At 42.0% G+C, this 143,644-nt stretch overlaps 6 protein-coding genes and 2 long non-coding RNA genes across 23 annotated transcripts; 6 read left to right on the plus strand and 2 right to left on the minus strand.

The window, feature by feature from the left end:
- Positions 1–1,162: 1,162 nt before the first annotated feature.
- itpr3 (inositol 1,4,5-trisphosphate receptor, type 3) lies at positions 1,163–36,037 on the plus strand. Of its 2 annotated transcripts, none has more exons than XM_010900005.5 (58): positions 1,163–1,657; positions 9,407–9,477; positions 12,677–12,798; positions 12,883–12,969; positions 14,343–14,501; positions 14,656–14,754; positions 14,874–14,957; positions 15,098–15,244; positions 15,771–15,866; positions 15,977–16,036; positions 16,169–16,308; positions 17,520–17,619; positions 17,707–17,867; positions 18,022–18,163; positions 18,549–18,710; positions 18,818–18,990; positions 19,804–19,923; positions 20,040–20,228; positions 20,533–20,784; positions 20,891–21,035; positions 21,192–21,336; positions 21,466–21,662; positions 21,809–21,929; positions 22,047–22,101; positions 22,192–22,357; positions 22,579–22,740; positions 22,842–22,916; positions 23,029–23,157; positions 23,795–23,917; positions 24,079–24,279; positions 24,473–24,724; positions 24,894–25,019; positions 25,095–25,220; positions 25,301–25,421; positions 25,536–25,717; positions 25,891–26,039; positions 26,292–26,400; positions 26,525–26,618; positions 26,711–26,886; positions 27,941–28,103; positions 28,273–28,448; positions 29,605–29,805; positions 29,922–30,032; positions 30,140–30,235; positions 30,343–30,444; positions 30,558–30,641; positions 30,904–31,014; positions 31,168–31,360; positions 31,469–31,588; positions 31,699–31,871; positions 32,073–32,237; positions 32,401–32,590; positions 33,110–33,211; positions 33,313–33,431; positions 33,950–34,115; positions 34,240–34,400; positions 34,772–34,933; positions 35,085–36,037. In XM_010900005.5, exons 1-58 carry the CDS (start codon positions 1,566–1,568, stop codon positions 35,208–35,210), a joined length of 8,031 nt encoding a protein of 2,676 aa, XP_010898307.4. In that variant the 5' UTR covers positions 1,163–1,565; the 3' UTR covers positions 35,211–36,037. The 2 variants fall into 2 exon arrangements, with proteins under 2 accessions (XP_010898307.4, XP_010898308.4); XM_010900006.5 differs by having other exon boundaries at positions 23,029–23,148.
- Positions 36,038–37,561: 1,524 nt separating this feature from the next.
- Positions 37,562–42,995, minus strand: snx21 (sorting nexin family member 21). 2 transcript variants are annotated; one of them, XM_010900002.4, is made up of 4 exons: positions 42,833–42,995; positions 40,492–40,774; positions 39,440–39,597; positions 37,562–39,356 (listed from the first exon to the last, which is right to left on the minus strand). In XM_010900002.4, the coding sequence occupies exons 1-4, from the start codon at positions 42,863–42,865 to the stop codon at positions 38,586–38,588; spliced, it is 1,245 nt and encodes a 414-aa protein (XP_010898304.1). In that variant the 5' UTR covers positions 42,866–42,995; the 3' UTR covers positions 37,562–38,585. The 2 variants fall into 2 exon arrangements, with proteins under 2 accessions (XP_010898304.1, XP_010898306.1); XM_010900004.5 differs by lacking the exon at positions 42,833–42,995 and adding an exon at positions 41,499–41,757.
- A 2,335-nt stretch (positions 42,996–45,330) lies between these two features.
- On the plus strand, positions 45,331–58,788 carry LOC105027758 (deoxyribonuclease gamma-like). Of its 7 annotated transcripts, XM_010899997.3 has the most exons (12): positions 45,331–45,387; positions 45,522–45,555; positions 45,656–45,805; positions 49,698–49,853; positions 50,907–51,007; positions 53,790–53,804; positions 54,247–54,336; positions 57,106–57,206; positions 57,286–57,398; positions 57,489–57,646; positions 57,804–57,900; positions 57,990–58,788. In XM_010899997.3, the coding sequence occupies exons 4-12, from the start codon at positions 49,716–49,718 to the stop codon at positions 58,140–58,142; spliced, it is 966 nt and encodes a 321-aa protein (XP_010898299.1). In that variant the 5' UTR covers positions 45,331–45,387; positions 45,522–45,555; positions 45,656–45,805; positions 49,698–49,715; the 3' UTR covers positions 58,143–58,788. The 7 variants fall into 7 exon arrangements, with proteins under 7 accessions (XP_010898299.1, XP_010898298.1, XP_010898297.1 ...); XM_010899996.4 differs by having other exon boundaries at positions 45,372–45,387; positions 45,522–45,805; XM_010899995.3 differs by lacking the exon at positions 45,331–45,387 and having other exon boundaries at positions 45,399–45,555.
- An 817-nt stretch (positions 58,789–59,605) lies between these two features.
- Positions 59,606–68,662, plus strand: hm13 (histocompatibility (minor) 13). Of its 7 annotated transcripts, XM_034295968.1 has the most exons (15): positions 59,606–60,073; positions 61,099–61,134; positions 61,909–62,007; positions 62,718–62,846; positions 63,276–63,358; positions 63,464–63,552; positions 63,651–63,736; positions 63,997–64,122; positions 65,138–65,195; positions 65,334–65,417; positions 65,586–65,622; positions 65,729–65,831; positions 65,917–66,002; positions 66,938–67,107; positions 67,639–67,723. In XM_034295968.1, exons 1-14 carry the CDS (start codon positions 59,846–59,848, stop codon positions 67,077–67,079), a joined length of 1,386 nt encoding a protein of 461 aa, XP_034151859.1. In that variant the 5' UTR covers positions 59,606–59,845; the 3' UTR covers positions 67,080–67,107; positions 67,639–67,723. The 7 variants fall into 7 exon arrangements, with proteins under 7 accessions (XP_034151859.1, XP_010898291.1, XP_034151860.1 ...); XM_010899989.5 differs by lacking the exon at positions 62,718–62,846 and having other exon boundaries at positions 59,612–60,073; XM_034295969.1 differs by lacking the exon at positions 61,099–61,134 and having other exon boundaries at positions 59,612–60,073.
- A 24,381-nt stretch (positions 68,663–93,043) lies between these two features.
- Positions 93,044–99,547, plus strand: LOC117595366. The gene is made up of 2 exons (XR_004576569.1): positions 93,044–93,297; positions 99,117–99,547. It is a non-coding gene; the product is annotated as an uncharacterized LOC117595366 (long non-coding RNA).
- Positions 99,548–103,158: 3,611 nt separating this feature from the next.
- Positions 103,159–109,366, minus strand: LOC109616449. Its single transcript, XR_002197596.2, has 3 exons — positions 109,282–109,366; positions 108,739–108,816; positions 103,159–103,723 (listed from the first exon to the last, which is right to left on the minus strand). It is a non-coding gene; the product is annotated as an uncharacterized LOC109616449 (long non-coding RNA).
- On the plus strand, positions 104,583–105,844 carry LOC105027755 (DNA-binding protein inhibitor ID-1-like). The gene is given in 2 exon segments (NM_001310987.1): positions 104,583–105,108; positions 105,268–105,844. Coding segments are annotated over 2 exon segments (381 nt in total). The 5' UTR covers positions 104,583–104,763; the 3' UTR covers positions 105,304–105,844.
- mrgbp (MRG/MORF4L binding protein) lies at positions 109,301–112,696 on the plus strand. Of its 2 annotated transcripts, XM_010899987.4 has the most exons (6): positions 109,301–109,489; positions 109,991–110,112; positions 110,222–110,303; positions 110,492–110,566; positions 110,739–110,772; positions 111,469–111,672. In XM_010899987.4, the coding sequence occupies exons 1-6, from the start codon at positions 109,354–109,356 to the stop codon at positions 111,551–111,553; spliced, it is 534 nt and encodes a 177-aa protein (XP_010898289.1). In that variant the 5' UTR covers positions 109,301–109,353; the 3' UTR covers positions 111,554–111,672. The 2 variants fall into 2 exon arrangements, with proteins under 2 accessions (XP_010898289.1, XP_010898288.1); XM_010899986.5 differs by lacking the exon at positions 110,739–110,772 and having other exon boundaries at positions 109,304–109,489; positions 111,469–112,696.
- Positions 112,697–143,644: the final 30,948 nt, after the last annotated feature.

The raw sequence follows: 143,644 nt of genomic DNA on the forward strand, positions 1-143,644 counted from the left end.
CACACTGTACATGCACGTTTCAGCATCTGTTTTAAAAGGTCTGGATACATTCTACCATGCAGCACTGTGTTTTATTACTTATATAGAAACTTCCTATATAACTCACATTTGAAGAGAACTGCCACATACGGGCACAGGAAGGGCTTGTACTTTAGACGCCTCGGGCCCAAGTTACACTTCAGTTACCTACCACGCCCCTCTGTCTTTGAATTCTATTCAGGAACACCTGAAGTTGGAGACCATTGTAAATTTCGCATTTTAAGCAGTTGTTGGGTGAACATTTTACACTGAATTGTGTTTGCTATTCTTAATGGGTATTTTGACCTGTTTGAAACAACACACACACACACACACACACATATTATATATGTTCTATATGTGTTATTGTTGCAGTTGTAATTTTATTTGCCCTTCTAACCATTGCTTTAAAATAGAATTTTCTTGAAATAGTATTATAATCACAACAAAATGTTGATCACATTACAACATGGTTCCCTAGTTAAACATGCTCTGCCTTTCTCAGTAGTAATTTAAAGAAAGAAAATGGGTCATTACTCAGGAGACAACAAACATTTATTACATTTCAAAAAGTAATGCCATCTGATATGGGTCGGGAGATTGGAACTTAATTTAACAGTAGATCTGTGACCTCCTTACAAAGAATAAGACACCATGACCCAATCATTCATCAAATACTATCACAAAAGTTAGTTTGAGACTTGTGGTTAATATGCTGTTTTGAAGACTAAACTTGGACTGAAACATTATGGGAACATAGCAGATTCCGTTTTAGTCATCAGGCAAGAATGTCTTTACATCACTTTCAGGGATTAAATAGTTAAGCAGGGATCTTCTGAACTTGTAGATTGTTTTCATAGTAAACTCAATCAAGATGTGCTTTATCTCATAATTATTATTTATTCATGTATATGGCCACATTTCCAGGTTTATTGACACTTTACATAATTTAATTGTTATGACTCTATACTCCTTATGATCAGATAGGCCTAATCATATTCAGTTAATTAAAACTTGAATGTTGACACTGCGCTGTAGCCTAAAACATTTACTAATTTTCATTGTATGTAGAGAAGAGAGGGTATGAAAGGGTGTGTGGATCTTTCTCTTGTACTTTCTTATCTACAGTGTCAGAACGGTCAGAGCAGGCTACTGCACTGTCAGAGCAGGCTACTGCACTAGCAGAGTTATCACACACTTCCTGGTTCCAATGTGTTCGGTCTTCAGGTGCCGTGTCAACATGAGGACTTTGCTGACACATTTGGACTTTCTCTGTTTTGATTTACGATGGGTTATTAATGCAGATTTTCGGGTTTGAATTGAATTTTAAAGAACATATAAAACAGTTATTTGAACGAGCTACATTGTGTCCATGCATTACAACATTTCAACTTCAGTAGTTCGATTGAGGGATCTTACCCCTCACTGTATGAGGAAGAGCAACATCAGATACGCGTAGCTCTCCAAGTTGCTACAGTCAAGTGGAGAACAGAAGTGGAGAAAGTTTGTATTTCAGTAGATTATTGTCAACGGGAAGAACACAAAATATGTCGGATTCAATGTCCAGCTTTTTGCACATTGGGGATATTGTTTCCCTTTACGCAGAGGGCTCTGTCAATGGCTTCATAAGTACACTTGGGTAAGTTTTCATCCCTGCATACACTTAAATACAAGTTTACAATCGTTTACTGAAAACAAATTATGTCCGACCTTCACGTCTGCATACCGGGAAGCATCATGCGCTGTGTTGACTCCAACTTCGAAGTTTGAGATTAATTCAAAGACGCTCTTGCCGTTTGCACCCCGTCACTTAGTTTACAATATTAATTCCAAAAACGTGTGATTCTATACCGAAAGCATATTGGAAAGGTCTAGCCTTGGTGGTTCTAGCCTATGTTCTGGCTAACCATGACCAGAACATTCGGTTAAGTTTATTTGACCATTGGAAATAAAGCTACTGCCTAAATACTACAACATGGGTTTAATTGAAGTCCGCATTTACTCTCCTTGACACTTGAAAAGTCTTGCGCTCTGCGTGATGAGTTTGGAGAGAGAACCCCACTTTAATGCATGATCGAGGCTTCCTGTATGCTATTTGTTTAGTTAATATCTACTCAGCACAGTAAGCTATTTTTATAGTTTCAGTCATGTCAAATAGTTATTAAGCTTCTGAGATTTAATATCTCTCTGGGTGACCCTAGAATATTTCATCAGCTGATGACAAGTTACCCAGTCTCAGTATGGCTAAAGTGGGACATGGAGTTTCGTTCCACACGCATTGTGAATGATGTCTGGATAGTCAAGTCGTATCTGCGTTCTAGTGAAGTCCTTGTGCTCAGAGAGCTCAGTGAAGTGTATTAAAAAATAAAGTGTGTCAGTGTAGCATAATTTTTAGTTGCACTGTGCTGTAATTGATACATTAGGTTCATTATACCATATGGTGTGTACGTTTAAATATATAGCATTGTCTCAGCAGTCAGAGACATTTCTTTGTTAAAACTGAAGACACCGTATCCTGTAGACCTTGGTTTAACACTGACCTTTCTATGTGACTGGAAGTGCTTACATGGTGTATATATTTTCCTAATATATTTTTCACGTATAGGACCAATTCCACCCCAGGGTCAAAAAGTTTTCACAGTATGAAAATTGTGTATAATGTTTAGTTTAGTTTTCATTTTATTATGTATCATGTAATTTCTTGGAAATTGTTTTAGGGTGGTTCCCAAGAAACCCATTAAATTAAATCCATTGACTGTTTCAACTGTAGCTGCTAGAAATCAACAATCGGTGTCACTAGATGCCTAAATGTTTGCCCTATAATATGAGATGTAATGGATTTTCAAATAATTGATTATCTGACATTATTACTGTGGCATACCTTTGTTTGTAGGTATCCATATTTTGATCTCAATCTACATCTACTGCTTAGGAATGTAATGACACATAGATTTTTGATATAAACCCAGTTCTCATTTAAAATGGTGTCCCAAGTACAATGTTTCAAAAATAATCTTTAGTCTTCAAGGAAAGGATCTGGAGTTTCCCAAAGCTTCTGTGCATGTGTGGATCACTTTCGGTCCATGTGTTTATCCTCTGCTCTAGAGAACAGGCTACTCTGGCGAGTTTATTAAATCAATCAAAGCTTAATCCATATCATTATTATGTAATTATTACAATATTTTATGTTATGTAACAGAACTAAATATAATAGCACAACATAACACCTACAAGATATAATCCATAATGCCTTGTTACCACTGTGCAGGCTGGTGGTGGTGGTGTAATGGTGTGGGGGATGTTTTCTTGGCACACTTTAGGCCCCTTAGTGCCAATTGGGCATCGTTGAAATGCCACGGCCTACCTGAGCATTGTTTCTGACCATGTCCATCCCTTTATGACCACCATGTACCCATCCTCTGATGGCTACTTCCAGCAGGATAATGCACCATGTCACAAAGCTCGAATCATTTCAAATTGGTTTCTTGAACATGACAATGAGTTCACTGTACTGAAATGGCCCCCACAGTCACCAGATCTCAACCCAATAGAGCATCTTTGGGATGTGGTGGAACGGGAGCTTCGTGCCCTGGATGTGCAAATCTCCATCAACTGCAAGATGCTATCCTATCAATATGGGCCAACATTTCTAAAGAATGCTTTCAGCACCTTGTTGAATCAATGCCATGTAGAATGAAGGCAGTTCTGAAGGCGAAAGGGGGCCAAACACAATATTAGTATGGTGTTCCTAATAATCCTTTAGGTGAGTGTACAGCTAGCTATGCAAATTTGGCTAATTTGATTTAAAAGAAAACATTTTACATTTTTGAAATTTAGCAGGCACTCATCCATTGTGATATATGGATCTTGAGTAACTGCTAAGTTCAGGGACCAAATGAAAAGTTTTCCACTTGCCAGCTTGGGATGCAATCTGACAACCTTTTGGTTACTAGTTAGATGCCACTAGGCAAGTGGCTGCCTGACTGCTGCCTTGTCATAACAAACCATCAAAGAAGCTTATAAGTTAGTGGAAAATTTGATATGTGATTGGCTGGTTCAGAAGAGTGGGTTGAGTTGCTTTAACTTCAGCGAAGTTGCAGGGCCTCCCAGGCACATTTTAAGGCACCTTTTTGTCTTTTCCACTAGCATAACATTATTGTAAGACAAAAATAGCCCTGCACTGAATTGTGAATGATACTTATTCAAGTTTTGAGCAACATGCAAGCCAGTGTTTTTAGCCTAGTATTGCACATTGTTGAACATAATCTGCACATGTGTAGAAGTTTTGGAAAGGTCCCGAAATAAAGTTTTGACAGAATATACTACAAGGCCACATCCGCAGCAAGTCAGATCTGCAGGCACTATTGACCTTCAAGATTTTGTACATGAGGAGGTCATGTTATGTGCATGTGTTTATTGTTTCTCTTACTAAAATGTACCATGGCAATACCATTAAATATAGATCATGTTACTTCTATGGAACTATGGTTTCAACCCTAGCAGATAAATACTGTTAAAAATAGAGCGTGAAAGTACCACTATATGGTACATATTCATGGTTGAGACTACACCATGCTATAAGTGGAAGTTCCATAGTAGTACCATGGTATCAGTGAAAATAGCCGGGTAACATATGGAGCTGTAAGGGCTGTGTGGTTTTGACTTAGCTATGTGCTGTGCTTCTAACTCTCCCACTCCCTTCAAGAATCCATCTTTGCTCATGATTTGATTAGCTACTGTATATGCCTGTTTGTCTTGTATGTGTTGGATTTGCTGCCTAGATTGCATGCCTAGAAAGACTGCCTGTTTGTGTTATAATAAAGTATGTAATAGCCCACTGTTATAAGTTAAAATAGAGAATTTAGTTGTAGCCTGCCACATGTTGGAGTGTGTGGAGTATTAAGTTGTGATAAACTCCCCTTTTTTATTAATTTTTCTACCGTTTGTTTACAGAAATGCATGATTTAAATTTTAGCTGTTCAGAAATATGAGGCAGAGCTAGATAATATCGCTAAAATAGTAAGTTAAGAAACAGACAGGTAAGACTAATTTGAGGGAAGGGGAGACAGTAAACATTCACGGAAGCTTGCGTATTGAATGCGCCAAAAAAAAGAGAAAAGCCAAATACAAAAAAATTAACAACTAATTATAGTTCACATAAGTAAATAAATATAAATACACACTAAATAAATAGTTAATATAAAATCAAAACCAGCTATTGAAAACTATGACCTTGATCTACACCTTTGAATGCCTTCTTGAATGCCTTCTTTTATATCAAATATGGAATATTAAAATAAATCAACATTACTAAAACATTAAGTGTCTTTTGACATGATTTTGTATCATAGTGCACTTGTGAAACCAAAATATATCAACCTTTTGAGAGAGACTTAAATACCCATTCTGTATCCCACTTTGCCCTTTAGCATCTTCTTTTTGAGGCAATGTCATAACCATCGCAATGCATTATCATCTAAAATGGCTGCCCAGTGTTTGTTTTACTTCATGTTCCAAATAATCAAGTGGAAGAAAAAGCTGACAACACTAGTGCTACTCTTCATGTTCAGGTTGGGGACAAAAAAATTATTAATAATTGGGGTGTCTCACTTTGTAGTGTAGACATTCTCAGTGTTCTCTATGGGCCACATAATTTTGCCCACCTTGCCCCATCACCCCATCTCACCCTTACTACAGACACAACCTCCAACCTCACCCCTACTACAGACCCCACTCCCATCTCACCCTTACTAAAGACACCAAACCCCATCTCACCCTTACTAAAGACACCAGCCCCATCTCACCCTTACTACAGACACCATCTCCAACCTCACCCCTACTACTGACAACACCCCTATCTCACCCCTAATACAGACACCACCCCCATCTCACCCCTACTACAGACACCACCCCATTTCACTCTTACTACAGACCCCCCCATCTCACCCTTACTACAGACACCACCCCCATCTCACCCTTACTACAGACACCACCCCATTTCACTCTTACTACAGACCCCCCCATCTCACCCCTACTACAGACACCACCCCATCTCACCCTTACTACAGACACCACCCCATCTCACCCCTACTACAGACACCACCCCATCTCACCCCTACTACAGACACCACCCCATCTCACCCCTACTACAGACACCACCCCATTTCACTCTTACTACAGACCCCCCCATCTCACCCTTACTACAGACACCACCCCATCTCACTCTTACTACAGACCCCCCCATCTCACCCCTACTACAGACAACACCTCCAACCTCACCCCTACTACTGACACCACCCCCATCTTACACCTACTACAGGCACCTCCTCCCATTTCACCCCTACTACAGCCATCTCCCCCTACTACAACCACTTCCCCGATCTCTCCCTTACTTCGGACACCACCCCCTGATCTCACCCCATGAACACCATCTCTCCCCATCTCACCCCTACTTGACCTTTTGCCTGAATGGTCTACTGTAGAAACAGGAAATTATGCCAGTATGTACTTTGGAGATTTCCAGTAGAATGGTACGTGTGTCACTTTGGACTTAATGACTTTCTATTCATAGTGCTTCCTGTGGTTTCCCCAGTAGCTGCAGGAGATCGAGCAGTATTGTATGTGGTCTGGATTAGTGCCCTCTGTTCTGGCCTCAGGCTCGCCTGTTCCGCCGTGCCCAGCCCTGTCCAGTCAGCCTCAGATATTGATACCATTCCAGGTTTTGGCTTTTGATACCTGTTCAAACAGAGTTTTATGAGGCCACCCCTTACCTACACTTTCTTCACACTGCTTAAAGTAGGCTAGTACACTATACCTGTCTGGCTGAGTCATATTTGCGACAATATGTTGTCAATGTTTAATTGAATTGTCATCTATGGTGAAACAAATTATTCCTTCTAATGGGGTTATTCTGGGATGGATGGGTAGGAAGGAGCACGGAACACGAGGAACAAGGACTCCACAAGTCTGGCTCAAAAATCAAAATGTGATCGTAGCCACAAGCAATCCCTTCTTTGCCTAAATTAAAATATGTCTGCCTCCTGTCACAACAAGGGAGCGCCAGCTTACACACGTCAATTTCTCTCTCAAAGCCGGGAAACACATTTTACTGTCTGAAAACATATCAGGCCTGGGAATTATTTTGAACAGCTGTCTGAATAAAGTTCAGTATTTATCAATGGCGTAGAAGCCATATAATGATAAAAGGACTAAAAACTCACTCATATTTAGTATTTAGCAAAAATGTACATGCTTGACATCAGAACAAAGTGTGGCTTAATATATACCACATAATGCTTGTAGTGAGAAAACAAAGCATGATGCATAAACTATTTTGATAGAATCGTTGTTATTTGCTGCTTATTTGCTGAGAAAAATGCAGTATAATTAACAAAATAATCCAGATATGGATGTCACAGACCTGAAAACCACAAGCGTAAACCACAAGCGTAAACCAGGTGATATTTATTATAAAAATATTGCATTAATTTATTGAGTGAATATCACATTAAAGATTGAAAGTGTCTCTCTAAATAATAAACGTACATTCCTTAGTCTGAGTAATTCATTTGCAAAGCAAATGTCAATGGTTACTCAAACAAATGCAGCGAGTACTGCTGTTGGTGTAGCACTCTAAAACAAGGAACACACCCTCTACCCTCTGTTGATGTAACACCTAATGATTATGTACAAATGGGAATATAGGGACACTAACCAGAGGCTACCCTTTGCATGGTAGCATCATTATATAGACTCATGCTCAAGATATAGAATTAGCTGGGCCTTTCAAACAGGGATCTTTTTCACTCATCCACTGCATTGGAGTCTGGCGTTTCCTGTGTGCATAATCTATGGAGAATTACAGCATAGAGTGGATAGGGAATCTCTATACATTTTGTGCATTTTCTATTCTAAAAGATTTAATTTAGAAGTGAAGCTGAATTGAAATAATATCTGATGTGCCTTTGGCATAACATTTGTGTAATTGTCTCCCTAAAAAGTGCATTGTAGAGTTAGGTTTGTCCTTGATATTTTTACCTTCCTTCTTCTTTTTTTTATACTGGAAAAACTCCCAAGTCCCTGCTAATGGCGAGCAGACCCATAACTTGAGGCTGTCACCACTTAAAAAAAAATGGTTGCAGTCTTTGTTGTATTTAATTGGATTATACACATACCAGCCATTTTTTATTTAGTACAAATAAATGTCTTTGTTTGCTTTGTCTAATATAATTTCCCTCCCAATTTTCTCTCCTCCCATTTACTTCCAATTTGAGATTGTAAATGCTTCATTGCACCGATTTGATCAGGTTTTGGGGTTGAGTGACGATCAATATTGTGTCCTGTCATGTAATGAAGCCGTTCTGCTTGTTATTACACTGCTCGCGCAACCATAAAGTATTATCCAGGAAATATGCACTGGAGAGGAGTGTATTCCCTTTTCATCTGTACATATCAACATATCAACAACAAATGAAACTTCCAGGCAAAATTTGACTATTTCAAAATATAATTTGACAATTGCAAAACTCCCCGATTGCATCTTCAACTGAGCATCAGAACACATGTGAAACAGACTTTAACAAAAGATTTGCAAGTGACTATGTTACGTCTAGCCCTGTGTCAACCCTGCTCCTGGAGGCACACTGCCCTGCATGTTTTAGATCTCTCCCTGCTCTATCTGATTCAAATGATCAGCTCATTATCAAGTCCTTGATGAGCTACATCAGGTATGGGAGGGCAGAGAGAGAGAGAGAGAGAGATCTCAAACATGCAGGGCGGTGTGCCTCCAGGAGTAGGGTTGAAAAACACTGGGCTAACCAATAACCTTGGCATACTGTAACATATTTTATTCCATATGAATAAATTACATTTTTGGACAGGTTGTAATATAATCAAGTGCTCAGGCTACATTCATAATACAACATCCAAGATGATCGACCAAAATAATAAAAAAAAAATTCAACATTTCCTTTTGTGATATTATATGTACTTTTTAACTCTTCACGCTGCAATACATGTAAAATTTAAGAACATCTGATGATCTTTGTTAAAGTGTAACACACAATAGCACTCAAAGTGGCTAAAATCGCTGCTACAGTCTGACCATAATGAGACTTGGAGCTTTTCAAGTGGAACCTACTCTACATATAAGGGAAATTAGTGTCATGGTATTTTCTGTGCCAGATGTTGTCATGTTGTGTACCCTACAAGGTCTGGGCATCTGTGTTAATTGTTTTTTTTCTACCTGATAATTGCACCTACCTGGTGTCCCAGGTTTAATTAAATCCTTGATTGGAAGAATTAGGTATGAAAAAGCACAGAAAGGAATGTATCTGAGCACTGCAGTGCAAATGCATGGTGTTTATCTTTGTGCTGTGTTTCTTACCAGGTTGGTGGATGATCGATGTGTGGTAGAACCAGCTGCAGGGGACCTGGAAAATCCCCCCAAGAAGTTCAGAGGTCAGAGGAGTATTATTATTTTTTAAGTCTGCAATGAGAAACTCCTGCGATTTTACGTGAGCGTGTGTTGTTGTCTCAGGGTTGTAGACCTGTGTGCATGCATGCCGGCCTGTTTGTTCATGACTGGTTGTCCATGTAATGTTGTCTGTATTTGTTTGCTTCCTTATGTCCACGACTCTGATGAAATGCACTGTTCTCTGCCCAATCTGCCCGGTATCAAGTCCGAATGCAACCAAACAGCCAGAGGATGTTCCGCTGGCTGGCCTCTCATAGGGTCTGAAACTCACACATCCCTCTGATCCATCACTCGAGTGAAACATTCAGAACATTGCTTTCTTTTAATTGATGTTCAACCGTCGGATCTCAGTTTAAAAAGAACAGTCTCAACCACACTGTTGAGTGGAATTGCCCTGTATTTTCTTCCCATTCAATGGTTTTATAGTAGCAACAGCCATGTTGTCGGGGAGAAACTACAGAAGAGCCCCAGGTTAACTGACATATACTGTATCTTTTGTCAGAAAGGTACAGCCGCTTAAAAAAAGACATGCATGTGATGATGGGAATGTTCTAGAAGTGGCTGTCAGTGCCAGCCCTCCAGTACCCCCAACAGTAGACATCTGTATTACACCGTGGACAGGCACACCTCACTCAACCCGTCAACTAATTGGTGGTCCCTCAATAAGTTGGAATTATTTGTCCAGGGCAACAACATAGGTGTGTACTGTTGGGAGTACTTTAGTAATAATTACTAGTAAGTAGTAAATAATGTATGATATTACACAGTAATGCAACAGGAACCAAAGCCTGGTTATTAATGGATAAAATAACACAAGGGACCATTAGAGTTTAAGATGGCGGTGCTAAGTAGAGCAATTGTCTTGCCAGAAGGTCCACTTAACACTTGCATTAATTATTCATTTGTTTAAAGACTCTTTTCCATCTACTGTCAATTTAAAATGGTCTGTTAAGACCGAAGGAGGTAGAATATGCATACTCATGTATCTATGTATCTTATTGCTTAATATACCACACCTGGATTCTATAGGAAGTCAACCAGCCAATTATCTCTACAAATCTGAGTCTACAAATTCAGATTGGTCACAGTCCAACACCGTTACATTCAGTGGGTCTCCGTGGTTCCCATTGAACAATAAGAAAGATGGAAAGATGCATATGTCCATGTGGCTATTTTCCCCTATCCCAGGAACTTCCTGAAATTCCACTTCAAGTCAGAGTTTTACCTGGCTAATTCGGTGGCATCATACACGTCATTGCTACTTTTCTGTGTTTAGTTGTGGGGTTTCACAACCCGAGAGAAAAGCTGTCTGTCACTGACTGAATGTGTACCGTTCCTGGTTTTTAAACTAGACATACAATGCGGGCAGACAAGTTCCACCATTGAGTAATATAGTTTCAAGGGTCATGCTGTTTTGGGATTACTTGGAGTTCCTAGCATTGTCTGTATAGCCAGAGCATTATTTCCTCAGACCGTTGGACCAGAATGTGCTGGTATGGACTTCAGAATTGTATCAGGCAGGGGGACCGCAGTCTTTTTATGTTAGAATGGAATAGTGGACACTTTTGGTCACTTTGGGTTGTGTATCTCCCCAGTTATTGCAACCTGGGTGCGGATTGGCTTTCCAGGGGAGCGATATGATCTAAGGAAGGGAGGCTACAGCCCTAGGTGGTTTCCTGGTGTGGTTCAGAAAGGCTGACATAGTTGTTAAGACGTTGTCTGGTACAGTGTATGTCTCTAAGAAAGATCAGAACTCCCTGGATGTACTCTCACAAACCAGTGGTTTTGGACCCACCCTTAGGACTATCTTAGGTTGATTTCCCTTGTGTAGGCTGCCATTGCACACTGGTTCAGGTGTGATTGTAGACTCCCATAGTGCGTTGTGCTGAGTGACTGAAACAGTGTACAGTTATCACGGTAACAAGTGTTCCCTGAGGGATGGAAAGAGGACCTACACCCTGATGAAGAGTGGTTTTGAATCTGAGAAAGCTGTGACTGTATCACCTGTATGAAGACACTTTAGACAGGGCTTAAGCCCTTATTGACCTTAAAAGGAGTGTTGACAAGTGTTGAGATGTTGTCCTAACTAATTTTCTCTTTCTGGGTGTGGTTTAATAGAATTAGCCGTATGTTCTTTGGTCTTTACAACACTGTTCAACTCATAAATATGTAAATGCATTTATACAGCTCCGGAAAAAATTAAGAGTCCTCTGCACCTTTTTCTTTCCTTTACAAAAAGTCAAAAAGGAAGCTTTTGAGTGAGGAAAAGAAGCGTTTAATTTGCAGTGGTCTCTTAATTTGAACCCTTCTGTTCCTCACTCAAAACCTTCCTTTTCAACTTTTTGGGGAAAGAAAGTAAAAGATGCAGTAGTCTCTTAATTTTCTCCAGAGCTGTATATGCAAAAGCACCAGATGTATGCATCCAAAGCATGCACATATATATTTTTTGGACGAAATAGGTTTTAATTCCTGATACAGTAAGAAAATATGTATACTACAATTCTATGGAAAACAAGTAACATTGACATTTATTTCACGAAATAATTCCAGGGATTATTATTGTCAGTAAAAGGTTTCATGTGATATAATTCGGTCAGCAAATGAATGAGTGCGGAGTTTGTTTTATTGTCCGCATGTAATCATTTAGAGGATCTATCCATCCATATTGTCGAATTAGAATTGTTTTTTATGAATAGCATTAAATTAGTTGTTTGCATGATTCCCTGTTCATTGTCCCAAAGCCTCAAAAAGGCAGTTTCAATATTTGCTTTGGGTTGACAAACATTTCAGTGATGTTTGCCGTTATGGTGGTGTTACAACGTTCAGGCCCGTGAACACACAACTACAGTACTCCCAGGGCAGAGCACACTAATAGTCTTTATCCACAGAAATGTAGTCCTTTAAGCAGGATATTCTTCTGAGTACTGGGAGAGTCAATATTGACCCAGTGGTCAGATCCACTCTTTCTTATAGTGTGGTGTGGAGCAAATCACCCGCAACATTTTCCCAAGGAAATAGTGCATTTTATGTGGAAGTGATACATACTTGGTCAGGCATTAACCAAACACTTTTTATCTATAAAGAAGAAAGTATATGTCTGGGAGACAGAGAAACATCCATTACATTGAACATACCAGTCGCCTAGCAAACATTCACCCTTTAACCCACTGTGTTTTTTCTCAGACTGCCTCTTCAAAGTTTGTCCCATGAACCGCTATTCTGCACAGAAACAGTTCTGGAAAGCCAAGCAGGCCAAACACGAGAAGGACAAGATTGCAGATGTGGTGCTACTTCAAAAACTACAGGTAACAATTACCAACAAGGACCATGCTCGTAGGTTAGATACAATGCACTGACATTGATGCAAACTTTCCTTTCATTCACCACAGCACGCTTCCAATCTGGAGCAGAAACAAAATGAGACGGAAAACAAGAAGGTCCACGGAGATGTAGTGAAGTACGGCACTGTCATTCAGGTAAATGTCTGAGTTCCAAGCAGCCCTGTTAAGGTGAGCAGACTTCGACAAAAGGAGGGACATCCCAGCTTTGATGAGACTGCAGTATCACTGGTCTCATAGTCAGTGGTTTTACAATCCATTCTACCCTGTCATGTCTCCTAATAGCAAGTCAATACCTGCATGTTTCTGCACGCCCCCCCTGAACGGAAACAAAGGCAGTCAGCGCGTCAGGTCTGCAGCATGTCAAGTTTCTTAGTGATGCATGCCTGGGCATTGCGCATTTAATGCGTTTTTACTACCAGGTTGTAAAGAACATACAAAAAAATGTGTTGCATTATTTGCTGCATGTGTATCGTTCTAGTCTCTATCAAACCAATAGAAAGAATGCGTGCACTTAATAAGGACATCCTTTTGAATGTTCCGTTCAAGTTTTAGAGAGGCTACAGCTGGTAGGAACTGTATTATCAAACATCTCCAGCTCCTGGATTCATCCCTGATGTTCCAATGAAGTGAAGATTAAATTATTTCAAGAAAAATTTAAACAACAGTCTCCATATCTTATAGGAAACTGATGTCTAGTGCCAGGACTCCTACTCACTGTAGATGTAACCCATACCCAGTCAATATTGACTCTGAGGCCTTATCCTAACATAGAGAGGCCAATGCACATAATGGCAGGAAATAAAGGAATAGCTTAATGTTAAGAACCCTTACTGATCTAGGAAAATGTTATAGGTGTGGCTACGTGTGACTCAGCACTACAGGTTCACTTGTTTTCTGTTGGGTTAGGGGTCAGAAGGAGTGGGCCAGGGTTTGTAGACAAAGTGGGTTGGTCTCTACTCTCTTATCAGGAAATCAATAACCATAATCTTTTAATAGCTGTGCAAGTGTTTTTTTCTGTGCAAGTAAATACAGCAAACCGATGACAAGCATACAGTGCAACACAACACAGCCAACCTATTAAGTCCCTTTATCTACCAGGAAGTAACTAGAACACAGCCACTTGAGGGTTTTTGTGACGTTCTTCTCAGGGCACCTTCTTATCTAGACATCCCAAACATGTTATTCCTATCCTCCTATTACCTTGATAATTAGTGTGGATGGGGGTGCTGAATGATTGAAATGCACTTTCTGTTTGCAAGAAATTCTAGTGTGTATAGGCTCTATTTCCATGTTGCACAGCAGGGGGGATCCTGTCTGCTAATCCGGGATTCTACTACTATTCACCTTGATCTCCCAGTCATGTTTCATTAATGTTCCTCTTCCTGGCTAGCTGGTTGCCATTATTGGATGGGATAGTGAGCTGGCCAAGTCAAGCACCATAACAGACACATTGTAAAAATGACTGAGAGCACGTTCAACACTGGCCTGTTTGTGTGTTGGGTTGACAGCTCCTCCATATGAAGAGTAATAAGTATCTGACTGTGAATAAGCGTCTGCCTGCCCTGCTGGAGAAGAATGCCATGCGGGTCACCCTGGATGGGACGGGGAATGAGGGCTCCTGGATGTTCATCCAGCCCTTCTGGAAGCTACGCGCGACTGGAGACAACGTGAGTCACCCGAGTAACTTTTTCAGAACGGACTCCACCGGCAGAGTTGCATTCAAACGGGCGCAGCACGTTACACATTTACAGTCAGCAATCTTACCCCACCGACTGGTTCTTGTGGCCTTGCTGTAATGCACATTTCTGCGTTCACCTGCAGGTAGTGGTGGGAGATAAGGTCATCCTGAACCCAGTGAACGCAGGCCAGCCACTACATGCCAGTAGCTATGAGCTCTCAGACCACACTGGATGCAAGGAGGTGACCGGGCATGACCTCGAACCGCCGACCACACTTCCTGATTCACCCATGACAACCGTCTTCTTGTCACGTGAGCTGTGGTTAGGTCTGAAGCTGTTGTTTTGACTGTCGTTCTGCAGGTCAACTCTGTCAACTGTAACACCAGTTGGAAGATCAACCTGTTCATGATGTTTAGCGACCATAAGGATGAAGTATTGAAAGGAGTAAGTCCCCTGTACCTTCACACGTGCGTTCGTATCAACATCTCTAACATTAGGATTTTGTTCTTCACGGGTTTTACACTTGCCCAAATAATTGCCTTAACCAACTTGAGACTAATCTCTGCCTGCTCATGTCTTGTCAGGGGGACGTGGTGCGCCTGTTCCACGCGGAGCAGGAGAAGTTCCTGACCTGTGACGAGTACAAGTCCAGTCTGCATGTGTTCCTTCGCACCACCCTGCGTCAGTCTGCTACCTCAGCCACCAGCTCCAATGCACTGTGGGAGGTGGAGGTTGGTATACACACACACACACAAACACACACACACGTGTTTGGTTTTATGTCCTCATGGGGACCTGAAAAACTGCAATTGCATGCTTCCTTGCCCTAATCTTAACCCTAACCCTAACCTTAACCTAACCCTAACCTTTACCTCAATAAAATAACATGCCTAAACTTTACCTAGATCCAATGCCTAAACTTAACCTTAAACCTAACCAACAATGCATGGACCTTAAAGAACCCCCAATTCTAACCCTAAAATGAATTGTTAGTTTGACCCTAAACCCTGAGCCGGAAACTGACTTTTGCCTCATGGGGCCCTCAAAAATGTCCCCACGAGGTATGTTTTTCAGGTTTTACTATACTTATAAGGATATAAAAACAAGCACACATACACACACACACACACACACACACACACACACACACACACACACACACAGACAGACAGACAAACAGTTTGTGTTGTCTCAGTACAATACAGTTCCATGGGTTAAACGGAGTAAATCTTAGGTGTCTGGGTGGTATTTTCCTAGGTGGTGCATCATGACCCATGCAGAGGGGGAGCAGGACACTGGAACAGTCTGTATCGCTTCAAACACCTGGCCACAGGGAACTACCTGGCTGCTGAGGTAATGTTATCAGTCATCGGACCATGAATAGCGGTCAACACAGTGCTGTGGTTTTTGCGCCAGCTGGACACAGTCATTTGATTTAATAGACCTTGTTGTGTTTACTTTAGGAGAATCCGGGATATAAAGGTGACAGTGTTGAAATCCAAGCTTCGGTGGCTGAAGATACGGTTTGCATATTTTGTTTTATCATCCACAACCTCTGTCTAGTTGCTTTACCACATGTCAGTCTACAATTGTAATGCCGTAATGTGAATATGTTAGTGTGCTAAATCCTGACCCTTGACTCCTGCCCTCTGTAGCTGGACACTAGAGGGAAACTGAAGATTTTAGGCGAGCGGATCAAATACAAGCTGGTGGCCATGACTCATGGGAATGACATTGCCTCCTTGTTTGAGCTGGACCCCACCACTCTGCAGAAAACAGACTCCTTTGTGCCAAGGTACGACACTGTTCTGTGGCACTTCAGCTCCCTGTGGTCCTCAAACACAATATGCTATATACAGCTGTAAATAAAGACCTACAGTACACCGATCAGCCACAACATTATGACCACTGACAGGTGATGTGAATAACACTGATCTCGCTATCATGGCACCTGTCAGTGGGTGGCATATATTAGGCAGCAAGTGAACATTCTGTCCTCAAAGTTGATGTGTTTGAGCGTCTCCAAAACTGCAGCCCTTGTGGGGTGTTTCCTGTCTTCAGTGGTCAGCACCTATCAAAGGAAGGAAAAGCGGTCATGGTCATGGACATGGTCATGGGTGGCCAAGGCTCATTAATGCATGTGGAAAGCAAAGGCTGGCCTGCGTGGTCCGATTCAACAGACAAGCTACTGTGGCTCAAATTGCTGAAAAATGCTGGTATTGATAGAAAGGTGTCAGAACACACAGTCCATCGCAGTTTGTTGCGTACGGGGCTGCATAACTGCAAACCAGTCAATGTGCCCATGCTGACCCCTGTCCACTGCTGAAAGCACCTACAATGGGCATGTTACATCACGTGGATGGCAGGGTGTGTGTGTCGCTTACCTGGAGAACACATGGCACCAGGATGCACTATGGGAAGAAGGCAAGCTGAAGGAGGCAGTGTGATGCTTTGGGCAACGTTCTGTAGGGAAACCTTGGGTCCTGCCGTTCATGTGGATGTCATTTTGACACTTATCACCTACTGTTATGGAATTTCTTGAACTAATGTACATTTTAGAAATGTCTGCTTTTCACTACCTAAGCATTGTTGCAGACAATGTAAACCTTTTAATAGCAGCGGTATTCCCTGATCGCACTGGCCTCATTCAGCAGGATAATGCACCCTGCCACAAAGCAAAAATGGTTCAGGAATGGTTTGAGGAACACAACAATGAGTTCAAGGTGTTGATTTGGCCTCCCCAGATCTCAATCCAATCGAGCATCTGTGTCATGTGCTGAACAAACCAATCCGATCCATGGAGGCCCCACTTACAGGACTTAAATTATCTGCTGCTAATGTCTTGGTGCAAGATACCACAGCACACCTTCAGAGGTCTAGTGGAGTCCATGCCTCGACGGGTCAGGGCTGTTTTGGCGGCAAAAGGGGGGCCTACACAATATTAGGCAGGTGGTCATAATGATATGGCTGATGGGTGTATGTTTCACTGTCAACCTTTTTCCTCAGGAATTCCTATGTGCGTCTCAGACACCTATGCACCAACACATGGATCCAGAGTACCAACGTGCCCATAGACATAGACGAGGAGAGACCCATCCGACTCATGGTAAGAACCAGATAAAGTCATGTGATTTACTGTGGGACTGTCAGTGTGCTCTTCAGTCAGACTTAGTATCTGTTATCCTTCTGGCAGCTGGGCACTTGTCCTACCAAGGAGGATAAGGAGGCCTTTGCCATTGTCTCCGTGCCAGTGATGGAGATCCGGGATCTGGACTTTGCCAACGATGCCAGTTTCATGCTGAGCACCATAGTGGACAGGTTCAACGAGGGCTTCATCAGCCCTAACGACAGAAGGTACAGCATACACAGAGGACGAAATGACTAAAAAGCCCAACGATTTGTCCGTTAGCTCTCTGCTGTATGTAATTGAAGCCAGCTGCTCTGATGCTGTAAGACAGTCAACAGACCCGTTGTGCCAGACCAGTAACCGCTGGGTTTGACTCTGCAGGTTTGCAATTAAGCTGCTGGAGGACCTGGTATTCTTTGTGGTGGACACACCCAATAGTGGACAGATGGTGCTGGATGTGGTAATGACCAAGGCCAACCGTGAAAGACAGAAACTCATGAGGGAGCAAAACATCCTAAAACAGGTAAGAAGAACCATTAGGTGCACCTAAACATTATGGGCATGATGACATACCAGTAAGTTGAGATTGGTTCTGTGATGGTCCTTGATTAATTCACTATGACAAAAGGGCTCCCGGCCCCATAAAGGTTGAAAACATACTGGCAAATAGTTCTATAGCCTTCATACTATTTTTTATTGGCCCCCATGGGAATTCATCAACTGTCACACTCCATTGTTTTTAACCATAACATAATTAAAAAGATACATTTAGTCAGGACTGTTTTATTCTAAAGATTATCAAACATATAGTTATTGCATTTTGCCTATATAGGAAAGTGTACAGTTTGTTTTTATCTCACAATTATGAATATTTTTGCATATGTATATATTATTTTATCCCTCCAAAGGTCTTCGGGATCTTGAAGGCCCCGTTTAAAGATAAAGGGACAGAGGGCCCATTACTGCGATTGGAGGAGCTGTCAGACCAGAAGAATACCCCATACCAGTACATGTTCCGCCTCTGTTACCGGGTTCTGCGACACTCACAGGAAGACTACCGAAAGAATCAGGTACACCACATAGGTCCCTGTCTCTTCATTATATTAATTCCCTGGCTTCTTTCCTGCCAAATGTATAGAGCAACAGAACACATCAGTCCCTTTCCTTTCCTCATCAGGAACACATAGCCAAGCAGTTTGGGGTGATGCAGTCTCAGATAGGCTATGACATTCTAGCTGAGGACACCATCACTGCTCTACTGCACAACAATCGTAAGCTGCTGGAGAAACACATCACAAAGAAGGAGGTGGAGACCTTTGTTAGCCTGGTGCGGAAGAACAGGGAACCCAGGTGAGGAGGTCCCTACAAGTTAAGGATTTAATAATAAGAAGAAGTATTTATTCCGTCCCTATAGTGCTTTTCATTATATAAAAAAATATCAACATATGTTTAAAACATAATAATAGAAACAAGAACATGTAGCTAGTTACCTACTGGACATAACAGAGTAGGTCTTGACTATTATAAAACAATGTTCATCTAGAGCGAAAAGCTTGGATTGTTTTAAGCCTCAAACAGATGAAGCAACAGTCTGGAAGAATTCACACTGCTTTAGAGGAGGGGGTTGGTGTAGTCAAAGGGGGAGCACAGTTCACTCTCCATTTAAGGCTTCTCACCAGCGCCTCGCCGTTCCCACCGTCTGACTAAAACTTCTCCAATGCCTTAGTCTTATGCGGTGAAATTCATTGTTACGATCCAACTCAATAGTGACGGTCAACAAAGTCTGAACCCTCAGACTGAAGGACAACGTAGGTCAGCTTGCAATCTTCCTCATGTTATAGTAAACCGTAGACCAAACAACCAAATACAAAAGGTGGTGTTGTTAGGCTGGTTAAGTCATATGTCACACAATTAGGTGGAACTTGCTAGGGTTGTTACTGTAGCTACGTTAATAGAGCGGATTTGCCATCAGATTGGCAGGCAAGAAAGAGACAGTAACACTGACTGTATTCAGCTATTCAAACAAAACAAAGTAGTAGAATGTTTAATATTTACAGAATATACAGGAGCTCTTTGCCTCGGCTGCTTCATGACAACTATAGAACTAATTAAAGACCCTGTATACCCCTTTGTTGTGATCTGACTAAAGCCTTTTCTCTTCAGATTTTTAGACTACCTGTCCGATCTGTGTGTATCCAACAACGTAGCCATTCCAGTAACTCAGGAGCTGATCTGTAAGTGTGTGCTCGATCCAAAAAACCAAGACATCCTCATCAAGACCGAGTGAGTGTTATTTATCTTGTTACTGAACACATGCCCACACTCACCTGATCATCCGCACTGGCCTTGCCCGTGTGTATGGCTTCACTGAATGTGTGTTCCCATGCTTGTCCGTACAGACGCCGTTCGCCCAAAGAGATGCCCCATGCCACTGATTACATGGGCATGGAGGAGTATACTGAAGAGGATGAGGTGTGGCTGGTCTGGACCGACAAGACCAATGAGAAGCAAGAGAAGAGCATCAGACAACTAGCCCAGGAGGCCAGGCAGGGAAACGCGCATGACGAGAATGTGCTAACTTACTACAGGTAGGCTCATCACTGGAGTGGCAGGTGGCCAAGCAGTTACAACATCTGGTCAGTGATGGAAATGTTGTCTTGGGCTAGGCAAATTACTTTAATTGATCCAAGGTCAATCTTATAAATGAAAATTGTTCTCAGTTACTTTTTCTGGTAAGATGAGTGTTAAAATATAAGTGTTGAAATATAAGAAGGAAGCTTAACTCACATGACATCAGTGTCCTTAGCATTTCTTAGCTATGAGAATATACTCACGCTAAAGGTCACAGGCAATGTATGCTTCATCCCCCAAATGTTCCTTCTCTCCTGACAGGTACCAGTTGAAGCTGTTTGCGAGGATGTGTTTGGACCGCCAGTACCTAGCCATAGACGAGATCTCTAAGCAGCTGGATGTGGAGCTCATCTTCCTGTGCATGATGGACGAGACGCTGCCCTTTGACCTTCGTGCCTCATTCTGCCGACTCATGCTGCATGCGCACGTTGACCGAGACCCGCAGGAGCTGGTCACACCTGTCAAGTTTGCGCGTCTGTGGACCGAGATCCCCACCTCTATCTCAATTAAAGAGTACGGCATCAAACATCATTTTCCCGGATACCTTTTCTTTTGTGCGTTGTTAACACTGAACTATAACTTATTGTGCTTGTATTTTTGTATTTCTTATCTTTCTCAGCTATGACTCCAACATGGATGACTCGCGGGACAATAAGAAGAACAGGTTTGCCAACACCATGGTATTCATGGAGGAGTACCTGAACAATGTCCTCAATGATGACTTGCCTTTCGCCGACGAGGAGAAAAACAAACTAACCTATGAGGTGTCCATTCTAATTCATGTTCATATTTCTACTTACAATACTATGGACGCACCCAGAAGCGCCTACTTGTTGTAATGTGGTCAGAATCCTCTCCATACCACTGGGCAAGAACAGCCTTAATAGAATGGCAACTGACACAATGTGTTGTTCCTCCAGGTCGTGAGTCTGGCCAGACACCTCATCTACTTTGGCTTCTACAGTTTCTTTGAGTTGCTGAGGTTGACTCGGACCCTACTGGGAATCATTGACTGTATCCCCAACCCTTCATTGATCAATGCCATGTTCCAGGATGAAGGCAGTGGTAAGACAATAAGAAAAACGTATTTCATTGGAGAACTACCTCAGAGCCATTTTATAGAACAAATACACAACAGAAAATGCACTACACGTTTAGATTCAGGTTTCCTCATTCTGCCACCCTGTCTGTTAGGGAAGAACATGAAGCGTTCCATTCATGGCGTAGGCCAAATGATGTCCACCATGGTGCTGAGCCGGAAACAATCCATGTTTGGAGGTCCAGTGAGGAGCGTTTCCACCATAGAGGGTCAGAGCCGCAGCAAGGACAGCATCGACAAACAGGATGTCACCGTCATGGACACCAAACTGAAAATCCTGGAAATCCTGCAGGTTGGATTCTAGAAACCAATACGTTCCTGGAACTGATGCAGGGATGTGACATTGCACTGTTGAGTTTGTGCCTGTGATAAATTAGAACCTCTCATGTGCTCCTTTAATGCTAAGCACTGACTTTCTTATCTCATGTTTGTATACAGTTCATCCTGAATGTCCGCCTGGACTACCGTCTCTCCTTCCTGCTGTCTGTCTTCAAAAAGGAGTTTGTCGATGTTTATCCAATGGCAGATGCCGATGCTACAACGTCCATGGAGCAAGCAGGTAATTCAGTCCCCATTTAAGGGAGCTTTTTCTACCCACTAACACTGCCTTATACAGAAATAGATTTTGCTTCTCTCCTTCTAAATACATACCATTCTTAACTTTGTCTTTGAACAGCCACCATCAACCTGCAGCACATTGGAGAGCAGGCAGAGGCCATGTTTGGTGTGGGGTAGGTTCAGTACAATCTAGTCCCTTGCCAGCACGTTATATTGATGCCCCAATGTGTTTCTACTAATCTGTGATGGTGTTTTCCTGTCAGCAAGGGGAACAGCATTCTGGAGGTGGATGACGAGGGTGGTCGTATGTTCCTGAGGGTTCTAATCCATCTCACCATGCATGACTACCCACCTCTGGTTTCTGGTGCCCTTCAGCTGCTCTTCAAACACTTCAGCCAGAGACAGGAGGTGCTGCACACCTTCAAACAGGTAAAGAGACACAGCTACTGTAGTCACTGATGGCGAAATAATCGAATAATAATAATGACCCGCACTCCAATATGAACCAGCTACAATATAGCTCTTTAGGGCTGCCTCTCATTATCCCTATCTATTGCATTTGTTATTCATGATCTCTCATTACGTCTATCTATTCTGTCATTCCTGGTCTCTCATCGTCTTTGGAAACTACTCTCTTCGTTTTATCTTAGGTCCAGTTGCTGATCTCGGCGCAGGATGTTGATAACTACAAGCTGATAAAGAGCGACCTGGACCGCCTCCGCACTATGGTGGAGAAGTCTGAGCTCTGGGTGGACAAGAAGGGTAGCTCAGGTGGAGGGGAGGGGAAGAAAGACAAGAAGGACAAAGTAGAGGTGAGGGAGAGATAAGTCTGTTTTCCGAAAGAAAATGTCCAGTTACAAGTGGAGTAGCTACCAACCACTTCTTTCTAACAGTTCTTCTGATTTCCTTTTAGATGACCTCAGAAGATGTGACCCCAAAGAAGGAGAACTCGGATAAAAGCAACGAGAACTACCAGAAAGTCAAAGAAGTGTGTTGGGTTTCCATTGAACTGTCACCGTTCCCCTCATCCTGCTAACATGTCTCAGAGGTTCTGCTGAGTAGTGTTTAGCCATATGTTTGAAGACATTCTGTTCTCCCAGATCCTGGAGCGTCTGAATAAGATGTGCAGTTCGGGTGTGTGGAAGAAACAGCAGAGACTCCTGAAGAACATGGGAGCCCATAAAGTGATGCTGGACCTGCTGCAAGTATCGTACGATCAGGTGAGGGATGTACGTGAACCTTGCCTTACCCCCACTCTGACAACCAAACACATAGTCCAGTGTACAGACAGGTGACAAATTAAAGGAAAAACCAACATGAAGTGTCTCAGTAAGGTGCTAGGCCACCACAAGCCACCACAACAGCTTCAATGTGTCATAGATTCTACTGGTCTCTGGAAATCTACGGAAGGGATGAAACACCATTGTTTCAAAAGATGTTGATGATGGTGGTGGATAGCAGTGCCTGAAACCACGGTCCAAAATCTCCCATAGGTGTTCATTTGGGTAGAGATCTGATCACTTAGGTGATCAGACCTTTCCTCTTCCCGTCATGATAAAACATCGAGGTCAACTGGTCCTGCTCAGCATTTCTATACATGCCATAGAGCATGATAGGATCTTAACGGCTGAATTGTGTGGTGCAGTACACCTGTATGGAAGCGTCTGCATTTGTTGTGTGCCTCCACAACTTTATTTCCTTTAATTTGTCGCCTGTCTGTATACTATATGTAGTAACACCATTACCTAATTAATATCCCAGGTGTTATGAGTTACTTAAAATGACTATGCCAATCTCTCTCTCTTTCTGTCTCTCTCTTTTCCCCTCACTCTCTGCTTGTCTCTCTCTTTCTCTACTGGTTTTCAGAATGACACCAAGATGCAGGGGATAATCAAGTGCGCTCACCTGTTCCTGCAGAAGTTTTGCATGGGGAACCTAGAGAACCAGATGCTGCTCCATAAGAACCTCAGCCTTTTCCTCAATCCAGGAGTGAGTGAATGTATTCATTACACTGTTTTACTCTAATTCATTACACTGTCTCTCTAACCATCCTGTTTTCACCTGTCATAATAATCACCTTTCTTTCCTTGTCCTTCTTTCTATTTTTCTTCTTCTTGCTGTCCCTCTATTTCTCCCCCTCTCCGTCCCAGCTCATGGAGGCAGAGACAGTGCAACACATCTTTAGTAATAATTACCAGCTGTGTTCAGAGATCAGTGAGAACGTGCTGCAGCATTTCATCCACTGCCTGGCCACTCACGGACGCCACGTCCAGTACCTCAACTTCCTGCACACCATCATCAAGGCCGAGGGCAAGTATGTCAAGAAGTGTCAGGACATGATCATGACTGAGGTAAGACGACCTGTTTCCAAATGCCTGTTTCATTAGTATGAAATCCTCTAAAAGATAAAAATACAGTTGTTGATTTTAAAGGTTGCAACTCAGTGAGACATCTAATCTAGGCTGCCTTTGCATTCAGATGTTTATGTGAAACCGATGAAGATTTGGTTTATCTCACAATGTGGTGACTCACTGTTTTTTCCAGTTAACCAACGCTGGGGAGGATGTGGTGGTGTTCTACAATGACAAGGCTTCATTTGCCACCATGCTCGATCTTATGGCAGAGTCCAGGGAGGGGGTTCAAGAACACAGCCCCCTGCGATACCACATCTCCCTAGTAGAGCTGCTGGCCGCCTGTGCTGAGGGCAAGAATGTGTACACCGAGATCAAATGCACCTCACTGCTGCCCCTAGAGGATGTAGTGAGAGTGGTCACACACGAGGACTGCATCACAGAGGTACATCAACAATATCATTTTTTTTTTTATTAGCCAACATTGTCTTTAGGCAGATTAAGCACAGCAGCATTCAAAGATGCAGACATAAATGCTAATGTAATGGAACATTATCTGAGACTGTACAGAAGCTTGACCCAGCTGTGTTCATTTGCCTCCTGGTGGTGTTCAGGTGAAGGTGGCCTATGTGAACTTTGTGAACCACTGCTACGTCGATACGGAGGTAGAGATGAAGGAGATCTACACCAGCAATCACATCTGGAAACTGTTTGAGGACTTCACTGTGGACATGGCCAGGGTAAGCCTAGCATCCCAGTCACGGGCCATTTTCACCCACACGGTGTAGTCTCTGACCGCTCTCCTCCCTTTCCAGGTGTGTAACAAGAGAGAGAAGCGTCTAAGTGATCCTATCCTGGAGAAGTACATCATCAATGTGGTGTTTGACACGATCAACGCCTTCTTCAGTTCCCCCTTCTCTGAAAACAGCACTTCTCTACAGGTGAGCAGCAGTCTACTCATAAGCGTTAAGCCAAACTTTAGATGCCCCATGGACTGATTCATGAACTGTCGTGTGTTCAGACCCACCACACCATCGTGACCCAGCTGCTCCAGTCTAGCATGCGTCTGCTGGATTGTCCCTGGCTGCAGCAGCAACAGAAAGGCGTGGTGGAGACCTGCATTCGGACGCTGGCCATGACAGGTGACACTGACCTACTGCAGAGAGCCCGGGGCTGGGCAACACTCAAGCCTCCATGCCTGCTCTGGAAATGTTACTGGTCTACGCACTAATGACTTTTCTCTTTTGTGTATTCAGCGAAGAGTCGCTCCATCTCCCTGCCGTTGGACCTGGAGTCTCAGATTACCACCATGCTGAGCAGCAGTACTCTCAACTCTCTGTCCCGCTCCAACGCCAGCTACAAGAGCTCCACCCGCTCCAACCGCCCCTCTGTCCCGAGCAACCCCTGGGACTACAAGAACATAATAGAGAAGCTGCAGGTTCAACCCTTACTTCCCTGATTATCTCCTGACTCGGCCACAAGTGAATCACATGTGACCTAATCCTCCGTTCTGCGTAGCAATGCGTTTGACACCGCGGGGATGTAATCCGGTATTCTGTCTCTGTTTCTGGGATGTGAACGTTTCTCCTCGGTCTTGGCTGCGATGTTCAGGACATCATCAACACCATGGAGGAACGTCTGAAGCCGCTGGTGAATGCCGAGCTGTCTGTCCTGGTGGATGTCCTGCACCAGCCTGAACTCCTGTTCCTGGAGGGCACTGATGCAAGGCAGCGCTGCGAATCAGGAGGCTTCATTTCCAAGTAAGGCGGGATCTGAAACGGCCCAATGGGGGCCTGGTCAGAAGTAGTGCACTATATGGAATGGGAATTTAGACGAGGCCAGGAAGTGGCCACTCAGCCAGACTGCACGAGATCATCTAATATTACCATAACAATGTCTGGAGGATTAACAGGCACACATATTTACTGTTGCAAGCTGGTTGCAACATGCAAGAAAGTGCTTTTTTGGCCAGGCATAGATGAGGTCTAATGTGCGTGTGTTTGTGATCCCAGACTGATTCAGCACACTAAAGCCCTGATGAACTCAGAGGAGAAGCTCTGTATTAAGGTTTTGAGGACCCTGCAGGAGATGCTCATACGTACACTGGACTTTGACGAGAAGGTAAATACTCCAGTCTGTGTCGGTCAACCAATGCAACATCCACGCTTTCATGGAGATGTCTGTTGGAAACTGTCCAGTGTGTGTACGCTAACCATGTCTGCTGTGAAAATGCCTCTCCAAACAGGGCATTGCACTGAGGAAGGTGCTGCTACAGAACTACCTCTTTACAAACAAGAAGGTCAACAACAAGGCCGATCTGGCTGACCTTGGAGCTACAGGTTGGTTAACGTTCGGCTGATTACAGGATTATTACTGCTCCTATAGTAGCTATATGTTTACACTGTATTAATGGGGTCATGTTTGTGTGTAGGAGCTGAGCAGGAGAGGGATTGGGTGGCCATAGCTGCCGTCCAGTGTCGTCTGGACAGAGAGGGTGGAACAAAGCTCTTTACAGACCTCGTCATGAGCACCAAGAACGACAAGATCTTCCAGGAGAGCATCCAGCTGGCCATATGTCTCCTGGAGGGAGGCAACACAGAGATCCAGGTCAGATATAACACTTCCTGGCAGGCTTAGAATTTCGTAATTTTAGGGGCAAGGCCATTTGGCCTTCGGTGTCACAAAAATGTGACATTGCCAGGGCACAAAGGCCATTGAGTGAAATAGGAGGTTTTGGAGTTTACAAATAAACAACTTAAATTGCTGATAAGAAAAATAAAACATGCATAACATAAAAACATAAATTATTCACTTTTTTAATATAATTATTTGTATAATATCTTATTTTTCCACATAAAAAGGTAAATGATCATGTTTTAATCGTTGAAATTACTTCTACTCCTCGCTCATGCTTTTTTATACATTCTGGAATTCGTTTCATTTCAGGAGTTTCAGTTGAGGACATTCACATGTCGACACCAAACAGGCAACGGTATTGACAGTTAAGTAACGTTAAGGTTAACTAGCAAGAAGGCTAACATTACTTCACTTACACAAAAGTAAACCGCAAAGTATCCTTTAGCATCACAATCACCTGCGCAAATGTGTAAGACGTAAATAAACACATGCAGTGACTTGTTTGTGCGCGGAGCAACTAATGTTCTTTTTTTTTCACCACAAACGCTGCCATATCTAGCGATGACCTAACGTTACTTCTCGGAGCTCTCAAAAAGCATTCAGGTATTCTCGTGTTCTCCTCCCACTAGGAGGTCTGAACTTTCCCAATTCCCAGTTGCTCATGAACGCACCTTCCAAAACGTTTAATTCATTTAAGCACGAAATAAACGTAACCATCGACCGATAACTAGCTAGCTTGCTTACCTGCATGTATTCCGTTCTTGTGGTTGTTCTCAGTTGCGAACTACAAACAAACTTACATAAAAACAAACCGACTGCTGACCGCAAGGTTTTTCGGAGTAGTAAAAAGGCCATGGTGGCCGTAGGGCTTACAATAATTTTCGGGGCATTACGGCTAGAGTAAATGGCAACGACGGTCGTGGCCGTCGTGAAATTCCTACGCTGCTTCCAGGAGGGGGTGCGATGTGATGCCGGACCACCCTCTCCACACGGATTCTCACCCCGTTTCATGTGTCCACTTCAGAACTCCTTCTACAAGCTGATGATGGGGGACAACAAGTCAGAGAAGTTCTTCAAGGTCCTCCACGACCGGATGAAAAACGCCCAGATGGACATCAAGGCCAACGTATCAGTCAGTGTGGGAGAGATGAGCAACAAGGCCAATGACAACAAAGACCTGGACACTGGTGGGTGGAACAATGGTTTGGGTCAAATGCGCTGTTGAACTGTAGTGACAGGAAATTGGCATTTAAGAAAAAAAATTATTCTGTGTCAGGGACTGCAGAAGCTATAGTAGGGATTCAGGAACAGTCATTTCACTGCCAGGGTTTTCTCCATGGTTTGTATTCCTGACAGGCTCCAATACAATGCCTCACCTGGGCCCATCTATCTCCCCAGTCCCTGTCGCGGCCCTGGCCCCTGAGTCTGAGCAGAAGGAGGTGGAGACAGAGATGGGCCCTGCCGTCATCATTATGAAACCCATACTCCGCTTCCTTCAGCTGCTCTGTGAGAACCACAACCAGGACTTACAGGTGAGAGGACGAACCAGCACCACCCATGCTGCTGTTACACTGGACGTTTGAGTCATTTACCAGACGTCTAATCCAGACTTTCAATTAGTGGATTCCAAGCGTGCCGCACAAGCCCTGAAAAGTGAAGCCAAAACGTCTCGATCGCCCCCTGGTGAGTGGTCCCAGTATAGGTCATAAACCCCGCCCTCCCCATGTTATTCAATGGGACGCGAGACCAACTGAACAATTAAATTACCCTTCAAATATATTTTTTCCGAAGCTGGTTTCTGTCATTTACTGTAGTTTGTATCACGCTAATGTAAATTCAAGAGTTTGTTTTTAAAATAAGTTTGTTTTTAGTTAGTTATTTAATGCTCTAAAAACGGTGGTGTGACGTCGTGATTCACAGCTGTGATTGACAGCTATCTGAGCCGAGGAGCCACTGAATCTTCGGAGGACTGAGGAGATTGGAACTTTACATTTAATCTCTAAATTTCTATAATTTATATAATTTCACAAGGACATAATGGGTTGTTCTGCAGTACATTGTGCTAACCGATCTGGCATTTCCAATCGATCTTTGAATTTTTTTCGGTAAGTTAAATTTATAAGCTATTTAATTAGTAAATAAATGTAATGGGCTAGCTAACGTTAGCTAAAAGACAACAAGCCTCGTTAATAGCCATGTTAATAGCTAGCAGGTGATCATTAGCTAGAAGTTACCAATTATTTTTGTATTAGGCCTATTCTAAATTAAGGTTAAACATGATGTAAGTTAGGCTATAACATATCGTCTAGGTTTAACAAGCAAAGGTTGTACTGTACTTGGACTTGCGATTGATTACGGTATGCGCATTCTACGAGGGAGAGTGAGGGCGGGGCACAGGGGTGGGGCCGTTGATTTCGCGGCTTTACGGCTTTACTTCCTTCTCGCTACTGCGCATAACTACTGCGCAGAACTGGTCCCAAGATCGCTATCTGCGCAGACGCAAGTCCAAGATGTCAGCGCCGTATCAGGACACTGGTGGCTTCATTTTTCATCAATGGAAAAGAGCGAAAGGGCGTCGTCCATTTTATATAAAGTCTATGGTGGATTCACATTAGCTAGGAGTGACACAACTGTCAATTATGGTACGTTACACCTAACAACCCCATTGTCTGTCCGTCCTTCTCTCAGAACTTCCTGCGCTGTCAGAATAACAAGACCAACTACAACCTGGTGTGTGAAACACTGCAGTTCCTGGACATCATGTGCGGTAGCACCACAGGTGGCCTGGGTCTGCTGGGTCTCTACATCAACGAGAGCAACGTGGGCCTCATCACCCAGACCCTGGAGACACTCACGGAGTACTGCCAGGGTCCGTGCCAGGAGAACCAGGTCAGATAACCACAGGGCCTTTCAGTCATTGGCGTGAGCATGAGTTTCAGTTGAAGTTCTGTGAGGTTTAATGCAGAACATCCTTATGTGATTAGAGCTGTGCTTTCTTTTTGTAGACCTGTATCGTGACTCATGAGTCAAACGGCATCGATATCATCACAGCCCTGATACTGAATGACATCAGTCCTCTGTGTCGGTACCGCATGGAGATGGTTCTGAAGCTCAAGGTTCACTTCAGCTACTGTTCTCCTTTAGAAATACGTGTACGATCTTGCCATAACTTGGCTGTATGATACCTTACAGCTGCCACTGATGGTGTTGTCTCTGTTTCCAGGACAACGCATCCAAGCTGCTGCTTGCTCTGATGGAGAGCCGCCATGACAGTGAGAATGCAGAGAGGATACTCTTCAACCTCCGACCTCGGGAACTGGTCAGAGCCTCATCATGAGAGCCTCTAAAACGGCAATTGTATACAATGTAAGGGCAGCAATGCTACAGAATAGGTCAGCCAACATCAGTGTTCCACTCTATCCCCAGGTGAAAGTCATAAAGAAAGCCTACCAGCAGGAGAGTGAGTGTGAAGGTGGAGAAGTGTCACCTCAAGAGGTCGGCCACAACATCTACATCCTGGCACTTCAGGTAACGCACCCGTTCCCATTAATGGACTAAAGAATATGGATGCCGTTTAATAATAACCTAATCAGGTAATGGTAGATCAGAATGCTTATGACTGTGGTCCATGGTTTCATCAGCTGGCGAGGCACAATAAGATCCTGTTCAGTCTACTGAAACCTGCCAAGAGGACCAAGGAGGGAGAAGATGGTATATCCTCCATGGTGAGTCTGTCTGTGTCAGCCGGGATATCTGTAAGCTGGATAGCCCCACCTAACCGTAACCAATACTCCTGTGCTGTAGCGTCTTGACTCACTGCAAACATCAGATTGTATCTTAATTTGGGGACATTTGCGTATATGCGCTTAGTTTGCATGACTAATAATGGTTGACTTAAAGAGGTGGATCGCATAGTGGGAAAAATAAATAAAAACTAGAATGAGAAGTATACTCTCTGACTCTGTCTGAACTGTTCACTTGCTGCAGCTGAACCTGAACAACAGGCCGCTCGCTCAGATGTTGAAACCCACAGTGCCCATGGAGGTCGAGGAGCAGGACCCGCTGGAGTTCTATGACAAGCACACTTCACAGATCGAGGTCTCTGATCATCTCCCTGAAGTCACCAATACTGCACTAGGCCACTGCCTATTAAATACTCAGTAGTTCACTATGACTGAAGTTCCATTTGCACAAAAAAAAAAGAACACTGTCCTTATTTGTTATTTCTCCCTGTATGTTTTGTCTGACCAGATTGTGCGTGAGGACCGCAGCATGGAGCAGATTGTGTTCCCCATTCATCCCATCTGCGAGTTCCTCACGGAGGAGTCCAAGTTCCGTGTGTTCAACACCACAGAGCAGGACGAGCAGGGTAGCAAAGTGACACACTTCTTCCAGCAGGCCTCCTTCCTCCACAACGAGATGGAGTGGCAGAAGAAGCTCCGCAGTAAGCCAGCCCCGTCCGACCCTCCAGTCCTGTCTTGTTGGATATGTTCTGCTGGCCTCCATGTTCGTTGCGAGGTAGAGGAAGACTGAAGTGTGGTTTGTGTTTCAGGTATGCCGGTGCTGTTTTGGTTTTCTCGCAGGATGAGCACTTGGGGGAGCATATCATTTAACCTGGCAGTTTTCATCAACCTCATCATTGCCTTCTTCTACCCCTACGACTCAGGCCAAGGTGAGGCTCAGCTCATTGGTTCTCAGGTTCATTCTCCTGAGGCGTTATTCAATACGTTGATTATGAGTAACTGAGACATGTACGTGACTGGACCCCTTTCTGTCCTCCAGGTGCGATAGATGACTCGATGCTGTCCATGTTGTTCTGGGGCTTCCTGGGTCTGTCTGTGATGGGCATGTTCTCCCAGCGCTACGGCCTGAGGCCCTTCACTGTGGCTCTCATACTACGCTCTATCTACAGCTTCGGCATCGGACCCACTCTCATCCTGCTCGGCACCCTCAACGTGAGTTGCATCTTTTAACAATTTGAACTTCCCCCTGAAGTCACACAGCCCAGTCAGTTGGAGGTTAATTGAACATGTAAATCAAGGAGGACCAGGATTAGTCTATATGGCCAGCGTGCCTTTAAAATCCATTGACAGGAAGTCTGATTGTCATCTGTACGGTCAGTGATCCCAAAACGACTGCTCTGTTCCTCTCCACAGCTGATTAATAAGATCGTGTTTGTGGTCAGTTTTGTGGGCAACAACGGGACGTTTATCATGGGCTACCGTGCCATGATTATGGATGTGGAGTTTCTTTACCACCTGGCCTATGTCCTAACCAGCACCCTGGGGCTCTGTGTTCACGAACTCTTCTACAGCTTCCTGGTGGGTAACCCTCATTCATCCACAACAGTATTGAATATCGCTGACAACAATAGGTACTAGCCATCTGGCATGGAAATTAACATGTGTCAGAATGTCCTCAATCTAGAGGATTTCTCTGCTGTGTGCTGATACTGAAGCCATTGCACCTGGTGTCTGTGTGCAGCTGTTTGATCTGATCTACCGGGAGGAGACCCTGTTTAATGTGATCAAGAGTGTGACCCGTAATGGTCGCTCCATCCTGCTCACCGCCCTGCTGGCCCTCATCCTGGTCTACCTCTTCTCCATTGTGGGCTTCCTCTGCCTCAAGAACGACTTCATCATGGAGGTGGACCCCCTGCCCCAGATACAATCAGGTATCACCCAGCAACTCCGATGCCAGCCTTTACTTGCGGTCATCTGATGGAAGGCGGCCCGTGATAAGCGAAATATTTCTGAAGAGCTGCCCCCTCTAGGTTTTCAGTCCAACACCAGATTTAACTAAACTGATTTAGCATTTACCAGTTAAGAGTCGAAGCTAAAACCTACAGGATGCTAGCTCTCCAGAAACAGGGCTGGACAGCCCTGCTATAAGGTTGTGAGTTGCTCATGAACACGTACACCGCTGAATTCTACTTGATGTAGTGGTGCTGCTAGTGGTAGACAACAAACACTATCTACACAACGGTGACACGTGTTCACCTATTCTATATATCCTAATTACAACATAATGGGAAATGCGCTGTGAGTATATCAAATGGATTCACAGTTTCAGTGTAGTAAAATCTAGATGCAGTTTGTGATGAGCGGAGTCTTGAGTGGAGCGTATTGCTGCTGTTTAGTTAACATTTTGAGGTTGGCACATAACATGTAACTGCTGGGACATTGTCTTACAGGAGAACATGACAATGAGGTGGCATCACAAGACTTCCTCAACTCCTGCAGTGGAGACGGAGTCAGTTGCACCTCCGAGGCAGGACTCCCTGCTGAGCCCGACGGTGAGTCCATGACAGGTTTGGAAACCAAACCAAAAAAAAGACGATTGGTTCAGCCCGGTCTGCCGTACGAGGTTCATACATAAAATCTTGTGTTTTTGCAGAGGAGAACAATTCCGAGCGAGCCTGTGACACTCTGCTCATGTGCATTGTGACGGTGCTGAACCACGGGCTGAGGAACGGTGGAGGGGTGGGGGATGTGCTACGGAAACCCTCCAAGAACGTAAGAACCAAGACGTTCTACATGCACTGTCCATAGCAGGGGAGTAGAAGGAAACTACGACAGAAAAGCTGTCATGTTCCACAAACCCAGATCCTTTTCACATTGAACAGTTCTATTTTATTAGTACTATGGTCAAACATTTAAAAACCCACTGCAAAAAGAGTCCTTAAATAAATAGTTGAAATTAAATGGAATGTGCTCGAATCTGCCAATGTGTTCAGAAAAAAATTATTGTAACAACACTGACATTTCTGAAATCGAACTACACAGTCTTATTCAGACACAATGAAAACTCTGAAGAAGCCTGATTTTGTTTTCATATTTAAAAATATCACTGTCTTATTCTAACAAGTTGTGCCTGATTGTTTTTAGAATTTTCTGTCTTTTACATGCAAATATTTCTCACCCCATTCGCAAATTTTTGTTTGGCTTGGTTTGTTTTACTTCCTTTTGAGGAAGCATTTCTGCAGTACATGTCATTAACGATGCCATTAACGATGTCATTGTGTGTCTTGTAGGAGCCACTGTTTCCAGCCAGAGTAGTCTATGACCTGCTTTTCTACTTCATTGTCATCATCATTGTACTCAACTTGATCTTTGGTGTCATTATTGACACCTTTGCTGACTTGCGTAGTGAGAAACAGAAAAAAGAAGAGATACTTAAAACCACTTGCTTCATCTGTGGTAAGTAATGTTTTGATATAAAGTACCTGTCAAAAGATTAGACGATTAACCATTCACTTAAAACATTGGTCTGTATTAGCTTATGTAATGCATTAAGATCTTCATCCTGAAACTGTTCCTGCAGGTCTGGAGAGGGACAAGTTTGACAATAAAACTGTGTCTTTTGAGGAGCACATAAAGTTGGAACATAACATCTGGAACTATCTGTATTTCATCGTGCTTGTTCGCGAGAAGAACAAAACTGACTACACTGGTCCAGAGAGTTATGTGGCCCACATGATAAAGGTAGAGTATGCTGGTTTGATTGTGTCATTGAAAACACACCCAAATTATTGACTAATTTCTCAGTGAATTCATTTTTAAACAACTTGTCATTGTGTGTAGCATTAGATACCTTATGGTGCTGTCTTGTTGTGAAGACAATGTGTGTATGTGGTTGGTCATATGCATTTCAAACAAATGTCTGCCGTACTTGGGCCTTAGTTCCTGTTTCTAAATACCCAAGTTCAGTTCAGGGGATATTTCCCAGGGCTATTTCTAAATCAAAATGCATGTACACAACCACAACAAGAGACCACATACACTGAAATTAGAAATTGGTTCCTTTCTCTTATATTGCTAGAAGAATTAACAGACTCTGTCACATGGCTTCTCAGAATAAGAACCTGGACTGGTTCCCACGGATGCAGGCCATGTCCCTCGTTGTGACAGATGGTGACGGGGAGCAGAATGAAATGAGAAACCTGCAGGACAGACTGACGTCCACTATGAATGTGGTCAGCCAACTCACAGGGCAGCTAACAGAGCTCAAAGAGCAGGTAAGGGCTCTTTGTGTCTGGTGAGAGACATTCAGGAGCCTGGTAAACACAGCTAACAAAGGATCCTTTATTACCAATATGATGACATGCAACTAGGTGAACTGAAGTTGTCTTGATGTCTCTGGCCTGACTGACATTATTTCCTGTGTAGATGACTGAGCAGAGGAAGAGGAGGCAGAGGATGGGCTTTGTGGATGTTCAGTCAGGAGGAGTTGGTGCAGCTAATATGCCCCCAAGTGCTGCTGGAGGAAACCACCAGATGTACAACAAGCCCTGATGTCACCGCATACAGCCATCACTACAACACTTAGCTAAAGACAGTCTACCAAGCCCATCCGTCCATCCAAGATGAGCCAAAGCTTTCAGGGATGGGTCTAATTAATCCTGTGTTAAACATAGTGGAGAAGGTGCTTGTTCTGACTGATGCTAGGAGAACCGAGCTGCTGTTGGTTTCTTAAGTGGTACATCCACTTAATGTTGTTTGAATTAAAGGGATACTTTGGAACTGAACATTGATCCCCTTCACTTCCAGTGAAGTCAGATAAACTTGTGGTTAAAATTTGTATGTCTCTGCATTCAGTATGAATGAAGTCAGTATTGCGAGCTGATACCATTGCACTTGTGTTAGTTTGCAACTCCTTCCAACTGCATGCAGAGAGAAATATAGAATGGTATCCACCAATTCATCCAACTCTGGACAATAAAAATCAAGAAGGGTCCTTCAGTAATTTCATGGTATTTTCAATAGTAATAGAGGAAAATCAGCCATATTTGTTCATTGTCCATGTTCTCAGACTGAACCAATGGCATTTTCCCTATTGCCATGTCCGACACACCTCAGATGAGGAAATCATAGAAAGCGATACTACTGCAAAGCAGGAAGTGTGTTGTCCATACTTTATTAATGTATTTCATAGTAGAAATGTACACTGATTACTGAAGTAGGCCCAAGTACCACCAAATGTTCATGTATTGACATGTTGACAGTTGTATTGACCTAGTTAGAAAAAAATATACATTGCTACACTGCTGAGTGCTTGGGTTGAGAAATGGAAACTTGACAACTGAATGTTAACTTGTCAGTAAAATGATTGTGATTTTAACTGGTGCAGTGCTTTCACTTCTTCAAAAGAGCCTACATAGTATGTCATATCCTCCTAATGACAGCTTAACAAGCACAATCGATATACTAGTTTATTTTGGGCTTAGGATTTTATTCAACAAATAGCCTTACAAATCTCTATAGGTGTTATAGTTATACATAGAAATAAAAGAACAAACATTGAAATGTTAAAATACTAGAGTTTACAATATCAATGAAAAGGTCAGCAAAGCAGGCACTTCCAGAGAATAACATGAAATAGTTAAATGTAGTGTTTAGCATTTTATGTATACAGCACAAAATATTTTCTCAGTTTGAAATGTATTCACTCAGACACAAAGGATGAAGTCCAGCCTGTTATTTTGAAGAGCAGGATTACAATATGCGCTTAGAAATGATACCAACCTATTTTAGTTCCTGCATACACTTAGGCCAAAACACACACACTTCTAGAAGTACATTCAGATTCTTATTCGGATCCCTCCCGATGCCCTTTCCTATATGAAGCGGACCAAATCTGCGAATTGGAAGTCATCATACACTACCATTTTTCCCTAAGTCTATACTCAATTTTGACTAGAATCATGTACAGAGGAAGCATAATAAAGATGCATAATAAATCAAAAACATTCTCTTAATAAGCTACTTAAGTTCCCATGCAGATGTGTTATTTTAAACCACTAATAAGTTACTCTTTATTTCTTTAACTCCCAAAAACATACATAGCGTTCAAATGTTTGGGGTCACATAGAAATATCCTTGTTTTTGAACGAATGACACATTTGTTGTCCATTAAAATAACAAAATGTATCAGAAATACAGTGTAGACACAGTAAATGTTGTAAAGGACTATTGTAGCTGGAAACGTTTTATTCTTAATAGAATATCTACATAGGCATACAGAGGCCCATTATCAGCAACCATCAGTCCTATGTCCAATGGCACGTTTTGTTTGTTAATCCAAGTTAATAATTTTAAGAGGCTAATTGATCATTAGAAAACCCTTTTGCAATTATGTTAGCACAACTGAAAACTTGTGCTGATTAAAGAAGCAATAAAACTGGCCTTCTTAGACTAGTTGAGTATCTGGAGCATCAGCAATTGTGGGTTCAATTACAGGCTCAAAATGGCTAATTACCCTAAGCATGCAAGAACTAGTTTGGGGAAAATCAGTCAGTTGGTATTCTGTCTTTAATGGAGTTGCCAGCACAATCACCGGATCTCAACCCTATTGAGCTGTTGTGGGAGCAGCTTGATTGTATGGTATGTAAGAAGTGCCCATCCAGCCAATCCAACTTGTGGGAGGTGCTTCTGGAAGCATGTGGTAAAATCTCTTCAGATTACCACAACAAATGGACAACTAGAATCCAAAGGTCCACAAGGCTGAAACTGCTATAAATGGAGGATTTTTTGGATGAAAGCAAAGTTTGAAGGACACAATTATAATTTAAAATCATTATTCATAACCTTGTCAATGACAATATTTACTATTCATTTTGCTATTTTTCGTATTCAAACTAATTTCTGGTATGTATTCATGGAAAACAAGGACATTTCTAAGTGACCCGCAACTTTTGAACAGTAGTGTACATTTCATAATTTCCCTGAGGATTCATTGGCCATTGAAATTCTTGGTCTTATTGTGTGAATGTCTGGAAACAAATGGGAAGCTCTGTGTACTCAACTGATTAGCTGGGATTGCCTAGAATCCACAACCTCATTGATATTTTATCATATCAAATGTGTGACAAATCGTTTCCTAAAAGTACAATCTCAACCCAAACAGGCTGAAATCCCAGGCACTTTTTCCCTGATCCTACAAAAGTGCTTTATCATTTTCACAATTAGTGTCATTTCAAACTAGTGTGAAAATTTCACAAAAACTGAAAAATATCAACTTTGAAAGTACTGGGATTTAAGAATGATCACAGTTCCCTATGAGTGATTAACATTGCTCTGCTAAAGGTTTTGAAATGTAGAAGTGCTTTTAAGAGCTGTAAGACATTTTCCCTAATATAACATGTAAACATGAAAATAATATCCAACCATAAGTAGAACAATGTTTTAATCCATTCATTAGGTGAACATAGTTTGTGCAAAGTGTCTTGTAAAATAAATCTAAAGTTTCTTTAAAATTCATGAAAAGTAATTGTTCTATCATTTCAACTTCATTCCATGAGTTATTAATCCACTCAAATCTTAAATCACTCAAATAAGATTGTTAATGGAATGATACAAAGGTCAGACATTAAAAAAGTATACTGACATTTGCTGTTAAACTGTTTTTGAAAAATACATTTCCTAAAAAAATACTTGAAATAACTTTAGTGTTTTGAATTTACAAGGTAAGACAATCCAAAGTAATACCTCTTAAATGTGATTATTTTCTGCTTATTGTGCATGACTTGACCAGTTGAGTGGATTCATTAGAAAGTCACTAACAAACTCCTCTAGTGCTACAGAAAATGCAAGTCAAGACCAAATCCCTTGTTACTTAGCTATGCAAAGTGCTATACCTCCTAACTACCTGGTGGAACTGTGATCTTTGGGTTAAGTGGTGTCATCCCCTTTCGCTTTCCCCTTACTGTCTCCCTCGCTCTCCACCAGGGCCTCTTTCATTAGATACTCCTTCAGGCTGGGCTGGTTCCCTACATCCACCCCAGAGTTCTGGATCTCCTGCAGCAGCACCTCCCACCTGCGCTTATCCCTGGAGATCTTCCATGACAGTCGGACGTTGATCTGGAGGAGAGGGATGAGCAGTGGGTGGAAACGGTGCTGCAGTAAGGCGTCCTGCGAGGGAGCTAGGTCCCTCAAGGCTCGGTCACAGTGCTCCTGGGCCTCACCCAGCTGCTCCAGCTCCTGGAAACTGGTCACCAGGGCAAGCAGGGTAAAGAGCCAGTGGGTACGCTGCTGGTACTGGGGCTGCTGCTTCCCTTGCTGCTCACAGCCTAGTTTCTCCTGGAGCCTCAGGCCGTTGAGCAGAGGACCCAGGGCCTCCTGGTAATGGCCAACACGCATCAGCATCTGGCCAGCCTGCAGGTCGCCCAGGTAGAAGAACTCCAGGAAGGTGGGTGAGCGCCGCAGCTCGGCCAGGGAGTGCATGTGGGTCAGGTACTGCTCAAACGCCCGGCTACGCTTGGCAATGGTCTCGGCCACAAAGTTCTTGCGCAGCTTCTTGCGGGGGAAATAGACGCGCTCCATGTCATCGCCGTGCCGGCGGCGAAGGCGGTTGTGCAGGCGCTCAAAGTCACTGTATCGCCGGGTGATGACGGCAGGGCTTTTGTCGAACATCCCAGACTGGATCACATGGATGGTGTAGAGCTGGGAAGGAGGGACACGGTCAACAGGATGACACACGGGCTGAGCCAGGCACTAGACATGCACCTCCGCTGTCTGACCCTTACCACGTACTTAGACGAGCCCTCCTGCACCACACTGGCGTCGGTCACTTCAAACAGCAGCTTCTCAGGCACGCTGCGGCTTCGCATGCTCCTCCAGTTCTCCTGCAGCTGGTGGGTGAGCAGGGATGAGCCTCCCAGAGACTGGCCAACTGGACTGGTTTCTTGGCGAACAGAGACAAAAAACAAAACACGTCAGCTCAGCCTTCCCGAAAGCCACACATCTAAATTAAGAAAAGCACACGTTTTCAGACTGAAAAACCAGAAGTGAAACTTGTGGGCTTGCTGTATCAAGAAAACAGAATGCACCGGAATGAATGTGGTTGTTATTCTGGTGAGATGGTTTGGGTTGATGGTGTCTGAAGTAGTACATGAATGTCCATATATATGCACATATGTTAGGGTGATTATACAGAGGGTGAAAAGGTAGCATGGGTATACAGAAGACCATCATCATGTCTGTACTGTAGTAGTCCACATAATAGCAAGAACAGCTCAATAAAGTGAAGAGAAATGACAGTCCTTCATTACTTTAAGACATAAAGGTCAGTTCAACTTAAAAACAAACTCTGAAAGTTTCTCAAAGTACAGTGGCGAGAACCATCAAGCGCTATGATAAAACTGGCTCTCATGAGTGCCACAGGAAAAGACCCAAAGTTCCCTCTGCTGCAAGGGATAGGTTAATCAGAGTTACCAGCTTCAGAAATCTGCAATTAACTGTAACTCAGATTGCAGCCCAAACTAATGCTTTACAGATTTCAAGTAAGACACAATAGTCAAAATAAATAAATACTTGAATGACTAGGTGCTCACAATTTAGACTGCTACTGTGTATATGAAAATGCCTGCACAGCATGCACATCTTCCACTGCATTATTACCTTGCACGTTTAACCTTCAGGTCTCAACATCCACCCACTATCAAGTGCACCTAAGTTTTGACTGCTTGAGTACCTGTACCTTTTTAAAAATATCAGCTTAAATGTATTGTACCTAAAAATAAACAAATGCCACAATGGAAGATTGGTGTAGTGAAATACAGCAAAAGGTCTTAAATACCTGTGCTGCCAAATCCATCCTCTACGGACTCTCCAAGGAAGTCTGAATCACTGTCCAGTCCTGAGGCCTCGCCTGGGTCTTCAGATTCGAGGACGTTCTCCCCATCAAAGCAGAGAGTTCCCCCAAGCCGCTCTGAGACACACTCCGTATCATCCTCTAACTCAGAACTTTCTGGGAAACTGTCCTCCGTAACATCAGTTGGTTCCTTGAAGACTGCTTCACCTTCTTTGAACAGCGTCCGTCGCAGTCTGTCCAAGAGCTTGGAAGCCATCCCAGCAGACCACTAGAACATTGTTTACGCAACTTTAATCGATTTTACAATAGGTATATTATAGTGCAAAACACCCGTGGCAACTACACAACCACCTGACCAAAAATAAATCAGCAATATGCCAACAATAACAAACTTAGGAAGTACTCCACTTCAAACATTTTTTTAATATCACTTGCATTTAACTCCTTTCGAATGATGGAGATCTTAAAAAGTTTCCTGTGTGAAGAACGAGCGAACTTTAATACTATTAGTGCGGATTAGAGTCTGCAACGACTAAAATGTTACAGTCAATCACAACAGCATTATTAATAATGTATAGTAACGTGTCAGATCAGCTAACTCTGACATCTACTGTTACAACCTCTACCTAAAAAGTTCGGATGGAAACACTGTCGGTTATTCATAATGCAAAGGATGTTAACACACTAACACAATAGGCCAAAGTCTGAATAGCTCATGTGTAACTAGCTATTTTAAAGTTATTTGAAAATGCAGGCAATATTGAGTAGGAGAAACAATATATTGTCAACTGTCCGCAACTTAAATTAGGACAAAACCAGTTTGGTAGTAGCAGCAGACAAGCTAGCACACGAATGCAAAACAGGCTATCGAGATCTATCTTGCTAGCTAAGCTAGTAGCAACAAGTACAAATTAGCTATGTAGCCTGCGTGTCAAATAAGCTTATTCAGCTAAGTTTGATATCTAAAATATAACGCCGCAAATATTACTCACTATTATAGATTATCCTTAAAAACACTTATTTTCCCAGCATGGTGCCACTTCCAAGTCTGCCCAAACTTATTTGAGATAGTTTGTTCGACTAATTTTCCCGTGCTGACAACAGATCCCTCAGCCTGTTTGCGGTCCTTTAGATATGGGTTGGGTCAGAGGACGAAACGAATGCCGTTCTCAAGCAGCGCGTGCACTAGGAGTATCCAATGGCCATCATTACTGGTTGAAACCCCGACTCCAAAATAACTCCGAATTGGGAACTCCGAAATATCTGGCGTATTATATTACTTGTAAATCGTCGGAAAAACCGTGCTCAGACCATATATATATATATATATATATATATATATATATATATATATAAACTCTCGGAAACAGCATCCTAGGTCCAAATTATTTTATGGCTTCATTTATGTTGAATACCAATTACGTCATGATTTGACCACATTCTAGTTTACAGAGGTTTTGAACGCAGTACAGAGCGCTTAATGTTCTCTTTGCAAATACAGTTTTTGATCATCTCGTTCGCGTACTTCAACAAAAAACGTACTATTTTGATTTTTTGAAACATGGGTGGGTCAGAATGTGGAATTCGCGTCATTGGCAAAATGCACATCCAACACTTCCTTTCCATTCAAAATAGCATTTCTGCTTTCTTTATTCTATTTATATACTATCTATCAATTCGATTCAAAATTATGAACTAGCCACAAAACGTCTAGAGTTTATTACTTATTAATAAACATCTGGATTTCTACTATTCATTGTGTTTAGTTTTTTCATAGAAAATGTTAGCCAACTCATATACTGGTTAGCTAATTGATACAGCGTCAATAATAAAAATTACCACCCCTTAACACATTCATGTCATATCAGAGGTCCATGCTTCTACAGTAGTTTTTCTGTCCCCGTTTCATCGAAAGACAGTGACGCTGGGCAAACCATGTCAATGGCATGTGTCCATGGGCAAATTGGGCCAGTAAACTTTTTTTCTCCATCTACGCGATTTCCAATTTTTGCTTATGGCCCTGCTTTAATGCACAAAAGATGACATAGGAGAGTATATATGTCTTCAGATGCATATACAATGCCCAGGGGTGGACTTACCTTATGGAAGAAGAGGCAATTGGCCTCATGCCTCACATTATGGGGGCATCGTGAACTTGGCATGATTAAAAATAATTCTAATAATTTATTTTATTTATCTCCACTCGAGACCCGAATGTAATCGATAGATAATAGTTTATAATCAAATTCATACAAAGTAATAATTTACTTTGTTTGAATTGATACAATTTACGAACATTAATTACAAGTGCGGAGAACATACTCACGGCAGTCAAAAAATGTATTCCATTAAGAGTCATTTATAGGTTGATTGTGGCCAAAACATTTCTTATTTTAAAGGAAGAATTGCCATTATTGGTTGGTTCCTATTATCAGAAAGAGACCTGTGATAATGACGACCAGATGTGCTAGGTAACACCAGTTCAGCACACAAACATCATTAATAGTGTAAGCCCATCTGACAGTGTCAAATTTGGGACCTTATATACACCAGTGTGTGCCTTTCCAAATCATGTCCAATCAAATGAATTTACTACAGGTGGACTCCAATCAATCTTTCTGGGGTTCTTTGAAAACTGTTTTTGCTTGGTCATTATGGGTTATTGTGTCTAGATGTGGAAAACGTGAAAGGGTCAGAGTATTTTCTGAATTTACTGTTTGGGTTGTGCCGATCTCGTAATACTTATCTGTAATTGTATCGGTTGTCGTGTGATACAAGTAATTGGGAAACTTAAGTGTGTTTTAAATGCCAGTAAAGCATATACAGTGGATATAAAAAGTCTACACACCCCTGTTAAAATGCCAGGTTTTTGTGATGTAAAAGAATGAGACAAAGATAAGTTTTTCTTCTCTCCTAGACTCTCCTCAAGGCTTTGTTTCTTTTGTATTCACTGTATGTCACCTCTTGGTGAGGTCAACTGTAAACACACTGTCAAATTCCATTGCTATGCAGACAACACATAGCTGTACATTTCAATAAAACATGGCGATGCCTAAAAATTCTAGATGACAATATTTTTTAACTTTAAACTCTGAAAAACCCGAAATGCTCATTTTAGGTAACAAGAAACAAAGAGATTTGTTGTCAGATCTCAAAATAGACCTTGACAGTAGTCACCTCCAAAAAACATGTGAAGAACCACAGAATTACTCTGTGCATATAAAAAAAAATCAACAGAAGCTTTTTTCCACCTCCTGGAAATTTTTTTGTCAAAGAATAATGCAGAAAAGCAAACGCACACTTTTGTTACTTCAAGATTGGATTATTTGCAATTTTCTTCTCTCTGGCTACCCTACTAAGACACTAAATAAACTTGAAATAAAGCTAAACACAGTCACATTACTTACACTGGCTACTTGTTAAGGCTTGGTCTGATTATTAGCTTTTAGTGTTAACCTACAAAACTTTACATGGATGTGCTTATCTCTCTGAATTGGTCCAGTCATACATACCAATATGTACACTACAAGACATATGCCTCCTTGCTGGAACTACAATTTCTAAACAAACTGCTGGAGGCGGGGATTTCTCTGTTCCTAGTTTTACGTTACATAAGTTTGTGCCATCCAAAGAATGTGCTCTCTAATTTTAAAGGTAATGTACTCTTATAATATTCACCAAGCAGTGCCAGAAGAGGATTGTATACTCTTGCTCATCTTAGTGCTTATTTTAGAGCAAATTTTTTAGGCCATAATTTTTACATGCAGTTGTTATGTATGCTACTTCTGTCCAATAGGTGATATCTGCCATGAAATAATTACAGTCAAATCTAATAACTGAAACATGATTGATTATTGAAATATTAAAATGATGACAGGACAAATGTAAGGTCCTGGGACCCTTCGATGGGAGAGCCTGGGTTCTGGGTTCAATTATCACGAGTGGCCAGTAAATTGTAACAAGTATGCAATCACTACTGAGTCAGTGTGTATAAGTTAATTCAATGTTTGTGCAAATGTGGTATAGGTCCGTCTGTGCCATGCTAAAATGTGAAATATGGCAGCTTATTCAACTTGCAAACTGAAACCTATTCCTTCAACCAGTCACACCTTTCCTCTAACTTATTACATGGCTGGTGTAAACTATAAGTAAAATACACTTACAGTGGTTCCCAACTCCGGTCCTTTAGTAGCCCCAACAGTAAATATTTTTATTATAGCCCCAGCCAAGAACAGATGATTCAATTTGTGAAGTATGTATCAGGCCCTAACTGGCTAGAATTGGGTGTGCGTGTCCAAGGCTAAAGTGTGATGTTGGGAGTACTTGAGGGCAGGAATTGGAACCCACTGCACTACAGCAATGTGTTTGTAATTGCAGGTAATTTTAAGTTCCTCTGCATTCACATAGTCAAGGACTTCAGAGCCCTTTCTAGGCATAAGTGGTCATTTAGGGCGGCCCCCAAATCAAATGTTGATAGTGCACCCAAAAGACAAGAGCTGCCACTGCTTGTCATGGGCCATCATCCCCACCAACATTGCCAAGAGAGTGTAACTGCTCTAAACTGGAGTGAATGACTGCACACATGCACTCACAAACATACTGTAACTATCCCTTTGTTTGCAACTTCATCTTTATACACACTAGCATTGTCACATTATTACTACTTTCATTCAGTATTTATTTTATTTACCTAAAATGTTTTTGCACTGTGCTGAGGTAACAGTTCAATAAACATTGTGTTGATTGGTTCATACCTTGTATCGTGTTCATATAACAATTAAAACTTGAAACTCCATTTGACTCCAGACCTGTAGAATCCAGTTTTACACAAACAGGAGGCGGGACCGGGCGGGACATACCTGGCAGGAAGAACAGTTAAAGGTGTTTCTGGGGACTGGGGAGTATTGAGTTCGCTATAACGTTTACTACTATGCAGAAGGACACGTTTAACTTAAACGTTCTCGTAATTTTGTACATTTAATTTGTTCTGACAGCCCCAACTCATCTGTCCACAGAAAATAATTTGGAAGAGCGCAATTTTATTGAGTGGTAACATAAACATAAATTGTTATTTTGTCTTTTCGAGAACACAACCCCTCACATTGTTGAACTATTCACTAAACTACAGAACCTTTTCCGTTTTATTTAGCGGCCTAGGTCTTGATCGTACTCAATGCTGTCCAGATACCTGATTTTAACTGAGTGGTAGTCCTTTGAGAGTTTTGTCAAGGTGTGTAAAGAATTGCCGAAAATAACACCGCATCGTTTTTGGAATTTCAACGAATTCTCATCAAACCAGGTAGGCTTATTATATTAATATAAGAATATTAGAATACGTGTGCTTCGTTCCTTGTGTAGCCAAAACATTCATGGAACTGATTACTTGTTAGACTGCAATTGGGTGTTGAGGTTCAGCTGTATACGGGGACTCGTCAATTTTGTGTAAATAGAAAAATGGAACACAGTGATTATGGGACTAGTTTGTTTTTAATTTACAACGCATGCGTATTTTAGCTATGTTCGTGGTTCCGCATCTAATCCTTCTTGGAAATAGTCTGTTGACACGGCTGACAAGCTAAGTTGACAAAACCATACGTTTTGTAGGACTATCTTGTTGGTGTTTCGAAATGTATTAATCACGAGAACAGTTACTCTTAAAGCAGGTACTCAAAATCAGGCTGTACCTGGAGTACTGCAGGTTATATAGCCTTCTAATCAAGGACTGATTTAGACCTGAAACTTCATTTGAATGCAATTTACTATCAGGTCGAATTGAATACCAGCAGTACTTGAAGTTGTGGACCGCTGAAATAAAGTAAATAAGTTGTTCCCATGTTAGAAAAATGGCTACTGGCCTTTAAAATGGCCTATTGTTAAAAGCCACGCCCACCAAACATAGTTAATTTCTCTCAGTATGTTCAGCAACGAACACTAACATTCTTTCAGTATCCAGTCGTTCCGCAACACAGAAAACCCATAAGCAAACTGAACACACACCTGAGAAAACTGTCTAAATTGGTGCTCTCCTTCCATTGTCACTAGCAAGTATGAATGAACATGCAGAGACAAGTTTATGTTCCAAGCAGGTTGAATTCAGCAATTGTTTCATTATTCTGAAATCAGTCAATGGCCGAGCAATTCATTGTTTGCTGCACTGTCAATACTATTTCTTTACATGTTGCTTGAGTGAAGCTCAATAGAAACATATTACCTGTGTTAACACATTCAAATGAAAACCCCATATTTCTGTAAAATGGAAAATACCTCTCTCTGAAGTAATCTTGTTACAAAATACTTCATGATATAGTTCAAGGCAATGACATACGAATTAGGCCTCCGGTATTAGGGCTGCACGATATATGGTTTCAGAATCGACACTGTGATTAAACATTATCCCGTCGCTTGACAAGCGGTATGTAATGCCATCATGCAACTATTTTTCAAGTTGCCACCCCAGAACTGTACGAGAAATGCAAGGCACAAGTTGAAAAAGAGCTGTCACAAGTGGAATATTATACAGCAACAACAGACTTGTGGTCCAGCTGGACAACGGAGCCCTACATAAGTCTGACCATACACTTTATTATTGAGGACTTCCACCTGAAAAGTCGCTGTTTGCAAACTGTATTTTCCCAGAGGATCATACAAGTGAGAACATCACAACAGGGATGAGAGAACCTTTCGCTGATTGGGGCCTAGATGAGAGTTGTCTAGTCTGTATAACAACCTTCACCATGCCGTGAACATGGTGAAGGCTGCACCTGAACAAGTGGACCAGATTGCAGTGCTTTAGCCACAGACTGCATCTTGCAGTTGGTAAGTTATGCCCAATTGCTAGGGGCGATTGGTCATTAGGGGAATTACTTACTTGAAATTGGGCTTACTTGGAAAGGTAAATGTCACTGCCCAAATTGACAGTGCATACAGGCGCTCCATTGAGCAGCATAACAAACGGGTGGAGGAAAACAGGTACGTTCTCAGTCAGATCATAACATGTATTTAGCTGTGTGGAAAATGTGAAACCGCACTGCTGGGGCATGACGAGTAGGTGGACTCCCTGAATCCTGGAATATTCAGTCTCGAAAATGCATCTGTGTGAGGGCGATTCAAGACTTCAGAGGCACCATGACGCTCAGGCCATCTTTAAAGGGACATCTTACACTGTACAAAACGAATTGTTAGACTGTATGTATGTAGTGTACAGGGAGGAGATCCAAGCAAGTGGCCTAGACATCATTTGTTGCCATACAGGCAGATGAGAGAACTGATGTCTCCTGTAAATCACAAATGGTGGTTGTGTTGCGATACATGTTGCCTGACAATACAGTGACAGAGAGGTTTTTGGAGTTTGTGGAAGTCAAAGATAAAACTCTCTAATAGCATCAAGGGTGTGCTGGAACCACTGAAGCTGGGAGAAAAGCTGATCGCTCAGACTTATGATGGAGTGGCTGTAATGAGTGGAAATGTCAGAGGGTACGAGGAATACGGCCTGTCAAAAAACTCAGGGACAGAGCCTTTCTGCAGCTGCTGGATTATTTTTATGCCAGAAGTTGATGTTTTATATAACACTGCAAAAACAGAGCATAGATGCATCTGGGATTAGCAGTGCGCTCGTCTGTTTCAAGGTTTTCATGTCCAGAATATGCCGAAGCAAACTGATGAATGGGCTGCCACCGTTCACGATGGACCAGACGGGCCGACGAGTAACCAACACAGTGCTGGTGATGGAGGCATGCGACACAGTCATCTCCCAGGTGGAGCAGAGGTGACCACCTGATCGCTGCCAAGCTGGTTGACAGCTTACTCAACCCACAATTTGTCCTGTCATTCCCTACATCTGAGCTAGACTGTGCGGTGAAACTATGGCCTCTAGGAAATGAGGAAAAGTTGAAATCTGAGCTGACCACTCTGTACCGCCACACTGAGCTTCACACTAGTAAGACGGCCCTGTCTCTGTTAAGATCCATCCATGAGAACAACCTAGAGGAGGCTTTTGCTGAGACCGTCACTCTGCTGAAAACTATCATAACAACACCTATGACGACATCCGAGTCAGAGAGGAACTTTTCCACCTTGAAGAGGGTAAAAACCTTCACTCACAATACCATGGGACAGCCGCGACTCAACGCATTGGCCATATTGTCCATGGAAAGCTAGCTGATTCAGCAGCTACATGACTTAATTCCCAAAGTCATTAAAGTTTTCGCAGAGGAAGAACCGCCGTGCCACCTTTCTCTTCAAGTGAGCCCTTAGCCTTTGTGAGTGAAAGGACATTTTATCATCCTGCCTTTGTGGTGCTGGTCTGTGCATTGGTCATATTTTTGTGCTGGATCGATTGATATAGATGGTGACAAGTGTCAGTGTGTCCATGCTTATCTATTAAGGTTGTTGTCATAAAATGGATCTGTATCCCTAAAAAGTTGTCTTTCCGCTTCGTTGTGGCCTTCAGTGGTGTTGAGCTCATTGCTGTTCGTGTGTGGCCCTGTAGGCACATTGGTTCTGAGCTTGGTAATTGTGCGTGCGTGCGTGCGTGCGTGCGTGCGTGCGTGCGTGTGTGTGTGTGTGTGTGTGTGTGAGAAGGAGCGCAATTATACAAGAAGGTTTCTCTCTCTCCAGTATGTGTACTACAACACCTGGTAGAAGTGGTTAAGTGTTTTGTGGAGCCATGCTGTTTGTTGATGTGTTAAATAAACACATCAGTAGCAAGAGGGAGTTTTATAGCTTTACTGCCATGTATCCTATATTTTGAAATGGTTTGTGCCCCACCAATATTTTGCATATAAAACCGCCACTGCCAATTGCGCATTCTATTTTACTACTGTTGCTATTGTAATACTATTACCGTTACATATTACCTAGCAACCTGTTCTGAAATATAAACATTTTCATGAGTATCATACATTTTAATTGTAGATGATGGGGCTGGGGAAGTATGAAGGATACATACTGTCAGGTTGATAGCCAAAGCTCTTTCTGACAACATCCTGTATTTTTTCATATCGCAATATATATCGCAGAAAAACAAAACATCGCAATGTCAATTATTTCCAATATCGTGCAACCCTATCCGGTATACTAAAACGTTTAAATACACGTAACAGATATAGTGCCCATCTCTGCTGATAAGTCATAAGAATGAACTCACTGAATATGTGGATGTCCTGTAATCTCTCCACCTCTTATGTTCACAGAAAGTAACGTGAGTTGCCATGAGTTGCCTCTCTCTACTCTTCCTTATTGTTGGTATTTCTGGGGCATGTTCCGGCTTCAAGATCTGTGCCTTCAATGTCAGGAACTTTGACATTGCCAAATCAACCAACTACAGGGTGATGCATACTCTGACGAAGGTGAGACTGTCTTGTCACAATCAGGTTATATGTGTGGCAGGACCAATTCAGAGAGGTTAGTAGGAACATGTCCATGTATTGCTTTGTAGGTTAACAGTAAAACCTTAAAATACATGTTACAACAGGCAGCCAGTGTAGAAAGGCTAGTACTGGAGTAATGGGAGCACTAATTGAAGTTTATTGTCTAGCAAGCAAGCAAGCAAGTTTTTTTTTTTTTATATTGCACAATGCATACATAGAAGCAATTCAATGTGCTTTACAATGAATATAAAAATAATAAAAAAAATGCAATGGAATTAAAACAGTCAGATTGTTTAAATTCTCTAGCTCAGCTGTGTCCAGGGGGACTGCATGAACTTCAACACCCCGGTATCTCAGTCCTGGCATTCCAGCGCTAGGATGAACCCGTCAGTCCCTTTGTGAGATAATCTTTGCATCAATGTCTTACATGGCTCTCTCCAGGGGGACATGTATGCCATGTCTGTACATGCATTTTATATTCATCCTCAATGACTTACAGTTCCCATAACTGTTTACTGAACCACCCCGGTATCTCAATCCTCGCGCTCCAGCGCTTGGATAAATCCTAATCATGGTAACCAGAGAGAGATCATTGAGTCTAATCTTAAAGTAACAAAAACCTTTCTGCATACTTTTTTATGTCCTTGAGTGGCCCAGTCAGAGCCCTGACCAAAATCCACTTTAAAATATGCATGAAGGAATTTAAGAGCTTTTTGTGAAGATTGGTGCAATATTGCCAAATGTGAAGCAGGTGTGTGAAGTTTGTTGAGATTTATCCTCACAGCTTTAATTACTGTGAAAGGGACTTTCACCAGGTAGTATGTAATGTATGGAAGAGACTTATCCAATTGAAGTATTTTTTCATTAGTGGCCTTGCATACATTCTTGTGAACAATTTTTTGAATTGTCACTCGAGGGACACACCTTATGTGTAGGAGCATTAACTAATATTCAGGCATTTCTGTGATTGTTAGAACAGGCATTTCTGTGATCGACATTCTTGTTCTGACCTGGTTGTGTAACTGTTCACAGGTTGTCTCTCGTTGTGACATCTGTCTCCTTCAGGAGGTAAAAGATGTACAGGGGAAAGTTGTTAAAGCCCTAGTAGGGAGTCTCAACAGGTACAGTATAAGGTAAAGTAGTATATACTAGATCCACTTTTCAGTCATGCATGCTGTATGATTTTCAAATGTTTTTGAATTTATTTTGATTTTTTTTTAGATTTAGCTAATTTTAATAAGATCAAGATGAATAACAAATGTTTTCCCCATAGACTAATTTGCTTATATTTATCAAATGTACCAATTTTTCTGGAATGCGCTATGTGCGTAGACCGCTCCAGAAAAAATTAAGAGACCACTGCAAAAAAGTTGGAAAGGTTCCTCACTCATAACCTCTTCGACTTTTTTGGAAAGGAAAGAAAAAGGTGCAGTGGTCTCTTAATTATTTCCGGAGCTGTATATAGGTGCATCTCAAAACAAATGTAATATAATGTGAAAGTTCATTTTTATCTGTAATTCAAATCATAAAGTGACAGCTTCATTCTGGATTCATTACACATAAAGTGAAACATTTCAAGACATTTGTTTCAATCTTGATGATTACGGCTTACAACTCATGGAAATCAAAAATCCAATATCTCGAAATATTTATATAAAAAATTTACATAACACCAATGTAGACCTGAGAAGAGCTCTAATCAGCGAATTAACTCCCGGAGCCTTCAGTACACCCAAACACAATCATGGGGTAGACTGCTGACTTGACAGTTGTCCTGAAGACACTTATTGACACCGTCCATGACAGTAAGCCACAGAAGGTAATTGCTGAAAGGGCTGGCTGTTTGCCGAGTGCTGTATCAAAGCATATTTATGGAAAGTAGACTGGAAGGGATAATTGTGGTAGGAAAAGGGGCACAAGCAACAGGGATGGCCGCTGCCTTGAGAGGATTGCAAGTGTTGCATTCCTAGTATTTGGAACTCAAGGTCCCAGAGTCTGGAGGAAGGGTGGAGAGGCACAGAATCACCTCCGCAATGGAAATCACTGACCTCTGCAATCCGCCCTGGCATGCTGTCAATTAACTTCTGGGCCACATCTTGACTGATTGCAGCCCATTGCTTGGAATTGGTCAGAATTTGTGGGTCTTTGTTTGTCTACCCGCCTCTTGAGGATTGACCACAAGTTCTCAGTGGGATTAAGGTCTGGAGAGTCCTGGCCATGGACCCAAAATGTCGATGTTCTGTTCCCCGAGCCACTTAGTTATCACTTTTGCCTTATGGCAAGGTGCTCCATCATGCTGGAAAAAGCATTGTTCGTAACCACACAGTTCTTGGATGGTTGGGAGAAGTTGATCTCAGAGGATGTTTTGGTACCATTCTTTATTCATGGCCATGTTCTTAGGGAACATTTGGAGCCCACTCCCTTGGCTGAGAAGCGACTCCACACATGAATGGTCTCAGGATGCTTTACTGTTGGGATGACACAGGACTGATGGTGGCGCTAACCTTTTCTTCTAAAGACAAGCTTTTTTACCCCAGTCCTCAGCAGTCCAATCCCTGTACCTTTTGCTGCCCCTCTTGACAGCAGGCCATCCTCAAAGTCTTTGCCTCATTGTGCGTGCAGATGCACTCAGACCTGCCTGCTGATATTCCTGAGCAAGCTCTGCAGTCTGCCCCGATCCCGCACCTGAATTAACTTTAGGAGATGGTCCTGGTGTTTGCTGGACTTTCTTGGGCGCCCTGAAACCTTCTTCACAACAATTTAACCTCTCTCCTTGAAGTTCTTGATGATCCGATGAATGGTTGATTTAGGTGCAGTCTTACTAGCAACAATATCCTTGCCTGTGAAGCCCTTTTTGTGCAAAGCATTGATGACGGCATGTGTTTCCTTGCAGGTAACCATGGTTAACAGAGGAAGAACAATGATTTCAAACACCACACTCCTTTTAAAGCTTCCAGTCTGTTATTCTAACTTAATCAGCATGACAGAGTGATCTCCAGCCTTGTCCTCGTCAACACTCTCACCTATGATAACGAGGGGATAACTGACATGATGTTAGTTTTCATGGAAAAGAGGGACTTTGCAATAAATTGCAATTAATCTAATCACTTTTCATATTATTCTGGAGTATATGCAAATTGCCATCATAAGAACTGAGGCAGCAGACTTTGTGAACATTTATATTTGTCAGTCTCAAAACTTTTGGCCGTGTGTGTGTGTGTGTGTCTGTGTACACTGATCAGCCATACCATTATGACCGGCGAAGTGAATAACACTGATATTCTTGTTATCATGGCACTTGTCAGTGGGTGGGATTTATTAGGCAGCAAGTGAACATGTCCTCAAAGTGGATGTGTTCGAAGCAGGAAAAAAGTTTAAGGATCTTGTTACCAGGCTTTTTTTTTGCCATTGGCGCAGTTAAGGCTTCTTTCTGGCAACTCGACCATATAGCTCATTTTTGTTCAAGGATCGTCATCATGTGCTCCTTGAAACAACCACACCATCTTTTTCCAGAGCAGCCTGTATTTCTCGTGAGGTTACCTCTGGGTTTTTCTTTGTATCCCAAACAATTCTTCTGGCAGTTTTGGCTGTAACCTTTCTTGGTCTACCTGACCTTGGCTTGGTATCGAGAGATTCCTGAATTTTCCACTTCTTAATAAGTGATTGAACAGTACTGACTGGCATTTGCAAGACTTTGGATATCTTTTTTAAGTTCCGTTACCTTGTTACACAGGTCTTTTGAAAGTTATTTTCTGCTCCCCGTGGCTTAGTATCTCGCCTGCTCAGTGCATCCACTAACACAATCATTGACTATTTATACACAGACACTAATTGCAGTTTAAAAAGCTACAGGTGTGGGAAATTAACATCTTATTGCCCTTTTTAACCTATGTGTGTCGCCTTGTGTGACTGAAGGCCAAACATTCAAGGGTATGTAAACTTTTGATCAGGGCCATTTGGGTGATTTCTGTTATCATTATGATTTAAAAAGGAGCCGAACATCTGTGATAATAAATATCTTCATATGGTCACTGTTCTTTTGCATGATCGGTCATTTCTTAAAAATGTATCCTCTTGCTCGGTTGTGCACTGGGGCCTCCCACTTCTTTTTTTATTCTGGTTAGACCCAGTTTGCACTTTTCTGTGAATGGAGTATTACATAGTGTTGCATGAGATCTCCAGTTTCTTGGCAGTTTCTCGCATGGAATAGCCTTTATTAGACTGATTAGTTTATATGGTTCTGTGTTTTCTTGTCCTTTTGCAATTGCATGCTTTTGGGTGTCAAGAGTTGGTTCTCACCTAAAATACTTGGTCAAATTATATATTACAGAATCTTTGTTTCTCAGACCTTTTCTTTGTTTATTTTTCTCAGATATGATGACCACTATCACTATAAATCTGTAGCCAGTGGAGGTTTGGGTTCAAAACCAAATGACACAGACCAGTATGTCTATCTTTACAGGTAAGAGATACATTCACGTTATTTAATTTAAAACTCCAATATCATTAATTTATGAATAAAGCTTCCATTACATATTAAATGATTTTTTTTTTAAATTATGACTATCATTTAAATATAAAAGAATATTATGGAAGGTCAGATCATTTGTTTTTACAATTTTAATCTCTGAATTTGCAATGGTTCGATTTAGCTTGGTACCTGGCAAGCAGCAAACCATAGCAGTGCAGCCAGCCTGAAAATAAGAAAAAGATCTGCAGTAATTTTTAGCATTTTTAATATTTTGTTTTGGTAATACTTATGACCACATTTACTTGTTGTTTCTTGAAATCAACTTTCAGTTGATGAAAAATTATGAAATGCATAATGAAAACAGTTGGTGAAATAACTACCTAACCCTGTTGTCCAAAGTAACAGATGTTCACAGGACAAGCGCTGCGTGCACATCTTCTCTTATTGTAGGTTAGTCAGTCACTGTTCACCCATGTTGCATTTGGGTTTTCATGCTCTGAAACAGGTTACTCTTTCAAATGGTCTTTTGATTAAGTTAGATGTAAGAAGAATTTCTCTCATTTGTCCAAATATAATCAGGTAGGTAACTTTGGTTAACACTACCAGTGCTCTAAAATGTGCTCATTGTATATTATTCAATAGGACACTAATAATACTGCTCAAGAAAATGAAGGGAACACTGTATAACACCAAGTAAATTAAACTTCAGGGGTATCAATCTGTCCAGTTAGGGAGCAAAGGCGATTGTGAATCAGTGTCACCTGTTTTGGTGCAAAAGAAAGTGACAACAGGTGCACAGGAGAGGCAACCGCAAGAAAACCCCCAAAAAGGGAATGGTTTTGCAGGTGGTGACCACAGACATTTGCGCTCTCCTTATCCTTCCTGACTGATTCTTCTCTAGTTTTTTTGCTAGTGTCCTTACACTACTAGTAGCATGAGGCGGAGCCTGCAGTCCATTCAGGTTGCATAGGTAGTCCAGCTCCTCCCGAATGGCACATCCATATGTGCCGTTGCAAGAAGGTTTGCGGTACAGTCTCAGGGGTATGGAAGAGATAATAGTAGATGGGCCATTACACACAGAGAGCTGGTGAGGGACGTAGAAAACGGGCGTAGAAAGGCATCCACCCAGCATCAGGGACCGGTGTCTGCTTCTTTGTGCGAGGAGGAAAAGGAGGAGCACTGTCAGAGGCCAGAAAAATTACCTCCAGCGGGCTACTGGTGTGCATGTTTCTAACCAAACTGGTAGAAATGGAGTCCATGAGGGCCCGACATTCTCTAGTGGGACCTGTGCTCACAGTCCAGCACCATGCAGCTCGATTGGCATTTGCCAGGGGACACCATCCACCGTCTCATCAGGAGCATGCCCAGATGTTGTCGGGAGGGCATACAGGCATGTGGGGGCCATACTCACTACTGAGTCACATTGAGTTGCCGTGATGAAATTCAAGCTAGTTGGAACAGCCTGTGATTTCAATTGTTTACTTAGATTTTTGGTGTGAGTTTGAATCCAGTCCTATATCTGTTGGTGATTTTTGGTTTCCATTGATCGTTGTTACATCATTTTGTTCTCAGCGAATTACACAATGTTCAGTAAAGATTTGCTTATTTCATATATTTCATTCAAGACTGATTTAAGTGTTCCCTTAATTTTTTATTTCTTTTTTGAGCAGTGTATATCAAAATGTGTATCCCTATGAAACTGATGGAGTTGGAATGTAGATTGAGCATAGATGTTTTGCCTGAACTTAAGGAGGTATCACTTACCACTGAGGAATTTGAAGGGAAGGAAATTTCAAATGCCCAAACATTTTTGGTTTGTGTTTAAGAGACCGTGGGAGAGAAGAGTCTGCTGAATTAGCTGTCGGACAGATTTAGTTTGAAAGTTGTTTTGCATCATATTCCTAATTATTTACAGGAACTAACATAATTAATACCTTAACTCTGAATGTTCTAGGAATATTACGTAAATCACACAATTTTTTTTGTTAAGGGAATACTTGCTAAATGATGTGCTAAATAACCAATGGGACAGTGTAAGATTCAGCTCTAAGAATCATTTTCACCATCTTCTCTGTTTGTGTTCTGCAAGACCAGGGTTCAAATCCATCTCCCAGAAAACATTGAAACCTGCTATAGAAATGGATCACAAAATGTATATGGCATGTACCAGAATCGATTAGCATTCACCAATGTTATATTTTCGCAGTGATATATATTTTTTTACGGTAGATAATCGTTATTTCGAAGTTCTATCAAATCACATTAGTCTGGGGAAGGCAGTATAACCAGTTGACTGCAGTCACGCTAGTTTGACCCTGCAAGGTTGGAGTTTTTCATTCCAGTGTGCTAGGATTTTGGCCTAGACTTCCTGGTAGAGCAGTCAAGCGTGATAACAGCCAGACCAGCATCTAATGTGCTTTTCAAACCATACCTTGACAATAACTGTCCCAAGTCCCAGAAAAGTGTCTTATATATATAATTGGCTCATCTGGACAAAAATATTCTACATATAGAATTGCCTACAATGATCTGTACTGTAGATAGATGGTAGCCAGTAGCCACATGTAATGACAGGAGGTCAACCGGGAAAAGAAATGGTAGATGTCCTGTGTTTTTGTAAGTTTCCAAAAAAATGCTAATTCTAACAGTTCCTTCTATAACATGCCATTTACACCAAAGTATAGATTATACCTTAGTGTTAAGTTAGTCCTAACTTCTACTTTAACCCCAAATGAATGATTATAATACTGCTCTCCATAGGAATGAGACTGTGGAGGTGAAAGATAAGTACCAGTACGCTGACAAAAAGAATGCTTTCTCCAGAGACCCATTTATTGTTCGATTCCAAGCCAAGGCTACAGGTTAGTTCTTTAATTTCATGACGGTTAAATAGAATAACTGCTGTTTTCATACCGGTAACTCTGATGATCTTCTGAACAGAGATAGAAGACTTTGCTCTGATCCCGTTGCACACTGTGGCCATCGAGGCAACCAACGAGATTGACCAGCTCTATGATGTCTTTGAGGAAGTCAAATTGAAGTGGAAATCTACGGTGAGGCATGACACACCCAGGCAGTTTTATGTTTTTGTGTTCTTCATAGTAATGCTGCTCTTACCAATGCAGTGGCACTCTGTCCCATAGCAAGTGATGTTCCTTGGAACCCTCAATGCTGCTTGTGGGTACATGACAGGAAAGGACAAGGCAAACATTCGACTATTCTCGAACCCTGGATTTTACTGGTTGATTGGGGACAAGGTCGATACAACTGTTAGAGCTATCTCCAACTGCGCCTATGACAGGTTTGTGGAAAATGAGCTACACTGACATTGATTACTGAAATACTGAAATCTACTTACATTTTGGAATTTCGATTTTAGAAATCAGATGGATCCTTTATAGTGACATTCCAGATGTTAATTAGAAACTCTTTTAGAAATTTTTTGTTGTTGTTTTTAGAATTGTGGTACACGGACAGCCCTTCCTGAAAGCCATAAAACCTTATTCAGCGAAGGTCTTCAACATTGCAAAAGAGTATAAACTCACAGTTGACAAGGTAACACATGTTCCCTGGACATGCTATAAGGTTGGCTGTTGTATTTGTTTATTTTGTCTTAGATTGAAAATATACTATTGTAATTTCAGGCTCTGGAAGTGAGTGACCACTTCCCAGTGGAGGTGGAGCTGAAGATCAAATCATCAGGGCAGATTCAAGCTCAGTTTCAGCCTGTCCTCCTAATTGCCATCACTGTTGTAACCTACGTCCTGGACATCTTACCTTTCACCAGTGCAGTTTGAGGAGAAAAAGGCCTTTCCCAGGCATGTGGACCATGAGGAATTTATAAATTATTGTTCTTTGGTATAGACCGATCAAATTCCCCTGAGCAGTGGGTTATCCCACACGGGACATCCTAAACCTTTCCTTAGGGACTCCCAGGCCAATAAATAGACCTATTGAATATTTAATTAAACTACTTATGGAATTTTGCAAGCAACAGCTTTGTACTGTAATTATGCTACATCCTGTTGCTGTAGCTGTTTTAGCAGCACATCTTTCTTTGGACAGTATATGTAATTGGTCAACGATTCTAATGGAATTTGAGTCCACTTCCACTTCTTCATATCTAATTCAGAAACTATGATGTGGTGCACCCTGTGCACTGCTGGCAAACAATGTACTCCATCAGAACTCAATTAAACAATCAAATTCCATACTCCTACCCTTCCTATAGGCCAAGTCAACATACTTTTGCAAAATACTCAATGCTTGACAAGCTTATGTAGTTAAGCAGTAAAGGAGAAAATGTTACATTTCCATTTGCCAGCTTGTGCATGTTGAAGGAAAAGCTAATGTACTGATTCTATGCATGGAATGTACTTAAAGGTCAAAATAAAAATGTACAATCCACCTGAAATGTCTTGACTTAAACCACCTCTTTTTAAGTACATTCTTTGTGTTGTGGCAGTACATTTAAAAGTCCATATTTTGCTAATTGCCAGATACATTTTGACATAACATCAAGTTGCATCGCTGACATGTCATGACCCTGTTTTCTACCATATTTGTTGTAGCCCTGAACTAGTTAACCTGTTTTCTTTTTATGGTCTAATATTTGTTGAAGAGTTTAATCAGAGATGTCCTCTTTCCCTACATTTGGATAAGCTCTGGTGTTGGGTAGTTGATCCCATTGTGTTCAATGTTTTTCGGTATGTGGTGCTTCATATATTGAATGAAAGGCTAGAGCTCTGTAAAAACACAATTTCTTTTGAAATCAACTTTGTTTTTGTGATAGAAAAATCAGTGGTAAAGGCTCATTTGAAAATGAAAGGTACATAATTCAAATGCATTTTTATGTTTTTAAGATTTTGTGGTGGCAACATTCTTGTCACCTATTACATTTGTAAATGTTTAATGCCATTACTGTTCATACTACTTAAATAAAACAATTAAAGCTCTACACCTAGACTTTCAACCAGGCTGCTTTTCAGAACAATCTGGTTTACTTGCCTTCCAGAACAGATTTTACACCTGCCAGCTCAGGGATTAGAACCAGTGACCTAATGTGTACTGGCCCAACACTTGACAACCTTATTTATTTAACCAGGAAAAGGACTCACTGACAGGGAAAATAAAATTAAGCAACCATACAATCCAGCACAAATTATCAACAATCACATCCGGTCCTTTCACATCAGCTCTTTTTTTCCCTCTGTAGTTTTAAAGTCATTTCAGAATTGAGTTGGCCCTTTTGGCTGTGGTGTTAAGTTAAAGTCCAGGACCTGGTTGCTCCAAACAACCATACCACTACGCGGCGGTAAGTACTGTTTTGAAATAATTCGCAGCCTTTGAATCAACGAGTAAGCGGAGTCAATTGCCGGAGAGTGTAAGGAAACGTGGCCTTAACAAAACGACAACCCTGCTTAAATGAGAAACAAGCAGTGTTGTATACACAGAAAATAACGTAAACGTGTCGGTTGGATTGGTGGAAAAACAAGCAAACATGGCCGATATTGACCAGGCATCGGTCATACCCAACGAAACTTCTCCTCCGGCTTTGGAAGGCCTGAATGCAACTGACCCAAATGTTACGGAGGCTGTCAACGCGACTGTGGCCAAGTTTGTGGCAACACCGGAGGGAACGGCACTGGCATATGGCAGCCTTGTATTTATGGCTCTCTTGCCCATATTTTTCGGTGCGCTGCGGTCAGTGAGCTGCGGCAAAAGCAAGGTAATGTTAACATGAATGCAACTTACTTTCAACTAGCTAGATAGTTTATGCAGCTTAGCGTGGAGAAGCCAATGTAGCTTATTGTTAGTTCCTGTTGGACCCCAAACAAATAAAGCTGTCTAAATCATTCCCTGTCGTCCGTAGTCTGTCCGGTGTCTCGCATACAAGTCTCATGCAGCACTAGCCAGGTGTCACTCACATTCCAGTCGGTGTTTGTATTCCTATTCAGACATTGATGTTAGCTAGTCATGGCTACCCTAGATGGCTACAGCATCGCAGTAATGTGACTGGTAGGCCTTGTATAGTAAAGCAGTATGCTAAGACGACTTGCATGTCGACCGCTTACAGCAACTTTGTAGTTGGCTACGGTAAACCACTGTTTTTGTTGAGTCCATCGTTATTTTCAATCACGACATTTAGCAAGTTGGCAAGATTCATGTCCCGGCATTTATTTGTTTCTTTTAAACCAGAGACGTGGCACTGCGTTTCGAATGAACTTTAGAAGTTACTAATTTTATTTTGTGTTGTTACATTTCCAGTCGAAATACGCATGGCAACAAACATCGAATACTGAAATCTACTTCATTGCTTTTCTGTTCCACTGTAGCTGTGGCCTTTAGCCAAATATTTCCTCTAAGAATCCCGGCCCCCTTTCCTCTGACACTTGCGCAACTGTATAGTGTGTGGAAATGGCTCTGCAAATCAGTATCATAACTACACGTGTCCATACAACCATTACTTCTGGTCTTTTAGGCAGTGGGTAGAGGAAATTACGATGGTGCATGACTTGGTTGTCTGATGACATAACTGATTAGAGAACAGGCTTTCTGTTGCCTGAAATTAAACTACATCTCCAGTGATGTTGTGAACTAGGCCTAACTGGATCCCTGCTGCCAATTGCTTCCTGTGTGGTGTTGAAGTGTGGTTGGTTGCTGCCTAATCCAGAATCTCCCCTCGCGCTTTCCTTAGATTGATTACTATATACTCAGCTAATTACTTTCTGTACACTTATTTCGTCTTTATAGGTGGCTGGAGAAAATGGTTGCGATTATGAGTACAGAGTGAGTATTAGAACTGATACTCGCAGAACACTGTCAGTTGACAGTTATATATTTTTTGACACTATATTTTTTTCTCATACTGACACCTCATTGTTCGTGGCAGTCTGGACGATGCTTCCTGACAGTGTGTCGCTGTGTGTATGTGTCTCCCATCTGTGTGTTGAATCATTAATCGTTATTAGGTACCAAATGTCCTGCCATGGGCGCAATCAATGAGGATGCTGGTCCTGGCATGCACAGGGCAAGTCCCCTGGACCAGAATCACAGTGAACAGGTTGGGGGAACACAAAGGGTTCAAGGACGGGGCTATAGAAGAAATTGACACAGAAGGTGATGAGTAAAAGGCCTCTAGTATGCACAGAGGATGTGGTTTTGGAATTGGATGGAATTAATTGCTCATTTGTTACAACTGTTTCTTGGTCCCTGCTGCTCATCGCACGGCAGTGACCTATTTTTATTCTGTTCCCTGTGCAGATCTCCTCCTTTCATTTCGATAGGCCTATTTCTAGAGAGACACCGACTGGTGACCTACCTGGAGTTTGTCAGTCACTTCAGTTTTGCCATTGTAAAGAACTAGAATTAGTCTGCGATGAGCCTCTAAAGGTCTAATATTGTTTCAGTAAGAGTGGCTGGTCTATTGATGACATCTAGTTATAGAGCTTTTGGTTCTTTCTCTCTGAATAGCAACTCTGCCAGTGTGCATTTGATACACTTTGGCCTTGGTGGGTATGGGGGCACAAGGTTGTCCACTCAACCCTTTGGATCTCTTCCCAGAACTCGTCGGACATGCCAGAGACGATCACAGGCAGAGATGCTGCACGGTTCCCCATTATCGCCAGCTGCACACTCTTCGGCCTTTATCTCTTCTTCAAAGTAAGCTTTGTCTCCAATGTTGCAACGGTTGTGCTTAGTCCTGAATCATTTCCTGTATTATGTTATATGCTGCTCCCTCCCCCAACTCTCTACATATAAATGGGGCCGGCCTCCCCTGCACCTACTAGTTGCTGTTTTATGAACTTAGTTTATAGTCTATTCATTTCTATCGGTGTAATCCCATAATGACAAAGCAAAAACAAATTTGAAGACATTTGTGCCAATTTATTGTAATGTTAAACTGAAATATCTTGTGTATAATTCAGACCCCTTGCCATGACACTACATACTGAGCTCAGATGCATCCTGTCACCGTTCATCAGATCATCCTTGATGTCTCTCGAACTTGATTGGAGTGCATCTGTGGAAAGGACATGATTTGAAAAGGGGCACACCTGTCTATAAGGTCCTACGCTTCACACTGCATGTCAGAGCATAAAGCAAACCATGAATTCCAAGAAACTCCATATATCTCTGAGAGGATTATCATGGCATTAATCTGGGGGACATTATACATTAAAAAAAATGCTGCAGCCTTGAAAGTTACCAGGAGCCCAGTGGGCTCCATCATAGTGAAATGGAAGTAGCTTATAACCACCAACAGAGTTCCTAGAGTTGGCTGTCCATTCAAACTAACAGAGAAGTACTTTTATCAGTGAGGTGATCAAGAACCCAATGGCCCCTAATATAGAGTTTGTCTGCAATGATAGGAGTACATGCATGAAGGGAAACCATCTCTACTGCACTCAACATTTCTGAACTGGTGCACACAGCTCCTCAGAATGAGGCAGTTACTCCTCTTTCAGCATGACAATAACACAAAGCACACTTCTGGAGTGGTGAGTGTGGGAATGTTCTTAAGTGTCCCAGACAAAACCCTGACTTAAACACCATTCAACATGGAGACTTGAAGCTGTGGTTGCTGCAAAATGCACTTCTACCTAGTCCTGAATAAAGGGTAATACGTACATGATATTTTGATTTGCACATGTCTAGAAACTTTGCTTTCATGTTGCTTTGTCATCATAGGTTATTGTGTGTGTGGATGACAAAAAAAAGATATATGTAATCAGTTACAATATGAAATATTGGAACTCTTCCCTGTACTACCTTCACTCCATGCTCTCATCATGTATGCTGTAACTCCGGATTGATTCATTTCTCAGATAAAGAATGAGACTAGTCAATGAAGACAGCATGTTGCCCAGGTGGATGAGAGTTTAATTATCTAATTTAATGACTAAATGTTTTTTCCTTGTTTCAATTAGATTTTCTCACAGGAGTACATCAACTTGCTGCTCTCAATGTATTTCTTTGTCCTGGGGATTTTGGCGTTGTCCCATACAATGAGGTGAGAGGCTTGATTGGGTCATCAGTTTCTGAAGTTGTCCATTGACTTCCTAAGTGTGCTTCTATTCCCTGATAAACACACTGTTTCTCCCTCTATCCCCATTAGTCCTTTCATGAACAGGATTTTCCCTGCTAACATTCCTATCAAGCAGTATCAGCTGCTTTTTACTCAGGGCTCAGGAGAGGCCAAAGAAGGTGAGGATGATTTGCCTTTAAAAGCGCTTGCTTTATTAATAGCTGTGTCTTTCAGTGACTGATGAGTCCTCACCCCCCCCCCCCCCCCCCCCCAACAGAAATTGTCAACTACGAGTTTGACACCAAGGACTTGATTTGTCTGGTCATCAGCACTGTGGTTGGGGTCTGGTATATCCTAAAGAAGGTTAGTTAATGTTCCACTGCTTAATGTGTTATTTATAGCCTTTTTATGTCACAGCAATTTTATTGCACGGTAGAGGATCATAGTGTTACCATTAAAGACCTGGATACAAATTTGTACTCTCCTAATGGTCAGAGCTGTTATTGCCTGTCTGAAGATTCCTTGGTGTATTCTTTCTATGCTCTGTATGGTTGAGAGAGGTCATTGGGGTGTGCTGTTTTTGTTGATTATATCATGTTTACATTGTTTTTTGTTCTTCCCAGCATTGGATTGCCAATAACCTTTTTGGTCTGGCTTTTGCCCTGAACGGGGTGGAGCTTCTGCATCTAAACAACGTCAGTACTGGCTGCATTCTGCTGGGCGGGCTGTTTGTGTATGACGTTTTCTGGGTAAGTCTGCTTAATAACCCTAGTATTGTATTACCAGGCCATACCACACTGGGACATTCACTACGGAACAGGACATGGAAACTGAAAGGGAACTACATAAAGCTCTCCAATAGAAACATATCAGTCTTGCAAAACATTTTCCATTTCGAAATTGTAGTTGCATATCCACTGCAACATCTGTTTTCCTCTTATTTTAATAACAGCGGCAGCCCGCCACTGCTAAATTGTGATGCGCCTCCACAGATATTTCTTGTGGTTTTTGTATTTTGCCTTCAAAATAAGTCTGCGGTGTGTCTATATAGTGTGTATTGTGTACATTTTCAAAGGAAAAATCATGTGGGAAAAATATATAAACGGAACAAAATTACTATTTAAATAATACTTTACATAATGTAAAGAATATTATAAGGTGGAGCGCACTGAGAAATGGTTAGAGCTTACATTATTTAAAGAACATATCTAATATTAAAAAAAAAATCCTATATTGATGTCGTCGTTGTCAATTTGCTTGTCCTCATTAGCTTTGGAGAGGGATTGTGTTATAATTCCAACCACACTATTTTCCATCCTCCCACAGTAATGTACAGAGGATACTTTTTCAGAAAAACTGCAGTGCCACAGTCAATGGATTGTATGCAATACTCTTGAGTTTGTAAAGTCATGGGGCACTGTTTTAAATACAGCAAAACTATATTTTCTACCCCCTCTTTAACCCCCAATGCAACACACTATACTGTACATGGAATTCATGCTGCCTCAGTTAGTAGTTACTGGCTCTTATTAGGTGTGATGTTAAGACAGTATTGTCAAATGTTAAGGAAATAAAGTTGACAAGCAAGAGAGACAGGTGTACAGGGAGGACATTTTAGCATTTCAAGCATCAAGCCTTTTGTGTTGGGAGAAATGGTAGGGGAAACACTTAACATTTTCAGCAGTTGATTTCCTCTGCCTAATGTCTGCCAAATCATGAAGCTGGTAGTATTGACTCTGTGGTGTTTTTCAATTATCTCCATAGGTTTTTGGCACCAATGTCATGGTTACTGTGGCCAAGTCATTCGAGGCACCCATTAAGTGTAAGTAAATATTTTTTTTTTAAATAGGAAAATCTATCCTGTCTCTCTTTACAGCATGCATTTCATGCCAATCATTCTGATGTCTGTATGGTCCTGTAAGCAGATGGCAACTAACTTCTGGTATTGATGTCTCCTCAGTGGTGTTTCCCCAGGATCTGTTGGAGAAGGGTCTTGGTGCCAGTCAGTTTGCCATGCTGGGTCTAGGAGACATTGTAATTCCGGGCAAGTCAACATTTTCCTCAGTCAGCAGTACTCTAATTTCACTTGCGGGCTGTCTTGTAACATCCATTAGAGGGCAGTACTGCAGTGCCAGCTTTACCACCAAACTCTGGAGCTTCTAAAAACCTCTGTGCCTGTTACATTTACTTTACTTTACTTTAATTTACTCAGGTATCTTCATTGCTTTACTCCTCCGCTTTGATGTCAGGTGAGCAATTACTCCTCTCTTAAATCATATCATATAGCATCTCTCTTTGTCCTTTGTCATTGTCATATGTGTAATGTTCTTTCTCTGTAACATGCCACTCCTCCAGTCTGAAGAAGGAGACCAGGACCTACTTCTACACTAGCTTCCTGGCCTACATCTTTGGCCTGGGCATGACCATATGGGTCATGCACACCTTCAAACATGCCCAGGTGAGAGTCCCACTTACTGGACCCAGTCCTACCATACAGTTGAATGTGTTTCTGGCTGGTACTGACTGGTCTCTGTTCCTCCCAGCCTGCCCTGCTTTACCTGGTCCCAGCCTGTATTGGGTTCCCTGTGGTCGTAGCCCTGTTGAAAGGAGAACTGACCGAGATGTTCAGGTGATAATATAAAACCTTTCCTGTTTCCATCATGTGATTTATTAATGAAAAGCTTTTTATTCATGACTTTTTTCCCCAAAGAAGATGTTTTAGTTGCGAAACACTGCGACAGAGGAACATTTTGCAGTGGAAGAAAACTGTTCACTGAAAAGTTTTGCTTCGTGGAATAGTGGTAAAAACTTGACCTGTTCCACCATGTGGCACTAGATGTCACTATCGGTGCTTTTCCTCAATGCAGTAGTTAGTTGCCTGTCTCGTATGATCATGTCTGCCTCTGAGATTTAGCATAAACCTAGTCTCCGTCACACTCCTCAGACAAACCTTTGCCTCCTGTCAAAGGTCAATGATTTAGATATTGTTTTGTGTGTGTGTGTGTGTGTGTGTCATGTCCCTGCTCATCCATGCATACCCTGCTTGGCTCAGGGTTAGGGCCTAACCTTGGTCCCCCTAATCTCAATCGGGTTCCTGGGGATGCCTGCTAGCCATAATAACAGCAACGGTTAGACACCCAGCTGTCTGGCCTGGAGAGGGAACATTCTCCAAACCTGTCCTGACAGAAATGTTGCCTTGCTTCATAATCTCCATGGTAACATCAAATCCATGACCTTGTGGGAACACAGTATGCGGAGCAAGGGAAAGAGACCTGGGGGTCAATGCTGGCAATACCAAGACTTTGTGCCAACTGCTAACCCATCATTCTAGTCTGACTGGTTCCTTTAACACTGTTGTTGTTTCTGACTCGTCAAACTTCATATTCACTCATTCTCTGCACACTTTTCTGTGTTCAGTCTCAAAGCCTTCCTCTTGGGTTTAGCCCCTTTGTAGAGCGATTCAGTTTAGGTTTCTAGACATACAATTCTCTATGTCTCTACTATGTTTCTCTGCTGTAACTACTCACTGGCTGTCCTCTTCCTCCTCCTGCTTCTCCTGCTCAGCTATGAGTCCTCAGAGGAGGTACTGCCCCACACCCCCCGGCTCACACACTATCCCACCGTGTCAGGCTCTCCCGCCAGCCTGGCTAACTCAATGCAGAGCTCCTCCTCGCCACGCCGGCGACGCAACAACCCACCCTTGTAGGGACCAGAGCACCTTTTCACCTGGGCAGGTACGCCCCATGTCTCCACCTGTCGCACCCCGTCCTGCCACCACCTCGCTCTGACATTAGTGTCATCAACCCTGATCTGCCTCCCTGTATCTGCTGTTCGGACCGTTGACTCTGGAGCGCTGCGAACCCCAGGCCACTGGCAGATTCCATGCCTTCTGTTAAAAGAAATGTAAAATATCAGGCTTTCCTTGAAGTTTCTCATGTCCAGAGATCTCATTTTTGTTCTGCCAGAGTGGTGGGGCCTGTCTAGTGCAGACGTGTTGCTTTGGCTGCGGGATTCAGAGAGCCACAGTTGTCCCTTCATTCTCTAGGGCAGCAGCTCACCCAGATGTTTCATTTCTGCTTGTTGAAGTCCCGGGCTAGCTTTAGTTTCATCACTCATTGCTTTCCCATCGGTTGATCTTTTATCAGCATGATAATTCTTTTTTTACTTTTTTAAATCTATCTTCAAATGAATGTTGAAACCACACGCTTGTGAAGTCCATTGTGACTTTGTCTTAATCATATTTCTATATTCTTTTTTTCTGACAGGTATGAGGAAGTCTCTCCGGAAAATCCTGCAGTGAAAGAAAAGGCCACAGAGGCTGAGAAAAAGGACAAGTAACGACTAGGAGGTCTCACAAGCCCTGCCCATCACTTGCTGTCACCCCATTTCACAGCAGCCAACCTCAGTACCCATTCTGGGAGTGTGTTCATGTCCTGCTCTACATGGAAATGGCTGATTTATTAAATAATTGTTTTGACATTTGTTACAGAATATGTGCAACAGCTTATCTGGTGCCTGTTTTCCTTTTTATGTTTTCCTTTCATCCTGTTTGCCTTGTGCATTCTCATGACATTTAAATTTTTTATTTAAAAGGCCAGAAATATTGACCATGTCTGTAAACCATCTGAATTATTTATGTCTCTTCAAAGTCTGGTCTTGGTTTGATTTTCAAAGGCCTTTTCCATTTAAAATGTGAAGCATAATGGGATGGTGTAAGGGATGCTGGCTATGACTCTAGTATTGTGCCATAAACATGCTTTACATGAAAGTTCACATTTGACAATTGTTACTTATATTAATGGAACCAGGATCTCCATGGTTCTTGGTACTGTGGTGGTGGAAGACATTAGAATGTCCCAGGGTACCGTTGTTAAGCATCCTGGCATTAAGGAAGTAACTGAACTTGGGCAATCAATCAGATCTAGATGTTTTTTGGAGGTGACCAAATGGACCAAATTATTCCTCTGATTGCTTTAGATTGAGGGTTTTACTTTGATAAATGTAGTTATAATAGGTGTGTAAGTTCTGGCCTTTTACAGAATGTATCAGTGGGTTTAAAATTCTGACAAGCTTTTTTCATGTTATTGCTCTAAAATAGATTGAACATTTTTGTAAAAATGTGTTTTGCTAAAGATTATGTTCATGCTTGGTCTGATGTAGCCCTATCATTTTAAAGCATCTCTCTTTTCTCCCATGTTTTACTTGTGAAAGTCAAAGTTTATGAGCCTTTGTTCAGAAGGCAATATTTTATTTTCAATAAATGTGGGTGTTTATCACCATAGTAGAGAAGCATATCTAATGGGTGGTTTTCTTTTAACAAAGTGGTGCTGATTGTTGGCACATCCATGGGTTATTATGGTAATTAATCTGATTATAAATACTTTCATCATAAACTGAAACGTTATTGTAGGAGCTTTCAGAGAAACAAAACATCCTACTGTAATTGCATTTGCAGCCTGAAGGACAGAGCAGAGTACACCTCGTCTGATGGAAAAGGCACAGAAGATTAGGACGATAAATGATAAAGGTTTGGGTGTTGCTTGTAAAACTCAAGCAATTGCAGCTGTGCTTCAGTCTGTTCCGTCCGTAGTATTCAGCTGCTGAGTGAGAGGTGAAGGTCGACTGGATGGGGAACAAGGCTCCCAGAAAGTCTCAACTTCACCGAGCTGAGTGGAACTTCAAACTACCTGCGGTGTCTGCCAAACCTGAGAATCACGGAACAGACTATCCGACATTAAAGGGGAACTTGCTAAGTACCTCCCTTGCTTCTAGAGGGGGCATATATGCAGAAACATTTAGAGCTCTAGACAGCCTTATCAGCTATGTTTAACAACTATTTAGCTACAACATTTGGTTTGGAATTACTGTTATTGGAGCCTTTCCTGGTATAATGACCAACCGAGTTTAATCCTTTTATACGTTTCTCAGGATCCTTTGTGCGGTCGGATAGACATATTTATGGGTAGCTTAGCCACTGCTACTAGGTAGCTATAGCTTGCTACTTATGGAGAGTTTACCTGAATTGAAATATGGCCAACACAACAGTTCGGTTTTCAGGTCCATATCAGCCTGTGTTCCTCCATAGCTTGTAAGCGATCCCTATTATTGTCCAGAAATGTATTACAATTTATTTGAGAGGAGCAAAGCAAAAAAGCTGAACTAACATAAACAATCGGGAAAATCACCGAGAAGAGGCCAATATTAAGAAATTATTTGTCAGGTAAACAAAATACAGTATTTGTCTGTGCTTGACTTGGGTCTGGAACGGCTTCTGTTACTTCTAGTTTTAGGCAAACAGCCTTATTAACATACGATTTGTTAGCTCCTGCAATTATTTTATCCCAGGTCAAGTGCTGTCTAATACATTTTATATTATAATTTGCATTTCCTGCATTTGTATGATGAACAAAGCAGATTCAATTAGGGTTACAGTGTTTTAAATATGTAGATTGCAGATTTGGTCCTCAGAACTTGCCTCTCTTAATTGGTTGGATAAAATTTGGGGCCAGTTTCTCAGTCACAGATTAAGCCTAGTCTGCTACTAAAAAAACTATCTTAATAGAGTTTTCTATTGAAATAGATTTTCTTAGTCCTAGTGTGAGAAACCGCCCCTTTGTGTTCAGTGAGATAAAAAGTAATTAAGCCTCACACATCTGTCATTTGCAGATGTTAGGGAGTCACAAATTGGCAATGCAAAAGAAAATGTGTTTTGCAAATAAAGTGATTGGATGCACCTAGTAGTGGTGCTAGAAGAGTTTTCTGGCCATAGCATAATGTGCCAAAAAAATTTTTTTGCACTAAATAGGACACCTAGAATGTTTGTGTTTGTAAGTTGTGAAAAGTGAAGAAAATACATAGTCTTTGAGCTGAGATGTATCCCAGAGTAGTCAGCCCTCTATAGCTACGGTCCAAGCATGTAGTAATGGTAGAACCATAACACCTAGGATCTCCAGGAAGACAAAAGAGATTAATGTTTTGTTGTAAGAGTCCAGTACAGAAAGACAGTTACTCCTACTGCTCTTAGAGGCTTGTGTCTGGAGTGGCTGTCTTGATTCAAAGTTGTAACTGTTAGCTAGCTTCTTTCTTGCTTTTTCTAGACAATTTAGTACAACAAATCCAGCAAATAATGCCAAGTCCCCAGAGTTTTTTTTTTTCTTTCTTTTTTATAGAACACAAGAGTGTGATTTAGGTGCTAGCACCCAGATTGAAGCAGTCCTCTTGTTGTACACCTGTGTTAAAATTCTGTTTGCGGGATAACAACAGTGCTGGCGGGTTCTGCAGATGGTGGATCACAATTGGCTTATCCTGCTGGGGGTGGACACGTGGGATGTTAGACTGGACTGTATTTTGTTGCAGTTTGGCGACTCCTTGTGGTCCAGCATCTGCAAGCTCAATCCACTTTGTTGGACTGCAAATGTGCTCTCCTCCAGCAAAAGCTGAATGGCTTTGAAGAGACGTGCATTGGAGAACACATGTCGCTCTTCGATTCCCCCGAACCTTCTGTGGACTTGCTCTAATGAGGCATGGCCTCAAGTAAAAAATTCGACATCAAAAACTGCGAGGAAAATGTGGTCACATTGGAGAAAGACAAAGAAAGAACGCGGCTACAGCACGTGTTTCAGATTGGCCTCTCATGGCCATACAGTTCAAGGAGAGGCAGGCTGACATACTGATTAACAGATGCAGACAGACAAACAAGCTTAGAGGTATTACCAAGATAACATCTGGTGACTTGGAAATTGAAGTGGTGTGATGGAATTACTGCCCCTGCTATGGAGAAGTGTTAGGGATTAAGTGGGTCTCAAGGGATGTAATGTTGTATGAGTGCTTGTAGATTGCGAAGATACCACAAGAGGGTGTGGTGGGTTACTGCATCACACAGCAGTGTGACCTCCGTTGGTGGGGATCACTGTAAAAACCCCGGGGGGGGGGGGGGGGTATTGTAAAATGCGGTAGCTTTAGTCTGATAGCCAGATAATGGTGATAGAAACTGGAGACGAGTCTGAGGTCAATGCCTATTGTCCTCCCCTCTCACACATCCAGCCTTCCACTATGAAACATGACAACTCCACCTGACATTTGTCACTTAAGTGGCAACACCTATGAATCACAATGATCTCTGTGGAAAAGTGGCTTTACCATACTACCTTACTGTCTGACCGTAGGTAATAGTAATATACACTGCTCAAAAAAATGAAGGGAACACATAATCATCACAGTATAACACCAAGTCAATTAAACTTCAGGGATATCAATCTGTCCAGTTAGGAAGCGTAAGCGATTGTGAATCAGTGTCACCTGTTTTGGTGCAAATGAAAGTGACAACAGGTGCACAGGAGAGGCAACCCCAAGACAACCCCCAAAAAGGGACTGGTTTTGCAGGTGGTGACCACAGGTAATTGCTCTCTCCTTATCTTTCCTGACTGATTCTGCTCTAGTTTTGTGTTTTCCTAGTGCCCTTGTCATTACTGGTAGCATGAGGCGGTACCTGCAGCCCTTTCAGGTTGCATCGGTAGTCCAGCTCCTCCAGAATGGCACATCCATATGTGTTGTCACAAGGTTTGCTGGGTCTCCCAGTACAGTCTCCCAGTACAGTCTCAAGGAGACAGGCCGTTAGAAGAGGAGAGCTGGACAGGGCAATAGAAGGGCATCAAACCATCAGCAGGACCGATATCTGCTCCTTTATGCAATGAGGAACAGGAGGAGCACTGCCAGAGCTCTACAAAGTGACCTCCAGGGGGCTACTGGTGTGCATTTTTCTGACCAAACTGTCAGAAACAGACTCCACGAGGGTGGCATGAGGGCCCGACGTTCTCTAGTGGGACCTTTGCTCACAGCCCACAATTGTGCTGCTCAATTGGCATTTGCCAGAGAACACCAGAATTGGCAGGTCCATTGACACCCCGTTCTGTTCACAGATGAGAGCAGGTTCACACTGAGCACATACGTGACAGACGTAAAAGAGTCTGGAGACGCTGTGGTGAATGTTATGCTGCCTGCAACATCGTCCAGCATGACTGGTTTGGCGGTGGGTCAGTGATGGTCTGGGGAGGCATATCCTTGGAGGGTCGCACAGACCTCCACAAACTAGTCAACGGTACCCTGACTGCTGTTGGGTCTGAGGATTTGACCCCAGTATCTATCATCTGACTTAACGCTGGTGCAGTTTGCCCTGGGTTTCTCCTAGGGCAGGACAATGCCTGGCCAGAGTGTGTAGGCCGTTCCTGGATGATGAAGGCATTGATGCTATTGACTTGCTTTCACGTTCCCCAGACCTAAATCCATTAGAGAACCTCTGGGACATTATGTATTAGTGCATCCGACGCCGCCAAGTAGCACCACAGACTGTCCAGGAGCTCACGATGTCCTCATCCAGGTCTGGGAGGAGATCCCCCAGGACACCATCCACCGTCTCATCAGGAGCATGCCCAGACGTCTGGTGTGCATACAGGCACATGGGGGCCATACACACTACTGAGTCACATCAAGTTGGAACAGCCTGTGACTTTCAAATGTTTACTTTGATTTTCGGTGTCAGTTTGAATCCAGCCCTCAATCGGTTGGTGATTTTGGTTTCCATTGACCATTGTTACGTCATTTTGTTCTCAACAAACTACAAGATTTTGATCTTTAATATATTTCATTCATCAAGATCCGATGTGTGATTTAAGGGTTCCCTTCATTTTTTTGATCAATGTATTATCATAATTTAGGATATAAACTCCCCCCCCTCTATAACAACCTCCTTCTCCCAGCTCTGACAGGATGCTGGATGCCGGAGACAGAAATTATCCAATCACTGAGGGAAGATGAGTTATATGAAAATAACACTGAATATTTGGGGGGTCATGGCTCTCTGCCCTGCTGTGTTTGTAGAGTCTCAGGATGCAAACCTGTTCCCAGCATTCACTTTGCACCAGCTCGCAGTGCCATGACAACAGGCAAACCATGTCCCCTGAGCCGAAGCAGTGAAACGGAAGCCACTGCAGTCATAGGCGTGGATGTGTAAACAGGCCTGAACATTGAGGCCAGGAACACAAACCGTACACAATACATACACACTTTGAGAGCTACATACCATATTATTGGCACCCTTGATGTAGGTCTGTAAAAAAGCCAGTATTGAGCAATAATTTAATCTTCCAACATGTTGAATATATTGTACTTCACTAAAAATTAAAGGAAACCAACTAAAATTGCCATACATTTCTAAAATGATATATCTTTTTCCCAAAAGTATGTGTTACAATTATTCACACCTGTTTATAATACTTTGTGCACCCACTCCGCACAAGGATAACAGCACTAAATATTTTCCTGTCATTTTTTTAAGCGATTGAAGAAGACATCTCAATGAATCTTGGACGTATCTCAATGCGGAAACCTTAAGAACCTTCCCTCCGCTTGCATGGGAAGGATCATCAAACCACCGGTTTTCACTGGGAATCAAGTCTGAAGACTGATGTGGATTTTGTGGATTTCTAGATATGTATGTGTGTAACAGCATGTTGGTGAATGAAAATATATAATTCATTACCTGTTTAATTTAAACAGCTTTTTATGACAATGGTTATCAAAGGTTTTCATACTTTTGATAGTGACTGTATATGACACTAGCCAGCTATTGTTTCTGTGCTCTCGCAGCAACAATACACTTCACATAGTGCGTGTGACTTTGTTGTGTGAGGTGTAGTAGAATTGTAGTGTAATGAAGGCAGGATACAGGACTGGAAGTTAATGGGGGGGTCAGGTTTTCAAAGCTGGAACATCTGCAGATGATCTTTCTCTTTCCTTCCTCTTGTTGTATCTTCTCCTTTTAAAGGCTCTGAAGTAGAGCTACACTGTTTCCAAGCAATCTTCAATCCCTCGTCCCTTTGACCCCCCCCCATCCCCCATGCAGGTGGGCTTTTTGGGGGGCCCACTGAGAGGACAAGGGATCGAACCCTCTGGCCGTGTCATGCCCCCAAAAACAAGTCCCTTGTATTAACTCCAAGCTGTCGTCTGGGTGTTGCCTAGTGACCCCCCCCCCCCTCATTTTGATCTGTTCTGAGCACCCCACCCCTCCGCCCTGACCACTGGGACCAGTGAAGTCTTGGCACACGTAGGGGACATCTATTAGTCAACACAAAGCTAGTCATTCTTTTTGCAGCACGATGTTGTATTTTCTTTGTCAGATTTTTTCTGTACAGTTACTGGCTGTGTTCAACTGTCATCCTCTTAAGTTCAACAGTCATCCTCCATCCTTTATGTTCAACAGCCATCCTGTGCAACTGTCTGAAAATATAATAATTTGTGTTTTTATTCTTTGATTTATTGCCACACATCTGGCACATGCGGTAAGAAAAAAGTCAACACATACAATGCCTTTTATGTCTCTGCTTAGTTTTCCCTGCTGATGGACTGAGTGAGCCTGCAGTGACAGAGGAGCAAAACAGAATGTCAGGTCCACCACACTGTGATGACTAATGAATCCTCAGAGCAGCCTGCCGTTGCATTAGCACATCATCTTTATGTCTCTCCGAAACCACTTCAAACTTTAGCAGAAACAGCTGCTACTGAAATGTGTGTGGGGTAGGTATTTCAACAGTGCTTTAGTGTCAAGACCCTCCAGACACCACGTCACATTAGCCACGCTTCGGGACTGCTGGCTAAACGACGGTGACATGTACAGGGGCCATGTGTCAGCTGATATCCTCCAGGCCTAAGGCAGTCTCTTGGCTTGGAGCAGATGATCACACTGGATACCAATCACCCGTTAGTCTGGTGGGTTGGTTCAGTTGGCTGTGACGGGTCACAGGGTTCTGCCATGCAGCCCGAGGGATTTCCAACCAGACCAGACTTATGGAACGGCTGGGTCACATCGTGGCTTCCTGTGGAACCTCTTCCAACCAGGTGAGGACATGCAGTACCATGTTAATCAGTTCCAACTGGAGGCAGAGGAGGGAGAGAGTCACCGAAAAAGTGAGTGAGAGAGTCACCGAAAAAGTGAGTGAGAGAGATGGGAGAGAGACAGTGAGACCGAGAAGAGGAGAGAAAATAGAGGAAGTGGAGTGATACTGGAGGGGGGATTTGAGGGATACACTTTAATTGGATATTCGAGATGTTTAACAGGTATACATACTATGAATAAACTTTAGAAAAATGAAGTAAACCCATGCTGAGATTAAGGTTAGGTTAACAACAAGCTTTAGGGTTAGGGAAAGGGTTAGGATGAGGTTTATGGTTAGTGGATAGTTCATTGAAACTAAATGATTGCTAAGGTTTAGGTTAGGTTTAGATATGGTTAGAGATAGATGATATTTAAGGTTAGTGTAAGTTGATCGTTAATTGAAATAGTGTTTGTTGAGTCTGTACATTTTTAAATAAATTATAGAGATTATATAACCAAATAACGGTTACCAAATTAAGAAAAAGGAAGAATGATCTGAACAGTGAATCTGAAGTTCCAGCATGTCTCTATTTCAGACAGAATCATCAAAGAAATCTCCACAGAAACGGGAGCAGAGGCACAACAACTCCATCTACGCTGCACCCCCACTGTCAGGCACACAGCCCAGCCCCTCTCTATCTTTCACTTTCTGTTAGGAATGCTATGATGTAATTGAGACACACATGAACCACTTTATGTCCTTTGACCCATTTGTTTACCAAAATGTGTCTTCTTAGACAAAGGGATTAGTCAAAGACAATCTTGGAGGGGCTTCTGTCTTTTTTACATATCCAAAACGGAAACTATAAGAATGGAAGTGAAACAAGTGAGAATGCAGAGGAAGCTTATTGGGTAGATATCTCACATTGAACTATTTATAATAAATCATAATAAATCCTTACTCCTGTACTCAAAACTAAATATCTGTTTAGGAGGTATTTGGAAATATTTCTATATATGCATTTCCTGTTTTTCTACTGGTTTGTATCTCCCTTTCTGCTATCCATTCAGCTCTGAGTTGTGTGTCTGTAGAAGCTGGGAAATGAGTGGACCGGGCTGGGAAAGATACAGTAACTATTCTGAAATTGTCTCAGGATGGTACTACTTTCTGCTGAAGAATTGAGCCTTCATTGGTCTTGATTTTGTTCACAACTCATGTAATTAAAAGGACAAAAGCAGACACAAGCACTTGAGCACCAAATAGTTTTTATCCTTCTGAGATGTGCATGGTAGAGGTGATTTAATAGAATACTCACCACATTTCAAGAATGGCCTGAGATATCAGACTCAAAACGACAAAAAACATTCTAGCCCTCCTAAATTTTGTAAAGTAAAAACAGGCTGGATAAAGCAGTGGGTAGTGGGAGAAAAGGTGGGATGGGGAATGTTGTCCCACCAGTACAATGGTCATACCTTGGTCACAGTAGGCCACCACATATAAAAGTTCTGAAAAAATGGACTGGTCGTTAGTTCACTGGAACGTTTCCAGTGGAAACAGTGGGCCTACCTGTCTACACCAGTCTCTAACAATCTATCTACAAAGTTAAAGTGACAGAGTCCAAGCTGGGCTGGATTTTCCATGATTTCATTGAAATGCTGCTGGTATAAAAGGGATAGTTTACCCACATGAAAAATGGCACATTGGTGTACTTAAATTAACGGGCAGGGTTTGCTTTTGTTAAGTTTCACTTACACTTTCCAATGCCCATAATTTAAGCATTGTGGTGCAAATCCCATAAATCCAGGGACCTTAATTGGCATTTCTTTGAGTCACAACGTAAGTGTGCAAAAGTATCTGAGAATGATTTAGCTCAACAAGGTCCTAGACATTATGCGTTAAAAGTGCGTATATTGGTACTATGACAAGAATGACATGATGATGTTTTCATGCTTCAAAATCATCAAGAATTTACACATACCTTTGGACAATTTGGACATGATGCATGAAAATTTTACATTTTGGTTTTTGGATTAAGATTCATGCTCTGGAACTAAACCAAAGCCTGGATTACTGTCCAACATTCCCTATAGACTGATTGCAAAGATTAAAGAGGGTAAATAATTTTTTCAAATATTTCCAGTACCAGATGGCACTACAGGACTACAAGGAGAACATTGATAGTGGTGTATTCAAAGTGCTTAAAAGATATTCTACAGCCAACCTTTTTCTTTGTCCTTATAGGCTTTTGTCTTAAAATCCACTGTCAAATCACATGTTTTTCCCTTTGAGACATAACTGTCTCCGTTCCTGTCTTTGTCCCTACAGTATGTCTTCATGTCTTTATCTGTTTCTCTAGCTTTCACTTACACATGGGAAGGATTATCAAATCATTTATTTTCATTTCCACTGTTTTCCTTCTCTCTCTCTCTCTTTCACATACGATCAATCATGAACTGGTGCTGGCTGCTCCTCTGCATAACACCCCTGGACCTCTCAACCTCTCTCCCCGCTCCACTGTCAGCCCAGAGACAGGGAGAGAGAGTCCATGGTCACTGCACTCCCAGCAGGCTAAACGGTTGGGAAAACACAAGTGCAAATTACAGTCAGTTTAGCGTTTCTTAAACATTTACTCTGCGACTTAGGAGAGCCCCCCCAGTAAAACGAGTGGGAAGAGAGAGAGAGAAAGAAAAAGAGAGAAAAATTTGGGTAATGTTTTCTTAATATTTCTGATTGTTTTATTTCTTTTGTTTTCGCTATTGTTCATTTAACATTTCTCCTTTTTCACTTTTGATTTATTTAATGATCTTAATGTTGCTGTTTCCTGCTTTCATTAACAATATAAACCCATTTTTACAATGCTAATAAAGCCTTTAAACTGAAATTTAATTGAGAAGCACAAAGCAGCCAATAACAGTTCTACTGCTGCAGCGGCCTGCTACGTCACTAGATCTATTGATGCTTTAAATTAGTCTGTTACGTCACTAGATCTACTGATGCTGTAAATTAGTCTGCTACGTCACTAGATCTACTGATGCTTTAAATTAGTCTTCTACTTCACTAGATCTACTGATGCTTTAAATTAGTCTTCTACTTCACTAGATCTACTGATGCTTAAAATTAGTCTTCTACTTCACTAGATCTACTGATGCTTTAAATCAGTCTTCTACGTCACTAGTTCTGCTGCTGAATATCAGTCTGCTATCCCACCAGTTTTGCTCCTTTTAGCATGTGCTGGCTTCTGTATTCTGGTGTTATTTGTCGGAACTAATTTGGCATGTAGTAACCAGAGAGCCAGGCACTGCTTTAATACTGAAAGGGGAAGCCGAATCTGACAGGGTGTTAAGCTGGCGCCACAGACGCCTTGTTCCTCCATCCGCCTCCGACCAGGGGGCATCCGCCTGGCTCGTCCAGGGAAATCACAGTCGACAGGCCCTGGAACTGACCACAGGAAACGAGGCAATCAGGGGAGCAGAACCTAACCTGACAGAGCTCATACAGACAACGGGAGAGTGAGAAAGAGACAGAGATAGATTCCCTCTCCTTAGCAGGTACAGGTTCACAAGCTCTTGTATTAAATGGACCATGCCAGGACATTGTTCATGTAAAACAGGTCACACTGAAGGAGACAAACATAAAAAAAAAGAGATAAACTTACTGTGAATCTTCAATGGTCTGTACTTGTTCACTGGGAGCGCTGACTCTTTGCTGCCCTATTTGATATAAAAAACAGATCTCTTTAATGATTGATTATTAACATGTAGATGACTTTTACAAACAAAATGACCCAAACTGTGAATTTGTGTACGTGTGTATTTTTCCAGAGTTTGGCCCTACTTGTATTTGGAGTGAAACTTTATTCAGAGCTATTCTTCACTGATGATCTGAGCGTCTAATGTGGACACAAAAACCTGGCGCCAGTCTTTTTTGGAATAATAATTTCCCTAAACGTCCAACATGTGTTTTCTATGACTTCTAGTCATTTTTTCCAGTTAGATTGTCCTTCGTCAAGCAGGGAGAAGAGGGGCGTGTAAAAGAGGGCCACTTTAATTTCAATTAAACACAACCAGCTATGCAAACACTGGACACTAGGGCCTGTGCCGAGCCGAGAGTGTGGCCCTGCCGTAGAGCCAGTAAGTCTAGACTCCAGATGTGTGCTGCTGGCCCCTTGCACTCCTCTGGAAATATCGCCAGCACATAATCAACTCACTGCTAAATTACAAGGGGAAGGATCCCACAGGATAGGGAGCGCAGCGGGCACAGAAACACTGGGCCCAGCCCCCCAAAGGCCTACCTGACGACAACGCAACGCAGGCTTGGAGAAAAAGGAGGACAAGCTGATGGGGGACAGCAAGAGGGAGGAGAGAAGATGTGGGGAGGGAGAAAAAGAGAGGGGGGGGTGACAAAGGAAGGGGAAAAGGTGGTTTCCCCCTTGAGTTCAGTAAGGTCGGTCCAGTCGGCTCCAGGATTGGAGACCAGATGCTAATGGAAAGGGTGTTGGAGGATCTGAAGATCAAATCCCAATGCCCCGGGGCAGGGAGTTGGACTCTGCCCAATGTTGGGTGTTGTGCTTTGGATGGGACCTTAATAAACGGGTATCTTTTTCTTTCTGTGGTCACTATAGATCACATGGCTAATACAGCCTTTATAACCCAGGCCTTGAGTCCATCGTTACACCAGGGTTTAAAGCTGTCATTATACAATTCATATAGCAGTATCTTTTTGTTCCTAAATTAAAATACCTCTCATCCTTTTTCTTTTTTCAGTGTTTGTCATTTTGATTTCTGAGGCATTGTTTTGGAAATGTCTAACCAAACGTAGCGATAAAAGAAACACGGAAGTGGGGAAATCTCCGGTTTTCAGACTTTGCCTCTGCTTCCTCCTCTGCTTCCTGAAACCTGGATGCTTGTGGTTTCTGTTTGCCCCACTGAGGGAAGTCTCTGAAAGATCCTGCTCAGGAAACAGCTTAGTCAGCTCCAACAGTCTCTTCACTCCACCGAGCTGGCACAGCTGTCAGTCTGTGTGTTTCTGATGAGTGTGGCTTGTTTGGATCTCTCCCGCTCTCCTAAAAACACACACGCAGGCATGCATAGATACAGACCGCCAACTGACCCCACACACTCGGACGAGGATAATGAGACTCTTATCTGGCTTCTCATGTAGGAGTGTGTGAGAGAGTTGTTTTCCTAACACGGGCTGTACATGGTTAGGGTTAGGGTCTGTCCATCCTTAAAGACATGGCTTGTTGACTGGGCTGGGTAAGAAGCAGACTGGCTGGCGGCTATGCCTGACCCCAGCCCTAGCCCCGTGACCCGGCCCAGTGTGACCCTGTCAGAGAGTGTGTGCAACACGTTTCTTCATCCTCTACGGCCCCTCTAACTTATGACCTCAAAGCACCACAACAGTAGATGGTACATATAAATACATGTTGAGTCCTGTAGACAGATAAATTGCTGATAGATATACAGTACCAGTCTTGCCCGTTCACTTGAGTGGATTAAGTCTGTCCAAACCTTTGATTGATACTGTAGACAGACAGATAGGGAATAATGTCTAAATTGTCTGGTAAAATGTATCGAAGCTGACATCTCTGTCATTGTAATGGTTTGTTAGGATTTGAGCAAGACTTTCTATTTATTCTTATTAGTGCTTACATGTAACCATGTGACCAGTGTCTGTGTTGTATAACCCCGTTTCCATAAAAGTTGGGGACGCTGCATAAAAAGCTAATAAAAACCGAATGCAATGATGTGCAAATCATTTATCCCTGTATTTAACTAAAAATAGTACAAAGACAACACATCAATTGTTGAAACTAAGAATTTTTCTTTTTGGAAAAATGCATGCCCATTTTGAATTTTTCTGAACACCTTTCAGAAAAGTTGGGACTGGGGCATGTTTACCACTGTGTTGCATCACCTCTTCTTTTAACAACACTCTGTAAGCGTTTAGGAACTGTGGAGACCAATTGCTGTAGTTTTAAAAGTGAAATGTTTTCCCATTCTTGCTTAATATAGGATTTCAGCTACTCAACAGTTTGGAGTTTCCTTTGTCGTATTTTTCGTTTAATAATGTGTCAAATGTTTTCAATGGGTGACAGGTCTGGACTGCAGGCAGGCCAGTTTAGCACCCAGACTCTATTACCACGGAGCCATACTGTTGTAATCCTTGCAGAATGTGGTATGGCATTGTATTGCTGAAATAAGCAAGGCCTTCTTTGAAAATCAATTTATAAAATGTTATTTGAAATATTATTTATAAAGCCCTTTTTACAACAGCAGTTGTCACAAAGTGCTTTACATAGACACCCGGCCTTAAACCCCAAGGAGCAAACAACAGTAGTGTTGAATTCCAGTGGCTATGAAAAGCTCCCTAAGAAGGTCGAATTTTAGGAAGAAACCTAGAGAGGACCCAGGCTCAGAGGGGTGACCAGTCCTCTTTTGGCTGTGCCAGGTGAGATATTAAGAGTCCAATTGGAATAATAAATACATTTCTCTGGGCTAAATCCAGAGTCTATTTGATTCTAGACTAGGTCAGAAGTATGACCAGGTGGACAAGGACAGGGGCAGCAACGGGCCCCCCAAACCAGGTAATCCGCAAAACCAGGTAATCCGCAAAGACATTGTCTGAATGGCAGCATATGTTGCTCCAAGACCTGTAAATATTGTTCAGCATTAATGGTGCCTTCACAGATGTGCATGTCATCCATGCCATGTGCACTAATGTACACCCATATCATCACGGATGCTGACTTTTTAACTGTGAGCTGATAACAAGCTGAATGGTTCCTTTCCTCTTTATTCCATGATTCCCAAAAATAATTTCACATATTAAATTTGTCAGACAATAAGGCAGGGTTCCACTTCAGGGTTCCACTTCATCTTAAATGAGTTCGGGCCCAGAGAAGGCAGTGGCGGTTCTGGATCTTGTTTATATGTGGTTTCTTCTTTGCATGGTAGAGTTTTAACTTGCGTTTGTGGATGCAGCGATGTACTGTGTTCATAGACAATGGTTTTTGGACATGTTCCTGAGCCCATGCAATGATTTCCACGACAGAATCGTGTTTATTTTTAATGCAGTGAGGGCCCGAAGATCATGGCCATCCAATATTGGTTTTTGGCCTTGTACCTTACATACAGAGATTTCTCCAGCCTCTTTGAATCTTTTAATGATATTATGTACCATAGATGATGAGATCCCCAAACACTTTGCAATTTTACGTTGAGAAATGTTATTCTTAAATTGTTGCACTATTTGCCAGCGCAGTCTTTCATAGACTGGTTAACCCCTCCCCATCTTCACTTCTGACAGACCCATCCTCTCTGGAATGATCTTTTAATACTCAATCATGTTACTGACCTGTTGCCAATTGACTTAATTAGTTGTGTGATATTCCACCAGGTTTCGTTTTTTAGCATTACACAGCTTTTCCAGTCTTTTGTTGCCTCTGTCCCAACTTTTTTTGAAATGTGTGGCTGGCATCAATTTCAAAGTGGCCATATATTTTTCTTTTCTTTTTGGAAACAGAGTTGTAGGTATCTAAACACTTGCCAGGGGCTGGGTAGAGGACATTCTTTATGTTGTGTGTTTGTTCCTGTAGTGTGTGTGTGTTTGCCTGCTGAGTATCATGCATTTCAAATATTTACCTACACACCACATAACACACTGAAATGTAATTATATATACAATGCCTTGCAAAAGTATTCAAACTCCTGTCTAATACTCCCATTAAACGGAATAAAAAAGTTTGCATTTACATTTTGATTGGTTTGTTATTGAAATGTTAAACACTAACAGTCAAAGTTAATCATTTTAAGGAGACTCTGGTTTTATGTTGGGAGATATTAATTGGGCAAAAATGTTGCTTGCACAGATATTCAAGTACTGTGCTGAGGAAGCTCACAGTTTAAACTGAAGAAAACTGCCCTGACAAAGACACAATTACCTTACTGATAGACTTAACCTGTGAACCATTCCAGTTGCTGTCACATTTTCTGGATAAAATCACCCACTGTTAAAGGATGCTTAGTCAGGCTGTGAATCAGAAGGAAAAGAGCATTCTACAGACCCTAAGTAATACAAATGAATAGATGGAGTTACACAGTTCAATGACTGGGAGTGGAGTAACAATGCACTGGTCAACCATATCAACAGCTCTGCCTGAAACTGGCCAGTATTGGTGGGTGGGAAGATAGAAGCGGTCACTTAAAGTACCATCCCAATGCATCCCCATCTGCGATGAGCGAAAAGGTTTTGTGGTCAGATGAGACCAAGATAGAACTATTTGGCCAAAACTCAAAGTGCTATGTGTGGCTCCAACCCAACACTGGCTATGTGTGAAGACAGCATGGCTACAGAGAAGTGTGAAGGTGGATACTTAGTGTGCCTGGACACACAGCTAAATGTAGTCAGAAAACAGCTTACAAACCCCTTCTGTCCCACCTTGCTCCTGGGAACTTTCAATGCTATAGCAATGTTTTATTACCCTCTACAGATCTATGCTATCTCAGAGGTCTGTGGTAAATTCCTGGGACTTAATGGCTTGGTTTTTGCTCTGACATCCACTGTCCATTGTGGGTCCTTATATAGGCAGGTGTGTGCCTTTCTAAATCATGTTCAATCAGTTGAATATGCCACAGATTGACTCCAATACATTTCTAGAGATAACTCAAGGATGATCAAAGAACACAAGATGCATCTGAGCTCAATTTGAAGAGTCATCGCAAAGATCTGAAAACCAAAAGTGTTTTTTTGCTTTGTTATTATGGAGTAGTGTACGTTGATTGAAGAAAATATTTATTTAGTCGACTATAAAGTGTTTTACAGCTGTTCAGTCACAAGATAAGGACGTCATATCACAAAGAAATCCTTGGGAAAAGACTTCATTATTCAACAGAATTACTTCAGCAGATATGGTGTAATTCTGTTTACTGTGTGGGTGTATACGCAACTACTGGATGCCAAGAGAAACCTAAGTTCAGTTTTCATAATTAGTTTTTTTTTTCTGTCATATGGAAATATTTGTCCAATACTGTATGATTAAGTTGCACTCCAAAAAGTTAATTTATCAAATCTGTTCAGAGCCCTATAGTTAATTAAAAGCATGTGTCGGGTCTTGCTTATTGAGTAAAGATATTCTAAACCATACAGGTCTAAATATTTGCCATTTTCGAATGAGAGAGTGAACATGATATTGTCTAGTAGTTTGTGTTATTGTGAAGCTCGTTCCCAGTGATCTGACTGGGACTAAGCAGTCACTATTAATGATCTTCACCTTGGTGTCTCCTCCCTGTGGACACAGCTCTTCCTCACACACACACACAAACACACACACACACACCTTCGGCTTGGCCCTCCGGATGGCTGCACATCTGAGGGGGGAGCAGAGAGGGGAGCAGGCCCCCACACCTGGGCATGTTTGCATAGGAAGCGAGGGCGGGAGGGCGGGCAGGGCTTCATGCAGCCTGACGACTGGCTCCACAAAGTCTGGCCAGCTGTGCTCAGAGCCGGGAGCCTGGCCTGTGTGTGTCTGTGGGGCCGCACAGCTGGGGAAGGCATGTTCCCAGAGAACCAAGAAAGACAGAGAGAGGGAGAAGGGGGAGCAAGGGGAAAAACAGAGAACTGAGGGGGAACTTTTTTAAGACCATAGGCATTTTTCTCTGTTTCACTGTTACATTCCCATTTTGTCTCCCTTCCCCTCTCACTCTCTCTCTCTCTCTCTCTCTTTCCCCAGAGTAGATATGAGATTTCACTCTGAAATGTTTTGTTTCATTTTGGGTTATTCCACTCTCTGGCCTTTGAACTTTTTACCCCCCCCTCCCCCCCACCCACAAACACACACACACACACGACGGCTCCTCGGGGTCACACATCCATAAACACAGCTTGTTGCCACCGGTCACCCCTCTGCTGCTGTTGGAATGTCGACACTTCCTGTCCTGAAGCGGGCAGGCTGGTGGCACAGGAAGTTGAGACCGTGTGAAGGGACCAGCCCGTCCGACCATCCCCTCCCTGTCCCCTTCTGTCATCACTGTGACCTATGGTCTGATGTCACTGTGGGCGGGCCATGGTTGGGACCTGGCATGTCACACACAGGGATCATACAGTGTGTGACCCAGCCAGAGACTGGCCCCTCCAGCCCTGGGCCTCTGGTTCATCGGGGGATAGGAAGGGGCCACGTTGTTCATGTCAAGATCCTAAATGATTAGGCCCACAACGGCTCTGTTTGAACTGGCTCTACCTCCAGTACGTTTGAACAAATCAAAAGAGTTGAATGAGCAAGTTACATTATAGGTTTGAATCCTGTCCCTCTCTGAAGTTTATGAGAGGGAAAATGTACGTCTTATTATCTTTTTTTTTATCACGTTTCTTCAGCTTCTCCCACAAGAGGAGGCACGATCATGTCTAGTACAAAGTCAGGGAGAGAACACACAGTGTTGATTGTGGGTGTGTGTGTTGATTGTGGGTGTTGAAGAGGACAGGAAGGAACAGGAGGGGACAGGAAGGCCTGTGGTCCCCCGCTGCCAGCAGACGGACCCCAAAGACGAAGCATTGGGGGAATACTCAGGAGAACAGAATGTCTGTCCTCCCCACTGTCCATGGGTCTGTTGTGCTGCTGGTCTCTCTGTCCACGCTCACCCCGCTCTCTGCCTGTTTGCCTATCAGTCTGTTTGTCCATCCAGCTGAGTCTCCTGACCTCATGCTGACCTCATACTGTAGCTGTCCATCATGTTGATGTACTGTATAACGATGTATTACCACCATTCATTCTGCCTAACCTCCCTAACAGCTTCCTAGATTCTTCTTCAACACCTGAGTTACCCTGACCTTCACTGACAGATGTGAATGAGTTCCAGACAGGCAGGGATGTTGCATTGTCATTTTACTCTGTAGACGTCACCAGTGCACAACAGGGTTTGGTCTCCCCACTTACTGTTGACTGAACAGTCTTTAAATTGGCCCTTTCATTGAGTTGAGTAACAGCTGAACTTACAGTGGCACAGTCTCATAAAACAGCAACATCTAATTCTGTCTCTGCTTTTTGTTTGTTTCTCAATGCTGTTCAGGAAGGCTTATTTTTAACCAGCCCTGGTAAGAAGAAAAAAAAAAACATCCATGTAATTTGCAATGGAGTGGTGGTATAAATGAGAAAGAGGTTAGAAAAATGACAAAGAGAGTAGATTTTATCTACCCAGTGCTGGCTGCGGTGACGGCTACCCACAGGAAGTGGATTCCAGTCTCCAGGAAGAGAACGGTTGAAGGCCTAATCAAGCAGGGCGCGGCAGGATGACATACAACAGGAAAGAGGAATGGCCAGCTGCCCGGCTCCAGTCGGTCTGTGCTGGGACGCACCGGGCATGGGTGGAGAGCCTCCCCACTCAGTCAGGGTGCCCCTCTCCCCCGGGGGAGAGCCCCTGCAACCCCAATGACTGATCCTTCCCCCCTTTCCTTCAGTCCAGCTGTGGGTCATTACGTTGCTCAGATCCCCTCGTTAAAGTGGGTTGGCACTGAGGCCCAGCCCTGTGTCGCCACCGTCGTGTCTGCGTGGCTCCCTGATGTGCCACAGACAGCCCAGAACAGCCCAGCGCCAGCCCAGAACAACCCAGCCCAGAACAACCCAGCCCAGAACAGCCCAGCACAACCCCTGCTCAGCCGCCCTGCATCATACAGCCTACACGTTTCCCATGGGCTTCCCTGTCTGCAGACTGGTTACGGCACATGCCTGATATCATGCATGGGGCTTTGTGGTGCCGTGGTCAGAGAGCTGGAGACACTGAGGCTACGCCACAGAGCTGTGTGTCTCTGTCATTACCTACAGCCCTCAACATCATCACTGAATATTATGAGTCACATCAATCAAATATTATACATTTTATGATTGTCCTTGATTAAGAATAATCTACCACAATCTGTCCATCCAAAGCCTCTTTCGTTCTGGTTGTGGATGCTGATTTGCTGAAAGTTGTGATATATTTAGGCAATAAGGAACGAGGGGATGCCAATATATCAACTGAGAGCTGTTCTTAGGCACAATAATGTTTTATATTACAGGCATGATGCAAAATGACTAATTTCCTGATCTATTTCAGTTGCTAACCAGTTTATAATAAAAATAAGGCCCTTCAGGGATTTGTGGTACACCTTTTTGTTCCAGGAAAAAACCCATTAGTTCCAGGTGGAATCCTTTAAAATTCCAAGTATAGCACTTTCCACAGAGGGTTCTACATCAAACCCAAAACGGAACTATGCCAAAACAAAAAGGTTTGACCTGGAAACAAAAATGGTTGAACGTGGTCAATACACCACAATAGGACTTAGGTGCTGCAGTATTATCTGAAATATAATAAATGACCTACCAATTGTTAGATTTGATTGGTGACATGCATGTGAGACAGGATGAGGTCCTCTGGGCCAGGTGTTAGTTCCTATGTGGGGTTATGTGGGGGCTGGCCTTGGTGGCTCTCTCCCCCTCCCTCTCTCCTTGGGCCTAATCTCCACTGAGCCCCACAGCTGGGCCATAAAAGAAGGATCATGAAGCGGCTTCTCCTCTCCACAGGTCCTGTAATGGTTATCTGAGTTTCAACACACCTCACTGCCACTTCATGCACAAGCGCTCACATAAAACCCTTGCACCTCAACTCTGAACAATGCACAGCGCTTTTACACAAACCCTTTTCACTGTGTTAAGTTTAACAATCTCACCTTGTCACCATCGACTACATTTCCAAGATAAAGGATAATATTGCTATACAGCCTGTTGAAACTAACAGTAAAGGGAGACTATACTTGGGGTGGGTGTAATTGGGACATTGACAGATCATTGCTGTGCAATTAGGAGATATTTACCAACAGAAGACACAAATAACCATCATGAAGGAAGTGGTTTATCTCTTCACCACCTCACTCCTACCTCTTTATTTCTTCTCTCATAGCTGTGGGAAACTAAGATCTCCTCCATTCAGCTCCAGGTCCTATTTCTGCAACTCTGCATAGACATGCTGGTGACCTCAGATAAATGAAAGATATATGTGTCATTGGTGCCAGGAGGAAAAGCCACTGCCTGTACACCTTCTCTACGACAGTAAGGTTTGTGGTCAGGCTGGCAGTAGCCAGCCTTTCACTGTCCGCTGTGCCTTGGTTACTTGCTCTCCAGGCTCATTTGCTGTATTGAAAAGGACCGACAGAGGCCCCCAGCCTCCTCTAAGGGCCCCGGAATGCTTTCACTTCACAGTACAATGAGGGGAGTTTAGGTCCACAACTTTCCCAGCATTGTCATGCTAAGAACTGGTTGGAGGGAGAAAAACGCCCGATTAGCATTTGAAGGAGTTCCTAACATCTGAGGGAGAAGGAGTTCAGAGACAGAAACACACAGAAAGGAAGGAGCAGGGTCTCTCTCTCTCTTCCTTCTTTCACTCCTTCCTACTTGCCAGCTCTTTCACTAACTCACACTCATTCTTTCCCGCGTCTTCTCTCTCTCTCTCACCCCTTGTCTGTTTCCTTTTGGTTTTGGAGGCTTTGCCATCTGTTGAGAGCTCCTTATTGGGCCCAGAAGAGCAATGCGATTAAAAAAGTAAATGCTTTTCTGAGAAAGGCCTTTTCAGAGGGAGAATTGAAGTGTTGAACTTGATTTGGTAAGTGTTCCCAGCTGCACCCCTGATATAAATGTAATGTGTACATACATGCCCATGTATAGTAATGCCACAATTCATTGATTCGTTATTCATTGTTTAACTAATTAATCAATTAAATACTGATAAATCAAGCCACCTTACTAGTGACAGCAACAGCACTGTCTGACCTATTTACCATATTTTCCTGTCTGACCTATTTACAATATATTCCAATACATCCTGTCTGTTTACACGCATCCAGATGCTTTCTTTGACACACATCCACAGCCTGTCCCTAAAAGGTAAGGGTTCATATTCAAAATGATGAATGGAACATGTATGCCTGGCCCCAAACAATCCCAGCTAGTCTTACCCAACCACAACAGCCATCAGCCATAAATTGGGATGGATTTCCTCCGCCGAGACTCTTCCCCAGATCCATGGCATTTGTCTTGGCTGCAATGACCAGAGGAGAATGTAAAGAAATAAGACCACTGGCCCTGCCTCACACATTTACGCATTCGTCACCATCACAGCCACTGCAGATGGGGACGATGAAGAGTTCACGTTAGCCACAGTAACAGACTACAGCACACCAGTGAAGTGATGTCTCAGTTCATTGGTTTTAACCGCGGGTTTCTGAGTGTCACCGAGACCCAGTCAGCGGACTGTGTTATTGCGTGACATCGTGGGACTGAAAAGCTCTCCCTCCTCTCGTCACTTTCCCACCCGCTGTCTTTTAGCGTAGCAGCAAGCCAGTCAGGGAGTCTCGGTCAGCCGTAACGAGTTTGTTTACAGCCCCCGTAACAGCTAATAATGAGGCGTCAACAGTGGCCAGTGGGCTCTTCTCTCACACACGGCCAATCAGTTTACTGCCACCCTGCCTCTGTTATGCTTGTAACTGACACCGGCCCGTCACATTTACTGAGGCCCTCTCCTCCCAGAGCTCCCCTCACCTGCGTGAAAAGGGACAATCAGAGCGCTACCATGGGCTCCGGACCTGAGGGACATGTTGAACAATACAGATCGCCGTGGTTACACACTGGCAGGCTAAGGTAGCTGTGCATCCTAAGCACAGTAACTAGTATGTGTTGAGTGCTGCCAGACTGCTGAACTGGTTTGACTAGATGCTATTCGTGTTAAAATGCAAATGAGAGTAGAAGGAATTGAATATGGCTGGTGTGAATATCAAACTCAAGGAAAAAGACAGAGTACGGTTTCATCATCTATGATGATGGAAACTAGAGAGTATGGTAGAGTGTTTTCATCATCTATGTCGAGGGAAACTAGAGAGTATGGTAGAGTATGGTTTCATCGTATATGTTGAGGGAAAATAGAGAGTATGGTTGAGTGTTTTCATCATCTATTTCAAGGGAAACTAGTGAGTATGGTAGAGTATGGTTTCATCATCTGTTGTGGGAAACTAGAGAGTATGGTTGAGTGTTTTCATCATCTATGTCAAGGGAAACTAGAGTATGGTAGAGTATGGTTTCATCATCTATGTCAAGGGAAACTAGAGAGTATGGTAGAGTATGGTTTCCTCATCTATGTCGAGGGAAACTAGAAAGTATGGTAGAGTGTTTTCATCATCTATGTCGTGGAAACTAGAGAGTATAGTAGAGTGTTTTCATCATCTATGTCAAAGGAAACTAGAGAGTATGGTAGAGTGTGGTTTCATCGTATATGTTGAGGGAAACTAGAGAGTATGGTAGAGTGTGGTTTCATCGTATATGTTGAGGGAAACTAGAGAGTATGGTAGAGTGTGGTTTCATCGTATATGTTGAGGGAAACTAGAGAGTATGGTAAAGTATGGTTTAATCGTATATGTTGAGGGAAACTAGAGAGTATGGTAGAGTGTGGTTTCATCGTATATGTTGAGGGAAACTAGAGAGTATGGTAGAGTGTGGTTTCATCGTATATGTTGAGGAAAACTAGAGAGTATGGTAGAGTATGGTAGAGTATGGTAGAGTATGGTAGAGTGTGGTTTAATCTAGGTGACTGAAGGGTACATGTGTTATTCCCCTGAAATGTCCAGAATTTAACAGTGGCTGGAGGTTTCCCTACTCAACCTGTGTTTGTCCCAGTGTGTGTGTGTGTGTGTGTGTATATAGCTCCGGAAAAAATGTAAAGACCACTGCACCTTTTTCTTTCCTTTCCAAAAAAGTTGAAAAGGAATGTTTTGATTGAGGAACAGAAGTGTTCAATTTGTAGTGGTCTCTTAATTTTAACCCTACCTTTCCTCACTCAAAACCTTCCTTGTTGACTTTTTTGGAAATGAAAAGAAAAATTTGCAGTGGTCTCTTAATTTTTTTCCGGAGATGTGTATATATATATATATACAGTTAAGCCAAAATGTATTCATACCCATGCCAATTATTTAGATATAGCTCATTTTTATTTGACCTTCTGGTTGGAAATGACATAAACAAGCGACAAAGCCATTGTGCTGGAGATACAAATGAATAACGTAACTATTTCTGTTATTTATTTTTTTTACAAAAAATGCCATGTCCAACATTATTCACACCCCTTCAAATTGTTGCAAATTATTGAGAAAATGCTAGTTTCTATTACATTTACAATGGTCTTGTAATGTGAAGTCAACTGCAAGTCATGGCTAACAACAGAAATAGTTACATTATTCATTTGTATCACTTGTTTATGTCATTTCCAGCCAGAAGAAACCTCTTGGTCAAATGAAAATATATAGCTCAACATTTGGCATGGGTGTGAATAGTTTTGGGCTTAACTGTATATATATATATACATATAGGTGGTTTCAGAGAATTACTATTCAGGAATCCAGTCATTACACACACACACACACACACACACACAGATGCATATCGAGCACGCACAGTGGAAATGATGTAAGGTACCTTTTGAGAATGCTGAGGCAATTCCTTTTATTTGTAATGACTAAAGCATGTCTATGCATATCAGCCAGGAGATGGGATGACTAATTGTAGCACCTGCTTCAGACTCGAGGCTGTTCTGCACTGTAAGGACAAAAGACTCCAAGGACGGATGGAAAGAAGGAGCAAAACAATGACAGCAGTGACAGTTAAACATGTGGGCCGGCTACGGGGCGAGTTTCCTTGTATGTGTGAGTGTGTGTGTGTGTGTGTGTGTGTGTGTATGTGTGCGTGTGTGTGTGTGTGTGTGCGTGTGCCTGATTAACAAGCCTTAACAGCTTTGTTGATATTCTGTATTTTTTACATTATTTTGCCCTTATTTTACCGTGCACTTTTTAACTGTCTTGCTCAGGGACAGAATTACAGGTTTTTTACCAGCTCTGGATTTCATCTAGCAACATTTCATTTAATGGTTATGACCTTTAACCAGCAAGATACCAGTCACTACAAATTATAACTTTGAATTCTTACTATTCACTTTTCCAGATAGAAATGAGTTACAGTGTAATGAAGATATGAAGCCGCTTTTTCTCCAGTACTGATGTCTTGTCAAAACTACTTGTTGACTAACTATTTGTAGTTAATTTTAAACACTTCCTGTTCAGAATCAAATACCTAGTACTTTATGAAATGTTACTAGCCACCTTGAAACATAGAGAAACTGGAATATTGAGTAGTACAAAAGGATGAAAAACATTAATAAGAGCTGATTAGGTTATATCAAGGATTGGAACAAAATGTGTCACAATTCTGAAACGTGTATCTGCAGTATTCAGAACACACCAATATAAACCAAACCAAAAGCCAAACCATTTCATAATGATCAGCCGGTTACAGCTGTGTTTGCCAAAGTACTTGTACCTACTGGTAAGCCAACAAATTTGTTCAATAACGTCATTAACTTTGACACGTCTTTGTTCGATATATTGTAGTCATACAGTAGACACACGCTGTCTTAAATATTAAGTAGATGATTAGCGTACACCAGCAACACGGCACACATTTTGGTCTTGATCACGAAATATTTAAATGTTTTCATAATGTTTTCACTCTTCCTTTAGTGACATAAATAGATAATATAGGATGAAATTACAACTAACAATTGGAATAATTACCATTGAATACATTGTAAGTCTACTTTGAATAGTCAGTTGCAGGATATCAATGTTAAAATGGCTTGGCATAGTTCTGTAAATGCAGCACCAAGCAACCGTCATGACACTGACTCCCACTGACTCCTAGGGTCATTAATCCAGACAAGAAATCAGAGTTAATCTGACAGAGGGAGCGTACTGTCCCGATGAGGAATGTCAGATTACCCTGACCACTGCACCCAAATGTCCCAGGTGCCTCTCGTTTTTGTAATGCTGCTCACATCTGGTTGGCAAAGAGCTTTTGCGTGATTTAGCTCAGTGGGATCTGAGGAGTCTTTCTGAGAAATGACGGGGGACAACAGTGTGATGGGAAGACTAGCCTCTTTGTGTGGGTCACACTTGGATGGAGATCAACTGATATCTGGAGGAAAGCCAGAGGTTAGTATACACTTAACCTGAACACTATGTGCAGACGGGGCTGCCGGGATAGGGTTGACCACAAGGTAGAATGTCTTGTTATAAACAGGCCTGTATACAATGGACAGTGATTATTGTAGCAATGTTGGCTAGTGTTTAACATTGTTTGGCAGCTAACTTAGAAAATAACTGGAAAGCCCATAAGTTCCAGGAATTAAGAGTCAGATGAAAGTATGTGTGTGTGTATTCATTTCCATGTGTTTTCAGCACTGGGCAGAAAGAGCTCGTAATACACTGCATGTGGTTTGCCGTATCTTTTCCAAAATCTTCCCGGTTTTATATTTCAGTCGATACATAAAGGCCAAACAAAATCATTTCGCATTTCTAAGCAAGCCAGCATTAAGCTTTGTATCACAGGGAATTGTGACTTCTAGAAGGTGTTATGTTGGTTCCGTTGGAATGTGAACTGTGTCTGTCTATCTGGGTTTCCTTAGGCATGGTATGGGGCTCTGGTTCACTGTAACAACACCTAATATGGTACATGATGGACTGGTGCCTATTGATTGCAGCACACACAACCAGATATATCCAACACCTGATTCAAGCCATCTCTACTGGCCCAGATGTTGTTGTTGTTGACACCACGCGCATGTTTGTCTGTTGCCTTGGCAAATGAGCGTGTGTTTTGTCTCTGTGTCCTCTTACAGCACAACACCTGGCTCTGGCTCTGCTTACTGTTCATTTGGCTGGTGTTATGGAGTGCTATGTGTCTTGAGGCCCAAGGCTGCTCCTTAGAACTGGACTCTATACTCCTCTCCTTTTCCCTCCTCTATACTCCTCTCCTCTCTATTCTATTCCTTTCCTCTCTAGTCCTCTCTTTTCTCTACTCCTCTCCAATGTACTTCACTTCACTCCTCCATAATCTCTCCTCTCAGCCTGGAGCTGTAACTGTACAGCTAGCGTCACAAAGGGCTTCTGGGATGCTCTGCTGCTGGCTAAACAATGCATTATGCAGGGAGCCATTGGGCAGCTGTGTTCAGCTGTGCTCTTTTTAATAGTCCAAGAGAGAGCAAAGCCCACGCATGAAAGAAAGGATTTGCTCTATTTCAGGCAGTGTCAGCATGTACTGCATGACCTATGTCCTGGTTCTTGAAGTGTCTTGGACATCCTGTCAGAGCTCTTGTTCCATGCTGCCAAAAACACATGCAGACAAAAATAGCATCAGCACACCATAATAGATTTTCACAATAGTTAATTATTCATATGGATTTGACTGGACAATGAACAGGAGCAGATATGACAACAGATACATCAGAACTGCCATGTGTCTTTACACCAACCTCAAGAAACAATGAGTGTGCATCCATGTGTGTGTATGTGTGTGTGTGCATCCATGTGTGTGTGTGTGTGTGTGTGTGTGTGTGCGCATCTATTAGGTGCAGTGGTCTCTTAATTCTTTCCGGAGCTGTATTTGCCTCTCTAGAAGGACATACGTTTAAAAAATAAGTGCATGTGAGTGCATGTGAGTGCGTGTGAGTGCGTGTGAGTGCATGTGAGTGCGTGTGAGTGCGTGTGAGTGCGTGTGAGTGCATGTGAGTGCATGTGGGTGCGTGTGAGTGCATGTGAGTGCGTGTGAGTGCATGTGAGTGTGTGTGAGTGCATGTGAGTGTGTGTAAGTGGTCATACATGTTATGCACGTCTGTAAGTGTGTGCAGAGGGGCACTCAGCCCAGTGGTGGTCAGTCAGGAACAATGTGTGCCACTGGGCTGTTCTCCTACAAGCTGGCAGCTCCATTGGGCTCTGTCTGTCTGTGTACACATCAACATCACATCCACAGTACACTCTGTCTGTCTGTGTACACATCAACATCACATCCACAGTACACTCTGTCTGTCTGTGTACACATCAACATCACATCCACAGTACACTCTGTCTGTCCGTGTACACATCAACATCACATCCACAGTACACTCTGTCTGTCTGTGTACACATCAACATCACATCCACAGTACACTCTGTCTGTCCGTGTACACATCAACATCACATCCACAGTACACTCTGTCTGTCCGTGTACACATCAACATCACATCCACAGTACACTCTGTCTGTCCGTGTACACATCAACATCACATCCACAGTACACTCTGTCTGTCTGTGTACACATCAACATCACATCCACAGTACACTACTCACTCATGCACACAAACAGCCATGACACAGATGGATGCTGTGCACACAGTCAAACAGACAGGCTTTCCAATGGGCTTCATCACAAAACTCCCAACCCTTACCTCGTTCATCTTAGTGCAGTGGTTCCCAACCAGTGGTACTAGGACCCCTGGGGGTACTTGGCCTCTCCACAGGGGGTACTTGAAAACACTTATGACACCATAGACTTACTAGTGAAATGAACATGAGAGGGTACTTCATGGGTCCTGAAAGCAGTGCAAAAACATTTTGGGGGTACAGTTACTGAAAAAGGTTGGGAGACACTGTCTTAGTGCAATACAGGCATTCAGTGTCTGCCAAGCCTTGTCTTGCTCTGCGGGACAATTAGAAGAAAACCGCCAGTTTATTAGGAGGGTGTTTAATGGTGTGTAACCAGGTTTACAGGCAGTCGGTTGGTGAGAGCAGCTGGTGTGTTTATGTGTGTGTAACATTATGTCACCTCAAACAGGCGATGCAGGTTTAGAGGGAAGGAATAGAATCACTTGACCCTTTGCAGCTGACGGGATTAAGAGTTAAGAAATGAATGTCCTGTTGAGGTTTCTGTTTGCGGGTTTCACACAAGCCATAGGAACATTGACAAGACGTACACGTGCACAACCATCTATTCTGAAAGTATTTAGTTAGGGAAGGGGGAGAGGCAGACTGTGTGTTATATTAGGTTTTAAAAAATGAATTAGAGAGCTTACTTCCTAATATGTTTAAATGTTAAGAAACATTTAAACGTATCTTCTAACCTTAGCTACTGACACAAATCCTAGTTATGGCTAGTCACCACTGTTAGCAAACGGACACCAAGCCAGCTGTACCACATTAACCAGCCAGCAGTCTGTACTTCACCAGGAGGCTGTGGTGGTGGACCACATTAACCAGCCAGCAGTCTGTACTTCACCAGGAGGCCGTGGTGGTGGACCACATTAACCAGCCAGCAGTCTGTACTTCACCAGGAGGCTGTGGTGGTGGACCACATTAACCAGCCAGCAGTCTGTACTTCACCAGGAGGCCGTGGTGGTGGACCACATTAACCAGGCAGCAGTCTGGACTTCACCAGGAGGCTGTGGTGGTGGACCACATTAACCAGCCAGCAGTCTGTACTTCACCAGGAGGCTGTGGTGGTGACCCTCCACCCTCCCCTCTTTGTTGTCTTGCTGGCCTCAGCCAGAGGAATGTGGAGCAGTTACTAAGACACTGGATGTTTTGGTGTTCTCTGCTTTCTATAAAAAATGAGGCCACAGCTTCACTTTGGAAGTGTCCATGATCCCTCCTCCCCAGTCAACCAGATGGAGGGAGCCAGTGTCGCCTTGAGGTGGGGGGTTAGAGTGTTGGTTTGGAGAGTGGGGGTCTAGGAATGATAGGTTCTCTCTCTCTCGCTACTCTCCTAGTTCCCAGAATTCACATGATAATTAAGCCATTCCTCTTTCATTCTCTGTGGGCCTACAGCTGACCTGAAGTGCTTTGGATAGTCCCTGCAATCTTTGGGCCCACCGCTGGCCACAGCCACTTGCCTGCTACGCCAAAACCACCTGTTTGATTTTCCCAGGACCAAAAAGGGTGGCCGAAGTACTTCAGTAGGTCGCAGGCAGATTATCCGCCCCCCCCCCCCACCCCACCCCCCCACCCCACCCCACACTCGCAACGTTCCTTAATCCTGAGTCATTCCGTTTATCACTCCCTCTGCTATATTTACTCATTCATTTCATCCTATCCCCCAAGTCCACAAATATTGAGCTATAAATTAGGCAACTTTTAATTCCAACAAAGGAATGGCTAACAAATAATTTCTCTCCGACAGAGGGGTTGCAGCTCTGAGTGCAGCTGAGGGGGACAGCAGGATCTGGACAGAGGGTGGTAATGCCTTTATTATGAGAGCACAGGGGGGGGTGCAAGCTGGAACGCTGAGCGGGAACACACTGGGACAGATGGCTCTTTTCTTGTTGCCAGTGGACACCGTGTGTCCTTGTTGTAAAACACACAGGCCTTGGTATTGACCATCAGGCTCGATTTTGTCCAATCATCATAGATGTGTTTGGATGTGCAGCAGCAGTACAGATGGCACTTGCTAGAATGGAATGCGGCCGCTGTTCAATTGTCATGAGTGTCACTGAACGGTCAGGCTTTCATCAACATTAATTCTAGGCCTGCGTACCTCTCGTACCCCCCGTCGTCCCTCTCCCAGGGCCCTGCCCCTCTACCTCTGTCTCCGTGCCCGTGATGCAGGCGGCTGGCCAGGGCTGAACACCTGTTGTCTGTTCCCAGGGTTTTGTATGGAGGGTGGGGCTTCGTGCACATTGTTGTGGTCAGGTCACCTTACAAAGCAGCCTATACAGCGGCTGGGCAGGTGGCCTGCAACGGCCTACAAAAGCACTGGATTTCCCATGGCCTCATTATTCGAGGGTTTCGGCTTTGTTTTCGCGTGGTGGCAGTTTTAACACCAGCCAGGTCGTGTTTGTAGAAAAGTCAAAGACAAAACAACACCAGGGTCACCAGAGGCAATAACAAACCAGGCACAATATGGGTGTATTGTCAGAGTGCTGTAGTGTGCCCAACCCACTCACACCTGCATCCTCACCACATCCTGGGACACACCTCAGTGTACCTGTGGCTTGGGCTGTTAGTTAGGTGGAGTGTGTGTGTGTGTGTGTGTGTGTGTGTGCGTGTGTGTGGCTGTTCCCGGAAACAGGAAGGTCAGAGTGAATGGCAGATGATAATGATCTGAAAGGATGCCAAAGCACCTGACAAGACTACACAGAGGAACAACAGATATAATTCATTTCAACATCCTGTTGCAGGACACCGGGGTAGGAAATGTTAAACCTCTGGTGTCTTCAAGGTATGAAGAAATTATGCATTGTCATTTATCATTATTCACATAATAGTTTTACAATTCTTTTAGCTACTGGATTTGTTTCCTGTTGTAGCAAACTGGCTCAAATGAAGATCCTACAGTTGTATCAGCCTGTAGCTAACTGATTCATCAGGAAGGATAGAACCTCGAAACAACTGTTCTAACATAATATCGAGGGTTCATCTCCACCATAAACTGATGTTTGGACCATTCATTTCCTAACACTGGTAGGGAACTCAGGGGTTTTAGTGGAGGTTGGACAGGGTCATCTATTGCCACTGAAGTGTTCCAGGTCCCTCTCACCTGAACACTAACAGACTAGTGAACATAGGATATGAACATCCTATTGGCCAATAAGGATGGGCACAGTAATTTGAATATTCAAATAAACTAAATTAAGTTAGTATTCAAGTATTAGTGTGTGTACTTATTTTTGCCCATCAGATATTATTTTACATTTATGTATTTTTTTTGTTAAAATAAAATAGTTCTGTACATTATTTTTCTAAGTGTCTATTGAAAATCCCATCTAGAATTGTTTACACGCGATGATATAGCTTCAATTTTTTTTTTAAAGAAGACAATGTTTCTTATGGAGAAAGTTTTTAAGCCATCCTTTACACGTGTTTTTGTTAACAATCGTTTTAGCAGTAGTGGAGAAATTCTGTTTTCTCTCCAGAGGAAGAATTCGAGGGAAGGTGATAAGGAGGATGCCTCGTCTCTCTCCATCCTTTTCCCTCTCTTTCTCAATTTCTCCATGTCTCTTTAGGGAGTGACAGCTGCCGACAGGCTGTTAATCGAAGGCTGGTTGAGGATGGAAAGCTGCGGTGCCGCTGGCCAGCTGTGAACAGCTGGTCTCTCTAAAGGGAAACTTCTGCACCCCCCAGCAACACTCTGGGGCTTTCTATGGGTGCAGCAGAAAAGACACAGCCTCTTTGTTGAGCTCATCTACGGGTGTTTGGGGAGACAGTTGTTTAAGAGGGGCCTTGTTAGACCAGGCTCATTGTCTCACTGTAAATTAGTTAAAATATCTCCTGTGTCACTTAGCACAAGTCTGTTGACACATTGTCTGACAAGGCCCCAGTTGTTGTTGGCCAAGAATTAGTGCTCTTTAACAAGCTATTTTTTATTTAAATCTATCAGCGGGTTGTCTTGTTTATTGTTGTGACACCTAATAAAAAACTGAATATTTATGGCTAATCTTTCTGTGGGTTCTAACTGATTAAAAATATTCCTCTCACACTTCACATTAATGGTTATTGAAAGGAGAATTGTCTAAAAAATCATAATAAAAAGTGGATGAAAAGGAGCATTTTGAGAAAGGGATTCTTTCTCTCCTTTTTCAATCCATTGGTGGTAGAAATGAACATTTTCAGTAGCAGGGCCGAATAATTGACTACAAGCTCTTTGAAACAATCGAAGTGTACCAGCCCATAACAATAACTTAATGAAAAATGTGTCATTCAGGAGATTCCAAATGACTCATATTGATGCATAAAACTTAGATGCAGGTTTTGTATCGTGGGGTGGGGGGGGGGGGGGGCCTTAAGAAATCATCCAAAACTGACGTAGCGAGTGCTGTGCCCTGTCACTGGAGAAACAGGGGCCTGTGTCCAACCTGACAGCTACCTGCTCGGGTCACTTCAAGGTTGGATGTGCTGACTCACAAGCCTCATACATCTGCTACACACTTCAACACAACGTCACCAGTGAGTTTGAATGGGTCTAAAGTGCCATACCTGCCATTTGCCGCTGCAATGGAAGAACTAGTTAAAACGTATCAACATTCAGCCGGGTCCAAAGGGCAGGTCTGTCTGGCACATTCCAATGCATAATGTGGTGTGCACTGACCGAAGGAGGAGGCAGTGCTTTAGCTAATGCCTGGGTGATGGAGGAGAGGGTCAAAGAGGAGGAGCAGGGGGTGGGTTGGGCACGGTTGTCCTAAGCACTATAAAGGCCTCGGGCATTATTAGATTTTCTACAAGCTATAACAGTGTCTCCTATTGTGTGCCCCCCCCCCCCACCCCCCACCACCTCCCACCCCTCCCAGAAATGGCACTGACTGTGTCCGGCCCCCTAGGTCCAGGGCTTCTTCAAGCATTCGCCATTGGAGTGGAAAGGATCCCACTGCACAATGTCCATGCTCTCAATAGATCTTTAGGTGCCAATGGTGCACTGTCACTAGCAGATGGCGAGCTAATTAGAAGCTATTAAGTGCTTTGAGGGTGTGTGGGAACCAGGCTGGTTGTAGGACCCCGGTGCTCATGGCCCTCAATAGGCAGACAAGCAAACTGGCCCAACCAAAGCCTCACCCATGGCGTCAGGGAGAGAGAGGGAAGACCAGGGGACACTGTAAAACCACAATGTTTAAAAAAAAGAATCTCCATTATTTGTGCCAGAGGAGGACAAGCAAACACTGAGACAATACTGGGGGGGGTGGGTGAACTGGGCTTGACCCACTAATACAGCATCAGTGAGGTGGGTGTGAGGGGTCAGGGGTCAGGGCTCAGCAGGCCACAGCACAGCCACAGGAGGATGCTCATTAGCTGTCTGTCAGAGGGCCGCTGCCTGGTTGCTAATCCTCAGCTTTGTCAAATGCCGATGGCATTAGCTTGAAATCTAGAACATATTTCACCAGCATTCCACTCCTTGTGCTCTGTGTCAAACTACACATGGAGTAGAATAATAACTCAAATAGACGTACCCAGGCTAAGAAGGCATTTTATTCCCCTCAGACATCTGGTATCATACTGTTGTAACAATGGTGGAATTCTTCATGCCCAATTCTAAAGCTAGAACTCAGGAAACATTTTTGAAATGTAATCTTGGCATGATAAGACTGTTACTTGTTACTTATTATTTTGATTGATGGATGATATGATCTGTCTGGCTTATATGTAACTACAGATTCATTTAATAGAAATGAATAACTGTTCTGGAAGCAGAAAATTCCTGTATGCACTCTCTTTGCATTGTACCTGGTACAGAAATGAAAGTCATTGTTCTAGACTATTCTAAAACATTACTGGAACATTTGAATCCTACACTATGAATATATGCAATGTACTGTTCAGTATGTATATAATATATAATATCAAAATGCATATTGTTTATCAATTTTGTGCAAATAATATTTGTGTTCGTTCTCAGTTATCGGTATTTCCATTATGTCACTTCTTTTTTTTAAATAATGTATATTATAGATAGAATTGTGTTTAATTGAATGTAATCTAATCAATAGTATGTTGTCTTGTCTTTAACTTGTCTGTACACTGTCATGTGTTTATCCTTACAATGTTTGACCCTGAATAAGGTAAACACTGCAACGTGTTTCTGAATATGCTGAACCAATGAGAATCACGGAAATACTACTCCAAGAAAGCCACGTTTCCAGGGCCTCAGTTTGGCCATAGATGAGATTCAGGGTCCCACCCCTATGAACACTCAGCACACCTGTTCACAGTTGATATTATCAGTCTAGAAGGAATGGTAAGAACAGGGAAAACACATGATCCTTCAGTTTCAAATGGGAAATGCCTAAAAATGCATATTTATGACCAGCAGTTCTGTCACAGAGATGAAACCGTGGTGACTTCTCAGCTAATATGAAGGAGGGCTGGTTATCAAGCATGATATACCAAGAGGTACAAATAACCTCCCACCAAGACCGGTCTGATATACAATATGCTACTGTATGTCATCATGAAAATGCAGCTGGAAAAATCAATACAGCTGGATGGAACCTTTTGCTACATTTCTACACCAGCAAAGCATCATCGGTCAGCAATCTGCGGGAGGCTTCCTTTCAGCATTCAGAATCACCGCTGTGAAAGTAATATAATGTAATGTCGAGATAGGGCCAACACAAATGGTTGAGGTAGGAGAAGGTTGCAACTAGTAAAACATTCCTGGAATGTCCTTCCTCTTAATAATCAACCCCTGTTGCCCAGCTTCTCTTACTCCATAGCTGTTTCCTGTCTTACAGGCTGCAGCCGTGCTACCGCTATAACATTAAGAGGGTATTGCCCGTCAAAACAATTATGGGAATAATGACCTTAAGACAACCAACTGAATCAAACCTCTGTTTGTCTAAAGAGCTCAGGGTGATTCAGAACCAGAGAAGAGAGCTAGAAACTGTTTTAATCCCACAATTAGTAGCCAGCTGTAATGAACCAATACAGAAAGAACCTCCTCTCTGTCAGTTAAAATCAGGGCCTGATATGTTTCGCTTCTCCGTCCCCATCTCTGGCCCTCCCCCTTGCCTTGATGTGCAGTAAACAAGATTAAAAGGGCCCAGCTGTGTGGAGTTATTGTTGGTGTCAGTAGGAAGTGCTGATAGCTTCTGCAGCTGAACAAAAGCTGGATGATAGAACAGAGGGGCGCTCCAGACTCACTGGCTCCAGGCGAGATTTTCTCCCACAATCCTTGCTCTGCACTTCCATTGTTTAGGGCCACTGGCTCTCCCCATCCCCAAAATGACCTGAGAAATAGGAAGGAGGATCTCCTCACACCTGCACAGCTCTATCTGATTACTGGTCAAAGAGAGTTTTACTCAACCATTAAAAGCAAGAGGGTTATTCAGAAGACAAAGTTTAAATTCATTAATTATATTTTTACTTCCATGCATGTAATAGGGTGCATGATTTAGTTGTTAAGGAAGTTCCGCATTTCAGTTGCATTGTTTCAGTAATTCATACACTGAAATACTCATTCAAATAACTTTTTTAAACTAGATTCAAACAATTAAAATCTAAATGTTGTGGGTTATTTTTTTTAATGTTTTTGTGTTATTGTTTGTTTTTCTTTCTCCACAAACCTAAAAAGTTTAGTTTCAATTTAAACATATAAAAAGCAAAATGAATAACCGTAAATTAATCATACATCTAATTCTAGAGGACAACAGCCAGCAATGGGCATTGAAATTGCAGCATTGTAATTTATTTTATATCTGTGTAAAAGATGGATACAATCTTGTACTTGAGCTGAGGAATTTTCTTAGAAAAAAGAAGAGGGGGGGGGGCTAACTGAAGGAATTTAGGAACTATCACTGCAAATTCAAAACCCTCTTGTCTTTTTTTCTTTCAGTAGCCTTTGGAACTTGAGTGAGCAAGCTTGTGACAATGGCAGTTTGCAGGTGTGCGGGGCGGTAATCTCTTCAGAGAGTGGTTTAACGTGATAAATGAATGACGATCTTGGGCAGCCAGTTTGTTCTCAGGGTTTGCGCTGCGCAGGTGAATGGGGGAGCAGGAGCCCGTTGTTTGCGGTCTCCATGGACACCGCCCGCTCGGCGCCAGGCTGACAGCCGTCAGGAACTGCATGAATGGGTGACGTCACGGCACAGGCGCCTGCCAGTCTGCTTCGGCTTGTTTGGACAATCTGGGGAAGATTCAGAGCAGAGCAATGCTCTTTCAGGCGCACACTCACACACTACCGATCGCATAGGACATGTGTAATAATCTGTTATTGCTTAAAAAAAGTATTTTAAAATATAATTGGACTTATTTTGTTCATTAATTCTGCAAATTATTTGAATATCTACTAAATAACTGCCAAATAAGTTGACTCTTTCCTAAAACAATATCGCAAATATTTTTAGGCTTTGTACAAAGCATAAGCAAGCATATGCATATGGAAGTAAAATATAATATTATGAACTTTTAAATCAGAAAATGTTGACACAGGCAAATACAAATGTTTAGAAATGAAATTATGTAGTAGGGTAGTAGGAACAGTTTCTGCACAGCTGTAAGTATTTTATCAATATTATAAATTAGCTAGCATCTTTTTCAGTAGGTTAAAGACAGACATTCCCAATACAATCCTATATTGTTGTGACAGGTCTGGCTATTTACCGTGTATGATTGAGTAACAATTGCCTATGCTGTTAAGGCTACAATTAAATGCCTATTCATCTAGTAATTGCAGCATTCTTCGTGAATATGGCCCCCACCCACTTCTCCGGGCGGTCTATACACCTGCATAGTCCGCGGGCGACGGACAGCTGGGTTCCCACACAGGACACCATGAAAAAAACGCACACATTTGTTTCCATTGGTAACACCATCATTTAGCAGATTATAAAGATTGATAAACACTCGATCTCTATTGGAAGAGTGGACTGGAAGCCCGCCCCTCCCTTTACAGGCACGATTTTTTCATTGGTCCAAACCCTCAGAATGTAACCATTTTGGTCACTCCCCGAATCCTAAAGGAAAGATAAATGCAGCCTGAGTTCACTTCAATTTTATAAACTGTCAAGGTTTGCTACGAACTAACCGCTGGACAACTTAAACAAGGATATCACCATAACTCTTCCAACATAATTTGCAGTTGTAACTTTTTGCATATTGCAGCAGTAGCAGCAACAAAAGACGACATTTCTGCTCTCTCATCTTCAAGACGTCAAACAAGAGAAAATGAAGGTTGTAGGATCTACTTGCGCGCTGAAGAACACCGAGGACGTGGTTCGTTGTCTCTCCGAGCAGAGTATGTCAATTTCCAAGTGCAAAATCCCACTGCTGGACGAGCAGATGAGTGTATTTCTGCAAGACATGAATAGCTGCTACAGCAAGCTAAAAGAATTGGTTCCAACTCTACCAGCCAACAAGAAAGCCAGTAAGATGGAGATTCTGCAGCATGTCATCGACTATATCTGGGACCTGCAGGTCGAGCTAGACACACCGGGCAAGCAGCAGACCGCAGGTGCACCCCGCACCCCTCTGACTACCCTCAATGCAGAACTCACCAGCATCTCTGTAGAGGTATGTGTACAAAACAATTCCATCAACAATTTCAGCACATTTTTCCTGCTGTCATGCATGCCATATTCAAGGGTCAAAAGAAATCCCTGCATAATCCTGTACTGAATTCAGGTTGTTGCCTTTCATAATATTTACCATTATGCCCCCTCTTATTCACAGAACGGATGCTCTGATGACAGAATTCTCTGCCGCTGATAAAACAACAGACCGAAACATTAGCATAAGCAACGTGAACGGTTTTGCCAGTCATTGATGACATTTCGTCGAATCTCAATTATTGCATCCAGCAGTGGAGCGACGTGAAAGTCCATGATGTGCATAGATAGACATTCTCGAGTTTAAACTACGAAGTGTCACGTCAGAGGAGCTGTCCCAAATCAGCCACCTGGTGTCCCGGTGTCACCAAGAGCGGTGCGTGCCGTGAAGACAAATGTGCTGGTCGAGCTGAGCGGATGATAATAAACAACCACAGCATCCCAACCCAATGAGCTCTTAGATGTTGATACATGGAATTTATTTGAAAGAATCTTTCATTCCTTGTTCAAATACTTTTTTCTGTAGTTTGTTCAATTCATGCGTAGAAAATATGTATTTTTTGTCGCAAAAAAGTTAATTTCTCAGATTACTGAGCTATATTTGTATTGTATATTACAATGATTCAGATGTGATCCCCAATGTTGTTTTCATAGCAATGTGCTTAAGTATACAGTGTTTTTATTAAAACATAATGTAATTGAGAATGTTTCCTGATCTCTTTCTTGATTATTTGAGTAAAGAACCTAGTTGATTCACAACACGCACCCTGCTGTAGTCTAGCTACTATGGTTTGAACTGAGGGGTCATTCAATTTAAGCAGTTCAGATATTACACACATAGAATGTTGTTTTGGTAGGAATGGAAAATTGCAGTAAACAGAGACGTGTCTTCGTATCAAACCAAATCAGGACACCTAATAGTTTTTCATAATCATTTTTGCTGACATCAAATCAAGAGTTTATTCATCAACGTTTCAGGTATAAATCAAAATTCGTACGGCAAGGTCACTCAGCAATCCACTGGAAAGAAATTTAAATAACAAGTAGCCTACATAGTAAAACAATTGTATGATATTATGTGACACTTTATTGCTATATTAAATAGATGCATCTTTATGGACTTTTTTAAATTCACAAAGCATTAAAACGTTACATACACAAATAATAGCTGGATGTTGTCCAGACGTTATAAATGCATGAGTGAAAATTCAACAGACAGGCTAATATAGACATTTCCAAAATCGACTTATTTACCTCGTTGTGCACCACTACAGACATATCTATTAAATCTCGTTCTAAATTACCTTAGCCTAATCAATAAAATACCTCATTAGGTGTTGATGAATGGATGTATTTTATATAACATTTGTATGAAATAACTCCTATTTAACCAGTCATTTTCGATGACGACCTTTTGCAAGTCATTCCAATCATTGCCATTTAACTATGTATAGCATATAGATTGATATAGAACTACAAAACCAGTTTCGTTAAGCTCTGATAATTATTAATTGTCATGCATATCCAATATCCATTATTGTTTTCATATTCACAGATTAAAAATGATTATAACTTTACCCTACAATTTAGCTCACGCGCGCACGCACGCACACACGCACAGTAAGTCTCCTTTCTTGGCCACGATCCCGGCCCATCTGCAGCTTGGCTCACGGATTACTGTTTGTTAATGTTTCAATCAGCTGTGCACAGAGGAATGTGAGGCTATTTAACCTGAACTTCCCCAGGTGTGCGGCGGCGCCGTTCAGTCTGGGCCCGCCTGCCCTTCCCTGCCCTTGGCACGATGCTATCACACAAACACAATCCCACACTGACTCGGCTTTAAAACATTAGCGCCGCAGCTGCGCGAACTGCACTGCGGGGGATTTAGAGTCGCATCTGGGAGTGTGAATAAATACAACTGCTGAATAGACTGGCCTGCTATCTACCGTAGATGTGACCTAAGTCTCGCGCGTTTTGTTGAGATATTTTAAGTTTTGTTAACTGATCAACAATCAAATGAGCAATATGCCTATACAAGAGATCATTTCGTATGTTAGCATAGGCTAACTAATGCCAATTATGACACTTAATTCTCTTGAAATGTAGAAATTAATTATTATTTCGTAGCCTACTTATTGCTATAAGTTTATAAGTGGAAAACATTGACTTAGAAATTTCAAGAACTTTCAAACTAAAACAAAAACCATTACGGTAGTGAAACTGATGAATCCCCCCCCGCTAACGTTCTGCGTTGCCTGTTCTGTTTAGTAGTGTCAAATCCGTTTGACCACACAAGCTCATTGGCCTGGTGAAGCAAGTATACACAATAGCTCCATCTTTTGGCGACGGATGGATAATACAAACACGTTTAAACCAGGCCAAACATTTGAGAAAGGTGAATAGTCTGGAAATAAAGGTATTTAAAGATTTCACGAGTGAGCATGACTTAACTCACGAAATTCACTTGGGGAATCCCCCCAGAAAGCCTCACGGATAGGCTGAAAGATGAAATTTGGGCAGAATAGCAAATGTACCCCTAAACCCCTACACCCTGTATGCAGTGTAGAAATCTGAGAGGGTTTGACAGTTGTAAGCAATCTGTTAAAAGCTCCTCCTTGCCCTAGGATAAGCTATAAGATTCACCTAATTAACTATACCAATCAAATTGTTTCAGACCTCCACAGGTACATAAGATGTAGGTCTTAGGCGTCCATTTGGGATTGGACTTTGTGTTACTTGCTATGACCACCACCTTTTACCAGATATTAGAAAGGGTGAGATATCACACATTGATTAATGGATGAAGGACACAGGGAGGAACATACAAGGCTTCAGCCCTACAGATGGTTTACCTAATGCATTCATGTTGCCAGGCAGCGTCACCTGGTTGCTCAAATGATCATCACATAATCCCTTGTAGAATGCCAGGTGGTTGAGAAACTGTACATTTCAATATTCTCGCAAGGTACATATTGTCACAATTTGAAAATATTAAATATTATTATTAATATATTTTTGAAAAATAGGTATAATGTTATGTTTCTTGTTCATCCTAATGTGAGGATTTTGAATTACTGCCCACTCCTAGTGGAGGACACTATACATAGCACATGCTAAATCCCAAAATGACTTCTTCCCTTTCACCCTTGGCCATCCATTTGAGCATTCACATGTGTCTCCGCCATTTGCGTGACTGTCCCAAAGCCGAGGGCGCAGGGGCTAATTAGACCCTCCAGTGGTCCCTTCCAGCAAGTGTGCAATGTTGCAGCCTTCACCATTTTTAATTTGTGCAATTTCACACTAAATAATGGATATGCGTACCTAATTATATGACACAAGCATTTGTACATTTCTGATTCCAAGAGGTGAAACGTGAAGAGTGGCACATGTGATGATCGAAGGCGATCCAAGTCAGTGTGCAAGCAAATGTGTAGGGGATAGTGGTTGTTTTGAGATTGACGCTGAGAGGTTTTAAAGACATGAGACACATAATAGCACATACATTAAATAGTACACAATTTTCCTCAACAGATCCACTTTTACAACCAGTGGCCAACAAATCCCGGAATGTATCTTTAAATGTAAAACTCCTCACCACTGCCACTAGTGGTCATCATCTTAAATGTAGTGTCCCGGATTCATGTATAATGTGTTGTCTATGAAACCAGGTTGCCTGCACATGAAGAGAGTAATTCAAGGTTAAGCCAGAACTGAGATATCTGCACTAAATCACATTTGTAACATCTGTTTAGTTTAACATTTTAATAGTTATAGTATATGTATAGAGTATTGTACACAAGACTTGACATTGCAAAAAAAATTATCAGAACCTTGTACATCCCAAATCACAGTTTTAACTTACCTCAGTTTGTTTGTACCTCAGTCAATTCTATTATGATGACCTATTAACCTCGTAGTGGTCCTCGAACCTTTCTTGGGGACTGCCTATTTCATTTATTAGGTGTCTTCAAGAGCTACCACAATAAAGTTCTCATTTAATTATCAAGGTCATAGCTGCCTGAATTATTTGAACTAGTTCAGGGCTACAAAAAATGTAAGACGACTAAGGGGTCCCCAGGAGAGGTTTGAGAATCACAGTTATTGTATGGCTAGCTAAATAATACACCTAGACTTTTACCAGTCAGGGGCGCTGTTCCCTGTCTCGCGGTGCTGATTACAGTGTTCCCTGTTGTAGAAAAAGGACAACAGCATGGGGGAAGCAGAGGTTGTTGCAGCCGACGAAAAACAGGCAGAATCGGGGATCTGTGCCATCGACGACTCGGTGGTATGGAGTCAAGAAGTCGAGGTGTGCCTGTTCCATGCAATGCTAGGTCACAAACCCGTAGGTAAGAATATAGCGTTTACTTGTAAACCATATGGTAGCTTGCTAGGGAGCTGTGTGCAGATCGTGTAGGCCTAAAGCCCCGTGTTGTAGTTGTAAAGCAACGCGGAGAGTAAGCGCCCGCCACCCATAACAACCCCCCAACAAGTTAGCTAGCCTGTTTTACACAGATTCTCATAGCCGGGAACCTTAGTAAACTTACACATTTATTAAAAATGTTAGTAATTTGTATTCCATTGACTCTTTTTGGTCGAATGTAATATTAATAGAAAAATGTAATTCCGGTCTGGCAGAGACCTGAAAATCATAACACGACCAGAATCTTGTGCCAAATTAAATTGCGTAGTAGTTAACTTACTGTAAACCAGCTAACCTCCTTAGGAGTTAACTATCTCTAGTAATTTCACCTTTGTAGTTCAGTGTTCATTACAACTGGATTGTAATGGCAAGCTACATTTTTGAAGAATATTGTCAACCCGACACTGCCTGTAAATTTTCTCTGCAGGGGTAAATCGACACTTCCACATGATCTGCATCCGGGATAAATTCAGCCAGAATATTGGTAGGCAAGTTTCATCAAAGGTGATCTGGGACCACCTGGGAACTATGTATGACATGTCTGCCCTGGTGAGTGTCATTATCTTGGCGTTTGTAAATATATTTTTTCAATTCAAAGTCAGCCGTATCACTGTAACACACAAGTCTAATGTAAATTCACACATTTTATCTCCTCCAGCATGAGTCTGAAATATTGCCATTTCCCAACTCAGAGAAGAGCTTCAATCTTCCCGATGAAATTATTCAAGATGTAAAAGAAGGTACAATCACTTCAGAATTGACAAAACTTATCAAAAATACTGAGCTACTAGAAAATCCTCTCGCTCTCTGTCTCTCTCTCTCTCTCTCTCTCTCTCTCTCTCTCTCTCTCTCTCTCTCTCTCTCTCTCTCTCTCTCTCTCTCTCTCTCTCTCTCTCTCTCTCTCTCTCTGTCTCTCTGTCCTGAACAGGTAAACTGGGATCAGAGGACGACATAAAAGATGAGTTCAAAGAAGAACGAGATCCCCCAGCCACACATGAAGAAGGTGCTCTCCCTCATTCAATGACATTTTGAACATTTCTCCTCATGCACCCCTCATCGTGTCCTCTCCTCTTTCTCTCTGACGTGAGCCTTATTTGAGCCATGTCCGTGCATCTCTTGTCTTCTGGCACACAAAGCGGCATCCCTCACCCGGTCGTTTGTGTCTCGTTTTTAAGGTTCCACTATGGTTGCTGGCCAGGATTTTGAGAGGTATGGACAGGACTCTTTCGCTCTGTTCCAAAACTCCAGCTTGACCTCAATACAGACCAGCTAATAACCAGAGACTTCGTTACAGTGACTGCTCGACTATTGCATAGAACATGTTGCGTCTTTTTCTCAGTTTCTCTTTCTGTCTTTTTACATTTTTTTTGTTTAATTTGAAGACATTTTGAAGCATGGCATGTTCATTTTTCAAAGTTCACCAATGTTTAATTTTAGATGAAGTTTAAGGACTTCAATTATGTTATAATGGCATGTGTTACATAGGTGGTGATGGGAAATGGAGGCTGTCACATAGTGCTCATGAACCAGCCTGCTCTCTTATATCATCCTATCTTTAAGACTATTTGAAAGTCATCTGTCTGTTGTCCTCCTCTGTATCCAGCACTGTTACCCTGCTCAGTGGTACATGATACTCCCTTTTGTTGTACACAGCACATACTTCCACCTGACAGTAAAAATAACAACCGTTTTAATTCAAGTCCATGCCCTACTTCACTGTCACGGTAGTAGCAGCCACGTGTGGCTTTCTTCACTAACCTGGAAGGAGGTCAAAAGCATTTGGTTTCACTCGTCAACATTCTAAAGTTGGGCCGAGTCACCCAGTCCTCATTTGAACCGCCGATCTCCCTCCCCTCAACCTGACAACTGCCCTCATCCTCTCTGTCTCTTCCTCTCCCTCCTCAGGCAGCAACTCCTCAGTGAAGATGACCGAGAGGGCGGGCAGCAAAGACAAGGAGCGGGAGAGAGACAGGGAGAAGGGCTCTGCTGAGGGTTTCCCGGGGAAGGAGGCAGCAGACAAGAGGAAGAGGAACAGGGCCACTGACAAGGTTCTCAGTTCCAGCAGCAACCCGTCCAGCCCCGGCGGGGCCAAGAGGAGGAGGACGTAGACCAAGACACACAGGGGTGCCCTTGAGATACCAACCGCTGCAGGGAGCAGGAGACCCACGGGGGTGGGGGGTGGGGGGGGGGGGAGAGAGACCAGGGAGTGGAGAGAGACTCTTCTGAAAGATGGGTCGAGGGGATCCATGGAATGACAGGGGAGAGAATAATGTTACTCATAGGTAATAGAGAGGCTATTTGGACAACGCTGCATTTGTCTACCTGTGACATGTCATGAAGAACGTTTAGCCCCCACCCAAGCTGCAGTTTTAGACGCATGTTGTGTTTTCTCATACCAAGTAGAAAGATGGAGCATTGCTCAGTTCCACATGATCTTTGAAGCCACAATGCCATAGCTACACCAACCGCCCTGAATGTCATTGGTCGTGACGATCGATCTACTGTAACAGCATGTGGTATTGTTGAACGATCCCCTTTCTCCAGTCCTCCGCTGCTCTGTGGTTAAGAGGCCAGGATCCCAGAAATGTTTACACAGTTTAAGCTGACATTCTGCACACCAGAATGAGTGTCAAGGTACAGTAGTGTTTAAGTTGTGTAAACTTCTCTTGTTTGGCTTTGGAGAAATGCAGAACTCCTAAATCACAGCAATACACGCAATGTATGGTATTGGCTGGACACGTGTTCATTGACTCCTTTTCTTCTGAATGGTTATAAGTGGTTATAAGCAGGGATAGTACTGCACCTCGTCCAGCTCTTCCAGAGACTGCCAACCAGATTGTCATTTTATTTTCTGTTTGAGTGTATAAAATGTAGTTGCCACTTGTTTGTGGGAAAAAAAGGTGGAAATTCCATTTTGCTACAGTCATTGTGTTAGTGATTCTGTACTTGAGGGTTACTGAATCTGCATGTTTTGGTTATTTCCAAAGTGTATTTCTTTTTCTCTCTCTCAAAGACTCACTCTTCAGAGTTTAATAAATGATGTCAGTTTAGCTGTAGTCTACATCCATGTGATGGTTTTATTTAATTTTCTATTTATTTGACATGTCATTAAATATGAGTTTTGACCAAGTTTCTGAATTGTACATTAATTCAGCAGTGGACTCGTTGGTGTGTGTATTATGTAGAATAATTATTTCGTTAATGTCTCCTAAATACATGTTTCTGTCAGTATGTCTGAGAATGTCATGGTGAACACAGGGATGTATGGCTGTGATTGTTTTACACCAATCGTTACACTGTCGGCTATATAAATATGCCAGTGATCTCACGTCTCTTTACCACTCAATCGTCTTCAAAAGCTCACTGCCATGTATCTTTATCACAGTTACATCCGATTATTGTTACTGTAATTGTGCCGTTCCACACCATTTTTAATGAAGTAATACTAATTAAAAACAACCACTGAGGGATTTCCCGTGCATCTCAAATCAGCCCCTTTTTCTTGTTGGCTGCCTGACTTTTATAATTCCTATCCTGTCTGTTCCTTGGTTTTACCTCAGCTCTAATCTGTTGAGTTTCTCCCCACAGGTCTCATGTGAGCCTGTGCCTTTTCCTCCGCCTCTCATACTGCATGCATGTACCCACATGAGGAGGACTTGCCCACATTGAACAGGCACTGTAGCTGTTTTTTACCACCACCTTCAAGCAACACAACAACCTGGGCTGAAGTAAACTCATTTCTGTTTTGTGCTTTTGCTACAGGTATGAGGCAATCACACATTAGCTTGCTTTTTAGGGATGTGCTGAGCGAAGTCTTGTTTGGGTTTTACTTTGCAAAAGAGTGATGATATGTTAAGACTACAACATGTTTATTATGCAATGAGCATGTCTGAAATTGTACAATGATCTTAAGCAAAATCAGGATTAAAACCACTCAGACTGTATAAGTAACTTAATTATATCCAATGGAAATGAAAGACATTCCAGACATGAATGTTAATGCCACATGGAAAATCTTAAATCCTAGGATTTTGTGAAGGGTTTTGGCACAGCATTACATAAATTAAAAGATTTATAACATTTGATGTGTGAAATGTCCATTATTTTCCCTAGTCCATTCCATCCGCAGGCCTTCCAAAATAAGGGGAATTCCATCTCCAACATTGTGATGACTGGTAATGTGGACCCAGATATAAACTCCTTCCATCAACATGATTTGTACAAAACGTCTGGTCTGTTCTCACTATGCTGTTGTAGTCAGACTGTATTTCCACAATTCTCCACTAGATGTCCCCATTCCCTCAGGTCAATAAATCATTTACACAACAACAAGGATCTGTCTCAGCAAGACAGAGATAAATGGCCATAAGAGTGACAGAACAGTTCTAATCTGACAACAGGCATAGGTCCTGTGACATTGCCCTCCCTCTTGAATTATACTATGTTGTACTACCTGTATATTCCCGTTCAAAAAAAATGTATACTCCTCTTGCCCATTGAGCACTGTGTTTTATCCTTTGGCTTGATGCAATAGTAACTAGCCTATAGCCATGCAAATTTGATTTAAAGTTGAACAGAGGCTCTTTACATTTCTCTATAATTGCAATGCATTGTTTAAGGGAAAGTGGAAAAATTAATGCCTTCAGTCGTTGAGTAAAGATATACTGGGGCTAAGACATTAAAATATTTGAATTGTACTTTCTGAACTTTTGACACTAGTACTTTTACAAGCCTGTTTTTCATTTGTATCCACTTACTCGCCTTCAAAACCACCTTAAAACGTGAAACAGTTCATCAAATTTGTTTGGCCTAAACGCTACAGCCCCTGGCTTTGATTTCTGTTTTCAAGCTTTCTCATAAGCAGCCCAGTCATGGGACAAATTTGTTTTCATGGCCACTTTACAGGGTTTCTTTTCTGGCACTGCCAGCTGCTCTATATGGTCTGACAGGTTGAACATGCAGGGACAGAACATCCAGAAAACACATCTCACGACCAAGTTACTTTAGACCAGTGAGTACTTAAGGCCTCATTCTCTATATAACAACACCAATACAGCTGCTTTGTGTCTTTCTGGTTTCCTTTCCAGGAGAGGCAGCTGTTTGGCTGTTAAAAGTGTCATTCAGACTCATGGCTGAGTCTATGGAAGGCTGTTCTGACACAAAAAGTACATAATCTATATAATATATACTTTACTCACCCACTTATGAAGTCATTCAGAATGTCATTCAGTATGCTATCTGCTATTTAAAAGCACAACAAAATTATAATGGTAATACACGTCAGATCATCAGTGCTGTATACGATTCTGTGCGATTATTAAACGCACAATGGGCAAAACTTTAAAATAACAGCTATGAACTATATTACTGATGTTAAGTTGCACATAACTAAAGGGAAACAATTAAAACATTACACTGTGCTGAAAGTTTAAGTTTAGTAGGAAATAGCCAACGGTTCATGACTTTGCAAATTCTATACACAGTGCCTCTCAAAAGTATTCAACCCCATTGGTTTTTCCCCACATTTTATTGTGTTTTCATCATGTTTCCAAATTGAGTCCTCTCCAAAAAATAACTGTTCTAAATTAATTGCAAATACTAAACAGAAAATCCTACTCTATGACAAGAGTGCAGAAGGACAGAGAGACCTTTACCCAGGTACATCGTTCTGAGCCGAGTTTTTGGAGCTTACTAACCATGATCAGGCTGCTCACAGAAATACATGCATACTCTTTTGTCATTACAACATGCACAATGGTCCTGAGACCTGATCACCATGGCTCTGAGGGGAAGCTAGATAAAAGAGCATCCCTCAGAGAAAGGGCTTGAGAATCATAATTAACAGTGACATTGTTCTTGAAAACCTGTGTGGAAATGTTCTAACCGTCTATGGCTTCCACATTGTATTGTATGGTTTACTGTAAACACAGTTAGTCAGAACCCTGCCCCCATATGTTCTTCACGTCTGCAATTGTTCATTGCAATGTTGATGTGCAGTTGATATGAATGTGCATTCGACAAATATAATATCAAACTCCCAAATGATGTGATCTTGTGATTTTACTAATTTGAAATGTTTTTTTTTATTGACTTCAAAGAGCAACGTCAGTGTTTGTTTGCTGTTAAGTAAAAGACAAAAAAAAATATATAGGGGGAAAATAAATGAACTAACATTTATGATAAACCTCAACCTATCCCAAATACCTGACTAACCAAAAACATATCCCATTAGCCTAAACCTCAAAGTAACCCAAATTCTAACACTTTCTTCAGCTGACGTTTGACCCTTACACTCAACTCTCAACTGGATGTACTGTGTCCTTGTGGGGACCAGCAAAAGGGCCAAATAAGGGACAATTTGTCATGTTTTACTATTCTTGTGAGGACTTTGTGTACTAATTTGATCTGTGAAATACAAATGCACATACACACACACACACACAACCCACAACACCGTCCATGTTTGTGTGTCTGTGTTGAGACTGAGATGGAGGCGCCAGTCTCTTTCTGTGGTTTCACACAGCTCTGCTGGCACCTGACTCACTGGTTTCTCGGTCCGGTCTGGCACCTGAGTCACCCTGGCTGTTTATGGGCAAGGCTATTGGTTAGGGCAGGTCTGGGGCACAAGCCTGTCTGCTCTCCACTGAGGGGTTAGACCGGGGTTGAGCAAGGGCTGAGGTTACACATAGCAGTGTAGCAGAAGTACAGTGTGGGGTGAATGGCTTATGATAGGATAGAGAAGTTAGGCCTAACAGCCAAGCATTTACAGCTGGCACATTACCACTTCAGTTGTAGTTACATTTCAGATTGACTCTGGGGTGTTTCTGAATGTCAGCATTTTTAAAAGAAACACTGACAACTAAATTAACAGAGCCTTGTTCCTGTTCCTCAACTTCCCACACGGATGGCTTGTTTAACTCGTGTTTAAATGTACTGGTGACTGGAACACTATTGAGATGTGTGCATTCTCTTTCTATACACAACTGTGTAAATAGCCAAGCAGACAGGCACTGTTTTTAAATTATATGTGAATAATTATGGTTGATGTTTCAGAATCCTAGACGAGACTCAGCCAAGTGAGGTTCGCTTTGTTCCATAAACTAAACTGTCAGACCCATTGTCAGAGCTTCCTGCAATTCTTCCTCATGAATCATGGTCTGTAAAGCATATTTATGGGTTTTGAACAAACTGTAGCACTGGTGCATGACTGAGTGTTCTTCTCAATGCATTGTCAATTGGTGCTGATGAAGATTTAATCAAAAGTGCTTTATATAGACTGACTTGGAAACACAATGACTTTCCAATAGGAGACAACAACTAGAAACTTATTTTGTCTTCATTGTGATGTTGCCAGATTGACCGTATCAGCCTCCCAGACCTGCAGCCCATCTCTGAAACTTTGATAAGACAGAGTGTTTTTGAAGTTGAAAAATCTCTGTTGGCCCTCGATGACTGTCGCTTAAATTGTGCATGTTCTAAGCCTAATCAAATCACAATCAAATTGTATTCATTGTGTGCTTAATTAACAACAGGTGTTGACTAACAGTGAAAGGCATGCATAATCACACATTCAGATCAACAAGCCCCGTAGTCTCTCATGGTCACTCATCATCTCCGGATTTCAGCCATAGTATTCATAGTATCCAATTGGCACTGTTGGACCGATGTATCTGTCATTGATAAATCTCAGTCTCACTATAAAACAGAGGCCCAGAGAAGAATGTACACATTGTGTCTTTGTTGGTTCGCTACCAGTGGTGACGGACACACAATAATGGTATGGAGAACACCGTTATGGGATTATTTGACTAGTTACTTTTCCAGTTAACAACCATCAAAGTAAAGTAGCTTAAAACCATGGTCTAGGATCTACGGAAGGTTCTGGCAGGGGTGAGGGCTGACTTCATTATGATAGGCCACAGAGGCATGGGGGCCGGTGCATCTAAATCACTATTTTGGGGGAAACCGGGGCCACAAAAAGTTGGCTCGTCAGATATCCTTGATCTAGAACTAGGCTAGTCAGATATCCTTGATCTAGGTCTCGGCTTTCTGATTCTACCAAACTCCCGTAATGTAACGGAGAACAGTAAATAATTTAGTGTAAGAAATGAATTATTCAGAGAGCGTATTAAAGTCTGCTTGTCGTAAGCATTTTGGCCGACTCCTGCAAGGAAGATAAATGCTCCAAAGCGTGGGCTATGCACCAGCCCTGAATTCGTCTACACATGTATAGACAGAAACATTTGGCAGGCATGTGTGTAGGCCACTGAAGCATTGGCTGAAACACAGAGAATCTCTTAAGATGATGGAATTAGAGGAAAAGTGTTGGTTTTAAATCAAAGGGCTTTTTTTTTTTTGCGGAATGTGGAGACAATGCCTACAGCACTAACTGGCACTCAGTAATATTTGATAGGGTCACGTGTCTGATGGAGCCAACCAGGTAGTGGTGGTGTCTGGTGAGTTAGGGCCTACTTCAAGAATTGAACTTTCTCTGTGCCTCTCCTTTGGGGGGGACGGGGACGGGGACGGGGACGTTGTCTCGGAGTTAGCCCAGTTTTCAACCCCCTATGAGAACATCATACCGGTCATCATCCGGGGGGGGTATAAGAATAGACTTGCTGCTGTTACAGAGAACAATGGAGGAAAGGGGAGGGGCGGGGGGGTCCTTTTTATAGTGTCTCTTACAATGTTTTTACTGTCAGATGTTACAGGAGAGTACAAGGACGGACTCATTGTGGCCATCAGCGGAAGTCCCTGCTGCTTCATTCATTTTGAATTGGGACTGATAGGTAAGGTCTAACTGGAGAGGTTTCCAAAGAAAGTCACAAAAGACCTGTCAGACAGTCATTGGAGAGACATTCAAGTACATAGGCAGGCTAAATCAGCTGTGACAGTCGCAACTAAGACCTGATATAAGCGTTAGAGGTTCAATCTGTGAGAAATAAGATCGGTTAGAGCCAGGTTGGAATTTTTTTTTTTTGGGGCTCTTTTTTTCCTTGGGGATTGATAGCATACATCAATTTCCCCAGTTCTGTGAGCCTGGATCTATCAGTCCAACTGCATTCGTTATTCACAAAAACTCTGTGCTTAGAATAACTGTTTGGCTTTTTTTCAGTGTGAAAGGAGCATAATTCAGTTCCCTAAATTCATTGTGCATCTCTAAAGCCGGTCCTCACCGTTCCACATTAACTTAGTTTAATTGGCTAATTAACTAGATACATTCTCTGATAGCAGCGCTCTCTTCCTAACTAACCACATACGAATTCGGCAGTCAAAGTGCACCTTGTTTTCCCTCAGCCAAACTGCGGCACTACATATGTTTTTAGAGAATATCAAATAAAGCAAATATTTGGGTCATTAGAAAGTGAGGCCTGAAACTGTCACGATCCTGCACGGTTCCTAGAACCGATCGCGGAAACCTTGGTGAGTGAGACAGTCTGTGTGCTAGTGTGGAAACATTTCCTCAGTGACACATGCCAAACCTCAACCAGAAGAGACATTCGTTAAGCTTGGTTAGATGGATTCAAGGAGCCAATGCCCAGCACATAAGGAGGAAAAGCAGAGGGGAAGAAAGGTTGTTTATGGCCTCTGGTGTGTTAGCCGTGTGTGTCATATGTTCCATTCACCCATTCTCAGATTGTCATGGCGAACACAGGAACAACGACCCACTTTGGGGAATTATTCTATATTTTTTTTATCCAGCAGCACAGAATGCCTGCAGACTCATTTGTCTTCTTCCCATCGCCAGGTACAGGGACTGAATGGTTAAATCAGCCGTGTCACCGCCAAACCTAGAGTGAGGACAGCAAATCCCACAAGGCTGGAGCTTAATTTAAAGAGCAAATATCAGCAAATGAATGAGTACCTCCGCTTATCGACATGGTGGCAGCGCGGTCTGCTCTCGCCTGAAGTCGGGTGGGGCGGTGCGAGGAGACGCCTCGGACGGAGCTCACACAGCTTCGCTCAGGAGACAATGACCTTTTTAAAGGCATTCTGTCTCCCTTGCTACCTCCCCTGTTTAACAAGCAGGGTCTTTGCCCGAGGCTTCATATGTTATCACGTCCCTGCCCTCACCTCCACACAAACTGTCTCACTGTCAGCTGATCAATGCCTGTTGTAATATGCGTTGTCTTCTGTCAGGGAATTGCCCTAACCACAAGCCTGAGTGTGCCAAAGTCTGTTTAGGAGATAAAGGTCACGTACGTCCGCATCCTGAGAGGTCACGATGTTGACCTGCTGTGTGTTCTGTCTATCCTTCAGCACCATAACTCAGTCTACAGTACTGCTACACCCCACAACCTTATTTCAGTCCACTAGTAATACCCATATTATTATTATATATATATATTTTTTAATCCGATCAATTAGCAAGCAAAATGTGTCTGTGCCTGTCTGTTGCTGACACCACTACCCCCCAGACCCCACCCCCCCCTACACAATTTAAATGTTTGGTAGAGTCTTGAGGTAAAAAAACAAAAGCAGGGAAATGTGCAAGGTGTATGGCGCCCGGAGAATCAATAGAAAGCAATTACAGTCAACGTCAGAGAGTGTATGAGTCATGTACTGTGGAATAACAAATGCTCTTGTCAACCCTTATCCGAAACGTTGCTGAGCAATGGCAGAGCAGAGGTTCTGAATGTGAACGTGAATGTGCCAATTCCATGGGACAGAATCACTGTTCTTTTGACAACGCTGTTACCACTCACACTGACTTAAAATAGTATAAAAATCTCTACTCGCATAAGTATAAGTTCCAGATTGCCTTACAGGTAATTATTAACTAACATGTTAACTAAAAACTCGATGCTCAGCCTATACATTGTCAAAGCATTACCTCAGGTTCCCTACATAGAGAACCTTTAATCCTGAATTCCCCTTATATAATGCCCTTTCTTTTAATCTCCTGTAATTCACTAAGGGAGGAATCCATTACCCCATATTAGAGATTTCTATTATGCAGTGATTCTTCATGCTATCGATTAATGCTCCCCAAAGTGCTCCCTGGGCAAAATGGTTGGCAGGAACACATGGATGTATGAACGTTATGGTCCCAATGAGCACTAAAGGCTGCTCCACAGTTTTGCATGTGGATAGATATTACACTGTAGGGATGATGTCTAGATATGTTGATGTCTGTTTACATATCCTAGCTAGCTATGTAGCTAAGTTTGATTTATTTTAGTCAAGTATGTTTTCAGTGGTACTTTTATAAGGATTTAATTAGCAGAAAAACAGGAGCAAGAATATTTACCTTCTATTTGAAACTGCTTGTACTAGTCATACGAGATGACACACAAGAAAACCATGTTGGCCTGCTGAATACTACCATAGATGTCTTACTCATCCTTCCAAATGGGCAGAAATGTTTAGTGTTTTGGGGTTTTGCCGTTATCCATTGAGTGTGGGAGATATCAACAGGAAGTATACCTTATTCCGAGCTTGGAAAATCTTGGGCAACAAGGATTGTAAGTACATTACCACTACAAAAGCAAGCTTTATTGTTGGAGACCCAAAAACTGAGCCCATTTGTTTATGTGGGAGATGAGGCACTCCCGATATGAAGCACCCATATGCAGGTAATATGCTTTAATGAGTACTGAGACTGCACTCGTGAAGGTAACAAATTACCTTCTAATGGCCTCAGACAAAGGTTCCGTATCCGTCATGTTACTTCTTGATCTTAGTGCTGCTTTTGACACTATTGATCACTCCCTTCTCTTAGAGAGACTGGAATCCCATATTGGCCTACGTGGACATGTTCTAGTCTGGTTTAAATCTTATTTATCTGAAAGATATCAGTTTGTATGTGTGGATGGCGTATCCTCTGACAAAACAAAGGTATGTTTTGGTTTTTCTCAAGGCTCGGTTCTGGGCCCATTATTGTTCTCACTATATATGTTGCCTTTGGGTGATGTAATCCGGAATCACAATGTACATTTTCACTGTTATGCTGATGACACACAGTTATATATTTCAATGAAGCACGGAGAAGCCCCAAAATTAGCTACTTTGGAAGAATGCGTTTCAGATATTAGGAAGTGAATGACAGAGAATTTCTTGCCTTTAAACTCAAGAAAAACAGAAATTCTCGTTTTAGGACCCAAGAAACAAAGAGCTTGGTTGGCATATCTCACTCAGAACCCTTGACCCTGACCTTTCCTTTGATGAACATATAAAATGTCTCAAGAGTTGCTTATTTTCATTTTCGAAACATTCTATCAAAAACTGATGCAGAAAAACAAATCCATGCTTTTGTTACTTCTAGATTAGATTACTGCAATGCTCTTCTTTCTGGTTACCCTGACAAATCAATAAATAAACTTCAATTAGTGCTGCACACGGCTGCTAGATTCCTAACTAGAACAGTACTAGCCTCTTTACACTGGCTGCCTGTTAGGGTTTGGGCTGATTTTAAGGTTTTATTTTTAACCTATAAATCAATACATGGACTTGCTCCTACTTACCTTGCAGAAATGATCCAGCCATACATACCTACACGTAACCTACGATCGCAAGATGCAGGCATTTTAATTGTACCTAGAATTTCTAAACAAACAGCTGGAGGCAGGGCCTTCTCTCATAGACGTCAACTACTGTGGAATGATTTGCCAATAAAGGTTGGAAATGCAAACTCAGTGCAAACTTTCAAGTGTCTACTAAAGATTCATCTCTACAGCACGTTCTATGGTTAGGTGTAGTCTGGCCCAGGGGTGTGAGGGTGACCAGACAGGCTTGTTACTGTCTACCCTTGCTGTCTTGCCAGCTCTCATTGCCACAGGGATGCCCTCCCCCCAATGCCATTCGGAGGCGGAGTCACTGGCTTGTTGTTGTCTCTCTGTTGTGCACTTGTGCAATTGGGCTGTACTCTTCTGGCAATACTCAGCCCTCATTCAAGGTGGTTGCAGTTGGTGGGTGTCCCTTTGGTTGATGCTTGGCAATGTGGGTGCCACCGGAATTCCCATTCTCAGCCCCAAGGTCTTAAGCAGCTATATTATTGTGCTCGGGGAGTAGGGTCAGTTCTCCTTCTCCACTATAAATCATTGTAGATATAAGGAATGCATTTTCAAAATGTTCCCTGTCTCCTGCCGTTTTAAACTTAGGAGGACATGAGGTCCTGACCCACACCTGAGGATTATCTGGCTCGAAAGACCCATTGCTGTCCCTATCCAAAGTCCCCCTGGTTGTGTTGCAGATCAAGATGATACCTGACAATTTCTGCTGCAACTGTGCTGACACCTCTCTCTCCCCATGTTGTCCCTGTCCTTGTCCATCTGGTCATGCCTCTGACCTGGACTAAGTTTAAGTAGACTCTGGACTCAGCCCACATGCATTTATTAATTATTACAATTTGTTCTCTTAATATGTTCACCGGGCACAGACAGAAGAGGACTGGTCACCCCTTTGAGCCTGGGTCCTCTCTAGTTTTCTTCCTAAATTTCAGCCTTCTTAGGGAGTTTTTCCTAGCCACTGAAATTCTAGCCACTGTTGTTTTCTCCTTGGGGTTTAAGGCCAGATGTTTTGTAAAAGCACTTTTTGACAACTGATGTAAAAAGGGCTTTATAAATAAATGTGATTGATTTGATTGATTGATTGATTGATTGACATGTGAAAATTATACTAAGCAATGTGAATTAAAGTTGTAATAAAACGGTAAATGTGCTCCGACATCCTAGTTGGAGGGCTAGTGTCCATAGAATTTATGTTGCCGCTCAACGCTAATTACATGCTTTATTCATTCCAAGTTTCTTCTGGCCTTGATGATGCCAAGAAGATCTACAACTTACGTCACTCAAGATCCAGAAGAATTTCAGAAAACTGCTTTGGCGTCCTTTGGATGATTCTGGAAGTTGCCCAAGAGAAAGCAATGTGACCAATGTGAACCAATGTCATTTTGGCAGCTATTTTAGTCTTTTAAGGGACAATTCAACATTCGCAAAAGCAGTCAGCAGAATTAAATTATCTTTCCTTTAACTGTTTAAAACCTATACATTTTATCTCAATTTATAAGGCATGTTTACCTTCCTAGTCACATAAAATCTACTGCTGCATGCACATTGCTTCAGTTATAATATAAAAAACTATGGTTTATACAAATTGTAAGAGAAGGGAGGAATCAATTATACAATAAAATCAGCAAAATGGAGGGAGTAAACTAGAAAAAAGTTTCTAGTTTGTAAATTGGATAGTTCTCACTTCAATGATGACTAGTACAATGACAACCAAAATACCTTGACCCCTTTGGAAACACTATACTGGTGATGAGACAGAGAGAACATAAAAACAGACACACTACATTAAAGATGAGACAGAGAACGCACTGTTAAAAGAGAAACAATAAACTAATGATGAGACAAAGAGGACATAAAAAGAGACACACTAAATCAAAGATGAGACAGAGGACATACAGTTTAAAGAGAAACAATGAACTAATGATGAGTCCAAGAAGACATCAAAAGAGAAACAACAATGATGAGACAGAAAGGACATAAAAAAAGAAACACAAGTGATGAGATAGACAGGACATAAAAAGAGAAAATATGTTAACAGTGCTATGATAGAGTTGTCAATGTTGGCATGGTGACAGCAGTCAGGCAGCAGCCATGTAGCAGTCAAACGGAGAAAGGCTGTTATTCAAATTCTCTGCTCTCACACAGACAGACGCCAAGCCCTGGTTTAGGTTCTGTGGTTGTCCATCAAACTGCCTGCCTGAGGGGACAACAGCCAGAAGAGAAGCCTGCTGTATGATCCAGATGCATATCGGATCTTTGCAAATTCAGTTTGCTGCCCTGGAGTGTCAGACTTTACATGAGGGCTTGAAGTTCTCCGACAACAATTAGAAGTTTAAATTATCCCTCAGACTCAAATGTAGATCTTAGTAGTATTTAGAAAACTCTCTATTTGTCTGACGCCACATTGTTCCTCAACACAAGTCCAGTACTTCAAATATTTGTTCCTGTACCATTGTAGTGACTATGTAGAAAAATTATCTATAGCCAGAGGAAGTGCTGCAGGGGTATCATTGGCCTTAATAGGTGGGTTGCAAAACTGAGACAAAACTGAGACCAAAAATATATATGCATAGAAAATAATCTGCATCTACAGTCAACCAAAAACTTAAGTAAATTTGATGTTCCCTCTAAACATAAAATATCTAAACATAATATCTGTATACACAAAATATGACAAAAATTATATGCCAGTTAGACAATATTCTCCATCACATGTCAGTGTTTTTCCAATTTGTATCAGATTTTCATAACATTTCATGGTTTCCTTACCTCATATTTTTCACAAAGTAAAGGTGCATTTTGCCAGGTTTCCTGAATTTTCTACAAACATTTAATTAAATTATTTTAAGAATTTCCTTATTTTTACATAAAAAGTATTTCTGAATGGTTTCATAACAAAAATAATATCTGAAAATTCTAAATCTAATACAAAATATCTATACTTTAAATATGTTTACAAATTAATTTAACAAATAAAAATAAATCTTTAAATGCACAGAAAATATGTTGTTTGTATTTCACATGTATTCTAATATGCATCCAACTCAGTTTTAAATGAATATTTTCCCATATAGCAGACAAATATTTCCTAATTTGGATATGCTTGGTTCTTTCAGGATCAAAGATGGATGTTGGTTCTCAATACTGGAAAAGCTGAGATGGCCTCTGTAAATGCTGTGTGATGTTGCAATGCTAACAACGCATAGCACTAGCATTACTATAGACATTCTCAGTACTCCCTCTAAATAGCAACCCTTGAAGTAACAAATGAGACAATTCATTTTTGCCCCACACACACACACACACACACACACACAAAGGTACTTTAACCTTGAATACCGTCACTATGGTGTCAGCATCCATGCGAGGCTTCATGCCTTTCGGTGATGGATTCCTTTGAAAGGGAAAGGGACTGGGTGGTGGTGTTGTAGTGACAGATTGGTCTGATAGCATTATGCATATGAACATCAAATCAAGGCAGGGGGTCGGAGGAAGTGACTGCCAAAGCATGGGCCTAGCCTGGCAGTGGTGGAGGAGTGGGAAGCACTTGGGGGGAGGAGAATATGTGTGCGTGTGCGCGCGAGCGTGTGTGTGTGCAAGTTGTGTAATTAAATTAATTCAGAGGCGGGTTGTCTGTTTTGTTCACTCTGTCAGCTCAACTCCCCATGGCTGGCGTACGTTATAACAAGGCTAATTACTGCGATACCTGTCGTCAGATTCCACACTCCACCACCCCTCCTCAACATGCTCCTCTGGAATTAGACGTGTGCGATGGCCTCCCCTCTTTACCTACTATACCGTTGTTCTACAATGCTACCCCTGTGATGCCTTCATTTGGTGTATATGCAATGAATTTCGGTGCTTCAGTGTCCTTGTTTAAACATCTAGCTTTGACATAGCAACCTGAGACCATACAGAAAGCAAAGATGAAGACAAATTCTACGTTAAAAAGGGATATTTTTACACTGAAGATGGATATCTTTTAAACATTTTAATTACGCATCCTGAGTTCAAAAGAGGTTAATCATATCTACTGTATCTGTAGGCCTCATTTAATCATCGTGCTTTATATAACCACAACATGTGTTAAGTAGGGAGAGCTCTGCTCCCCCTCTCTCTTTAAATCAATGCACGGTCTAACTAGGTGGAAGAGAGAGAGACAGAGAAAGCTGAAAGTACAAATGAATATTTATTGTACCTTGAATAGGGAATGTTCTCAATGGTTTGGAGGCCTCAATATAAATGTTTATTCATAAAGGGATTATGTAAACTAGCCAAGGAGGCGTGTTCCCACATCCATTTGGGCTTAATGGTCAGGAGCTTAAGCCCAACTATTCCCTGGGTTTTCAGTAACACTGCATTGGGAGTCAAATAGAATGGCAAGCCTTTTCCCAGTAACCAATCGTAACATGTGCCTTGAATAATATTTCCTTGTTTGAGATAGGTGTGTGTGTGTCCATGCATGCGTGTGTGTCCGTGCGCGCGTGTGACTAATGTATCCCATTGCACAAAGACATGGAGGTAAATTGAGGCACGCAGGGCCAGATGGATTTGTCACCCAGGACTGACTCCAACCAAATTTCCACATATGTTCCCTGACATGTAATTCCTTCTGTTCCCCTTCAATTGTCCATCTCTCCCCCCCCCCGATCTGAACTGCTGGTGACTCCCTTGTGACCTCCTATCGAAGACACAGGATGAAATCTGTCACAGCTCCACAGCTGTGCTGTCAGCCCCTCAGCAGCACTTCCTGATCCTGGAGCAGATGGAGGGGAGTGGACAGGAACCATGGCCAGTAAGGGGGGGATTTTGTGCCATTACTGGACCTAGGTACAATTGATTTGCAGTTAGGAGTTAACTGTGGTTACTGTTGTTGTTTTGGTTCTGAAAGGTACATCATGGCCCTGTTAGACATGACGGACTAGAAGTGGCCTCAAGGCTATTTCTCTTCCTGCATAATGTGTTTGTTGTCCCAGAACATGTAGCCAGTGTTAAATACATCTCTACTCCTGTAAGTATTAGGAGCTGAGATGGTGCATGCGGGTAGGTGGCAACGGCTTCAGGTAAGGTATTTTAATGAGCGATGTGAGTAGCAGAATAGGGCTCAGCAGAATAGTCCTGCCCAGGCCTAGACTGCAGACAGACAGTTGGCTCCTGAACATATAATTCTCCATCATTCTCTTACAGCAGGTTCTGGCAGGTGAAGTCATTATCATGGTTAAGGACAATTCCATTTTACAGAAAACAACGACATTACTGTTCTATCCCATGCTCCATAATTAGGATACTTTGGAATTTACCCCAAGAAAGTTACAAGTTCCCAACACTGCTTCACTTTACCTATATTAAAGGGGAATTTCACCATAGCTCACCTACTTAATGTTCAAATTAATAATGTCAGCAATGATATATTTGTGCTATAAAAAAACTGCTCCAAAAAATCTAGAAGAAGCAAATTTGTAAAAAGGTGTAAAGAATATTGCAGAGCTATGAATGGATTTGTTTCAAATTTCTCAACTTTATATTAAATCTAAATCTGCTTATTAGCTCTGTGAAGGACACCATTGTGTGTTCTACTTAATATGCAGTAGCATGAACTTGCGGTTTTTACAACAGTAGCCATATCTAAAGAATACTGTATACATTTAAGATTGCCAGCCACAGGTCTCAGTAGTTAATTACCACATACATTTATTTTAATAAGCAGTACTAAAATCAGTTGCAGTTTTAATGTCAGTAAACCTATATGCAAAAAACAGTATTACACAATAACCTAAAGATGGTTAGCTACAGATGTCAATAGCTAGCTTTTTTACTTAGGCAAAAAAAAGCAGTAATTCTTACAGCAGTCTGTTTAGCCGCACGCAATGCACAAATCAATAGAATTAAGAAACCTATTTGCTGTCTTCATACTGATATACTGTTGCAGTCCTTATGTGATAGAAAATATTTAAGAATAGTAAATACATTTATAAATCTGTATTTGAGTGTGTTTCAATAGGAGATTGACAGACAAAAGGAGTTTAATATTCCAATTCAGCTCCCTCAGTCTCTCAATTCCGTTATACATTAGCCTACTCTGGTTAAAAATGCCTTGTTCAATGTCACCATTTACATCACTTCCAAAAAAGATGTATTTAAATCATGATGACAAGCAATTGTGTTGCGAAACAATAAGGTTATTTTGTTAGTTATCTAGCAAGCAGTACCTGGTACCTGGGACTGGCCAAAGCAGGAAGCACCACCCCTCCAGGCTTTAAGTTTTTTAGAAAGATGATAAAATCTTGACAACTTGTACATTTATTAATATATATTCTGATTGTAACATTGTCAAGAGATGTCCAATCAATCAATGACAACTGAGACTAGACAAAAATGTGCTTGTTGCATGATCATATTACATCAAAGGTTTTGTGAAATTAGAGGAAACCTGACTAATTAAGAATTTAAAATTTTTCAACACATATTCTGACATAATAAACATTCTGTTATGTCAGAATATGTGTTGAAGGACTAGAAAGATCTGGTTTGCAGGCAAATCCCCTAAAATATCCAAAGGACCTGTACATTTAATTTGAGAACAACCTACAGCACATCTCAAAGCCAGTTGGTGTATGTCGTTTCGTTACGGTGCATTACAGGCTTATTCTAGTGCCACTAGCTCAGGAGAGATAAATATCATCTAGCTTAAGACAAACAAGTTGTAATAAACTACTAAAAACATTCCAAAAAGCACATTTATGTCATTTATCTGTAAAGGCTTCAGAAACATGAGTGAGCCTCATGGGAAGTCTTGCTGGCTGTTGGCATTTTAGTGCATTGATGCAGCAGCATGAGTGAACAGTGCAACTCAGTTCAGAGACGGAAGAGGTAAATAATATTAGACTTCACATGAGACTAAGCAAGAGCTTTTAATTCTGGTGCTAAACTTGAGTGTATTCCAGCTAATTGCTGTATGCCATCCACTTGTGGGTTGTTAGGAGTCCTATTGAACGAGATAAATGAAGCTACAGAAGCTAGGATAGTGGCTGGAGTTATGAACAGCATTTTAGAGTTTCTGTCATTGTAAATGAAGGGAAAGAAAAACTTTCTGTTTGCATTACGGGCTAAAACAATAACAATTCAATAATATGTTATTATGGGTTATCCAATTTAATCACTGGACTACGATATATACTTTGTTGTTTGGTATTTAAATAAAAAGTAATCTAACTTATTTTGATTCCCCCTCAAACTTCACCCGATGGCCACAGTGTTCAGTCCACTGAAACATAACATCAGATATTCTGGTAATTTTGACTTCTATCTGTGGTGCTGCATATCAAGTGGCTGTATTGCATGAAAAGGCTTTCATTTATTGTGTGGCTATATAAAAATAAATAAATAATATAAATATATATATGAATTCACTGATATTCAAAGGAAGATTGTGTACTGCAGTTGACCATGGCTGGTAAAGATGCAAAGTAAAAATCCCGTACAGGTAAGGGATCCCATTATGCGAATCAAGGATGCATTTTTACTATATTTTTTTCGGTGGCAATACACACTAAATGCTGTAGACATGGAAACAGTAGTCACACTCAGCTAGCATGGCAGCGCAACCAGCCATGGCCAACACAAACATGGCTACTAGTGTGATGTGTCTGAAATTGTTAGGTTTACTTAATGAAATTTGTTCTGAAGAACGTGATGGAAATTTTAAAGAGTCGGTGCTGGTAAACTTTTCATGAGTGCTGAACTTATAAATGCTAGATTCTATTTGAGTGCAAGCTGGGAAATACTGGAGTGAGTGGAGAGTATGGAGAGGCACATTTTAGATGAGCACGCATGGACATATATATTTAATGATGATTATGAGTGTGCTATATTACCACTGTACTGATATTTCCCAAACCTTTCTCAGACCTCTGAGTCTTTCTCTCCCTTTCCCCTGTCTCCTTTTCTATGTTTCTTCTTCTCCCTCTTATCTTTTAAAATATGGAACAGAATATTTATGGTTGTCATTGCTTTGATCTGGACGGATTCGCTTTCCTCTCCATCTCTCATCTCTCACAACCACTTTCCTTCAATCACTCCCTGAAGAACAAAAAAAAAGGTTCACGAAATGAAGTGGATACGCTTGGCATTCCCAGTCCACCCATGGAATAAGCTTGTTTAATTTGTCTTCAGCCAAGCACTATTGTAGGTGCCCTGACACTAAGATCTGGAGATCATTGATGAGGCGTGAGTTGGAGGACGCTCTGGTCTTGCAGATATGGCCTGTGAAGAGAAGCCAGTGGTGAGGTGAGATGGGGGTATGTAAATTGTCTTTGCTCCTTCCTACTAACACCTGTGTTCTCTGCTTAAAAATGCCTTGTCAGGCAACCTAACGTCACTGCCTCTGATGCCCTACAGAATGAAATGTACGAGCTTCAGATCATCTTTTTTTAAATTATGGAATTATTATTATTAACATTGTTGATAATATTTTAAGGTGAACAGGAAGCAGTGAACCCTCTCCTCCACTTTTTCAGACTTGCATGTAATCAACACTGCATTAATCTCTCAGTCTTTTCTCTCCCGCTCCTCCTGTTCCTCCTCTCTCTTTCGTTCTGTCTCACTCCTTTTCCCTCTTCTCCCTATCTCCCCTCTCTCCCCCCCTCCACCATCTATTCTCCCTCCCTCCTTTCCTTTCCTTTTTTTCTTTCTTTCTCTCTGCCTCTGTTATGGAAATGTACTGAGCTGATGTATTGATAAATTGGACCACACTGAATTCTGCTGGATAGACTTTTGATTTCAATCACACCTCCCTCTCATTCATGCACACTTGTTCACACACACACTCTAAATTGTTGTTGACAGACTAACTCTGTAGCACATTTGTACTGAATATCACGTTGAATTAATGAGCTACATGGCAGCTTCTTAGCACACTGATGTCTTCCAAAAAGCCAGACAGACAGAACTCTCATGAGCAGTGAGTTTTCAGTTCTTTTGTTTGGAGAGTCCAAACAGAATGTGGAATTTAAAGAATGCACTTAGGAAAATATTCTGAGGCATCTATCACAATGGGGAGTCACATTTTGAGTGGCGTGGAAAGAGTTTTGTTACTGAAACACAAAAGGACAAAAGTACAGAGGCGTTGCTCATTTATAGACTTCACACACCAGAAATGTGTGATTACCTCTAATAGATCCTCTGCATTCAATTATAGATCTTTTTGTGAAAAGGAAAACAGACGTAATATGTTTATGGAACAGTAACCTCCATTGGTACCAGCGCAAGGTGCAAGTATTTCGGTGTGTATTCACCAAATTGACACCAGCACAGAATGAGAGAGCCTTCTCGCTTTTCCATGTACATGAAGTAAAATAAGCGTGAGCACAAAACATATAATGCCAGCAGGGGCACGGCCAGGGATTTTGGGCCCCATGAAAATATATCACATGGGGCCCCATTCAGGGGAGCTGGGGGGGATCATTACGTGGGAAAAATGTGTTAGAATTCATACCATTCGAAAGGATTGTATCATTTTTCTTTTTTTCATAATAAAAAAAATCTCATGGACCCCATACAATTATACCAACTGGCATGTCATTCAACACAATGCTGCTCACCCCCTTCAGTTGGGAGTTGGGCTGGTTCAGGGGGATGAGCAGACAGGGCTGGTGAGCCTGAAGCAGCATCTGTTGGGCCTGGTACCTGGCAGGGACAACTGATTTAGTATCAATAGCTTGCTTAAAGTGTGCCTGCATTGATTAAATGTCGGCTAAAAGAGAAACGAAATGAAAATACTCTGTCATATTTCTGTGATATATTAGGCAACTAACGTTAGGGATGCAAAAGTAGCCTGTTTCACTATGGACTAAGCTAACAGGTTCATTTCCACCACTCACGGACTACACCCACCATCCTTTCTGAAGAACTGGGTGACATACGGTTGCCCTTTCTTTTCTCTCTCCTGTCTATCTTTTCTTTTCGTTTTAGGAGAGCAGATTTTCCTTTAGTAAGCTGAGATGTCCTTGATCCACCACCAGCACTCCTCCCTTGAAATTCACTGCTGTACCGTTGGCGCCTGGTTTGGAGACCAGACCAAACTATAATTTAATGGGGGTGGTGCATAATGCGCACACATACAGAGGCTCTCTGGATGTTTACTTTTTGCCAAAAACAAGAAAAGAAATGATAGGTGCATAAGTAAATAATTTAAAGTTGACATTTTTTTACCCAAAATTCAAATAATTTCTCAGGGCCTCTGTCCATCGGGGGCTCTTAGAACCATCCTGACTTTTCTCCCAGTTCTAGAACAACATATGCTCCCATACAGACGTCGTCTCTTTCAGGGAAGACCTTGCATTTTCCAACATGAAAATGCCAGACCACATACTGCATCAATTACAATGTCATGGCTGCATAGAAGAAGGATCCGGGTACTGAAATGGCCAGCCTGCTGTCCAGATCTTTCACCCATAGAAAACATTTGGGGCATCATAAAGAGGAAGGTGCGACAAAGAAGACCTAAGACAGTTGAACAACTAGAAGCCTGTATTAGACAAGAATGGGACAACATTCCTATTCATAAACTTGAGCAACTCCTCAGTCCCCAGACCTTTGCAGTCTGTTATAAAAAGAAGAGGGGATGCCACACAGTGGTAAACATGGCCTTGTCCCAACTTTTTTGAGATGTGTTGATGCCATGAAATTTACAAAATGTTCTTTTAGCTGTTTTCTGAAAAAGCATTTCTTAAATATTACCTGATTTAAGCTATAGGCCTATTTGTTTACTGGAATCAGACTTGATGTCTTTGGGTGGTCAATCAGACAGGCTACTATTCTGCTTAATCGGTTGTTTAGTAAAGGGCCACATAATGCCTAGCATACCCCTGGGAAATAGGCTCCGCTTTTGCTTACATTTTGCTTATGCAATTGTTCGCTACATACACACTCAACTGCTTACTTTGTGAGTCGTACAGGAAAAAAACAGTGATATGTGTTAGGGAAACGTGCTGAGAATGATGAGACCTCACAGCACATCACTGATCCCATGAAGTATTTAGGCTTGGGCAAACTAAGGGCTTATTTACATTGGGAGAGAGAGAATAAAACGCTAGATTTTTTCCAAATAGGCGATTGTCACTTACACACTGCCTACTTCCCATCGGGGAATACCGTGTACATGATCAGTTTTGCATAAGTGCAAGAAATATCCTCTTCTCGCTTTTGTTGACTTTTAATGGAAATATCTTCAAAAAGACAAAAAGCTAAGTGTGAGACGCGATCAGGGGGTGGCCTTTAAAAACAGGATGGGGTGAGTAGGAGTTTGGAGGTAAGAGGTCTACAATCACTGCTGTGTGTCATGGCCAAGAGAAGCAGGTCAAAAGAAGTCCCCCTGTCCAGGACCGTTAACTGTGTTGGACTGAAGTATGAAATGATTCGTCCAACAGTTAAATTCTCCACTGAGACACTTTATATGCAATATTAGATCCCTAATTCAACATGTGTCAAACAGAGTATAAAAAAGATACAGTGCTCCTATAGTAATCCTACAACCAATGGATTATGACTGCAGCTTCGCTTGCTGTAAATGTTTATTCATTATACAAAGATTGTATCTGACAGCGCTTTGTTGGGCTGTCCATTCTACTGTATGTCTACCTAGCCCTCTGTTTGCTGATTATAAAAACCTAACAAAATGTTTTAAAAAAAGGAAATACAATTTGCATACTGGAGTAAAAATACAAGATGGCACCCTTCCAAACATTTTATGAAGAGAGAGAGAGAGAGAGAGAGAGAGCACCTTTTCTCTTTTCAAACGTTAAGGGAAAACTGCCTAATGTATCTACAATCAGGATTTCATTTATTTCTGGGATTGGATCCTTAACCTAGTAGGGTATTAATGCTTTTTTCAACATATTCATCAATTAAAATCTAAAATTAGCAATGTCTGTTATATTATTGATTAGCTCATCAGTGAGCAACATGCGCCAACCTAGCTGTGGAGTGCAGTCATTCCAAATTTGCACAAATGCATTTGTTGACGAAACTTTTGTTTTTGTTGAACCCCAATATGTTTCAATATATTTAAGCTGTCTGTGAAGCCTATGTAATATTCTGCATCTAATCTTTAGCTAGAATGTATCTACTTGAGTCTAAACTATTCCACGTCGTGGTGTAATGGAAACCTCAGGTGTCCTCCACAAAGAAACATTGTCCTGGGCTTGAATTTAAGAATCCTCTTCACCTGAACTGACACCAGAACAAAACTGACAGACAACGTAACCTTTTTTTTTATTGCACATGCTTCACCATTTCTGCCTTTTTAATCTGGTCTCTGGTTCTTCTAATGTACCAGGGATGTTTCATCCAGACAGACCCTGCGTCTACGCCCCTGGGCCATGTACAGTTGCAAAACGTTTCCAAAATTGCAGATGAAATGAGCAACAATTCCTTATTCTGCTTCTAAATTCCAAACTGACCCCTTCCCTTCTGAAACAGGAACACCGATCCGATAGAAGGGGTCCTAAGGGAATAGTGGGGACATGGAAGGGGGAGTAAATTAAGATTTGGGTGGATTGGGAATGACCAGACGAGGGAGATTGGCTTTTTGGACTAGTATTGCCCTGTGGTAGTCCAGCCATAATCCCTCCCTGGTTACTCCTGGATGCTGATTTGGACATTAATGTGGATGTGGATCCAGTGACCATGGCTGTGAATTGTCTAAAGAGTAGATATGTGTAATATCCTTGCCGTGCCAGTGACACCCAGCCCCCTCTCTCCCTCAATTTGAGCACTGACACCTGTTCATTCTCATCATTGCCCTCGTGTGTTCCTGATCACCGTCCCTTGTTCAGTTCCTTCTTCCCTAGCGTGTCTTGTTGGTCATTGTTTGGATTTTGTTCCAGTGGTTCGTCGTTTCTCCCTCACATTTCGGTCTTTAATATCTGGTCATGTTTTGGTAATTTTTAAGGAAAGTCTCCTTGCACCTTTGTCCTGTGTCTGTCAGCCGCGTTGCAATACAGGAACGTCCTTCATGTTTTTACCTATTTTTACAGAAAGGTGCAGCGTTTGGGGAACCAGTATGTGTGGTGCCTGGCATGTAGCTGTGTTTACTACTGAGATGATAGGTATTTGTCTTGCATTACAATGGGTGGAGGAGGTGCGGCCTGATAGATTGATCATCGGTTCTCACTCCAGTTTGGCCCTGATGAGCTTAAAGGCTTGTTTGCCAGTTTCCTTTGTGTTCTGACTCATATTGGAGTAAGTGGGAACGAGAAGGTGGATGATGGAAAAGGAACGTTGGATCATGAATGTATCAATGTTGAATCTCCGATAAGTAGCCCAAAAACAAAGGAATTACCAAAATAAAATTGAGGAAGACGTTGTAGGGATGTGGGTTAGAAAGCATCGAGGGTGTCTGAGCGAGGCCAGGAGTTGATCAAATCTAGAAATACAGGACTGAATGACAGCTGAAGGATGATAGGAAAACAACAGACAGAGTGTGAGGACTGGGAGGGCGACGGTTCAACACGTTTTATTAGAGGAAGTTGCATTGGGAGAGAAAGGAGTTTCTAGTGTGTTTAAGGATGAAGAAAATGTAGGTCATAGCTATTCAGTAGGAACTTTGGAAATTAGGCATTTAATTGTGTGTTTACATTTCTTCGAAATGAAGAAATCACAAGCAGGATTTAGAGTGGATTGTAAATATGACTATGAATATTGTGAATATGACTACTGGGTGCACAGTGAGTTTAGATGATTATTGGAGGACTTGTAAGGGCATTCATAATCAATGACTCTGGGTTTTAGTGTTCGGATCTCTGGCCAACGTAGGTGTCAGTAACAGACATCCAAAGCTGGTTACTAAAGGCCAAAACAAAACCCTCCCATAAACAAGACCCCTTCCCTTTCCCATTGACCCTTGAGCTTCCATTTGTTCACTCATGCGTGCTTCTGCCATTTGCACAGCGGTCTGAGAGCAGAGGGAGTGAACATGATTGAAAGTGTGTGGACTAATTAGCTTCTCCAGTGGCTCCTTCCAGTGAGCAACCATGCAGACACCATCAGCAAAGTGGTTTCCCTATTCACCGTGTTCTTTTTTTTTTTTTGGCTGATTTTGAGACGTCACATGTGAAAGATGAAATACCTCCTTCATTGAATGTTTAATTGGTACTTACGTTTATTTTAAAAGGACGGGTGAGGGGATTACTTTAATTTCATGGTTCTTTTTTAATTAAAAGTGGATCATGAATTGCGTCATTAAGTCACAAGTTTATCGCAAAGTTGACAAGTTTATTGGTCTCTTCGCCACTCTGGAAGACACCCTTGGAGTTTTGTCAATGGAGGGCAATCCGATGAAGTGAGAAGGACGGAGTGGGTGGTTTGGTTTGAGATTCACAGTACATCTCTGAGACATGTATTTTTAAAAGATTTGGACTGATCCCTCACACCCTGGAGATGGACTATTCACTCCCCTCTGGCAGAAGGTTGATGTCTATCAGGACCAAAACCTCTCGCCAAAAGAACAGTTTCTTTCCTACAGCAGTAGGCCTCATGAACATGCCCCCGGAGCTAAAATGACTATAACCCCTCCCCACATACACACACAACCTTCAATTGGTCACATCTATAACCCCTCCCCACATACACACACAACCTTCAATTGGTCACATCTATAACCCCTCCCCACATACACACACAACCTTCAATTGGTCACATCTATAACCCCTCCCCACATATAAACACAACATTCAACTGGTCACATCTATAACCCCTCCCCACATACACACTCAACCTCAACTGGACAAATCTATAACCCCTCCCCGCATACACACACAACTATCAACTGGACAATCCTTGAACCTTGCATATTTTTTAGGAGACGTTTTAGTAATTTATTAATGCTCAGTCCACTATTCTTATTTGTTTTTATTTATTTTGTACAAAATTGCTACACTAATGGACCGAGAAAATTCTACTTAAACCACCCACTAGCTAATACTATTCCAGTCTTGTTCGTTAACATAAAACGAGGAGGAGACGTTGTGTAATTGTTTAAAATCAAACTTGAGAATGTTAGAGGCGGGATTCTACACAGTGCACTTTTAAATAAGTGTATCGAATTGCAACTAGTCAGAAAGGAAATTTGATAAAATATCTGAACTGATATCCAGTTTTACTCATGTATCTGTGGATACACAGACAAAAAACTGACTTGAGACTAGTAAAAATGACAAAGCAACTCGTATACATTTTTGTAATAACTAGTAATTTTGGAATAAGTATTACAGTTTTTTACAATTGCTATGACAGTTTTTTCAATACATTTAACACGTTTCCTAAACTCTTAACACGGCTAGCACAACATCCATCTTTGTAGGCTATACAATTAACACATTTCTTGTTGCTTTGACACAAAATGCATACAGTTAACACAAATTTAAAATGCTTGAACTTCTTTTACACACAAGCTCAACCAAGACCAAAACAATGTAATTTTACAATCAAATTTACAAATGCTTTCACACTGTATGTCAGAACAGATAACACCATGTTCTAAACCTAACCTTACAGGCTAAAGTCAAGGTAAACAGCTGTTTATATTGTGAATTGAAACACAAATATATTCCCTGTATCTTATTCCATTGCTAATGAGAAACAGCTTATTGAAGTTATGAAAATATATAAATCACAGCTGATTCCCATCTAGGAAGCACACTCTGGTGTTGAGGTTCTTTCAATTGCATGATCATATGTTCTAAAAGAGTACTCTTTGGGCTGATATTGTGTGGAAAAGGAACAATATGGAGCAACACAAAGAAAGAAAGAAAGAAAGAAAGAAAGAAAAAAATGCCTGCATGACAGAGAGGAAGACGAGTACCAGGACAAGGGAGAGGAGTGGGACAAGGACAAGGACAAGGGAGAGGAGTGGGACAAGGACAAGGGAGAGGAGTGGGACAAGGACAAGGGAGAGGAGTGGGACAAGGACAAGGACAAGAGGGAGGAGTGGGACAAGGAAAAGGGAGAGGAGTGGGGCAAGGACAAGGGAGAGGAGTGGGGCAAGGACAAGGGAGAGGAGTGGGACAAGGACAAGGACAAGGGAGAGGAGTGGGACAAGGACAAGGACAAGGGAGAGGAGTGGGACAAGGACAAGGACAAGGGAGAGGAGTGGGACAAGGACAAGGACAAGGGAGAGGAGTGGGACAAGGACAAGGGAGAGGAGTGGGACAAGGACAAGGACAAGGGAGAGGAGTGGGGCAAGGACAAGGGAGAGGAGTGGGGCAAGGAAAAGGGAGAGGAGTGGGGCAAGGACAAGGGAGAGGAGTGGGGCAAGGACAAGGGAGAGGAGTGGGGCAAGGACAAGGGAGAGGAGTGGGACAAGGACAAGGACAAGGGAGAGGAGTGGGACAAGGACAAGGGAGAGGAGTGGGGCAAGGACAAGGGAGAGGAGTGGGGCAAGGACAAGGGAGAGGAGTGGGGCAAGGTAGAGGATGAGAACATGTGGCCAAATGCAGAAGACCGGGCAGATTCGAAGATTACTTTGTTTTTGTTATTATTTTTCCAGTGCTTTTTCTGTTTGTATATCTTGCAGCAATGTCCTTTTACAAATAAAGTCTTTACTGCAGCAATTCTGTCTCTGTCTTTTTTTTTTTCATAAACTGTACATTCTATAAAGCTACTCTAAGATGGTCATTCATTTTTTGTATTGAATTTCTGCAGCAAAAGAAACAAAATGCATGCATTTACTAAACCCAACAAAACAAAAATGTAGAGAGGCATCAAAAGAAACTGCAGTGCAAAACACAATCTATGATCAATACAATATACTGTCTATTGTATAAGGGCAGACCTGATGCATAAAATAATGCAGTTTCTGTAATTTCAGCTGATGATAGTGTTTTTTTTGTCATTGTGTTATGATTGACTAAATGTTCCTGTTGGAAGAGAACATGTGTTAGTGTTTTGAATAATTATTTGATTTTGAAACATGTTTGCAGTGTTTTGTTAGACATAGTGTATTGTGTTAGTGTATTATTGTATTTTGTAAATTAGTTTTGGAGTTTAGTTTACAATGTGTGATTTTGAGCATGAAATTAACCGTTTTGCCAATTGTGTGTTTTAGGTGTGTTGGTGCGTTAAGAGTTTAGCAAACTTGTTAAATGTATTGAAAAAACTGTCATAGCGATTGTAAAAAACTGTATTATTCCAGTGCTTTTTCTGTTTGTATATCTTGCAGCAATGTCCTTTTACAAATAAAGTCTTTACTGCAGCAATTGTGTCTCTGTCTTTTTCTTTTTCATAAACTGTACATTCTATAAAGCTACTCTAAGATGGTCATTCATTTTTTGTATTGAATTTCTGCAGCAAAAGAAACAAAATGCATGCATTTACTAAACCCAACAAAACAAAAATGTAGAGAGGCATCAAAAGAAACTGCAGTGCAAAACACAATCTATGATCAATACAATATACTGTCTATTGTATAAGGGCAGACCTGATACATAAAATAATGCAGTTTCTGTAATTTCAGCTGATGATAGTGTTTTTTTTGTCATTGTGTTATGATTGACTAAATGTTCCTGTTGGAAGAGAACATGTGTTAGTGTTTTGAATAATTATTTGATTTTGAAACATATTTGCAGTGTTTTGTTAGACATAGTGTATTGTGTTAGTGTATTATTGTATTTTGTAAATTCGTTTTGGAGTTTAGTTTACAATGTGTGATTTTGAGCATGAAATTAACCGTTTGGCCAATTGTGTGTTTTAGATGTGTTGGTGCGTTAAGGGTTTAGCAAACTTGTTAAATGTATTGAAAAAACTGTCATAGCGATTGTAAAAAACTGTATTATCTATTGAGTTTTGGTGAGTAAAACTGGATGGCGACTAATGAAAATGAAAAGTATCAGTACAGTATCTACTGAATAATTATACTTATCCAATCAACATTTACATTTAAAAACGAAGAATGAACTGAAATAATAACTGAAATAGCTAGTTACTTTAGAATGGTCACAATTCACTTCCAGGAATGTTGAAATGGTAGACTGGCAGACCTCGCACACTTGAGAAGGCTTTCTTCAGTATTGTGACCTTTCTCACAACCAAACACATACCTCATAGCATCTCATGTTTTAACACTAGTTGAAACTGCTCTTGTTTCAGCAGGATTGCCAAGTGCACTATTGTACTGTACATCTGTCTTTTGTGTGTTCCTTTATTCATTTTCCTTATAAACCTACACAGGGAGGTTTCTTTAATCCATTCGCTGGGCACGCTACATGGCTCTCTGGGTGTCCAGTGTGTCAAAGTCTGGAGCTTTTGGATCAGTTCCATCCTCAATCCTCAACTGGAAGGACAGCGTTTGATCGTGTCACCTGGAGGTTACGGGGCGATGTTTGTTCTTCTACATGCACAACCCCTGGTGACCTGTTTGGACATGGCCGTACTTGAGTTTTCTCCCTCTATATCCACTGTTTACTTTGGTTGGTACAATCAGTGCTGTTGGCCTCAGTGGTGCCGCTGGTTCTGTCTTCGTGGTGTGTGTCTGTTTCTGTTTCTGTTTTTGATTAAAAGAAAAATACGTTTTATGTTGTTTTTGTTGACTGATCATTCAGTTTACCCCTATTTTTTATAGTATGGGTACTATGTGTATAGTATGGGTACTAAGTATATAGTATGGGTACTATGTGTATAGCATGGGTAATATGTATATAGTATGGGTACTATGTGTATAGTATGGGTACTATGTATATAGTATGGGTACTATGTGTATAGTATGGGTACTATGTGTATAGTATGGGTACTATGTGTATAGTATGGATACAATGTGTATAGTATGGGTACTATGTGTATAGTATGGGCACTATGTATATAGTATGGGTACTATGTGTATAGTATGGATACTGTGTATATAGTATGGGTACTATGTATATAGTATGGGTACTATGTGTATAGTATGGATACTGTGTCTATAGTATGGGTACTATGTATATAGTATGGGTACTATGTGTATAGTATGGGTACTATGTGTATAGTATGAGCACTATGGGTTTTATAGTGTCTAATCTGTGGTATTTTTCTCATTGCATCAACTCTTATTGGCTTGGGAGAGGCAAAGATCAGGACATTTGTTCCCCCTGAAACTGCCAAGAGTCTTAATCACTAAGCTTGCTTTAACCATGACACCAGCCCAACAGACGGAACTCATAGAAAACACCTTTCCGAGTGCCTGACTTGGCGTCATGTTAGCCCTGCCAGTCTAACTTTCTCTGAACCTGGATGTGTTATGTTTAGTAATTATCAAGAAGAATAAGGATCTCCCATGATTCAAAACATTATGCATTTAGAAAAGGCCATTCGTGGACATTAATTCCCAATATTCGGCAGACTGGCATTTTCTGCCCCAGACCACCTGTCTGTTAATTGGGATGACATTGGGATGACATTCTGGGTAAAAGGCATGCCAGGAATTATGCTAAGGTTCTGCTACTCCACAGCACCAGCTCGCAAACCCAGAGCTGGTGGGTAAATGCCACCTACAGCATCTGTCTATGGCCACAGCTAAATGGCACGTCCAGCAAACACATTTATCTGTGATCATCTATATTGACACAGTCTGTCTCTGCGAGAGCTGTGTTGCACGAACCAAATAAACATCTGCAATAAACATCCTTCACTTTGGTTTGTGAATCCCAACTCGTGGCCAATATAAAATTACACATTTTTGTCCCACCAACTGAGTGTCTTGGAAGGTTGAGCTTAATCCCCAGCTGAGTCATACTAAAGAGTGTAGAAATTGATGCATATCTGCAACATTAAGGTGTTAGATTGATGATGAGACTAGCATCCTGTCTGGAGGAGTGTGGTTTAATGAAACTGTCTCTCACCTTCAGAAACTCTCAGCCATCCCAGCAGACATGTGTCATTGGGAGGCTACTTATTGATGCACTCTGTTCTTGAGGGTGAGTTGTGAGTTACTGTTAGCAGTATGTATCTTCTTTTGAGTTAATTAACCAAGGTCAAACCTATTTTTTCGGATGTGACTTAGCCGTGCTTGAACACCTGCGTGAGATGTGCTTAAACAGTAATGTGGAGTTGTAGCCTGACCCTTTTAGAAGGAGTCAGGGTGGACACAAGATGGAATTGCAAAAATACTGTTGAGCCCATCTCATTCTCCATGACTAAGGATTACACTGAGCATGTTGTGGTTATGTGTGTGAGGCCTCCCTCCAGCTTTTATTGACAGACATAGTGGAGTCAGAGACAGGATAGATGATGTCAACCACATACACATTTATTATTTGTGCTAAGATAACATTAATAGAACATCAAAATGATATGATTATCTTGACACATCAAAGAGACTACTTTGACCGCTGGTGCAAGGATAACTTGCTGAACCCTAAAAGTACTAAGATCGATGCCCTTATCATACTATTTTAGGAAGAAACATCGCACCAAAAGAAAATCACTGACTCGAGCATAGAACAGATGAAATACAGAAGTACCTCTGTGCAATAATTGATAAATAACTTCGGAGCCAACAGTGTGGAAGGGTAATCAAGTACATACAAATGAATGAGGCTAAATGTCAATCAATCAATCAGTTGTACAGCCCTTTTGCAGAGACCTTGAGTCTGTCGTAATTTTAGTAAAGATGCCTGGTTTGGCAGCCTCAAATGGGCAAATCCAAATACCCTTCATAGAGTTGTGCAGGGCAGTGGCTAGACTGAGGAAGTGAAAGCCTTCCAAGCGATTTGCAAAGTGTGCCTCCTGAAAAGCTATTCTACAGTACTGCAGACTCGTGTCTTTATCTCTTAAAACAAAGACAGCTTAATGGCATCTGTACATCCTTTAATTGCAGTTGCACAGGTTTGACCTATGCTGATATACAGTAGGTGTTCGTTGTACATTTATACAACTTTGATAGATATAGATTTTGGGGACCTACTCTACGATATGCTTGCACCTTGTAAGGATTGATATGTACCTATCTGACCTGCCACATCTGGAACATTGGTACAAAATATGGCTGCAAGCACAGCTAACTGTAGACTAACGAACACTGAGGATGTCACAGTGTTATCTGAGCGAAAAGCCTCCTTCCAAAGGTACTATTGTGCTTCCTGTGCACAAGAACAATGGGGATGTTGTCCTAGTGCCTGCCCTTTATTTAGTAACTATCCCACTTCTCTTTGTGTCTGGGTTGATCCAGGCTGTTCATGTGGACCACATTCATGGGTGAATTAAGCAGTTTCTGGGTAATTGACTGTTGAGAATAACTATCTGTCTGGGCTCTTAAGATTCTTAGGAGTGTCTCCTGTGTCTGCCTCAACAAAGGCCCGTCTGTGTCTGTGGCTCAGGGACTCTATCCTTAATTACAGTGGCCAGGGAGCTGGGAGAGCCACCAACATCAGGCTTTGTTTTATGGACTTGTCCTGGCCTAACCAAGCCAAGCATTGTGGTCTCACATATACAGTAGACAAGAGGTGAACCTTTCGTTCAGCTCAACTCTGGGGAATGGTAGGAAGAAGTAGGAAGGGAAGGAGGGATCAGGGCATGGAGAGAAGGAAGAAGAAAACAGCCCTCACTTT

Source organism: Esox lucius, chromosome 12 (genome assembly GCF_011004845.1).
Source record: "Esox lucius isolate fEsoLuc1 chromosome 12, fEsoLuc1.pri, whole genome shotgun sequence".
Lineage (NCBI taxonomy): Eukaryota > Metazoa > Chordata > Actinopteri > Esociformes > Esocidae > Esox > Esox lucius.

Coding starts and splice junctions, on each gene's coding strand:
- itpr3 (XM_010900005.5), top strand. CDS start 1,566: ATGTCGGATTCAATGTCCAGCTTTTTGCACATTGGGGATATTGTTTCC. Junction 14,502..14,655: donor TACGCGCGACTGGAGACAAC/GTGAGTCACCCG, acceptor GTTCACCTGCAG/GTAGTGGTGGGAGATAAGGT. Junction 18,991..19,803: donor CGGAAGAACAGGGAACCCAG/GTGAGGAGGTCC, acceptor TTTTCTCTTCAG/ATTTTTAGACTACCTGTCCG.
- snx21 (XM_010900002.4), bottom strand. CDS start 42,865: ATGACTCTTAATGGAATACATTTTTTGACTGCC. Junction 39,598..40,491: donor GGATGGATTTGGCAGCACAG/GTATTTAAGACC, acceptor CTGTTCGCCAAG/AAACCAGTCCAGTTGGCCAG. Junction 39,357..39,439: donor AGGGCTCGTCTAAGTACGTG/GTAAGGGTCAGA, acceptor CCTCCTTCCCAG/CTCTACACCATCCATGTGAT.
- LOC105027758 (XM_010899997.3), top strand. CDS start 49,716: ATGAGTTGCCTCTCTCTACTCTTCCTTATTGTTGGTATTTCTGGGGCA. Junction 57,207..57,285: donor ATTCCAAGCCAAGGCTACAG/GTTAGTTCTTTA, acceptor TCTTCTGAACAG/AGATAGAAGACTTTGCTCTG. Junction 57,901..57,989: donor ATAAACTCACAGTTGACAAG/GTAACACATGTT, acceptor TTGTAATTTCAG/GCTCTGGAAGTGAGTGACCA.
- hm13 (XM_034295968.1), top strand. CDS start 59,846: ATGGCCGATATTGACCAGGCATCGGTCATACCCAACGAAACTTCTCCT. Junction 60,074..61,098: donor TGAGCTGCGGCAAAAGCAAG/GTAATGTTAACA, acceptor TCGTCTTTATAG/GTGGCTGGAGAAAATGGTTG. Junction 61,135..61,908: donor GTTGCGATTATGAGTACAGA/GTGAGTATTAGA, acceptor ATCTCTTCCCAG/AACTCGTCGGACATGCCAGA.
- mrgbp (XM_010899986.5), top strand. CDS start 109,354: ATGGGGGAAGCAGAGGTTGTTGCAGCCGACGAAAAACAGGCAGAATCG. Junction 109,490..109,990: donor GCTAGGTCACAAACCCGTAG/GTAAGAATATAG, acceptor TTTTCTCTGCAG/GGGTAAATCGACACTTCCAC. Junction 110,567..111,468: donor CCCAGCCACACATGAAGAAG/GTGCTCTCCCTC, acceptor CTCCCTCCTCAG/GCAGCAACTCCTCAGTGAAG.